Genomic DNA, 144179 nt, shown 5'->3' with positions numbered 1-144179 from the left:
TAGTTGCAGAAGCATGTAAGTTACGTATGAAACTGTTTATTTAATATTCCAGAGTACAGCTTTGTTATTTTATTAATGTTATTTTTTATTTGTCGTTAAAAACATATTTACTACAGCCCACTTATTTCTTTTCCCACCTACTGTACATTAGAGCTGGGGACGGAGCGAGTAGAACTGTTGAGTTACTCGGTTCTATCGGTTTATGTGCTTGCCAGCGGAGCACCGAAGTTACTCTGTTAACCGTAGCCGTTACCGGTCAGTTCAAACGTTCAAACAGAGTTCGCGTGATTTACGTAATTCTAGCAGACAACAACGTAGGTACTGTTGTATTTAAATATTTTCTGCTGCAGGACAAATTATTTCCTTATCCCCAAGGCGGGCTGAAAGGCCTCTAATATTGAAGAAGAGTTCATCCTATTATATGACCTGTCGAGTGGACCTAATGAACAATGACAGTCTGAACATATTACTGTACATAATAATAATAATAATAATAATAATAATAATAATAATAATAATAATAATACTAATAATAATGTTATTATTATTATTATCACTAATATTAAAGTCCAGGATAACAGAGAAAGGATGGAATTAAACGGGTTACATCAGCTCCTTGTTTATGCGGATGAAGTGACTATATTAGGAGTAAATCCACAAAAAATTAGGGAAAACACGGGAATTTTACTTAAAGCAAGTAAAGAGATAGGTGTGAAAGTAAATCCTGAAAATACAAAATATATGATTATGTCTCGTGACCAGAATATTGTACGAAATGGAAATATAAAAGTTGGAGATTTATTCTTTGAAGAGATGGAAAAATTCAAATATCTTGGAGCAATAGTAACAAATATAAATGACACTCAGAAGGAAATTAAACACAGAATAAATATGGGAAATGCGTTTTATTATTCGGTTGAGAAGCTTTTATCATGCAGTCTGCTCTCAGAAAAGCTGAAAGTTATAATTTATAAAACAAAATTATATTACCGGTTCTTCTATATGGTTGTGAAACTTGAACTCTCACTTTGAGAGAGGAACAGAGGGTAAGGGTGTTTGAGAATAAGATGCTTAGGAAAATATTTGATGCTAAGAGGGATGAAGTTACAGGAGAATGGAGAAAGTTACATAACGCAGAACTGCATGCATTATATTTTTCACCTGACATAATTAAGAACATTAAATCCAGACGTTTGAGATAGGCAGGGCATGTAGCACGTATGGGCGAATCCAGAAATGCATATAATGTTAGTTGAGAGACCGGAGGAAATAAGACCTTTGGGGAGGCCAAGACGTAGATAGGAGGATCATATTGAATTGTATTTGAGGGAGGTGGGATAGGCCTATGATTATAGAGATTGAATTAACCTTGCTCAGGATAGGGACCGATGGCGGGCTTATGTGAGGGCGGCAATGAACCTGCTGGTTCCTTAAAAGCCATTTGTGAGTAAGTGAAGAAACATTACCACTTTCACATATTTATCAAAATTATTATGGATTTTTCAAGCAGAAAAGTATAAAATAACATGAAATTTTTTTTTAATTTTATATTCAGGATGGAAAATAATTTCTTTCTCTTATACGAATAATCATAATGCGATGAAAATGGCAGTAAATATATAATAATTTCACCTACACATGGAGTTAATCTCCTGTAAAGAATATTGGACATAATTTTGTACGAATCAAGGAAAGTGATATTCCTCGAAAGTTACTACAGTTTAGTCTTGTCTCCCGTTTAAATATAGGTTCAATTAGGTATATGAACGCCTTCGATAGTTCTGGTATAATTTCCTTTCCCCGAATTGCAAGTACAAGCTTATAAATTTCGCTAGATAATACGCTTCCACCCTTTTGTATCAATTCTGCTGGAATTTGATCGATACGTGGACACTTGTAGTTTTTCAGTTTTTCTGTTGCGATTTTGACTTCAGGCACTTCACATACTGTTGTAGAAAAAGTACTATTATAGGGCCAAATTTGTGAGGAGGTTTACCATCCTGCACGAACATTATATTTTCAGTTTTCTGGTTTCTTAAAACTGATATTGCATAATTTTGAAGCATATTCAAATAACGTTCAGTAACTCTAACAGTTTCTGTCACCCCATTTTCAATCTGCTGCTGAGAAAATACTTCCACATTCGTATTAGCATTAAATAATCCGATGCAAGTTTGCACAGGCTATTTCTTTTATATGACGTCATTCCATTTTCGACCAATGAAGTGTAATTAAATTTTGAATTCCAACCAATCACAGTCAAACGTCGCGATAATTTCTTCAGCTAGATTTATCGCTATCAGTTTATCGCATGTCGTTCTTTTGTTTAGTCGGTGTCGCCAACTGTTTCCCCGTAAATCGATGAGCATGAATCCATTAAGATGCATCTACACGGTTAAACTTTTCTCTCAACTTTTCTCTCTCTTGCAATGAATGCAAGATTGATATTTAATATTAATATATTTATGCAGTGAAGACAACTTTCAAAACGGCGCACCATTTACACACAAAATCTTCATGCATTTTAATTGAACGTACGTTTTAAACCTGATTATTTCAATATTCTTCCCAGATTGCATGCATATGCGCATTGAAAATTGAACTGTGTAGATCAGACGTCTCCAAAACCGTACTGGCGATAAGCCCCTGAACGGAACCGAAGCCAGTACATAATGACCGTGCTCCGCCTCACCCATCCCCACCTCTACTGTACTCAGTGTTTATGCGCAAACGAAGGAGCAGAGGCGGACTGCCATTATCACTTGTTGGTCGGCGTGTTCCACCGTTTCACAATGTCTTCTAATCATGGACGTAGTACATTCAAGGATGAAAGGGAAGAGAAATATTTTGTGTTAGTAGGAAGAATGTGAAATGCTTAATTTGTTCGAAAATTCTTAAGGGTGTGATAAAATTCAACATGCGACGACAATACTCGACTCTTCACAAATAATGTCATACAATTACAGGCATGTTGGACATGTGAAAATAATTTATTTTGGGACTATATGTATAACTGTTGGTTATACATAATAATCAGTATATTACAATACGTTTGCACTCAGTTCCGCATGACATATTTATAGTTTTTTGTTTAATTTTAGGTCTACAAATATTTTTATAAATATAAAACAAGAAAATGCAAACACAAATCATACACGTGTTCTCAGTCTTAAACAAAAAAAGCTTCTTGCTAGCTATGTTCTAGCTTGGAATATTGGAAAATCAAGGAAGCCCTTCACAGAAGCATCATTTGTAAAATCGTGCATACAGGACGTTACTAAAATACTGTGACCAGAACAAAGTCAAAGTTTAAGAAAATTAAATTGTTTCCAATTTCAGTTCAGAGAAGGAAATTCAAGATTGTAAATGTAATTTAATCTGAAGGCGAAACCACAATTAACCAGTTTGTAGCTTACTCACTTGCATTGGACGAAAGCACAGATAGAATTGACGAAGCTCACCTAGACATTTTCATCCGAGGAGTAAATGAACATTTTACCACGTCTGAATGTCTTCCAGATGTAATTGCAAAATATCACTTGAGAAGATCTTTTCCAGGCAATGAAAGGCACCATAGAACAGAAGAGGTTGAATTTGCAATGACTTGTGTCAATAGCAGCAGAAGGGGCTCCAGCTTCATAGTATGTCAAAATAATAGGCCTATACAAACGTATGATATTTCTTATTCTTTTGATGTTATTATTTGTAAATCCAAGCAGACCGTTGCCGCGATCCCCCACTGACCGCTCCCATCTGTTGAGGTATTAAACGTGTCTCTTCCTAGTCCTACAGCACACTGTGTTCGGCGGGCAGCATCGAGAGCACGAATGACGATACGCTTTTTGGAGACCTCTGGTGTAGATGCAGCTTTAGTCCCATTACACACTACAATGAGAATACGTTTGTCGAGCTATGGAAAATGCTTTCCTGTAGCACAGAGTAACGGTCGAAATAAGGAACAGCTGACACATGGTCCCGCGCCCACAGGTAACTAACCTAATTGTAGCATATAAAATTTACGTATTACGTGACTGAAATTAAACAATTAATAGGAAGTCAGATGTTCAAATTTATGTCACATCAGAGCATATCAAGCCCAAAGACCTTGTATAGTATTATATACAGGGTCTTTGATCAAACTTCGTTCCTTATGGCGTAATAAAATACATGTTTTAATTTATCTATACAGAATGGCTTCACTGTTTAGCAACATTTTATGTCTGCTGTAGTGTGAATACATAAGCATTGCTATATAGCTGTCTCCACACATATTATATACTGGGTGTTCAATTCAAAGTGTGTCATGACGTCACTGTTGTTGAGTCACCGATTTGAAGCGAGTTTCAGCTTATATGTCAGAGAAGTTGCCTATTATTCAAGGCGTTCTTCAATCTGAACTTGAGAACGTGTACGGTATAACTTGAACGTCGTAGCAACAGATGGCGGTCTGTGTGCTACCATAACCTCTTTCGAACTGTGTTTTGCGCCGGCAAGTCGTATGCGGGGTATTTGTTATCATCGGTTGCGTACGGTAACATTCCACAACACAAATCAAATACTCCGTGTCCATGTTGACCGTCGAAGTTAATGTCAACAAATACGTAAGTAATCGTCTTAACCCTCTCCCCATATCCCGACAATACGTATTTCCAAACAGTTCACATTCCTGCCACTACCGGCGTTATCGTACGCATCGGTACGTACTCTTCAGAATGAACGCCGTACTTGCTAGGCAACTTCTCTGCCTCCTAGGTAATACACTTTTGCGGAAGTGTAGGAAGATTGAATTCTCTAGGCTCATCGGCTAGCCACATGACGTCATACAGCGAGCCATGACACACTTTGAACTGAACACCCAGTAGTTCTTAGTTCTCGGTGTAGTGTGTAATGTAACGATGAAGTACTAAATAAAGTACGAAATTCTTCTTCCACATTTACATCTTCATGTTCTAATTCTATGTCCATTTTAAGCTATCTGAAGAAAATTACACTCCTTCATTCAGATTTGATAACTGAGTTTTCAACAATTCTTCGTTTAATTAATGTATTAATCAGGTTACTGTAATTATATTATACAATTTTAAATTAAATTATGATTTCAGCAGATAATGAAAATGTATTTATGTTATAATAATAAGTCAAAAGTGCAGTACATGTAATTAACATTGTTAAACCTGTATTTCGCTTTTCGCAATTGGCATTACTGAATAACATCCAATTTCTTTATTGCAGTAATCGATATTTATATATTTCAATTTCACAATGTCTGGATGGGTTAAGTATTCGTAAATATACAATTTTTAACATTTTGTGATCGAATTTTAGGGATGTATTATTTATATTTTTATTTTATTCACGAAATAGTCCTAATAAATGTCACGAGAGGTCTGACATTACTACAGATAATACCACAGTCTAGTATATACAGTCACGAAGCTCAATACATAGTAAATATGCATCCATAGATAGTTGCTAACCACTAGGATCGCTAATATCGCCTCATTACAGACAATGCAAATAGTACCGTTTCAGTCTATTGTTCCTAGTACCCTCATAACTCAAGCTTCGTGGCTGTATATACAGTACTAGGCAGTGATAATACCATTTCTTTCCATAAATAAAAATTGATAAAGCACACTTTTACTTCAATGAATTCGTTAATAGTGATTTATGATGCAGGTTAGTAGAGTTCTCTTTTTGGCACGAGTATAAATTTTATGAAACGTAGAGAAGCCGAGTTTCAAAAACACACGAAGGCAGCAATTTTATTTACTTTAAATAAATATTTCAAGTTGGAAAGGTTAAAAGATCGCGATTTCACGGCCATCTAAATTCAGAACGATTAAGAAATAAGTATACATGGAATAAATTCATGATCACGATTCATGGCCAACTAAACCATCCATATAATCAGCAAAGTAGTTAGAAAAAATTGAGCGTTACTTCTTGTTGCAATGGGTACACAGATGCAACTTCAGAATAATACGGGCTAAAATGTAAATATGAATATTGAATTTGTTACTTATTTGTGTTACGTGTAATATTACGTCATGAAAGATCGAGGTAATGCATTAATTTCGTATTGAATGAAGTTTGTATTGAATATTTTATTTTCTTTGACAGTGCGTAAAATGAATAGCAGTACGTAAAGTGATTAGGTCTACTTATTTTTTTACACACTGGTGTTTTAACGACTCACTTTACGCACTGATAACAATGAGTAAAAAGCAACTTTACGCAAACCGCTCGTGTATCGTACATTATTTTGTGCGAAGATCGTTCATTACATACCTGAAAGAGGAATTTCTAATTAGTTGCAATGAAATCTCCATCTTGGTTTCTGTTCAATGACGCAAATTTTCAAAACAAAAATATCTATCTTCAACATTGTTGCTTTAAAATGTTTTCTGTGTTTACTATACTCCAGCAGGCCGTGATATACGTCTGTCTTTTTTTCCCCCCAGTCTATGATGAGTCTGGAATCTTCTTCATTTTTCACGGCTTCCTTCATGTTACTTGCATCACGAATGCAGTAACTTCAGTGGAGTTGTAGAGTTTACTTAATTTTTGCAAATATTTACAAAACAATAATTAACAGTGCAATTTAGGTGAAATTGCAGTGGTAAGGTTCCAATTTATAATTATTATTAGTACTAGCCGTACCCGTGCGCTCCGCTGCACCCGTTAGAAATAAATATAAAGTAATTACATAATTAAAATAGCACATTTGATCTAGGAAACATTCGTGTTTGATAGAAGGATAAATCGTTTAATATGTTACTTAATTTAAATTGCATCCAAATAATTAAAATGCGATCATTTTGCTCCACAGACACTCATTTGGTGCAATGACAATTCCTTTAACATGTTTCTTAATTTTTATTACATGCAACCATAGTTTAATGAAGATTGACATCATTTTGATTTAATGTGTATATTTTATTTTACTTGTTATAGGTATCCATTGAATTATGGTAATAACTTAATTTTAACCCTTGTTTTCTACGTATTCAGTAAATGGCGCTTGGCCCACTATGGTTCTGAATCCTTCAAATAACTTAAATTATATTATATAATATTACATATTATATTATATTATATTATATTATATTATATTATATTATATTATATTATATTATATTATATTATATTATGTTATATTACATTATATCAGAAGTTACTGTAATAACATTATAGCATTATGTCCATCTAGAGAAACTACACTTTCCAATGGTGAAATAATAATTAATTATACAAATCTGTTAATTTAGCTTCCGATATTACTTCATACAAACACAGAAACATTATCTGTAGGCTATCTTTCATAGCTTTCGATTGTTGCTGTCCAAGGCCCCTTATAGACGAAGTCATTTGTTTTTTAATTCATTACACGGCCTTAGATGGCAGTTATTTTAATTTTAAAACTCATTTATCTCATTAAATATCAGTCCTATCAAACTTTTTCAAGGAATAAAACTTATCCCAAATTATTTTTAAAGAAACTTTTGTCATGTAATATTTTTCACAAAAATCAATAATAAGCGAGATATTTCGATTTATTTAATTCAGGCCTCCTTATAACCCCCCTTTTAAATAATGTGTTTTGAATGCCATATAGCATAAAATCTAAGTCACAACGAACTTAATTTATATTCCAATTTTCATCGAAATCCGTTCAGCCATTATCGCGTGAAAAGGTAACAAATATAGAGACAGACAGACAGACATACAAACAAAAATTAAAAAAAAGCGATTTTCGGTTTCAAGGTAGTTAATTATATATGTTAGGACCAATTATTTTTGTAAAATCGAAAATTACCAGAAAAATTTCGGCTACAGATTTATTTTTAGTATAGATTGAATGCCTCTGAAAATAATATGTTAAAAGCCTAAAGCAGTAAAATCAATATGTCACTTAAGCGGTAAGAAGAGGGAAATTGTTTTGTGTGTTAGGTTGGGTATACTGAATGTGGAATTTGAGACTTTCCGCGGATTGGTTTTGTGCGGAAACCAAGCAAATACGCACGATCTCGCACAAAAAGCAACTTTACGGATTATCTTAGAAAAATGCATACTTATATCAGAACAACGAGAAACAAACAAACTCATTGTCAAGGTGAAGCAAGAAATCTCATTTGAAGGGTTCAAAACCATAGTGGGCCAAGCGCCATTTACTAAAACCGTAGAAAATAAGGGTTAAAATGAAGATATTACCAAAATTCAGTGGAAACGTATAGCAAGTAATATAAAGTATACACATTAAAACTAAATTATATGTCAATCTTCATTAAACTATGGTATTCACTTAATATCAACCCTTGCTTTCTCCGTTTTTAATAAATGGCGCTTGGCCCACTATGACTCTGAAGCCTTCATTTGTTGTGTAATAAACCAGTGCCAGAAATGTTTACATTGTTATAGAAAATGAAGAAAATATGAGCTGCTTTCGTTACCTCTTAGAGTAATATTCAAGTACTAGCCGTACCCGTGCGCTCCGCTGCACCCGTTAGAAATAAATATAAAGTAATTACATAATTAAAGTAGGACATTTGATCTAGGGAACATTCGTGTTTGATAGAAGGATAAATCGTTTAATATGTTAATTTAAATTGTATTTGAAACATTAAAATGCGATCATTTTGATCCAGAGACCACTCATTTGGTGCAATGACAATTCCTTTAACATGTTATTAATTGTTATTACCAATTATTTTTGGAAAAGCGAAAATTAACAGAAAAATTTTGGCTACAGATTTATTATTATGTTTATATTATGTTATATTATATTATATTATATTATATTATATTATATTATATTATATTATATTATATTATATTATATTATGTAAATAGTGTGTTGATAACGGATGTACTCAAATTAGGAAGTTTTTAATTTGTTGTGGGAGCTCTTGAATCTCAGGAGGAACAGCTTTTACAACAGCGCAACATACTGTAATCTGCTTGGCTCATTACCCAATTTTTTTGCATTGCATTTATTGCATATATATTTTATGTATTTTAACACGATTCAATTGAGCATATTTAAAATTTGAATTATAAAATAATGGATTGATAATCTAACGTACTATTACTGCATACTAAATCAATACACTCTCGTTGTTCGTTAATTCTCTTAGATAAAAATGAATATGTTCATAAACATTATTTTAAGAAATACAGGAAATGAATATACAGAATAGCCTATCAAGTTTTCTGTGCATAAGAAGCTATTTTAATCTTACCTGTCCTCAATTCACTCACAAGTTATTGTAATAACATTATAGCGTTATGTCCATCCAGAGAAACTACACTTTCCAATGATGAAATAATAATTAATTATACAAATCGGTTAATTTAGCTTCCTATATTACTTCATAGAAACACAGAAACATTGTCTGTAGGCTATGTTTCATAGCTTTCGATTGTTGTGTCCAAGGCCCCTTATAGACGAAGTCATTTGTTTTTTATTTCAATACACCGCCTTAGATGGCAGTTATTTTAATTTTAAACTCATTTATCTCATTAAATATCAGTCCTATCAAAATTTTTCAAAGACTAAAACTTATCAGAAATCATTTGTAAAGAAACGTTTGTTATGTAACATTTTTCACAAAAATCAATAATAAGCGAGATATTTCGATTTATTTAATTCAGGCCCCCTTATAAACCCCCTTTTAAATAACGTATTTTGAATGCCATATAGCCTAAAATCTAAGTCACAACGAACTTAATTTATATTCCAATTTTCATCGAAATCCGTTCACCCATTATCGCGTGAAAAGGTAACAAACATCCAGACAGACAGACAGACAGACAGACAGACAGACAGACATACAAACAAAAATTTCAAAAAAGGGATTTTCGGTTTCAGGGTGGTTAATTATATATGTTAGGACCAATTATTTTTGGAAAATCGAAAATTACCAGAAAAATTTCGGCTACAGATTTATTATTAGTATAGATTACAATTACTTACAGTTACCTTGGTAGATATTTCTACTCCAATATGTCTGGAAGGACTTAACAGATCGCTGTGTTGGATGCCTTGTGATTTTGTCAGTGTTATGTCTCTTGTGGCACAGTTTCTTGTTAAGGTTTCGTTTTATTTTAGCTGATATATTAACAGAAATAAGTCATAACGAAGGCTACATCGATAATAAAGATATTTGTAAGGTGCGTTCACAAATGTTCATACTTATATAAACCTTTAGCGACATTTACCAACAATTATTGTTGACATTATCGGTATAGGCTACTTTTTAAAAACAAGGGGATAAAACACAATTGCCTTGGTCAATGATAAGTTGTTCTGACTATCAATACATATTAACGCCAAAGAAAACAAAAATGCTTAACTTGAGTAAACAATTCTGTCTTCTTATCACCGCGAATGTTCCGTGCCAACGTCAATTCTGTAAACAAGTCATGTCTAGCTTAAAATGCCGATATAATATGAATGGTTATATAAGAAAATATATACCACAAACAGAAAAAAATCTCCCAAGATTCGTAGCATTGCAATGCATCTCTAGTAATTTATGTGAGATTGATACTGTTGCCGTGAAGTCGGAACTTACAAGCAAACATTCTGATTGGGGCAGATAAAAATGTTAATTTTTTTCCTTTCACAATTTTAATAATATCATAAAAAGTGCTTATACAAATGTTGGCCATTCGACCGCAATTACGAGGGTCGTAAAAAAATAAGTTCGCCAAGGGCCGTTAACAAAAAGAAAACACAATTTCGTTTGAAAATTTTATTGGAACAGGCACAGCAATTGTTGAGCTATTTTTCAACATATTCCCCACCGGAATTGAGACATTTGTCATATCATGAGATCGACAGAGAGGTGCAGACGGCTGTCAAACGCTGGTTTCGATCCCAGGCGGCCGACTTCTACGATACAAGGAGTAGAAAAATTGATCCCACGGTATGACAAATGCCTCAGTTCCGGTGGGGATATGTTGACAAATAGAAAAACAATTGCTGTATCTGTTTCAATAAATATTTCCATGCAATTGTGCTTTTTTTTTTTTTTTTTTTTTTTTTTGTAAATGGCTCCAGGGAAACCACTTTCTAGACGGCCTTGTAATTGCGGTCGAGTGGTCAAAATTTGTATAAGCAGTTCTTGTGACATTATTAACGAAACCAGTCTTTCGCATTTAGAACACGACGAATATAATCCGATATAAATATAATAATAATAATAATAATAATAATAATAATAATAATAATAATAATAATAGTGCCGCTAATAGGAGTGGTTGTGTCACAGAGCGTGAATGTGAACCAAATTCGACTTTCAAAATAACTTCCAAAGGGGTTAGAGAGAGAATAACGAAATTAAAAAATCGGAAGTCTCTAGGACCAGATAGTTGTATAATTGTATAGTGTATTGTAATTTTATTGTGTATTGTTTATATTGTGTATACCACTGCCACCGGATGCTTGCCCACTTGCAGTGTAAATAAATACATACATTAACATGGTGGAAGAAAAGAATTTAACTTCTTTATCTGCTCCCTTCAGAATGTTTACTTGTAAGTTGAGAAATAAACAAACCAACTATCATTTCTATGAAGCTCCAGGAAAAGGATATGCATCTCTTTGTAACATTTCACAATACTTTTTACTCCATATTTTATTACTTGAGTATCTATGTAAGCGATATTATTAATTAATTAATAGAAAGATTCAACACACGAAAAAAGGTGAATGAAATTTAATGGCAGCAATTTTATTGGTCACTAATTTAGTTAAACAACCGATTATTAAATCGAGTATTGAACAATTAACCAAACAACCGCCCAATGAAACAACTGTTGCTAATAAAACTAATGAACCAGCACCCAACTAATCAACCATTAAATCGATCAAAAATCGACCAGCCAGTCATTCAATGGATAGACAACCAACTGACAAATTCAGTCCTATCCAAGAGGTGATCGCCATGCACGAATCTATCATTAATTGATCCATGGAGGACCTACTAATCAAAGATCAAATGATCAAGCGATTACCAACCAACGACAGCCAGCCAGCCAACCAACCAACCAACCAAACGAAACCAAACCGAGCACACAAACCAAACCAAACCAACTAAACCAATCCACACCAACCAAATCAAACCAAACCAACCAAACCAAACCAACTAAACCTATTCACACCAACCAAACCAATCCAACTAAACCAATCCACACCAACCAAACCAAACCAAACCAACTAAACCAATCCACACCAACCAAACCAAACCAACTAAACCAATCCACACCAACCAAACCAAACCAACTAAACCAATCCACACCAACCAAACCAAACCAACTAAACCAATCCACACCAACTAAACCAATCCACACCAACCAAACCAAACCAAACCAACTAAACCAATCCACACCAACCAAACCAAACCAAACAAACTAAACCAATCCACACCAACCAAACCAATCGACACCAACTAAACCAAACTAACTAAACCAATCCACACCAACCAAACCAAACCAAACCAACTAAACCAATCCACACCAACCAAACCAAACCAAACCAACTAAACCAATCCACACCAACCAAACCAATCGACACCAACTAAACCAAACTAACTAAACCAATCCACACCAACCAAACCAAACCAATCAAAGCAACAAAACCAACCAATCAATTTGAAATCAAACCATGGATAATTTTTCCCACTATTTGTTGGTAACTATTTATCAGTGGCAAAGGACCGAGAGGACTATAACTAAAGAGAAACTGAGACAAACATGAGGATTTTTGTCAAAAAACACTCGAGATTGACGCGGAATTATCCATCCGAGTGGGTATGTCACACCCCAGTTCCTCTACCAGTTTCTGCCGGCTTCTGTGTAAAGGCTAGTTACTGGGCTGTTAGGATATTTTCAGAAAATACAATCTGTGTTTTATTTATTGTATTTTCTGTACGGAACTGGAAGTATAGGTAATATACAACCTTGTTTGAAATAATTTAAAGAAAAGGACTCCGCTAAATACGTAACTTTCATGTGATTTCCCTCGTTTCGATGCCCAGCGATATAACCACTCAGAGGAACAGTGCTTTCTTTGGCAAAAAGCCCTTGGCATTGAGGGATTGCTTGAGATAATTGAAATACTAATTAGAGATGTTTTAAAATTAGTTAATATTAGATCAATACATAAAGTAATCATTTTAAAATCTGCCACATTTTAATTTCACTAATAAATTACAATTGAAATCCAAATCCGTTCTCAATCGTTTACAGAAGATTTCAGTTGGCCGTTTTTATTATTCTAGACACTTCAGGAATGAAGATCAATTCATCTTAATATATAAAATTGAATGTGGGTATGTATGTATGTATGTATGTATGTATGTATGTATGTATGTATGTATGTATGTATGCATGTATGTATGTATGTATGTATGTATGTATGTATGTATGTATTATGTGGGTGTGTATGTTGTCTATACAAATCTACACGCTTTGACCGATATGTGCCAAAGTTTGCACATTTAACCTTCATAACCAGGAGAAGTTAAATTAATTAAATATATAAAAAATAAAAATAAATAGATCAAATATTCATGTATTATATTAAAATGCAAAATCTTCTACAGTCAATTGTTCTTTATTATTGTCTGTTGTATTGAACATAGACTTTCACGAGGCCTTGGAAATTTTAACACGAAATTAAATTATATTGTTGTTACACATCATGAAGGCTAAAACTAGATAATCCATGCAATGAGTATCTTTACGCAGTTCAGGACCGTATTATGAATTCCTCGATGCAGTTTTGTAGATGCAGACTGTTTTTTCCAATTGAATTCTAGAATTCTTTCAAACTAAAGGATTCCTATCACATAATCTACTTAATATTGAATAGCCATAGTAGACCTACTATTGCGAAATATTGACTCACCAAAATTATGCACTAACAAAAATTTGTGTCAAAAACTCATGCGAAACGTAATATGAGTGGCAATATTAACTGGAAAAACGAAAGATGATGATGTTTTTATCCCACGTATTGCTATTACAGCCATTCGATTTTAAGCAATTATTATAAGTTATAGTAATATTTCTGATAATATTATAATATTGCAATAATAATATAGAGCCTATTTTACTGTTACTGTTAACCCGTCTCTTATTAATAAGTTATGGTCACTAATGACTTGGCCGTTTATAGAAAAATATGATTTTCTGTTGTGGTAGTGTTCTACATTGCCTTCTCCAGGAGAGTGAATTCTGATGAGTATAGTCTCCGTTACTGCAAAACACCCTGAAATCTATGTATTTGATAGAATCCATCCGTTACATATTGTAGTTTGGCCTTGAAGGAAATTAAATATATTGTAGGCAGAAAGGCTTAATAATGCATAATGCCGTGGTACGATAAATATTATCATCAATCACAATGTTAAATATCTTAAATATCCCTGTAGCATAAAGTCTTAATGTTGTTAAAACTCTATTCATAGGTGAGATGGAATTATTTCGATTAGTCAGTTTCTTTGGATATTAGTGGCACTTTCTTTAATATTCGTCACTAGGGAGGAGAAAACATAAGTAAATATGGTTCGTTTTGGTTTTATATAGTTCCCTTGCCGAGGTCTCCGATAAGTCTAACAAACAGTTTATTTAGAAATAGACCAAAATTTAAAACCCGGGCAACGCCGGGTAATTTAAGCTAGTATCCAATAAGCCTCTGTGTTTTATTTGTACTGGTGAATTAGAGTCGACGGAATTTCGGAAGGAGGTTGGGTGCTATATGCGTCGTAGCATTTCTGGTATGTGATGTCCCAAGCTTGTACAGTAGTACAATCGTAATCAGTCTGTAACAAGTACTTTCCGAGTTCGTTTGTTCACGTGAGTGTTTCAATACATTGAATAAGTAAAACTAATATTTGAATGGGTTATTTATGAAAGGGCCTAAGTCATTATTTTGTGAAAATGAGTTTGTAATGTAATAAGTGCTCTTTGGGTGATTTAGATATGAAGAGGACTAAGTTTCACACTCTAATGCTTAGTACAATTTATGATACAATTTTTATTCCAGCCTTAATTTAAAAATTTCGGCCTGTCAGCAGTTTTTCTTAAATTGCTAACAATTTAGTATTCAAGACTTAGGCCCTTTCATAAATAAACCATTCATTTACTGTGTGTAGGATAAATAAATGGAAGAATAGACTATAAAAAACAAGTATTGCACAGGGAGGCGCGGAAAATAGTGTTTAAGGTGTACAATTATTTTTATGCTCGACCATGCCGAAATGTAGTAATTATACACCTAGTAGCAGCCCTTTAATGGACCTCATTAAAGTACACATATTCATTAAAGTTCAGGTGTTCCACCAATCAGAAAACACCATTGTAGCAATATGAAAGCGCAAGTATTGATTATTATTCTCGGATATGCAATCGAAAGACAACTAGCGAAACGTCACGGAAGCTGGAAATCCAATACTGTTGCAGAAGGTTATGTTCTGTTACTATAATAATTAGCGTTAACTGTAAATAATATTCAAATAAATTCATTTTGTCATCTCGTTTTTCAATGTCTAAATCAATTTCAAGGTTATATCAAGATTAATGTTTATTTTACTCTCTAGATTATATCAAGGTCAATGACATTTTTTTCTCGGAAAAAATCAATACTTTCTCGTCTGCGCACAACTCACAATTTACGAGATTGCACAAGGTCAGTCACGTAAGAATAACATGAATACTTATGAATAATTTCAAGTTAGAAGTATGGTCGAGCATAAAAAGTCGTATGAAACTTGCCTATAATGGTAATTAAGACGGTCATACGAAAATTATGAAACTCGCTTGCGCTCGTTTCATAAACATGCTCGCGTCTTAAATACTACCATTATAGGCTCGTTGCGTAATGTGCTATTAAAATGTTGACGAGCAGAACACTGCTGGCCATCATGATGCTGGCTACAACGTTGCCAACGCGCAAGAAAGGACTGCAGAAGCATGTGGTGTGGGATTGAGAACCGTACAAAGAATATTGTTAGTGAAGGAAAGAGGACTTCTTTGGTGTCATGCTTACAGTAATCAACGGCTAAGGTCATTATTGCCTTTTGATAATGTAAATTCTCTCCTGCGCTATTTGTATTGCACGTGCGCATGAAGTGCGATGTGGCAATGTTGTACTCTTCCTTGCTCTCACTATCTGTTTCTCTCGACGCAAACGCTAGCAGACGACCGCCTTCCGAATTGCCGTCGACTCTAGTTTTCTTCCATACAAGGGTTTGCCTGAGGATGTTCCTTAATTGTACACGTATCATTGTTTACGTTTGTGAACGGTTTTTATGTAATTATCCATACAAATAAATGCGAACAGATGGAAACATTGCAATACGTTTTCACTTAACAGTAGCGATTGAGTCACAAAATTATATACGTAACTGCACGAAAGGTTTAGTAACTTAACGCGTCACAGAGGGGCATTGGTAGCTGTGAATTTCCTCCTTCTACTGGGTGTTCAGTTCAAAGTGTGTCATGGCTCGCTGTATGCCGTCACGTGGCTAGTCGATGAGCCTAGAGAATTCAATCTTACTACACTTCCGCGGAGGTGTAATACTTATCTGCCAGAGAAGTTGCCTAGCAAGTACGGCGTTCATTCAGAAGAGTACTTACCGATACGTACGGTAAAGCCGGTAGTGGCAGGAATGTGAACTGTTTCGAAACATGTACTGAGGTGAGTTTTTTCTTACTGTCGGGATATGGGGAGAGGGTTAAGACGATTACTTACGTATTTGTTGACATTAACTTCGACGGTCAACATGGACACGGAGCATTTGATTTGTGTTGTGGAATGTTGCCGTACGCAACCGATGACAACAAATACCTTGCGTACTACTTGGCCGCGCAAAACACAGTTTGAAAGAGGTTATGGTAGCACACAGACCGTATAGATCGCCATCTGTTGCTACGACGTTCAAGTTATACCGTACAAGTTCTCAAGTTCAGATTGAACGCCTTGATTAATAGGCAACTTCTCTGACACAAAAGCTGAAACTCGCTTCAAATCGCTGACTCATCCACAGTGACGTCACGACACACATTGAAATGAACACCCAGTATGGCTAGTCTTGCTTCCGGCTTGCTTCTACCGTCACTGAATGCAAAGTTGCCACGTCTTCTTGTCGCACAACTGATCTTCAATTAAATTACGACCAAGTTAATATTACACAACAAACCAATACAATATGTCTAAAATTCCGGATCCTCATTGGGATAAACAAGAACCTGAAAGAAAGATTTATCGGGCCTAAGATAAATAAAAACTGAAAAGAAGGATTATTGAGTTTTAAAAAGCGGGCCCTGATAAGATAAGGTTCTGGCACGAAGGTTTATTGGGACTAAAAGTGCGTTCTCTGATTATGACAATAATAATAATAATAATAATCCGTGGCGCTACAGCTCGTGAAGGGCCTAGACCGACCAGCCGGCTGCTGGCCTCACGCCCACATGCCGAAGCAGAGGTGGACGATCATCCAACCAGAATGGAGGTATCGTGTGGTTAGCACGATGATCCCCCCAGCCGTTATAGCTGGTATTCACAACCGGATTTCGCTACCTATCGTAACTTTCCAAGTGTATCACGATGCTGGGTGGGCACTGTCCCATACACTGGCCGAAATTTCATGAGAAAATTTCTTCCCCTATGAGGACTCGAACCAGCGCGCAATTCCGTAACGCGAGTCCTAGGCAGAATGCCTTAGACCACGACGCCACGGCACGGGATCTGATTAAGACAAACAAAAACCAAAACAAAGGTTTATTAAGGCTGAAATGCGGGCCTTGATTAATACCTGAAACGAAAGCTTATTGAGTCTAAAAATGCGGGCTCAAATTGAGGTGGAAGAAACCTAAAAAACTAAGGTTTTGGGCTTAAATGGGTGACCGTTATTAAGGTATCAAAAAATGTGAAAAAAAAACTCTGATCAAACTTGGACGTCCAGATTAAGATAAATAAAGTCCTCAGAAAAACAATCTTAATGGGACTAAAGTTGCGCGCCCTGATTGAGATAAACAAATACCTGAAAAGAAATACATAATGAGAGTAAAAAATGAACTCTGATGTAAGCAGATATGAAGCTGGAAAGAAGGCTTATTGGACCAAAAGTGTAGGCCCTCATTAAGGTAAACAAAACCGGAAACGAATGTTTACGGGCCTGTAGGTGCAGGCTCTCAATAAGGTGAATTAAAAACTGAAACGAAGGTTTCTTTTGACCTAAAAATGGGGACCCTAATTAAAATTAACAAAATCCTGAACGAATATTTATCTAACTTGAAGATGTAAGCTATAATACGATACGATAAATTAAAAACTCAAATGATGGTTTATTTGGGCCTAAAATGTGGGCCCTGATGAAGATAAACAAAAACCTTAAACGAATGTTTATCAGATCTAAAGATGCGGGCTCTCATTAGAATGACTTAAAAACTGAAATGAAAGTTTATTTCGGCCTAAAAATGTGAGCTCTGATCAATATAAACAAAAAGCTGAAACGAATGTTTATTGATGGCCTTATCTCTACCAGGTTAAATAAATAGATAAATAAATAAATAGATAGATAGATAGATAGATAGATAGATAGATAGATAGATAGATAGATAGATAGATAGATAGATAGATAGATAGATAGATAGATAGATAGATAGATAGATAGATAGATAGATGGATGGATGGATGGATGGATGGATGGATGGATGGATGGATGGATGGATGGATGGATGGATGGATGGATGGATGGATGGATGGATGGATGGATGGATGGATGGATGGATAGGCAGGCAGGCAGGCAGGCAGGCAGGCAGGCAGGCAGGCAGGCAGGCAGGCAGGCAGGCAGGCAGGCAGGCAGGCAGGCAGGCAGGCAGGCAGGCAGGCAGGCAGGCAGGCAGGCAGACAGACAGACAGACAGACAGACAGACAGACAGACAGACAGACAGACAGACAGACAGATAGATAGATAGATAGATAGATAGATAGATAGATAGATAGATAGATAGATAGATAGATAGATAGATAGATAGATAGACAGACAGATAAATAGATAAATAGATATGCGGGCTTTCATTACCATGAATTAAAAACTGAAACGAAGATTTTCTTGGGCCAAAAGCTGCGGGCTCTGATTAAGACAAATAAAAAACGCAAAAGTTTTTTTTATCCCAAAAGTATGGAGCTTGATGAAGATAAATAAAAACCTGTAATGAAGGTTTATAGGACCTAAAAATCGAGCACTGTTGCTACTGCTACTACTAGTAGTAAAACTAGTACTAGTACTTTTATTTGGTTATTTCACGACTCTGTATCAATTGCTATGGATATCTAGCACCTGAGTCAGATGAAGTGGTTAATGCCAGCGAAATGAGTCCAGGGTCCAGCGTCGAAAGTTACCCAGCATTTGCTCTTAATGGGTTGACGGATAACTCCGGAAAAAAAACTCAATCAGGTAACTTTTCCCAACAAGGATTTGAACTTCGGATTCGCTCGTTTCATAGTGCTAGTACTGTTACTGCTACTACTGTACTACTACTACTACTACTACTACTACTACTACTACTACTACTAATGATACTACTGCTGCTATATATAGTTACCTTCGCAGATATTTCTGCTTCCAAATGCAAGAAAGAGTGTAACACTCCGGTTAAAACTCAATCAGGTAATTTGTCCCAAAAGGATTTGAACCAGGGATTCGCTCGTTTCATAGTACTACTACTACTACTACTACTACTGCTACTACTGCTGATGCTACTGCTGCTACTTATAGTTACCTTCCCAGATATTTCTGCTTCCAAGATTATGTTATCTCATTTGTAATACAGTTATTTCACAAAAGCAAAGTGTAATTCAGTTGGTATTAATAAAGCGAATTTTAAAGCAACGCAACTTGAATAAAAATGTTAGTATGAACACGTTTAAAACTCCAATTTGCTTATACAAAGTCCTGTTACATAAAATGCTAATTATAATATCGTTCTGGGACAGTAACCTTATCTTTCACGTATGAACAAAACAAGCCAATCTTGTTTTTATTGCGCATATTTTGGTCAAATATCGAAATGTCTTGAATATGTTAATGCCAAGCACCACAGAAAAGTTTCAACTAGAGTGACAGGTTATATTTTACTATCACTACAAAGTAATTTAACTTGAGACAGGCCAGCCAACATAAGATAGTATGTTTACATGTACGGTCTTCTAATAATACACCGTGTTCCGCTTAGAGGATAACGTAACTTCAAGTAAAAGCTCTCCGAGTTTCGGAGAATGGTCAATGCTACTCGATGTGTGCGCTCTGAGTTACCCTGCAGACATCTAAACGGTACTCAACCTCCTACCAAGTGTTCTGTAACATTTGTGGAGTGACTAGCATAGCTACATTTGTATTGCGTTGCACCAGTTCTACCACTTTGGTACACAATATCCTTCACAAAGTCCCAGAAAAAAGTCAATGGGGGTCAAGTCGGGTGACCTAGGTGGCCAGGCAAGGACTTCTCTCTTCCAATCAACCTATCGCACTGCTCCATAGCAATTGGATGAAGCCTCATGTTGTTAAAAAACAGATCCTGGAGGGAGTTGGTCAACAACAAAAGCTCTGCAATATGTCCAGATACACATTCCCTTTGACTGTCGCCTCGATGAAGGAGAATAGTCCAATGACGGAATGCTCTACTGAATGTTGCCAGGCTTATTTCCGCGTTGAACATTGGTGCACATGCGTATGAACATGCAGCAATTTTTAAACCATTGTTGCATAAACTTGGACAGTTTCTGCATCTCGTCAGATGTAAATTACAGCAATATCTTCATCTGATTTTAAATGACGGGCATTTATTTGTCGATTCCTGTAAAATGAACGCTGTGCATAACATTGACCACTACTAAGTATTTGAATGCTTAAACACACATCTTCAACATTCACTTTCTGACAAGATTAATAAAGACAAGGTATTCTTTTGGGACTACCTTTAATGGCTTGCAGACCATATTACCCACTTCATTTTATCCACAACAATGTATTTGGCAGACAGCCTTTATTACATTTTTTGGCTACAGATAATTCATGCATTCTTAACCCTAGAGAGATCGCTACTTACTGTGTCTTTCGGGTGGTCGCATACCCGGCATTTTGCTGAGGCTTAGGTCGTATTGGATTTTTCCTGTTGTAACTTTTTAGAGGGATGAAATATCGAATTGAAATGAGAAGACGCGTTTTCTTACGACTTGTAGTTTTATTTTGATGTATATATATATATTTTTTTTATTTTATTGGGTTATTTTACGACGCTGTATTAACATCTAGGTTATTTAGCGTCTGAATGAAATGAAGGTGATAATGCCGGTGAAATGAGACCGGGGTCCAGCACCGAAAGTTACCCAGCATTTGCTCGTATTGGGTTGAGGGAAAACCCCGGAAAAAACCTCAACCAGGTAACTTGCCCCGACCGGGATTTATATATATATATATATATATATATATATATATATATATATATATATATATATATATATATTAAAGAATGTCCAGGCTCTCCAATCACAATCTAAACGCCAGGTCACAGGAGAACCAAATCATAGCAATTCCTCCCCATAGAACATCCCACTATTCATCCTCTTTTACTGCCTCAGCCCCTCATGAATGGAATTCTCTACCTCAAAAGATTAGAGGCTGCTAGACAGTAACTTAGCTTGAAGAAAAGGCTAAACAATTTCTTACGGACGCAGTCAAATTGAAGTTATAAATATAATCATGATCGAGTTTAAAAATTTAATTATATTTAGGTATGACTTATTATTGTCCCGCGCCGTGGCGTCGCGGTCTAAAGCATCCCGCCTAGGACTCGCGTTACGGAATGCGAGCTGGTTCGATTCCTCATGGGGGAAGAAATTTTCTCATGAAATTTCGGCCAGTGTATGGGACCGGTGCCCACCCAGCATCGTGATGCACTTGGGGAGCTACGATAGGTAGCGAAATCCGGTTGTGAATACCAGCTATAACAGCTGGGGGGATCATCGTGCTAACCACACGATACCTCCATTCTGGTTGGATGATCGTCCACCTCTGCTTCGACATGTGGGCGTGAGGCCAGCAGACGAATGGTCTGTCTAGGCCCTTCACGAGCTGTAGCGCCACGGATTATTATTATTATTATTATTATTATTATTATTATTATTATTATTATTATTATTATTATTATTATTATTATTATTATTATTATGACATTCTTATTATTATTACTAGCCGTACCCGTGCGCTCCGCTGCACCCATTAGAAATAAATATAAAGTAATTACATAATTAAAATAGGACATTTGATCCAGGGAACATTCGTGTTTGATAGAAGGATAAATGGTTTAATATGTTACTTAATTTAAATTGTATTTAAAATATTAAAATGCGATCATTTTGATCCAGGGACCACTCATTTGGTGCAATGACAATTCCTTTAACATGTTTCTTAATTGTTATTACCAATTATTTTTGAAAAAGCGAAAATTAAGAGAAAAATTATGGCTACAGATTTACTATTATATTATATTATATTATATTATATTATATTATATTATATTATATTATATTATATTATATTATATTATGTAAAAAGTGTGTTGATAACGGATGTACTCGAATTAGAAAGTTTTATTTTTTGTTGTGGGAGCTCTTGACTCTCAGGAGGAACAACTTTTACAACAGCGCAAAATAATCTGCTTGGCTCATTACCCAATTTTTTTGCATTGCATTTATTGCATATGTATTTTATGTATTTTAACACGATTCAATTGAGCATAGTTAAAATTTGAATTATAAAATAATGGATTGCTAAGCTAACGTACTATTACTGCATACTAAAGCAATGCACTCTCGTTGTTCGTTAATTCTCTGAGATAAAAATGAGTATGTTCATAAACATTATTTTAAGAAATACAGGAAATGAATATACAGAATAACCTATCAAGTTTTCTGTGCATAAGAAGCTATTTTAATCTTACCTGTCCTCAATTCACTCACAAGTTACTGTAATAATATTATAGCATTAAGTCCATCCAGAGAAACTACACTTTCCAATGGTGAAATAATAATTAATTATACAAATCGGTTAATTTAGCTTCCGATATTACTTCATACAAACACAGAAACATTGTCTGTAGGCTATGTTTCATAGCTTTCGATTGTTGTGTCCAAGGCCCCTTATAGACGAAGTCATTTGTTTTTTATTTCAATACACCGCCTTAGATGGCAGTTATTTTAATTTTAAAACTCATTTATCTCATTAAATATCAGTCCTATCAAAATGTTTCAAAGAATGAAACTTATCAGACATCAGTTTTAAAGAAACTTTTGTTATGCAACTTTTTTCACAAAAATCAATAATAAGCGAGATATTTCGATTTATTTAATTCAGGCCCCCTTACAACCCCCCTTTTAAATAACGTATTTTGAATGTCATATAACCTAAAATCTAAGTTACAACGAACTTAATTTATATTCCAATTTTCATCGAAATCCGTTCACCCATTATCGCGTGAAAAGGTAACAAACATACAGGCAGACAGACAGGCAGACAGACAGACAGACAGACATACGAACAAAAATTTCAAAAAAGGGATTTTCGGTTTCAGGGTGGTTAATTATATATGTTAGGACCAATTATTTTTGGAAAATCGAAAATTACCAGAAAAATTTCGGCTACAGATTTATTATTAGTATAGATTATTATTATTATTATTATTATTATTATTATTACATTCTTATTGTTATTATTATTATTATTATTGTTATTATTATTATTATTATTATTATTATTATTATTATTATTATTATTATTACATAATTATTTTATTGATGTGTTGGGAAGATACTAATTGTGTATTGTATTGTATTAGGCCTATATTAATTATGTTTTATTTATAGCAATGCAGTAATTTTGTGTTATACAGGTTGAGTGGAAGAGAAGACCGAATGGCCTTACGGCTGCCAGTTAAAATAAATCATTATTATTATTATTATTATTATTATTATTATTATTATTATTATTATTATTATTATTATTATTATTATTATTATGTTCAAATGACTTTTGTACTGCAAAGTACAAGTTCTTATTTTGCTTTAAAACAGGGTTAGTTGCCTGTTGAAATGCCTGCATTCTAGTGGCGAAGCGTGAAATCAAGACCAAGTCATGCACTATGCAATTACTTTTATTTATGTCAAGAAAGTGGGCGTAGCCACACATTATTTCTTATTCTTATTCTTCTTCTTCTTCTTCTTCTTATTATTATTATTATTATTATTATTATTATTATTATTATTATTATTATTATTATTATTATTATACAGAATAAAGTTCTATTCCTGTCGATTTCTCAGTACATCTATATATATATATATATATATATATATATATATATATATATATAATTTGAACTGGTAATGGAAATTACGGGAAAACGGCTGAACGGATTTTAATAAATGACCTCCCATTTTGAAGCTTGAAACCCAACGTTTTTCGGAAAAATAGTAGTTTTCAGTGAAATGTCAATTTTCCTACATAATTTTCCTATTTTCCAAAACCCATCTGTCGTCAGTTTTGAGAACTAGCTAATTGCATTCAGGAGAAGCGAAGCGATCATCAAGTCGGCCGTGTTGCATTTCAGAATAAAACAAAACACACACTACAGTAAACAATATTACACGAAGGCCATGATCTGCAAGAATGCTGACATATTTAGAGCTCAAATTAAATTGGTTATTAAAAATTTAACTTACTAAAAATAATTTACAGGTTCGATTCTGTGGTGTGAAATTTTCTGGGTACAGCTGTGTATTGGATATTAAAAACTACGAAACTTGAGGTGGTTTGATGACATTATTACTATTAGAAATGAAATATTATTGTAGTTAATGCCATGATGTGACTATTTTTATTAATTATACATATTAATGCTATATTGATTGTATTAAAGTGAAACGTTTTGGGGTTATATAAGTAGATGTAGAGAATAACTTAAATTAGATTTTGATTTCTACATTTTACTGAGTGGCGGCTATATAGTATATATAGTATATACTACTGAAAGCTATAAAACTTACGTAAGATAACAATATTATTAAAAATCAAATATTTTTATAGTTATTAATCAAGTGGGGTTGGATCTTTTTCATATATTTAATGGCGGTGTGGTGTAAATATTTATATGCGTGGTTCTCTTCAGTATTGGCTCGAGAGAGAGTATCTTTCATTATTACGGAAGCAAATAACTTTCAGAATGTCTGGTATTCTTCATTGAAAATAAACCTGAAAAATGTTTATTTGAAAGTCTAATGAACGTAGTTTGCAGCATTTGCTGCACAAGCCACTAGTTTATATGTAAAATCCAGCCGCTGTTTTATTTAGGCACGAGTCTGTACTGAGAAAATAGGCTATAATTTGCTTTTCCACAAAGCTCAAAAGTCGCAAAGGTTTTAATTTAACTTTTCCAACGTCACACTAACGATGCACTTCGTTATAGTCTCCGATTTTTACATTAAATGAAAGAACAGAATACAAATTTTACTGATATGAACGAAACTTGAGCACTTCATAAGTCACGAAATCATACTACACTGAAAGCTAAATTGTGAAAGGTATGGATCTTCGAATAGTGGATAAACGTTGTCCGTTTCCTGTTGCGCTAAAAAATTTCACTGTCGGAATAATCATAAAAATAATGCTCAAGCTGGCAGAAAACTGTGCGTCAGTCCACCTCTGCCGTATAGCATACAGAGAGCGTATTCCGAATCTCAGCGCTGAGTAATCTGATGGCATCACGGTGTTCCGAATTTCACCGATGGCGTCATTGATGCTTCACCGGTGTCGCACCGGTGCCATCAGGTTGCAGAGGTGTTGGCAGTCTCCATCAGCCGCCATCAGTGAATCTGATTGGTTCTTGTATAGGGCGGGAATTAGCAGACGAATGACATCGTGCACTGTTGTATCATGGCGGTGTGTTCAGCTGTATTGTTTGTAATGAGCACAACGTAAAAACAGTATGTTAATGGCTTATGGGCGAACATGTCAACGGACCAGTTATTACTACCGGTTCAAGAAATAAATTGTTTATGCTCTCTTTTCTTTGAACGAGATGGTAGTATGGAAATTTCGCAAAATTTTGCTAGCGTAGCACAGACAACTTATACAGTCGCCATGACAGCCATCGATCCTTCCAGCAGTTTTGTTCCTATTTCGCTGCAGCGTGACGTCATTGTTGTCCACCGGTCCGGTGAGATTCGGAATACGCTGAGAGTTACCTTCTGCTTTTATGGCACCGGAAGTGACTGATATTTCATCCTAACAAACTCTTTCTCTGCTCGGCGCTTTTCCGAGATCTGTGAACAGTAATACACCCCGAGGCTTCAGAAGGGATTTTTGTAGAACGCTGCATACGAGGACATATAATTACATGCAATCTAACCTGATTAGATTTAAACTATTCAACATTTACGCAGCAAATAAAACAATAAAAATAAATATAAATAAATTAATAATAAGAGTAACAATAATAATCATCATCATTTGAATTACAGAGAGAGTTCCTTTTAAATAACAGGGCATGCGAGCATGCTCTGAATATTCGCCACTGCTGCATTCAAGGAAAGGTTTAGGAACTTTTAGAGGAAAATAACTGTGTACTCATCTCAACCAGGGAAGGTGGAGTGGAGAGTTAAGGAAAAATCTGCAGTGCCTCAATTGAGTTATTAGTGCCCAGGTCTGATATAAACAACTGACGACAAATTTTTCCAACAGGCCAGTGGGAACCACATATCTAGACTTACGACGACCAAAAGAAGATGGGACGATTATTTCTTTTAAGGAAAAAATGTCAAGAGTCCGAGCTTTGGAGCTGTAAAGAAAGGAGGTCAGCAAGCTGTTATAGAAAGCTGTCAGATAGATAAACTGAAATGACATCTGTCACTCAAGCACATAATTGCGACATGTTATTATAACATGCAATATCCAGTGACTTACGTAGATGAGCTCGTAGGCATGAAATGGTGCCAAGTTCAAAGCGTACAAAGCGTTCTGGTACACTATTCTACCTCACTTCGATTATTGCGATGTTTTGTTCAGTGATCTCAGGATTGATTCCTCCCAGGAACTACAACGTGTTCATAACGCGTGCGTCCGCTTCATTTCTACTATTCGATACTATGATCATTAGGGAGCGGATTTTTATGTGCTAAAAAATTTAAATATATTTATTTTTATGTGCTAAAAAGTACGAAAATATTTTGCTAAAAATTAACAAAAAATGTTTTTTTTAAATATGACAAAAAACCTTACTTAGCTTGGAAAAAAAAATGTTACTAGGTACTCACCAACCACACTTGAGTGCTAGTAGTTGGCCGAGAATTGCAGTGAACAACAAAGGTCATCTCCAAATTCTCCATCACAAATGCATGCCGATTATCCCTGAACAACGACTTATGCTGTGAAAATGATCTTTCCATACCACAGGACGTCAGACGTGCATATTTAAAGAGAGGAATGTCACAAACACAAACACCGTCAATTTCACCTACAGGCACACCCTCCAATACTTGAGCAACTTTACACATTTTTTTATACCCACTATTTTTCCCAAACATATTCTGGAATTTGTCCCTTAGTAATTGTACTTCTGAACCTGGTAGCGAGTCTAGTTTAATTTTCACGGCACGCACCTCCCTGTTTCAGACAACAGGTTTTTGGATGTTTCGAGTTTTTTTATGGTGTCTCACAAAAAGCTTAGATTTGCTAATAGGAAAGCCAAATCGTTTTTTAAACAACCATCTTTCAGTATATTTTGAAGATATCGATTGACGAAGCCCGGTAACAGGGAATCACAACAATATGTATTGCCTTACTTGATGGACATAAGCGAGAGGCGAGAGATTTGTTTAAATTAAATAATGTTCATACCCGAGCTCTTATCTGTTGTGTTTCACAAACAAAGCGTGGAATGAAATCATCTTCAGCAACAATAAACATTCCTAATTATGTGTTTCAAGATCTCTCCTCCTTGTCCACGTTAATTTATTCTCTAATAATAACATTGATATGCTGCCTAGCAGTTCTCAGAACTTGAGGCGATACAATTACAAAAATGGATCACGGATACACCACACAGCGATTGGAAACACGAAGCAACCAAGAATTCTTAAAAAGATAACGTACTTCTGAGTGACATAATTGATTTAGTTTTAAAATGTCTAAAAGTTCTTGTAAATAATTATTTAAGTAAAAAACTCCAAGATTTATGTGTTTTCCCGAAAATATGTATTTACATAATTTTTTTGTGAAAATACGTGTTTCTATGTGAAATAAAATTCGGGGTCTAAACTTGAAACTTCATGTTCGGAATTTTTAACTTTGTTAATTGTGTTTTATCACACGCAAAAATAATATTTAACTAGTGGCTTGTGCAGCAAATGCTGCTGCAAACTAAGTTCGTTAGACGTTCAAATAAACATTTTTCAGATTTATTTTCAATGAAGAACACTTGTCTTTTTGATAGTAATTTGCTTCCATAATAGTGAAATATACTCCCTCTGAATGGATTTTTTTAGGCCAAATACTTTTTCTTGAACCTATCCGACTTCAGTTTTTGAGTTTCAACGCGAAAACGCAAGTATCAATGTCAGGACGATAGCAGTAGCTATTTCAGGTCATTGTGGATTGTAGGCAAAAGTTAAAAAAATATCAGGTTTGCTAAGCTTTCGAACAATAGCATTTTCGTATAGCTGCTGCATGTAGAACTTGAAAGGTAGAGCGTAAAATCATTTTATCCTACTAAGAGATCTTGCTGAAATGATCTGGAGACTACAAAATTTTCTGGGCCTCTTATTTTATCAGTAAGTAATACCTTTTTATCTTTTCTTAGGAACTGTAATTTTTGCGCTTTCTCGAGCCAATACTGAAGACAATGACACATATCAATATCTACACTACACCGCCATTAAGTATATGAAAAAGACCCAACCCCACTGGTTTAATAAGTATAAAAATATTTGATTTCTAATAACAATATTATTATCTTACTTAAGTTTTGTAGTTATATATAGCAGTCACTCAGTAAATTATAGAAGTGAAGATCTAAATTAAGATAATCTCTACATTTACTTACATAACCTCAAAACGTTTCACTTTCATATCATCATTATAGCATTAATATATATAATTAATGAAAAATAGTCACATCATGATATTAACTATAATAATATTTAATTTCTAATGGTAATAATGTAATCAAACCACCTCAAGTTTCGTAGATTTGAATATGCAGTACACAGCTGTACTCAGAAAATTATACACTGCAGAATCAGTTTTTAATAACAAATTGAATTGAGCTCTAAATATGTCGGCAATCCTGCAGGTCATGGCCTTCGTGTAATAGCCTATTGCTTATTGTAGTGTGTGTTTTGTTCTCAAATTCAATCAAGTCGGCCGTGATTCAATAAAATTGTTCTCAAAACTGACAACAGATGGATTTTGGAAAATAGGAAAATTATGTAGGAAAATTGACATTTCACTGAAAACTACTACTTTTCCGAAAAACTTTGGATGCCAGGCATGAAAATGAGGGGTCACTCATTAAATTCCGTTCAGCCGTTTTCCCGTAATTTCCATTACCAGTTCAAATTATATATATAGATTACATAGGAATCCGCTCCTTAATGATCATATCGAGAAGTTATTGTGGCTTACAAGGGAACCTTCTATCATGGTGAATTGAAAAGGCGGTAATGCCGTATATTTTTGGAAAGAGGAGGCAAAAGTAAGTCAGCAGGTGAAATTTTTCCGCCTGAGCTCCATAGGAACAAAAGTTATGGGATTGTAAATTTAACATGACAGTCTGTGGGAAGTGACTAAATGTGCGCGCTTAAGGGTTAAAATGAAGTTGTTTTTTAAGTCACTGCATTGCAAACGAGATATTGCAGCTGTTGTGCGTTTTAAATAATACTGGGTATTATCGCTAGGATGCGATCGCCTACTTTTATTATGGAAAGATAAGTCTTTCTCGAGCTAATTCTGGTGTTACAGCTACTCTTAAGTTTCATTTGTGCTATATACAGAATGGATCCGAAATTTGTGGTTCAGATGCTGGTGCGCGAGTTTGGCACCAGTGACGCTAAACCGTCAGTCGTATTCATCCGGATGTTTCATCAGTTGAAGAATGAGTTAAAGGACGAACAGGAGGTCATGGAAACGTACACGTCGCTCTTATTGATGAAACACCAGATTTGGACGTGGAAGATGGGCAGCAAGATTATGGTGACATAGAAGACGAACTAATGACGAGACGCCAAAAAGACTGCCAGAAACCGGAGGACGCTGAAGAGACGGAGACATCTCGTCGTCGAAAATCAGCACGTCTTCTTACGTCCCTCTCCTAAAAGAATTAGAACGTTGTCGACGACGATTACAAGCAGATATCGCTCAACTATACGAACGATACAGTCAGCGGAAAAAAATCGATTCCTTCTCATCACACGGAAGATGCTTTACGATTACGATGCAAAAGTGAAGAAAAAGAAGAAGAAGAAGAAACCTGGAATGGCAGATAATATCTCGTTTGCAATGCAGTGACTTCAAAAACAACTTCACTTTAACCTTTAAGTATGCACATTGAGTCACTACCCTCAGACTGCCATGTTAAATTTAAAGTTCCATAATTTGTATCCCTATGGAGCTCAGGCGGAAAAATTTCACCTGCAGACTTACATTTGCCTCCTCTTTCCAAAAATATATGGCATTACCGCCTTTTCAATTCACCATGATAGAAGGTTCCCTTGTTAGATCTGCACTCACTTTCTCTCTTATATCGAATTATGCACACTTCAATCCTCTCATATTTATTCGCCCGTTTTCATACTCTCTCCCTCTATCATAATATTAATACTAAATTACAACGCGATAACACGCTAGAAATTCCACTCCACACATCATCTCTGTATTCCTTATACTTCACTGTTGCTAATTCTCTTCACTGGAACTCTCTGCCGTATGAAGTCGAGGGCTGCCGAAACTTAAAATCTTTCAAATTCAAGTTACAAAATTAGCTTATGACGAGTTTCCAAACTGACACTGTTACGACGAATGTTGTCTAGCATGTTTGCACGTATTCACTACCTTCTTGATATTCTGGTGATATTTATTTTATTTTATCACTTTTTGCTTGATTATATTTTCGGATAATGGTATGTTTACATGTCATAACTTGAGCTACTTACTTACTTACTTACTTACTTACTTACTTACTTACTTACTGGCTTTTAAGGAACCCGGAGGTTCATTGCCGCCCTTACATAAGCCCGCCATTGGTCCCTATCCTGAGCAAGATTAATCCATTCTCTATCATCATATCCCACCTCCCTCAAATCCATTTTAATATTATCTTCCTATCTACGTCTCGGCCTCCCTAAAGGTCTTTTTCCCTCCGGCCTCCCAACTAACACTCTATATGCATTTCTGGATTCGCCCATACGTGCTACATGCCCTGCCATCTCAAAGTATGGATTTAATGTTCCTAATTATGTCAGGTGAAGAATACAACGCATGCAGTTCTGTGTTGTGTATCTTTCTCCATTCCCCTATAACTTCATCCCTCTTAGCCCCAAATATTTTCCTAAGCACCTTATTCTCAAACACCCTTAACCTATGTTCCTCTCTCAAAGTGAGAGTCCAAGTTTCACAACCATAAAGAACAACCGTTAATAAATTCTAACTTTCAGATTTTTTGACAGCAGACTGGATGATAAAAGCTTCTCAACCGAATAATAACAGGCATTTCCCATATTTATTCTGTGTTTAATTTCCTCCCAAGTATCATTTATATTTTTTACTGTTGCTCCAAGATATTTGAACTTCTCCACCTCTTCAAAAGATAAATTTCCAATTCTTATATTTCCATTTCGTACAATATTCTGATCACGAGACATAATCATATACTTTGTCTTTTCGGGATTTACTTCCAAACCTATCTCTTTACTTGCTTCAAGTAAAATTCCCATATTTTCCTAATCGTTTGTGGATTTTCTCCTAACATATTCACGTCATCCGCATAGACAAGCAGCTGATATAACCCGTTCAATTCCAAGCCCTCTCTGTTATCCGGACTTTCCTAATAACATAGTCTAGAGAAAAATTAAAAAGTAAAGGTGATAGTGCATCTCCTTGCTTTATCCCACAGTGAATTGGAAACGCATCTGAGAGAAACTGACCTGTACGAACTCTACTGTACGTTTCACTGAGACACATTTTAATTAATCGAACTAGTTTCTTGGGAATACCAAATTCAATAAGAGTATCATATAAAACTTCTCTCTTAACCGAGTCATATGCCTTTTTGAAATCTATGATTAACTGATGCACTGTACCCTTATACTCCCATTTTTTCTCCATTATCTGTCGAATACAAAATATCTTGTCAATAGTTGATCTATTACGCCTAAAACCACATTGATGATCCCCAATAATTTCTTCTACATATGGAGTTAATCTTCTCAAAAGAATATTGGACAAAAATTTGTACGACGTCAACAAAAGTGATATTCCTCGAAAGTTACTACAGTTAGTCTTGTCCGCCTTCTTAAAGATAGGTACGATTATGGACTCCTTCCATTGTTCTGTCACAATTTCCTTTTCCCAGATAGCAAGTACAGGGACATCACTTTATTTTTACCAACATTTTTAACATTAACCTGGCTATACTCGGAAACACTGTTGCCCCCTTCCATTACAGGAGTTTGATGTTACTAGTGCAATATGTAAAGAAATCATTTTACTAGGTATAGGAGGAGAGAAAAGTAGTGTATCCATTTATGTTGTAGGGAAATACGATATTACGATTTTCAGTTTGATCATCACTTTTACGGAATTTATCAAAATACAGTAGAGTAGTAACATTTTTTTTTTCAAAAACTCAACTTTTCAGGCGGCTATGTTGGTTATGTAATGTCTACTTTATTTAGCATATTAATTATTGATGTTAACATACAATATAGAGAGTGCATTTAAATTTAGGGGGTCATAAGTAAAGGGCTGTAAGTGCACTTAAGTTACTTTGAGAAAATGGGGTTTAAATATTTAAGCTTTCGTAAAATCGGTGAAATTTTTATTAAAATTTTAATGTGTGATGCGATTAAAATATCCCTTTGCCACTAAAATTTTAGATACTTTTTCTTACATTGGATGCACTTAACTCATGTTATTACAAATGTCACTAGCATTCCTTTGCTTCTAGCCACCTCAATTCAAAATAAGCTAATCTGAATTTTTAAACAAGTTGCTGAAAATGGTTGCCGTTCATTACAATGCAGGCTTCAATTCAGTACGCATATTATTAAAAACATTTTGAAACATATTCTCTGAAATTGAATTTACCGTTTCTTGAATATAATTTTTTGGTACGATATTATTAATATAGGATCTTTCTTCTATAGAAAACGCAATCATGTTTATGAAACACACTATACACTGCAGTGTCTACTTCACTGCTTGAAGACTTTGAATGCAACAGCGGCCGTAAGTTTGTGTGTCTGACGGGAGCAAGGACCATTAGTGAAGGGGTGGGAGTGAAGTACATTCAGAAATGCAGGTACAATAAAAATGCAAGTAAAAATAAAATGATGTCCCTGTACAAGCTTATAAATTTCGTTAGATAACTTGAGCTAGTACTTATAATCATAATTTTCTTTGCTGTGTACCTAATAAATATTGTATTGATTGTATGCTTTGTACTTTACTATTTTGTTGTTATTATTATTTTTGTATCATATTTTTATACTTTGTATGTCTCATTTATTTTTACTTATTGTTCACATTTTATTATGCCTTTTCTTTTCTTTCTATATGTTATATATATATATATATATATATATTATTACGTCTACCAACGTCAGTAATATTTGCTATTATCTCAGATTTCTAAAACTCTGGTAATACTATTATCTCGGATAACGCTCAGTTCTGTATTCATCACATAATTTATTATCCTGGTTTTCAAAAACGGAGTTTTTGTTTCAGACTGAATTTGATCGTTAATTTTTTCATAACGAAGCACGGAAAGCATAGAGGGAAACAATTGACTATCGCCATGGAAACTATAAATTCATGATAAGAATAAACAAGTTTACGAGTATATATAGGTTAGGTGTGCAAAAATAGGTTATCTACCGTAAGTTATGGCTAGTGTTGATCAGAAACGTAGAAAGAAACCTAATATGACATGTCAAGAGAAGGAATTGTTATTGGATTTGGTGGAAGAAAATACAAATGTGATAGAAAATTAAAAAACAGATGGTGTAACAACTCAAATGAAAACTGAACAGTGGCAAACAATTTCAATTCGTTTTAATTCTCAAGGAAACGGACCTGTTCGGGATGCTACAAACTTGAGAAATGTTTGGGAAAATTTAAAGAAGGCTTCTAGAAAGGCATCGGCGGAAATCAAGATGGAATCATTGAAAACAGATTGGGGTACAAATAAGGTTATTACAAATGATCCTATCCTTGAAAGGGCAATAGAACTTATTCTGTCTTCAGTAGAGGGACTGAAAAACCCATACGACGGTGACAGTGAACCGTTAGATATTGTAGTTGTTAATAATGGTGATACAATTGTGCTGACAGAAGGATCTGCGGAAATTAGTAGTAATTTTGAGATTCACCCAACGCAATTCATTTGGGGTCAATATACACCAAATATGCTTAAGTCTCCCAAGCATCCAGCCCTACAATCGACTGTGACTGCAAGGTGCAGTAGAGCCCCCGACAGCGCTGATGTTCAAGCCATAGAAAACTGCTCCACTGAAGCTGTAAGTGAAGTTGCCTATGACGACTCAGCCAAAGTCAGTGTTACAGCTCCTTCAACTTCTTCAAAAAATGTCTCCCCAAGCTGGACTACACGCAGAAGACCGATGCTTAGCAAGTCAGAAGAGCCCTTAGCAAAAATCCACACGTTGAAGGCTGAGGCAATAATGAAGAGCGTTGAACAAGTAACACAAGAACACTTGTGGAACAAGGAGCTTCACTCTCTTCCACTAGAGCAGGAAAAATTAAAACTCGAAATTGAAAGAGTAAAACTTGAAAGAGAAAATGAACTACTCAAACACGAGAAAATGAAAACTGAAATATTATTAAACAACAATTAAAATTGTTACAATGCATTGTGCTGATAATTATTAATTCAGTTTCATTGTTTTCATTATATGAAAAAATAATTTAGCCGTGTCGATACATTAAAAGACATGAATAAGTAATATGTAAATAGTACATTTGTTTACAGAATTGAACCATGAAAAAAGCAAATTATTTCATATGTTTTGTAATATAACAGCAATGTGTAAGAAAAAATAGACAACATTTATGCATGACCTTGTAATAATGTAAAATGCTGTGCTGCTACTGTGGCAGGAGACTTCAAAAGTAGGTATCAATTATTGTCCGTCTCACTAGATTGTCGCGGCGAGATATAGGTCTATTTTGCTGATACAGTCGTCCATCAATCTGCCCTTCGCCTAAGAGTTCAGCCCATGGTGCAGGTAACTGTAGATGTGGATCGTCCTGAGGTAATTCTTCTCCAGTTCGACGAAGAGTATTATCACAGTCTACGATATACAGTCGCGAAGCTTGAGGTGATTTTTTGCAAATCTCGCGATAAAGCGCTCCAAGCGGTTAGCAACTAGAAACAATAGACTGTCCACGTATTTCCATCGAGTGCTAGGAGGTTGCGTATTTCGCATTGATGCTTGTGAAGAAAAATCCTAACATCTATTTCTTATTTTACTTCTACAGTAGATGCAAAAAGTGGTTAATAAACAGCAGGAGGGAACATCTAATGACAAAGAATGAAGCATATCTTTATAATAATATAAAGTTTTGCTTACTTCATTTCGAAAACACACAATTTATGAATGAAAATAAAAAAAAAATAATCTGGAATGGAGTTCCAACTTTATTTGATGTTTCAAATAAACCTGTTCTGTTATTACCTGCAGCTGAGAAACAAAAGCTTTGCACTAATTCTACGTCTGTATCAGCTGATTCCTTGAATAATTGTACATTTTCAGACAACTTAGGCCTACTTTTTTTTTCAAAGGATATGTTTTTAATTATAGCTGTTAATTTTGTTGCTATTTTTATTTTTTACTTTACTAGAGACGTAGAAAAAGTAAGTCTGTTACAATAAAATTTATTGATCACGTTTTATTTCCAGTTCTGGTGTGATTATTATTGCTTAACCTCATCCCAATTTCTTAACTACTTAACCCTACACTACAAGTGCCGGTACACGTAAGTTACTCCCATTAATTCATATTTCTATTATTATTGTTATTATATTATTGTTGTAAAGGGAAATGCAAATTAATATTTATTGTTTTCATAGTTCATTATCGCTATAATCTTGAATGAGTGAAGCGATTATAGTAAATTTCAGTTCGTTTTGCACAAACAAAAATAATATTAACCTATTTCTTGCAGGCATCTTCGAGTTTATGGTGGAATTTAATATATTTCATTAAAATAATAAATGAACTTTAACCATTTAATATTTAATTTTTCGAAAAGAACACGACAACGAAAGTGTAACATATTTTGTCATCTGCTAGGAGAGATCTGTGATGATGATGCGATAGTAGCGATCATAGTGGTGGGCAACTACCATGTTTGCATTTTTACTACATATTGAGCTTCGCGACTGTATATAGTAGACTGTGGTATTATACAGCACCGCTGTAGCAGTTATCACGGCAAGCGTATGATCTAATGTCACATTCATCCCCAGAGCAAGAACCGGAAATCTTCGTTTCCATAAGCCAAACGTTCTCTTTATTACATTTCTTGATCTGATTTGCCATTCATTATAGAGATTCTCTGCCTGTGTATGAACTATATCCAGAGGAGACATTAGGTAAGACCTACAGGGGTAGCCTGCATCTACTAGTAATACTGAATCCCCGTAGATCCCCCTGTTCGAACCTGGCTCGTTGTACACAATTATTATTGAAAAATGGTACTGTCGTGACTACTGCCTGGCCATCTAGCCACTATGTCGTTAAATTCCATATTAGCATTACATATTGCTTGTACATTTAGCGAAAAGTAAGTCTTCCTGTTTCGGTAGAGTTCCGCATTATTACCTCCAGGGGATCGTATCCTAATATGGGTACAGTCCATTGCTCCTATTACTTTTGGAAATCTGGCTATGTTGTAAAAACGCATTCGCGTTTGAAGTACAGATTGAGGTGTTTGCGGAAGATTAATATCACAGTCTACTATATACAGTCGCGAAGCTCAATATGTAGTAAAAATGCAAACATGGGTAGTTGCCCACCACTAGGATCGCTACTATCGCCTCATCATCGCAGATCTCTCTCCTAGTAGGCGACAAAATATGTTACACTTTCGTTGTCGTGTTCTTTTGGAAAAATTAACACCTTCCTTCCATTATTGAAATATTAATTGCATAAAGTTAATTTATTATTTTAATGAAGTATATTAAATTCCACCATAAACTCGAAGATACCTGCAAGAAATAAGTTAATATAATTATTGTTTGTGCAAAACGAACTGAAATTTACTATAATAGCTTTACTCATTCAAGATTATAGCGATAATTAACTATGAAACCAATAAATATTAATTTGCATTTTCCTTTACAATAATAATAATAATGGAAATATGAATTAATGGAGTAACTTACGTGTACCGGTACTTGTACTGTAGGCTTACGTAGTTAACAAAGTGGGATGAGGTTAAGCAATAATAATCACACCAGAATTGGAAATAAAACGTGATCAATAAATTTTATTGTAACAAACTTTTTCTACGTCTCTAGTAAAGCAAAAAATAAAAATAACAACAAAATTAACAGCTATAATTAAAAACATATCCTTTGAAAAAAAAAAGTAGGCCTAAGCAATAATAATCCCACCAGAATTGAAAATAAAACGTGATCAATAAATTTCATTAAAACAAACTTAATTTTTCTACGTCTTTAGTAAAATAACACATAAAAATAATAACAAAATGAATAGCTACAATTAAAAATATATCCTCTCAAAAACAAGTAGACCTAACCTTTATTTCTCTGGAAATTTAGCAGCCTAAGTGACAGAACTTTAACCGGTATCTAATGTCCTTTCGGTTAGACTGAAACATTTCATTGTGAAATTTAAGGATATAATGTATTCTAACAGTCACAAAGAACTTCAAATTAAGTTTTGTTTCTGCACAGCATTCTTGTGGAAACCCAGGAACCTTTCTGAATCTTTCGTAAATCGGACAAAGGATAACTCTGGCCTCTTTCTCTTACTGTTGCTACAATTTATAGCACTACAAACGTCTCCTCCTTGTCTCATATTATTATTCCAATTATTTTATTTTAGCCATTAACATTTTCATTACAACCAATAACAAACATTTCACAAGCATCAATGTGAAATACGCAACGAGCTATCACTCGATAGAAATACGACATAGTCCAAAGTCGACCATGGACAGTCTATTGTTTCTAGTTGCTAACCGCTTGGAGCGCTTTATCACGAGATTTGCAAAAAAAAACACCTCAAGCTTCGCGACTGGATATAGTAGACTGTGTTAATATATTGGCATCGTAAAGAAGCTATGGCACTGCTGACTCTGTGTACAATTCTGGAAGCTGTAGACTGGCTCACACCAGCGTAATCTGCAACGCTGAGCTGATCACCACCAGTAGCGTAAAATCTTAGTGCTAGTAGCAGCTGATTTATGGGCGATACAGCTTGATTCCTAAAATGGGAGAAAAGTAACTTCAATGTAATTTTAATTTTCTTAATTTTATGAAAAAATGTAAAGATACATAGCCAACCACGATGCCTGTCAATACGATCGTCAGTACGCATGTACAGGGGCATCATTTTAGTTTTACTAACATTTTTAATATTAACTTGCCTATACCTCTGACTCAACGCCGTTTGCTACCCCTTCCACAGCTGGAGTTCCATGATACTGGCGTAATATACAAACAAATCACTTTACTAGGTATAGGAGGGAAGAAAAGTATTTCATCCATTTACGTAAACTAGGAAATATTGCGCTTTTGAGTTTGATAATTGTCATTAGGTTTTTGTTTAATCAAAATACAGTACAATATTAACGAGTGTTTTTACTCACGAACTGAGCTGTCCATGTGGACGTATTCATTATGCAGTGTATATTATACTGTCTACAGCACATTAACGTAAAATATAGAGAATGAAGTTAAATTGAAAAATAATCATAACATGGATATTTAAACACATTTTTTAAAATGGTGGCCGTTCATTTCGATACAGGCTTCAGTTCTAATGTGCATATTATCGCATTGTAGACTATTGAACCTAATCCCAATTATTACCAGTTTCGTCCTTCGTAACTAGTAACTCATGTTGAAATAATTCTGTACCTACTGTATAAATGAGTACCTTACGTACTGTAAATTCAATCTTCACTTCTGCCCGATCCGAAAAGATAAAACTACTCAGACATACTATCTACTGTCCGTCCAAGTGGCTAATTACTTAACGAGGCCCTTTTATTTAAGTTGTTTTAAACAGTTATATAATATAACGTAGACGTCCAATTCCTAACAGAAATTAATGTTCTCACAAAAGAGCTAAGACGACAGCCCACCCACTAGTTGGCGAATAAAAGCAGGTGGGGGAAACCGGGATACGACGTAGGGAAATGGACGACAGTACCTGTGCGAAAATGATTCAATATTGAAAGCTCTTTCGTCACTGGAAAACGCGAACATATTTTTGGAACGTACTGTTTATTGTGATCGTAAAGCTACTATGACTGTATATGTTGTCTTGGATCTGTGTGGAGGACGGTTGAACTTCATTAGTAGAAGGGGTGGGAGTGAAGTACATTCAAAAACTCAGGTACAATAAAAATTGAAGTAAAAATAAAATGATGTCCCTGTATATGCGCGTGTGTGTATTTATAGCACTAACTTATAGATATATAAATTGGGTAACTACTGTCATTGCAAGTTATCTTGAACCTTACATCCCCTAAGTCTGTCTTTGGAACTGCTCGGTACGGCGTGTACTCATCAACGTAACGGCACGGCAAGGATGCCCCTCCCTCGGGTAACGTGACTCTTTTCAGAAAACGTTGGTTCTTTTACCTTACGGCTCTCTACTGTAAAAGAACTTGGTTCAATACAGACATCATCTTGTCTCGATACTCCGGTTTTGAGAGGAGAACAGTTTCGTAGCAAGCTTTAATTAACCTGTTATTTAAATATAATCGTGTGTACACTCCTCTCTCATCCGGGCTGGGAACCGGCAATGGAGGAGTTACTACAGCTACTTCTATACATTATATAGGCCTGCATGACTTACACCTTCAGCTAATAAGTACATATTCTTATAACAATATTTTACAGGCTAATTATTTGAATTTACATTAATTTACAATTATACACAGTCCATATCCCTATCATTGCTGCCATCATCGCTTGTTTCAAAATTAATTATTTCGTCAATGGCATCATCCATTCGGAATTATCTTCTTAATCGTAGGTACTACTTTCTGAACACGATAGAATTCTTCCATTGTATCCCGAATAACATATTGATCGAAGTCGTCCATTTCAACTTTACACAAGTCTAATTATTCTGGAATGAAATAATATGTTTAGTAGAACTATAAGAAAATAATAACTTAGAACAGTAATTCATTATGTCGCTCTCAATACACACACTATTGTACATAACTATTATAGCAATAATTTCTAAACATTACATACCTATTCTTTCCCGGAGTAGTGTGAGGTTCATTCGGTTGTAATTCAATATTATTTTTAATTCTCTTCACGGAACTAATACGTTTGCAAGAGTATTTAGCCGCTCTCTCATATTCCTTAGCAAGAGGTTCCAGCAAATATTTGTTTAATTTTTCCTCCTCGCAACGCTTAATTTTATTATATTTGCGATAATTTCTCTTTCTCGGCTATGGACAACAGCGTTACTTTTTCTCCGCGGTGGTGTGATTTCACCATAATTACTACCCTGTGGTTGCTGCTCCATGGTAACGCTACTGGTACGCAGTGAAGGAAATAGTACTATGTTTCTTGACAAGAGATTATGCTGCGGAGCATGCGCAAACAACTCAGTTGGCTCCACCCGCGTTACGCGCTTCCTTCCCTCTGCCCCTCTGTCCCCGCTCAGAAGGTTCAAGATAACTTGCAATAACAGTACAGAGAGAGGAAGCGAAAAGTTACCGCACTATGCAGAAGACGTCGGGGAACAGATTGTCCGCAACCCATTGCTCGACTCGCCGGTCAGCTGTAGCAACGCGGGCGGGCCAGGCGTTCAGTTTTATTACGGTAGGCCTAAAATTCCAAGTGGTGAGGATTGAGTGTGTGGACAGCGGGAAGAGTATGGAGTGTTCAGTTGACGAGTGGAGTGTTTACTGAGTGAACGTTATTACCTAGTGTTGCATTACTACACTTGTTATTGAACATTATTTGTGTTCGCTGTCAGTATGGTGACGTATAGTATTGTACAACGAATATTTCTAGTTAGACATTTCTCCTAAAAAAAAAAAAACAAATCTTATGACTGTACTGTTCGCAAATTTCCACATCAGTTTCGTGACGCTGCAATGCCTTCGAGGCATTACATAACCAAGTTATTCAGAAAATGGCGAGAAACTAATAATTTAGGCCTACCGTAATGAAACTGAATGCTCGGTCCGCACGCGCTGCTACAGCTGATCGATGAGTCGAGCAATGGATTGCTTGCGATCTGTTCCCGACGTCCCCTGTAAAGTGCGGTATTGTATTGTATTGTATTGTATTTATTAACATTCCATGGTATTCATACATGCTTACAGCTAGAATATGGAGCAAGTCAAAAAAACTTAATACTATTATAAAATCTTAATTTATAGTCACAGTCTAGATGAAATATATACAGACGAGATTTACAATATAGTCTACTAGTACAACACATAGTTTTAGTATCAATTTCATGAAGTGTTACTGAATGTCATGAATTCACCTACAGAATAGAAGGCGTGAGAAATTAGGTACTTCTTTAATTTGGCCCTAAATAATTTTATGTTTTGAGTTTCATGTTTTATATCGATAGGGAGGCTATTAATAATTTTTACTGCCACATAACGCACTCCTTTTTGATAGCACGATAGACTTGCCGATGGAGTATGAAAGTCATTTTTTTGACGTGTATTTATGCTATGAACTGTTGAATTAGTTACAAAGTTTTCACGATTACATACGAGGAAGACTATTAATGAAAAGATATACTGACAAGCCATGGGCATTATTTGTAGTTTTTTGAAAATAGTCCTACACGACTCCCTAGATTTCGCACCTACTATTATTCTAATTACTCTTTTTTGTAATAGAAATATATTGTTACTATCTGTGGAATTTCCCCAGAATATTATTCCAAAACTCATTACCGAGTGGAAGTATGCAAAGTATATTGTTTTTAAGGTATTTATATTTACTATCTTTTGCATAGATCTAATAGCAAAACAAGCTGAATTTAGTTTGGGGGTAATTTCTTTAATATGATTTTTCCAATTTAACACATTATCGATTTTTAAGCCAAGAAATTTGGTTGTTGTTGTTTCTAATAGGGATCTATTGTTAATTATTGCGCTAGAAATTTGCGACGTTGAATTTGGACAGGATTTAAATTGAATTATGTTAGTTTTGTTACAATTTAATACTAATTTATTGACTGAGAACCAGTCTCTCTGGTATAAACAATAGGTATTGTAAAGAATTCAGCTTACCTATTTGTTGTAAATTCCAGGTTATGTTCTATCATTGATAAGACTGATAAAGCTGAAGTTTTAGGTAATCTAAAATGTATAACAAAATCTGAGTCATCGTAGTCCTGAAAGTATGTGGCGCGTTCTTTTAGCCACCTAGGGCGTCGTCTTTTGTACTCTTGGCCATATTCCTCAGCACTATCATTTTCTCTTTCATCAATTAAATATCCCAATCGTTTACGAGCCATCTTGTTATTCCGATTATCTCAGTTTTTCCTATTTTATCGGCCAACATTTCTCCGGTAAAATTTTAAACCGAGATAATCCCAATTAACCGAGATAATTTTGTTGGTGAATACAAATTTAGCTATTATCTAAGTTTTTGTAGCTAAAAACCAATATAAAATTTTTACCGACGTTGGTGAATACGGGCCTAAGTTATACTGACTTGTTGTTTATATTGCATTATGATTATCTACTTCAGTTTTTTTTGTTGTGCTATATTTTTTTGTAAATTTGTAGTGTTCTTTGTATCGCTGTTTTACTCCTGGTTGAGCGTTAGAGAAGGCCGTATGATCTTAATTCCGTCAGGTTAAATAAACCATTATTTATTATTATTATTATTATTATTATTATTATTATTATTATTATTATTATTGTGAAGAAATGTTTAATTATTGTAGTTACCAGGTACATCAATTCCATTTTAATTTCAGCAAGAATAAAATGAAAGAAAGAAAGAAAGAAAGAAAGAAAGAAAGAAAGAAAGAAAGAAAGCCCTAAAAGGGAGAGGTTAATCTAAGGTAAAGAAAGAAAGAAAGAAAGAAAGAAAGAAAGAACTTGTACTTTAATTAAGCATCTTCGCTCGAATATGCTTAACATTTCCTTTGGACGTTGCTGGTCGCCTGAAATCCATTACTGATGAACAGTGTTTATCTATTTATAACTTAGAAGCTTCATACCGAACGAGTAGAAACCGCTGGTTCAGGTTAACTACGTCAAGAGCATTAGTTTGGTTGACAGCTACCGTAGCGCTTGTTGGACAGACCTGCTGATTAGAGTTCACGTTACTGAGTTGCTTGTACGAAAGACGGACTGCGAGTTCGAACTACGTTGCACATTGGTATTTTGTGGAACTGCAATTCAGGTAACTTATCGACCTACATTATTCGAGTTCTAAGGTACTACTCGTGATATCGTTGGTAAAAAAATAGTAGGTATATCTTTCTGTTCTCCCTCCCCCCCCCCCACGAAAAACAATGCATTTAAAATGGATGTTACTAAGACAAAGTAAATCGATCGATTATGTATTTATAAATGGCTAACGTGCACACTTAATACAGTAACAGCACAATAATTGTATTAATTTTATTTAAATTAAATGCGTTGAATGTAGCAGATATAAAAATGCCACCTGAAAAGAATTGTAGGTTTCTAAACGACATTTCATAAAAGTTGAAAAGATGCGAAAGCATTTCTTTCCCCTTGTACTTGCCCTGAGTTCGTCGGGCAATAGCTGTTACCTCTTATACCTGCACCCCCCAAGTTGTAGACACAAGAAAATAAAATATTAAATAAAGTAAATAAGTGAATATAAAATACAGTGACACAGAAGTTTGACAATTACATGAGTGAGTATATTTTAGTGTCGTTCTTACAATATTTTGAACTAATAATTATAGTAGGCCTAAGGAATGTTAGTTCGTATTATAAAGTAAGGGGAGGGGCAACACAGTGCAGATTGTCCCATTGTGTATGCTGTAGAGAAGCAACTAGCGGTGGAGAAAACATTTATCTTCTGCTTTTAGTAGCTTTTTAATGTGCCAGTTGATATAAACAGCAATAAAATGAAATATAAACGATTAGTGTCGACTTTCTAAATATAGATTATCAGTAAATATTTTCAATAATATAAATTTTCACTATGTTAAAAGTCAATTTTATTAGTCGAACGCTAGTAACATGGATACTATAGTCCCGTCGCTCTAATTTCCGGCAGCCAATCGCGTTGCAGGTCGGCTACATCTAAATGGTCTTGTGATTCGCTGAGGAAGAAGTTATTCATTTCTTAAGGCTCGATAAATACTTAATATAATCGCCCGCCATTTTGGCTCTTTCGTTGGAGTTCGCAGAAAGCACACGAAGACGTTATTTGCCGCTCAATTATTTGATGAATTACAGTGAGTTTGATTTATTATCATAGGAGCTACGACATGATAATGTTTAACGGTGTGGCAAATAGATTCCTCGTATGGTAGCTCGGCAACGAAAGAACAAAAATGGCGAACGATACTACCTACCTAGACTTTATAGAGCCTTGACTTACTAAGACGTAAGCAAAGAGGAGGAGTCACGCCGGGAATAACAGCAAGGCGACTATAGCATCTTCCCCTTCACTGATGGTTGAGAGTGTGAATAGAGGGGAAGGCCTATCAACCAAACTGAAATGAGGATTAAGTCTGGCGCAGTGTAAGAGAAAAGGACATCTGAGTTCGTTTCAATTCCCCGTTGTGTCCAGGGCTGGTTGTATTCTTTCAACATCCGTTTCTTATGTACAATTATTTGACGTAGAATTACGTTTTCCTGCTCACTAGTTACATGGGAATTGATCGTCGCATAAAATGGAACCCCTACACTGTCCTGTTTTTCCCTTGTCCTTGCATTCCCTTTTTTGTCCTCGTGTTCCTGTTGTTCTCTTGTTCTCCATGTTTTCTCCTTTTATTCCCCCTGTTCTCCTTATCTTTCTCCTGTTCTCCTTGTATTACTTTTGTTATTGTCTTCCCCTCATGTCGGCCTGGTTGGCGCAGTTGGTATAGCGCTGGCCTTCGATCCCGAGCGAGGTCGATGGCATTTAAGGGGACACGCTACTGAGATTTCTAATCTCCACAATTTTTATTGTAAGTTTTTGAAATTTTAAAATCGAATAGATGTTGATGAGTTACATGAGCACAATTATTTTCAAAATTTTATGTTGAAAAATGTACTCGGAAAAAAATAAAATATACAAAAAGTGTTTATAATTTTAGTAAACAAATATCTGGGTCTCATATAAAGATAATTTGTTTCTTAAACTTTTAAAATGATGCTAAGACTACCTACAATGAAATGGTGCATGGGTTTGTTCCTAGTCAATACAGTTCATCAGTAAAAAAAAAAATTAACTTTTAACATTGACCAAAATTGACGAAAACTCAGTAGCGTGTCCCCTTAAGTGTGCTTAAATGTGACAGGCTCATGTCCGTAGATTTACTAGAATGTAAAAGAACTCCTGCGGGACAAAATTCCAGCACACCGGCGACGTTGATATAACCTCGGCAGTTGCGAGCGTCGTTAAATAAAACCTAATATTTTCTTCCCCTCATTCTCATTGTATTCCGATTCTTCTCCTTGTATGCATCTTGTTCTCGTCTTCTCCTTGTTATCCTTATATTTTCCTTAATATCCTTGTATTCCCCTTGTTCTCCTTGTATCCATTGTCTCGCCTTGTCCTTGTTGTCTTCCTCTTATTAACCTTGTTTTCATTGTCTTCCCTTGTTCTCCTTGTATTCCCCTTGTTTTCTTTGTCTTCACCTCGTTCTCCTTGTATTTCCCATTTTCACTTGGTGTTCTTCATGTTCACGCTGTCTTCCTCTTGTTCTCCTTATTTTTCGCTTGGTCTCTTATTTTCATCTTGTCATCCTTGTCTTCCTCTTATTCTCCTTGTATTCCCTTTATTCTACTTCTCTTCCCCTTATTTTCATTGTACTGCTCATATTCTGCTTTTATTTCCTTTGTTCTCCTTATCATCACCTGACAGCGCTGTTCGTCATCAAACACTTGTATTCTGCGTAAAGATATGCAGCATAATTTCAACTAGTCTATATATACATAGTTCGGTTATTCATAAATATATTATGCAGCATAATAAAGCTATGCATGTCTCAGTTACTTATTAGTATTGAGTATTTTAACCAATGGCGGCTCCTGTGTATTTCTTAAGAGGAGGAAAGAAGGTAACAGGACGAAATGACACCTTCTTGAATGAAACCTGCTACAAATTAGCCAACATGCACACATGTAAGACCAGGTAGTGTTGGGGTTGGTCTTCCCTTCTGTATAGCAATAATCTGTTCTTGTAAACTGAGTTTCCTAAATTTTCCATAAAATATAATGTTTTCACTTCCATTCATTGTTGAATAATTGCACAAATTAACAATTACAAGGAAATTCACCTTGTAGCATTTTTCGAGCACACTACAGCATCACACGTGTTGGAAGAGATTATAGCAACTAACACGTAATCGGAACTATGGAAATGGGAATGGGAAATAATCTGAGGAAAGAGAGAACACTGCACCCACCCACGTGGTCTGTGTTGCCACATGTACATTTTACAAGTTCAGTATCACATGCTTTTGAAGAATATCAGGTTCTTGTAGTTTGGAGTATCTACTTACTTTCAATTTCAAATATATTTGTACAAAACTGACAACTTGGCTGTTGCCCTGTCTAGTACACAACGAACGGAAGTGAATTTCAGGGGCCAAAAAGATCTGCGATACTAACGTAAAACTACTTCCTCTTTGTTTTATATAAACACGACTTTAACTTTCAAATATCCTTGAAAGTTTCAAACCATGAATAGTAGCCTATATAAAGTGCAAGGAATAAAATTTTGTATTTATAATTTTAAAAAAAAGTTCATATGGTGTCTTTCATAGCGCTGCGTTAAAACTGTTTTATTGTACCTCCTCCTAGTTGTGTTATAGCCTGGTTGAATGCAAGATCGTTAGATGGCAGCGGTAGCGAGCTTGCTGCACGACCAGTCGGTTTCTATTTCCCGCCCATGCGCTGATTCAGAGGAGGATCTCCTCCCTCTCCGTTCATTTACTCGCTTTAAAACTCTGCTTCTTTCTCTGGCCGCTAGTGCGCTGTTGTCTATGTGTGTTAACTGCAGTAAAGGAGGAATGGATTGACTTTCCTCTACACAGACAATCTCGCATCTTTCTCACAGTTTTCTAGCAGCACATGAGCGCGCATCGTTTAAAACTCGATCAACCGAGGTTTTCTTATAGCTGTGAACTTAAAAATTATCGAATGTTCCTTGAATTTCAAGGCACATATTTTATTTGGTATTTACTTTCAAAAGAAGAGAAATGTGAGGAGGACGTTCCTCCCTTCCCTCCCCCGAGGAACCGCCACTGATTTTAACAGATTTCTTCCTTTTATTGTGTACGTGCGGGAATTCCCAGTAAAAGTAGAAACCTTTCGATGTTTATCTCCGAATTATCAGTTCCCTGTATGTCATTCATTCATAATGTTCTAGCTAAGGGAAGATCTTTCACTGCAAACCCAGCATTCTCCAGTCTTTCCTATTTTAAAGTTATCCCCCTCTCATACATTCATATTAGCATCCCTGCAAGGGGTAACTTCTATTCCCATCACAAAATATGTATGCATTTATTTACACTGCAAGTGGGCAAGCACCCGGTGGCAATAAAATTACAATACAATTATACAATACACAATACAATAAAAATACACAATCCAATTTAATACAATAATTACAATTAATAATAATACATAAAATAACCTAATTAATAAGTGAACCTAATTTTACATTACAACCTACATATGTATAGGCTACCCAGAAGTTTCACATTGGTACTGATAATAGTCTTTCACTTCACTCTCATCTCACTCACTGTAGTGGCACTATGACGCATTTAATGGCACTATGACGCATATGATTGTATTAATACGAGTATACTTTATAAAGTATAAAGTAAGCAAGGAAGATAACATTTCTGCCTTCCTCTTTGTCTCCTCATATGATCCATATATCTTAATGTCATCTATCATCTGATATCTTCTTCTGCCCCGAACTCTTCTCCCGTTCACCATTCCTTTCATTATCACTGGCCAACACACATTTTGGTGCCTCCAATGTTAGACCTGTTCCTGAGTATATTCGACTCTCTGATTCCAAAAATGGCACCAGGTTTTCCCTGTCAGCTCTAAATAAATGCCATATACCTCTATTCACTCTGGTCGGTCGTCAAAATTCAAGATATTTTACGGTAATGTTTTAATTTTAAGCATGAAAGAAACACATTAAAAATTACAATAAACGTGAAATATATTAAATCTACAGTAGAACCCCGATTATCCGTCACCCTATTAACCGACTGGCGGATTATCCGACTGTCTTTCTCTAGCTCCTCCTTTTTATTGCAGAGAGCAAATGAAGCGATGTACGTTATGTTAGTACATATTTGTTCTGCAGAGGGTTATTAATTATTACAAGACTTTACCCTTACACAGTATATAGTAGGAATCTTTCGTTACTGGCAACAGGAACAGTTACTTGTGGCAGGGGGTGTTTTTTCCCCAACTTGTAAAATAGTCATTACATGCTTTCAAAGAAATTACCCCAAGTACTTTCGATCCATGTACCATTCAGACCTTATCCTTACTATTCGAGTGGCCGTACTTTGTATTTCTATGCAAAATGTCTTCCACGGGTGTCAAAAGAAAACGTGTTGTGCTAATTATCGAAACAAATACAAATACTTAAGAGATTTGAAGAAGAAACTGTGGCTCATTTCGCATCAGAATATCTTTCTGCAGAAAACTATCAACCTTGGTCCTTAAAACCCGTCGTTGACAACGGTACTTGAAGTTCACTGAAGTTCTGACTCATTACATAGCATGTTAAATACAACACCATGGGAGAAATTACGAAATTGTAGTTTAATTTATGAAAATCTTTTATTTACCGATTATCCGATTTTTTCGATTAACCTTTCAGTCCATCCCCTTCATTACAACGGATAATAGAGGTTCTACTGTATTTATTTAAAACGAAAAACACGAGTTTATAATACAAATATTCCAGTCATTCGATACAGGAGGGGCTCCTTTTGTAGTAACACTTCTGAGAGTGGGATCTGCCAGGACATCTGCGTAATGTTCCAACAGTAATCTGCCATCATGTGTGCATCCCATCTTCCTTGGTATCTGCCGTCTATTGTTTTTATGTATTGGTGAAATCTTTCACCTTGTTCTTCGCTTAAGTCACAAAGGTTCCCTGCTAACGATCTAAGAGAATCAGGGGCGGTTATTCAGGTGAAGTAGGTGAAGTACCACTTCACCTATTTACGTGTAAAACACAATTTTATCTCGTATTAATAATTAATTATAGTTATTACCGGTACCATATTTCTAAAATAAAAAAAAGTTTTCTTTTCAGTCGTTATGAACAGTGTTTGGTTGTATAAATAGTACCTGTAACCGTCCGCTGAATAGAATAATGTCAACTGTTACGAGCGCCGAGCGGTGTCTATTGGAACTTGCAATACCGTAGAGGTGAAATTATTTGGGTTCCCATTCTCATACAGCACTTGGTTTCCATGGTAACGTGACGTCACGCACTAAAGAAAGATTGTATGAGTGAAGTGCGTTTCTGAGTCTTTCAGTTACGAAGAATTGTCAGACTTGTAGGTGGAGTGACCAGTTTGCAGATCTAACGGTACTAATAATAGAGAAGGGTTGCAGCTGGTCTCCAAGGCCGGGAGCTATTGTTTAAGGGCTGTGAAATTTTGTAGTATGTACTACCTGACTCGAGAATAGTATTCTCATTCCCTGTGTCTTAGCAGTCACTCCTGCAGTGGTAAATTAGCTGGCTCTATGTTATTTTATCAGGAATACATCACACATACATTAGCAAAGTTTAAAAGTTGTTTTCCGCGGCGTGTATTATTTCTTCTCATGAGCTCTTGTATTTGAAAGTTTAACGCGCGCGTAATTGTACACATGTAATTTAATACTATGTACGTATATATTAACTTGTTATTTAATGCGTTTAGAGTGTACTAGTGATAAGTGTATATAGTGTATTAATCCTACATCTAAGTGTGTATTATATGTTTAATCAAATACGAGTACTTAGGTACCAGTACATAGAAAATGTTGATAAATGAGTGCGAAATATGTATCCCGAAAATGACACAGTTGTAATTTATTAGAAATGTCGTTTTGTAGACTTAAATATGAGGATAAAAAGTTCTTGATGTTCTACAGTTCCATTTGTTCTTTGTTTTAAAAAGTACTAAGAAAATAGAGAAGTTATATAAAACAACTTTTAAAAAATTCTTCCGATGACAGAAGTTTTTCTGTTCGAAAAGATTGAAAATTTCACTCGGAATGCTACATCACAGGAGGGACTTTCATAATTAGCCCCATAGCTTTGCATAGAGATATACTGTCCATCCTCAGTTAAATCAGACATTTTATGTAGACATCATCGACAGGTTTGCTGCTTTAAAATATAGGAGGATTGACTTGGTAGGCAAGAAATTGGTTGAGTTCTGAAATAAATTAGTTTTCCTGTTTGCATGTGTTCTAGAACTGTTAAAATTGTACGTAGTTTACGAATAGTAGGCCTACTCATTATATTGGTAAAACTGTTGGTTCATTTGTTTATGTGAACAGCACTTCACCTATTTTTTTGACGGCGAACCGCTACTGAAGGGAATGTGCAAAAAATTGGCTTTAATGCTCATTTTAGATCCAAGCCTGTCGAAATGAAAGCATATCCTCCACTAATTTAGTATAATTGTCTGCCTTTTTGTTGCCGAGGAAGTTTTCACAGGAAGAACAAATTAAGATCAGGCACAAGATTAGATTTCATTAATTTATTCTATGAAACTAGCCGTACCCGTGCGCTCCGCTGCACCCGTTAGAAATAAATATAAAGTAATTACATAATTAAAATAGGACGTTTGATCCAGGGAACATTCGTGTTTGATAGAAGGATAAATCGTTTAATATGTTACTTAATTTAAATTGCATCCAAATAATTAAAATGCGATCATTTTGGTCCAGAGACATTCATTTGGTGCAATGACAATTCCTTTAACATGTTTCTTAATTTTTATTACATGCAAGCATAGCTTAATGAAGATTGACATCATTTAGATTTAATGTGTATATTTTATTTTACTTGTTATAGGTTTCCATTGAATTATGGTAATAACTTAATTTTAACCCTTGTTTTCTACGTATTCAGTAAATGGCGCTTGGCCCACTATGGTTCTGAACCCTTCAAATAACTTATATTATATTATATCAGAAGTTACTGTAATAACATTATAGCATTATGTCCATCTAGAGAAACTACACTTTCCATTGGTGAAATAATAATTCATTATACAAATCGGTTAATTTAGCTTCCGATATTACTTCATACAAACACAGAAACATTCTCTGTAGGCTATCTTTCATAGCTTTCGATTGTTGCTGTCCAAGGCCCCTTATAGACGAAGTCATTTGTTTTTTAATTCATTACACGGCCTTAGATGGCAATTATTTTAATTTTAAAACTCATTTATCTCATTAAATATCAGTCCTATCAAACTTTTTCTAGGAATAAAACTTATCGACAATTATTTTTAAAGAAACGTTTGTTATGTAACATTTTTCACAAAAATCAATGATAAGCGAGATATTTCGATTTATTTAATTCAGGCCCCCTTATAATCCATCTTTTAAATAATGTGTTTTGAATGCCATATAGCCTAAAATCTAAGTTACAATGAACTTAATTTATATTCCAATTTTCGTCGAAATGCGTTCATCCATTATCGCGTGAAAAGGTAACAAATATACAGACAGACAGACAGACAGACAGACATACAAACAAAAATTTCAAAAAAGCGATTTTCGGTTTCAGGGTGGTTAATTATAAATGTTAGGACCAATTATTTTTGTAAAATCGAAAATTACCAGAACAATTTCGGCTACAGATTTATTATTAGTATGGATGTGGGTCATTTATGAGCTGCCAGATCGTGGACCATCGAAACTTTCTACTTCAGTTTTTTTGTGATAAGTCCATGCAAATTTATGCGCTTTGTATTCAAAACACGAACCATTTTTATTCACAGCCTTGAATTTATATTTTATGTGTAATGGTGACAGAATGATTCTGTCTCGCGCTATCAGAAGTGCATTTATTACAATGTGTTCTCCAACCACAATATCTTCCCTTGTAAGCCAGTCCTTTCTTATTCAATGCACATGTTTGCCCTACTATCCCAAAGGCATAGAAAGTAAGGATATTCTGTCTAGTCACTTTGTTGACTAAGAAGAAAATGAACCATCTTCAAGTCTGCACAGATGCTCCTGGTATTTTATCTTTTCCATCTCTAAAGAGAAGACGTTGCACTCCTCTTTCATCGTGATGGAGTGACCGATTGGAATGGAGGCGTATTTGTTGCTATTGTTTAAAAGAACACATTTCGAACTACGTTTTGAACTGTCGATTAAAAGGAACCATTCACTTGGGGTATATTCTGATACACCCATTTTCTTCAGAAGGTCTCCGAAGTCGCTGTATTTTTACTACTATCGTTACATATGTTTATATTTTGTACTAAAATAGATTATTTTAAGCTTGCTAATTCATATTTCACCAATAGAAAATATAAAGTGTTGTTAAAGAAAATTAAAAGTATTTAGATTTTTATATATTGGCGACAATGGAATTTCATGTAATGTGATTGGTCGAATATACCAATACGTCTATTACTTAAATGACCAAAGTTAGCACCAAATTCAGTCAAATAAGTAAATAACAGATTTAGTCCACGTATAAATATGCAATTGATAAAATAATTACGATGTCTAACTACAAAATCAGGTTCATCTTTGTGTTGATCCATCAGTATTATTTATTAATATTGCATCCATAACCTCGCAAACATTAGTGATCCCAGCAGCAGCATAAAAATTCTGTGTTACAGTAAATAACATTTTGGTGATGAAAAACCTGCCCCGAATTTAACTCTTAACAACATCAACTACCCTAAGGGCACTTTTGCACACTGATGTCTTAGAAATTCCTTACTTATCTGCTAACGCACAGAACTGACAGCTACTATGTAACCAATGCAAAACAATACAGTTCTCGCTTTGAGGTTAGGACATCACTTTTCCCTTTTGGATGTTGGATATAATGTCCCTTATCTTGTAGGAGAGATTCCAGCGAAACGACTTCAGAATACCGCATAAGTAGTGACGTTATTGCATTATTGAATTATTTATTTTTGGTGCAGGGAACTTTTTTTTTAAGTGCGAGTACTTACTAAATACGTCTTCGTATATAAATACTTACGCGGTATTCTGAAGTACAGCGCGGGACTCATTCGAAACCTTTCATTAAATTCATACAAAGATACGAACGTATTATTAATTCTTGACCGAAGAATTTTACGTATACGTCTTCGTTTGATTAGGCCTGAATTCAATATCTTTGTCTGAGTCATTAGAGCTCCTTAATAACATCAAAACTGCGTTAGTTTAATTCTTAATATTATCCAGTTACTCAAAAATTAATGTAATAAGTATTTCTTTATTGTATTTATTCATGTTTTGTTCGCCGAATCTGAAAATGATCTGCAAGAGAATGTAACAAAACTAAATAAATTTTGGAAACCTTTAATATGAAAATATCTATCAATAAAACCAAAGTAATGGCTATGGAAGGAAAATACAATAGAAGAGCTAAAATCGTTATAAAAGATCAGTTAATAGAACAGGTGAATACTTTTATATACCTGGGATGCGACCTATCCATATATAATTTGAACCAAGATCTTGACAACAATGTAATAAAATATAATTCAATAAATGGATGTATTAACAGATACTTAGGAAATTCAATGAGGAAGGAGGTCAAACTCAGATTGCATAATATAGTATCGAAACCGATGTTACTTTATAGTAGTGAAACCTGAATAATGAGGAAAAGAGACAAAAATAAAATTGAAAGCTCAGAAATGAGATTTATGAGACGGCTATTAGGAGTATCTCTAAGAGACAGAGTGAGAAGTGCAGACATAAGAACGGCACTGGGTATAAGAAGTAGTATAGTGCAAGAGGCAATTCAGTACCAAAAGAACTGGCAAGAGCATGTCAACCGAATGTCCCCTGACAGACTACCGCAGCAAGCTTTCTTTTATAAGCCAAATGGAAGACGAGATATAGGACGGCCGAGAACCAGATGGAAAGACCAGTTTCAAGAATAAATGTCTTTGGCGCGGAACGGGATAAACCCCAATCCTTGGAAAGGCAGAAGAAGAAGAAGTATTTATTCATAATTTGTTGCAATATCAAACTTTACACATCTCAGAGGTATTGTAGAAAATATGATAATTTTACAATTAAAGTTTACACGTTTGTAAAATTAGCCTTCATTGTGAAACAGAATACTTGTAAAGTGAGCAAAATTTAATTTGTAAAGATTTGATTTCCTTTGTAAAGTTCAACATTACAAACAAAGATTGTGAAACAGAAGTTTACAATTTACAAGCAAAGTTTACAATTTACAAAGCTTGTAAACATTGTGAAACAGGCCACAGGTCTAAAAGCCAAGGCACCAAGGAAAAAGTTTTTTTTTTTTTTTTTTTTTTTTTTTTTTTTTTTTTTTTTTTTTTGCCTGTCTTATTACTTGGTGTGACTCACGTCGCTCGGTTAAAAATTGTATTTACTTGAATGGAAAAATAGCAACGTGTATCTTTATAAGCCGGTTCTAGAACACTTCTGTTACTATCTAGAAAATGTTTGCATGAGTGTCTGTGTTTAAGCAGAAGACATTGCTGTGTCATAGCCGATAAAGATAAAAACACGTCATAAAAGAAGCAATAAATTCGAAAAGAAAGACGATAATGTAAATGACAAGTGTGGCAGGGACGTAAACAATTCAAGGTATTGTACTTAAAAATAAATGTGATATATCGAATGGGAAACAACCAACGCGCTCTTAGAGAGGTAATGTCTTGGTGCTTCTGAATTTATTAGTGCTCAAAACACTCCAGAATTCTTATGAGCCAGTTAAAATAATAAATGGAAAAACAGTGTGTCGTGACCTGTCAATAGTGAAGGTTTTGTTGCGTCATAAAGATTGAAGATCACACAGTTTACTTATTGGTTTCAAATTTTCACAAATATATATTGTCTGGTTTGTTTGGGGTGACAAAATGAAATCGCTACAAAACATACGTCAGGGATGACACAGAAATTATTTTATGCTCGACCATGCCATTAAAGTACACCTATTCATTAAGGTTCAGGTTTTCGATTATTCTCGGATATGCAATCGAAATACAACTAGCAAAACCTCACGGAGGCTGCAAATCCAATACTGTCGCAGAAGGTTATGTTCTGTTACTATAATAATTAGCGTTAATTGTAAATAATATTCAAATATATTCAATTTGTCATCTCGTTTTTCAATGTCGAATTCAATTTCAAGGTCATATCAAGTTTAACGTTTATCTTATTCTCTAGGTTATATCAAGGTCGTCCACATTCGTTGCCCGGAAAAAATCAATACTTTCGCGTCTGCGCACATCTCACAATTTACGAGATTGCACAAGGTCAGTTCGCTCCCGAGTCACATAAGAATAACATGAATACAGTACTTCAAGTTAGAAATATGGTCGAGCATAAAAAGTCGTATGAAACTTGCCTATAATGGTAATTAGGAAGCTCGTATGAAAATTATGAAACTCGCTTGCGCTCGTTCTATAAACAAACATATTCGCGTCTTAATTACTGCCATTATAGGCTCGTTGCATAATGTACTATTATATTCAATATGATGTTAAAACATACAAATTACAATTTTTAAGTGGTATAACGTCTTTCTTTTCACTAACTATGTGGGGAGGTAACTTAGGAATTGACCGTTACATAAAAATGCAACCACCTCCTTTGTTCTTCTTGTATTCCTCTTGTTTCCTTTGTCCTTCCCTTCTTTCCCCCCGTCTTCCACTTTATATCCACTCTTACACTCCTTACCCTTATCTTCCTCTTGTTCTTCTATTCCCCTTGTTATCCTTCTCTTCCTCTCATCATTGCATTGTCTTATTCTCCTTGTATTCCCCTGCTCATGTATTATCCTTGTTATTGTACCCATTCCCCTTATTATAGTTGTGTTTCCGTTGTCCCAGCCTTGTTCTCCTTGGTGCCCCTTATTCTCCTTAACTTTGTTCTCCTTGCATTCCCTTTATTCCTCTTGCACCCTTTGTCTTCCCCATTTACTTCATGTATTTCTCCTGTTCACCTTCTATTCCCATTTTTATTCATATATTTCCCATATTTTCCTTAAACTTCCTTTGTACTGCTTGTGTACTTGTCTTTTCCTTTTTGTCCTTGTCTGTTCCTTCTTGTCCTTGTCTTTTCCTTCTTGTCCTTGTCTTTTCCTTGTTGTCCTTTTCTTTTCCTTGTTCTCATTGTCTTTTCCTTGTTCTCCTTTTCTTTTCCTTGTTCTCATTGTCTTTTCCTTGTTGTCATTGTCTTTTCCTTGATCTCCTTTTCTTTTCCTTGTTCTCATTGTCTTTTCCTTGTTCTCCTTGTCTTTTCCTTGTTCTCCTTGTCGTTTCCTTGTTGTCCTTGTCTTTTTCTTTTTCTCCTTGTCTTTTCCATGTTCTTCTTTTCTTTTCCTTGTTCTCCTTTTCTTTTCCTTGTTCTCCTTGTATGTTCTTTGTTCTCCTTTTCTTTTCCTTGTTCTCCTTTTCTTTTCCTTGTTCTCCGTTCCTTTTCCTTGCTCTCCTTTTCTTTTCCTTGTTCTCCTTGTTTTTTCCTTGTTCTCCTTGTCTTTTCCTTGTTCTCCTTGTATTTTCCTTGTTCTCCTTTTCTTTTCCTTATTCTCCTTGTCTTTTCCTTGTTCTCCTTGTCTTTTCCTTGTTCTCCTTGTCTTTTCCTTGTTCTTCTTGTCTTTTCCTTGTTCTTCTTGTCTTTTCCTTGTTCTCCTTGTCTTTTCCTTGTTCTCCTTGTCTTTTCCTTGTTCTCCTTGTCTTTTCCTTTTTCTCCTTGTCTTTTCCATGTTCTTCTTGTCTTTTCCTTGTTCTCCTTGTCTTTTCCTTGTTCTCCTTGTCTTTTCCTTGTTCTCCTTGTCTTTTCCTTGTTCTCCTTGTCTCTTCGTTGTTGTCTTGTCTTTTCCTTGTTCTCCTTGTCTTTTCCTTGTTCTCCTTGTCTCTTCGTTGTTGTCTTGTCTTTTCCTTGTTCTCCTTGTCTTTTCCTTGTTCTCCTTGTCTTTTCCTTGCTCTCCTTGTCTTTTCCTTGTTCTCCTTGTCTTTTCCTTGTTCTCCTTGTCTTTTCCTTGTTGTCCTTGTCTCTTCGTTGTTGTCTTGTCTTTTCCTTGTTCTCCTTGTCCTTTCCTTGTTCTTCTTGTCTTTTCCTTGTTCTTCTTGTCTTTTCCTTGTTCTCCTTGTCTTTTCCTTGTTCTCCTTGTCTTTTCCTTGTTCTCCTTGTCTTTTCCTTGTTCTTCTTGTCTTTTCCTTGTTCTCCTTGTCTTTTCCTTGTTCTCCTTCTCTTTTCCTTGTTCTTCTTGTCTTTTCCTTGTTCCCCTTGTATTTTCCTTGTTCTCCTTGTTTTTTCCTTGTTCTCCTTTTCTTTTCCTTGTTCTCCTTGTCTTTTCCTTGTTCTCCTTGTCTTTTCCTTGTTCTCCTTTTCTTTTCCTTGTTCTCCTGTTCTTTTCCTTGTTCTCCTTGTCTTTTCCTTGTTCTTTTCTGTTCCTTGTTCTCCTTGTCTTTTCCTTGTTCACCTTGCCTTTTCCTTGCTCTCCTTTTCTTTTCCATGTTCTCCTTTTCTTTTCCTTGTTCTCCTTGTATTTTCTTTGTTCTCCTTATCTTTTCCTTGTTCTCCTTTTCTTTTCCTTGTTCTCCTTTTCTTTTCCTTGTTCTCCTTTTCTTTTCCTTGTTCTCCGTTTCTTTTCCTTGCTCTCCTTTTCTTTTCCTTGTTCTCCTTGTTTTTTCCTTGTTCTCCTTGTCTTTTCCTTGTTCTCCTTGTATTTTCCTTGTTCTCCTTTTCTTTTCCTTATTCTCCTTGTCTTTTCCTTGCTCTTTTATTTTCCTTGTTCTACTTGTCTTGTTCTCCTTGTCTCTTCATTGTTGTCTTGTCTTTACCTTGTTGTCTTTGTCTTTTCCTTGTTGTCCTTGTCTTTTCCTTGTTGTCCTTGTCTTTTCCTTGTTCTCCTTGTCTTTTCTACTTGTTCTCCTTCCTTTCCCACTGTTCTCTTTGCCTTCCCCTTGTTCTGTTTTCATTTATTTTTATTCATTTGTTATACCATTCTACATATTTCTACGTAAAGATATTAAGGACAGTAAAGCGGCAGGCGACTGTACTCACACGTAGGCCTACGTAAAGATTTTTTTACCATTTTTATGAACAAACGAAATCAAATTATGTCTTAGCAACGATTGAATGGACTTAAACAAACTTCAGTTTATTTCAAGGAAATGATAAAATTTGTAAGGTTGGTTTGCAGTTTTCACACATAGACCTAGTTGTAACTTCTTATAAAACTTATAGCTACGTTAAAAGTACCTTCAGAGTAGTACCTGGACATCACTGTTTGATAGCGTATCTCTTTAGAATTTGAATTTATACATCACCAACATGTGTTCTCTGCAGAGACGAAGATTCAATTATGAACTTGCACCACATACTAAACTGAAAGGCTATCAACATTTCAGATAAAGTGTTAATAACATTACATAATGTTTACTGGCGTATTATAAAACAGATGGGAAAAATTTCCAATGTTCTGAGCATTTGATCCATAGTAATATGCGTTATAAGAACGGTATGTTGAAGTTTTCATGTTCGAGGAAAAGTTTGAAAAAGCGAAACGTAGTTGAGCTTTTTTAATTTCCGAGAATTGAAAGAAAACATACCACTCGTGTATCGTACATTATTTTGTGCGAAGATCGTTTATTACATACCTGAAAGAGGAATTTCTAATTGGTTGCAATGAAATCTCCATGTTGGTTTCCGTTCAATGATGGCAAATTTGCAAACAAAAATATCTACCTTCAACATTGTTGCTTTAAAATGTTTTCTGTGTTTACTATACTCCAGTAGGCCGTGATATACGTCTGTCTTTTTTTCCCCCAGTCTATGATGAGTCTGGAATCTTGTAGATTTTTTTCACGGCTTCCTTAATGTTACTTGCATCACGAATGCAGTAACTTTAGTGGAGTTGTATAGTTTACTTAATTTTTGCAAATATTTAAAAACAATAATTAACAGTGGAATTTTAGGTGAAATTGCAGTGGTAAATAATTATTACTATATTGAACGTCTCTAAAAATAATATGTTAAAAGCCTAAAGCAGTAAAATCAATATGTCACTTAAGCGGTAAGAAGAGGGAAATTGTTATGTGTGTTAGGTTGGGAATACTGAATATGGAATTTTAGACTTTCCGATGATTGGTTTTGTGCGGAAACCAAGCAAATACGCACGATCTCGCACAAATTAATATATAGAGTTCTATTGCCAGCCACTAATGTAACAAAGGTTTGCTTAAGTAACGTCATTAATTAGCCTTTTTTTTCATAAGCCTTTGTAAAAGTGAAATATTTTATGGTACCGGTATTGAAAGTACAGTGCTCACATTTTTTAATAGCACTGGTACTCAATTGCTTTTTTGTGGTCTTAAATTCGGAGGGGGTGCAATTGCTTCTTTTCTGCCTCCCCTAAATAATGCCTATAAGGATGTAAGAAAGGGAGCGAAGAAAACGGCAATTTGGTCATGCGGAAAATTTTCCGGGTTAATGTAATGGGAAATTTTCCTTCATACATCACTGCATATGCTTGAAAGGAAGTTAACAGATACCATTGGTCGTTAATGGAGAAATGACCAAAAAATTAATCTTTATGTAGGTTAACAGATTTTCTGGATAATTTCCAAGTTTGATATGAGTATTCTTCAAGTATTACACAAGTTATGACACATCGGCTTTATGGAATCATTGACTTCAGCTGATAATACTGAAACTAAGTATTATTGAAATACGAAACACTGGTCGCCCTGGGTGGCACAGTCGGTAGAGTTCTGGCGTTCTGTGCCCGAGGTTGAGGGTTCGATCCCGGCCCAGGTCGATGGCATTTAAGTGTGCTTAAATGTGACAGGCCCATGACAGTAGATTTACTGGCTTGTAAAAGAACTCCTGCCGTACAGGCGACGTTGATATAACTTCGGCAGTTGCGAGCGTCGTTAAATAAAACATAATTTACAATTTACAACACGACACTGAGGATGAAGGATAGGCTGCCTTCACAGCTCCTCTTTCTTAGACGTATGGAATGGACACAAATATATAGGGTGAACCATAATTAATATCAACAATCCTGGTGGATGAGTCCTTCAGTAAAGAGCAACAAAAAACCATATACCATTTTGTTTCTCTTTGAATAGTTTTCCAGAAATACGTGCATTTTAAAATACGTTAATTATGAGATCATGCAACACTGCAATCAGCAAGGAGTACAGATTAAGTTGTTTTGCTCTGAATCACCCCTTCGCCTAGCTCGCTCGTTGAAGGTCATTTTTTTTAACTCGTAAGAAAAAATACAGATGATATACCGTTTAATTTTGTGTTTGAACTGTGTTAGAGAACGGATTGAACAGTGTTCATTTCACGTTAAGCAAAATCTTGGAAAATTTAAAATCAACTCTACAACCTAATTTTGATTAAATATTCAGAAAACATAGATAATAAGATAAGCTTATTTCAAACTAAATAGTCCACACCTGTGGAGCAACGGCTAGAGCGTCTGGCCGCGAAACCAGGTGGCCCGGGTTCGATTCCCGGTTGGGGCAAGTTACCTGTTTGAGGTTTTTTCCGGGGTTTTCCCTCAACCCAATATGAGCAAATTCTGGGTAACTTTCGGTGTTGGACCCCGGACTCATTTCACCGACATTATCACCTTCATCTCATTCAGACGCTACAGAACCTAGATGTTGATAAAGCGTCGTAAAATAACCTACTAAAAAAACTAAATTGAAAACGGCACAAGGGCACAAATACTCACAAAATGTTATCCAATGCATTCCACACATGTCAAAGGGTATTTTAAAGAAAAAAAAAATTGAAAATTTGATTTACCGGAAACAACAATAAAAGTGGGCGAGTGATTTAGAAATCCATAACGCAGGAAGTTTAAAAATGGCGACTCAACATCCGATAAGGACACAAATGCCACGAAATGTTATGCTATGCATTCCACACATATCAAAGGGTATTTTAAAGAATTTTATGCTCGACCATGCCGAAATGTAGTAATTATACACCTGGTAGCAGTCCTTTAATGCATGTCATTAAAGTACACCTACTCATTAAAGTACAGGTGTTTTCAGCCAATGACAACTCAGCCAATAACGAGTCAGCATTGTACCGTTATAAAACCGCAAGTATCGATTATTCTCGGACATGCAATCGAAAGAGAATTAGCGAAAAGTCACGGAGGCTGGAATTCCAATACTGTTCTGTTACTACAATAATTAGCGTTAATTGTAAATAATATTCAAATAAATTCAATTTGTCATCTCGTTTTTCAATGTCGAATTCAATAATCAAGGTTACACCAAGTTTAACGGGATTACACAAGGTCAATGACATTATTGTTCCTCGGAAAAAATCAATACTTTCGCGTCTGCGCACATCTCACAAATCACGACCTAGAACAAGGTCACTTCCGATCTTGTCAGATACAAATAAAATTTATACATCTGAATATTTTCAAGTTAGAAATATGGTCGAGCATAAAAAGTCGTATGAAACTCGCCTATAATGGTAATTAAGAAGCTCGTATGAAAATTATGAAACTCGCTTGCGCTCGTTTCATAAACATCCATACTCGCTTCTTAATTACTATCATTATAGGCTCGTTGCATAATGTACTAATTTTTAATTTAATTTGCCGGAAACAACAATAAAAGTGGGCGAGTAATTTAAAAATCCATAACGCAGGAAATTTAAAAATGGCGACTCAACATCCGATAAGGACACAAATACCCACAAAATGTTATGCTATGCATTCCACACATATAACAGAGTATTTTAAAGACTTTTTTTTTAATTTACTCATTTTTCACTAAAAAAATACCATCCTCTCCCCTTAAAGGACAAAACTACAATATTCTTCCTATCATCTATTATCATAATCCACTGCTCTCTTATTGCCTGAGCATTTTGGGAATTAATTCGACAGCTTTCCCAAAACGCACTGTGGAATATTTCCTATAATTTTTTTTCTCGTAAAGGAAGCAAAAACGAGAAAAATTATTCTTTTATTGAAATAACTCAAAGAGTAATCCCTTGAAATTAATTATATTACTTAGGGTTGATCCTGTATGCTGACCATTCTCTTTAAAACAAGGTTGAAGGCGTTGGTTAAGGTGGAACTTGTCAATTCTTTTCTTTTTACAAGAAAGTAGATGAACAGACAACATTTTATGGGTGAAATCGAAGCAGTTCAGTCATCTTTATAAAATACATTTTACATGGTTGCAACACTGCAAGAAAATATTGTTATATTACGATTCTAAAGCTGTACTTGAAGCAATATCACCCTGATGTGTCCAAAAACGTAGAAAATTATGACATTGATAACTTGATAAAACGAACTCGAAATTCAGGTAAGAACGAAAACAAAAGATACAAATGAAACCATATAGAGGCAACTAAGACTTCAGAGATCCTTTGAAATGTGTCTCAGTGAAACATACAGCAGAGTTCGTATAGGTCAGTTTCTGTCAGATGCGTTTCCAATTCACTGTGGGCTAAAGCAAGGAGATGCACTATCACCTTTACTTTTTAACTTTGCTCTAGAGTATGCCATTAAGAAAGTCCAGGATAACAGAGAGGGCTTGGAATTGAACGAGTTACATCAGCTGCTTGTCTATGCGGATGACGTGAATATGTTAGCAGAAAATTCACAAACGATTAGGGAAAACACGGGAATTTTACTCGATGCAAGGAAAGAGATAGGTTTGGAAGTAAATCCCGAAAAGACAAAGTATATGATTATGTCTCATGACGGGAGTATTGTACGAAATGGAAATATAAAAATTGGAAATTTATCTTTTGAAGAGGTGGAGAAGTTCAAATATATTCGAGCAACAGTAACAAATGTAAATGATACTCGGGAGGAAATTAAACATAGAATAAATATGGGAAATGCCTGTTATTATTCAGTTGAGAAGCTGTTATCATCTAGTCTGCTGTCAAAAAATCTGAAAGAATTTATAAAACAGTCATATTACCGGTTGTTCTTTTTTGGTTGGACTCTTACTTTGAGAGAGGAACAGCGTTTGAGGGTTTTTGAGAATAAGGTTCTTAGGAAAATATTTTGGGCTAAAATAGATGAAATTACAGGAGAATGGAGAAAGTTACACAACGCAGAACTGCACGCATTGTATTCTTCACCTGACATAATTAGGAACATTAAATCCAGACATTTGAGATGGGCAGGGCATGTAGCAGGTATGGACGAATCCAGAAATGCATATAGAGTGTTAGTTGGGAGGCCAGAGGGGGAAAGACCTTTAGGGAGGCCGAGACGTAGATGGGAAGATAATATTAAAATGGATTTGAGGGAAGTGGGATATGATGATAGAGACTGGATTAATCTTGCTCAGGATAGGGACCAATGGCGGGCTTATGTGAGGGCGGCAATGAACCTCCGGGTTCCTTAAAAGCCAGTAAGTAAGTAAGTACAAGGCTACAAACTAATGTTTAGTACATGTAACGAAGAAAGAAATGAACAATATCACAACCTAAAATTAACTGTCTTCAGAATGTCTCTGCGACAGAGTTTCAAAATCAGGAATTATGTCACTTACTGCCAGTCGTAGTTGATCACGAAGGTATTTGTCTGTCAGTCGTGATCTAAATTTGGTTTTTACTATTTTAATTGTTGAAAATAATTTTTTCACAAACGTAAGTTGTAGCGAACATGGCTTCAACAGAGCAAGCGAAAGAACGAAGCTTCGGATATTTATTTTTTGGCAAAGATTTGAAAGTTCAACATCTGTCAAGTCCTTACATCTAGCTTCCATTTGACATCACATAGTAAATCAGTGAGTTCAAATTGAAGAGCTAACCGCATTACTCGTACATCTGCTGAAAAAGGGTCGACGTACAGAGATGATGATGATGATGATAATGATGATGATGATAACAACAATAACACTTAACCTTTTAATGTTTCATCAGTAACATGTAGTATAATTTAATTTAATAATTTATTTAATCTGACAGGATTAAGCCCATAAGGCCTTCTCTTCCATCCTACCAGATAGCACATATAAATACAAAAAAGAAATACAAACACTGATGAAAATTATACAAATTAAGTTAAAGCCCTATAGAGGGTCAACAGAGTCAAAAGTACATTATAGAGCTCTCATCGAGCTAATACAACAAAAAGAAAGAAAACAGAGATAGCAATGATGATATTGATAACTGGCAATAATAATAATATAATGCCGTTTTATGGTATAGGGGAGAGTCGGGTAGTATCGGACATCGGGTAATATCGGACAATGCGTTTCCTTCATCTACCACCATGTGGTAGTACCTGAATGACATGGTTAAGTTTCTCTATGCGACATCACAAAAACGTAACCATGTCAATCAGGTACTATCATCGTGTGGTAGATGAAAGAAACTCAGTGTCCGATATTGCCCGATGTCCGATACTACCCGACTCTTCCCTACTACCGTTTTTCTCGTAATACTTGTGAACAAATCATACATGTAATATTCTCATCATATTGACAGCAAAAAAATGCGTCCTCCCATCCTACTTGGAACTTTCGTACATGGTTTCGAGAGAGACATATGCCACTCGTAGGTCAGAGACAAATACAAATGGAACGGAGTTTGACTCCAGTGAGTGAGAGGGTGGGGTTGGGGGGAGGTTAGAAGCAAGCGAAATGCACAGCTATCACTGCGAGCCACAATGTCTCGCGAGTCACGTTCTCGCAACGGCTGCCTTGGACTAAAAACTATGGTCAGTGATTGAGAAGAGACACCCCACAATTTAAAGTTTGAAGCGTTCGTTGTTGGCAACAGTGGCGGATTTCCCAATGGAGGCTGCAATATATGAATGGCCAGAAAGACTTAGAGGCTGTGTAAGTGCAGAAGGTGGTCATTTTGAAAACTGATTAGTGCCATGTGCCTCAAAAACATGTGAGTACAACATACTAAAAGAGCATTATAATATTTCAAGCCATTTTCGAGTTTTCAATTAATTAGTTTGTAACAGTATTTATGGCAAGTAGTGGCAGAATCTGGAGACATAGTTCAGTATATACAGTTGCGAAGCTTAATACTTACTAAATATGCAAACTTAGACTGTTGAAATATGCATCCATAGATAGTTGCTAGCCACCAGGATCGCTACTATCGCCTCATCACAGACTCTTTCCCTAGCAGACGATAAAATGTATTGTGCTTTTGATATCGTGTTCTTTTGAAAAATTAACACCATCCTTCCACTATTGAAATACGAAATACATAAGGTGTATATATTATTTTCATAAAGTATATATTATATTTAATAACTCACCTTCCTGGATCATTCGGAAGGATAACTCTGACCTCTTTTTCTTAGAATTTATAGTGCAACAAACGTCTCCTTGTCCCATATTATTACTCAAATTATTGTATTTTAGCCATTTAGAGTTATTACAACCGATAACGAACATTTCACAATTTACACAACTTTTCACAACAAAGCGAAATACGGCACAGTCAATGCCTTTTCGATCTAGACCAGGCCGTAATATATGTTCGGGTTTCTATTTCAGTGTATGGAGCTCAGTGAATTATTATATTATAACTTTATTGCGTATCATAGCTAAGTTTTATTTAGTGTAATGTGTCCATAAGTTCCCTGTATTTCTTGTTTCATAATATGTTGCAGAAATAATTACAAAACTGTGTTATTTTAATGTGAAGAGAATTTTACGTGTTAACACAATCTTTTCGCATCAATATTTTAAGTTTAGAATGGAAGCTATTTTGAGGTTTAATAAAAAAGAATTTATATTGTGATTTTAATATAGCACATCTGCCTTCCTTGATAAAGACAGAAAATTTATCATACCACTCTTATAAAATTAGTGTACGTACGATTGTTACTTTGTCTCTTAGGTAGTAGATAAATACAATAATTCAGTACTCAATTGTAGTATTAAAATATAGACAAATTGAATATGCGGAGTATCATACATGACATTATGCTTAATTATAATGTATAATTGCGAATTTAGGAATATAAGATATAGTAAACATAACCTATAATATTTCCGTATGAATGGCAGGGCATTGGAGACCACTAAAATTAGACAGAAAGGGGCAACTGGGACAGTAAACATAACCTATAATTTCAACATATCTAAATATTCGTGCGGTGCAACTGAAAATTATTGAATCGTGTATAAATGAATGTGCAATAATTTCGCAATATTTAATCGAAATAAAGGCAGGTAGGTCTATTACACATACTTTTTCACATCAAAAATAATATTACACCTTAACTCTCAATGAATTATGCCTGAAGTGACTCATAATCATTGTTTTAAATTTTATTAATGCAATTACACTACATTTTAGAGAAATATATGTTACTTTTTATGCATTCCAATTAATTTATAAGGTTGAAACGCCGCCCTTCGTGATCATGGTCTGCCTTACGGCCTGTATTAGATCACGATGTCAGTGACACAGTCTATTGTTCCTAGTACACACAGCGCTCCAAGCGGCTAGCAACTATCGCGAGAAATGCAAAAAATCACCCCAAGCTTCGCGACTATATGTACTAGACTGTGGTGGAGGTCTACAGAAACATCAAAACTCAAGGAGCGTTGTTTAGTGCTGAATTTGTGTTGCCCTTGTAGTGGAGGGTCCTCGTACTTCCAGGGGGGGCCTGCATTGTGTGGTTTTTCTAATGTTAAATTTATTTATGACAAATTCCGATAAAGCTAAAGATTGATAGGGAAAGAACAAGAATAGCTTAACGTCAGTAACTTTTACATGATATTTCTGTAATAAATTATCTGTTTTTTATGTTTAAACTAAAAAATTATACTCAAAATTCGTATATTTATATCTACCCCTTTGTACACCATGACTTATGTTGTTAACATTTCGCTTGATTTACACTCTCAATATATCAAACTTATATTACAAGCAAACTTGACTAATGCATGAAGAGTGATCATGAATTATGAATCAAATATGGCAGATCTGGACTATTCAACAGTTCAGCAGAAAATGGCTGAATATTTTCTGAAAAAAAAAAACTAATATGGAAACGTCATGTGCAGTAATTAATATAATGTAAGTAATTACATTATTATTCCTGTTTAAGGCTGGTTCACAATAAACCTGGGACGGAAGCGACAAGGAGAACGAGAACGGAAAATATTGTTATAATAAATGTATTCAAATATGAGCATTCACAATTAAGGCTGATTCACAATAAACCGGGAACGGAAGCGACAAGGAGAACGAGAACGGAAAATATTGTTATAATAAATGTATTCAAATATGAGCATTCACAATTAAGGCTGGTTCACAATAAACCGGGAACGGAAGCGACAAGGAGAACGAGAACGGAAAATATTGTTATAATAAATGTTTTCAAATATGAGCATTCACAATTAAGGCTGCTTCACAATAAACTGGGAACGGAAGCGACAAGGAGAACGAGAACGGAAAATATTGTTATAATAAATGTATTCAAATATGAGCATTCACAATTTAGGCTGGTTCACAATAAACCGGGAACGGAAGCGACAAGGAGAACGAGAACGAAAATATTGTTAAAATAAATGTATTCAAATATGAGCATTCACAATTAAGGCTGGTTCACAATAAACCGGAAACGGAAGCGACAACGAGAACGAGAACGAAAATATTGTTAAAATAATTGTATTCAAATGTGAGCATTCACAATTAAGGCTGGTTCACAATAAACCGGGAACGGAAGCGACAACGAGAACTGAAATATTGTTAAAATAAATGTATTCAAATATGAGCATTCACAATTAAGGCTGGTTCACAATAAACCGGGAACGGAAGCGACAAGGAGAACGAGAACGGAAATATTGTTAAAATAAATGTATTCAAATATGAGCATTCACAATTAAGGCTGGTTCACAATAAACCGGGAAGGGAAGCGACAACGAGAACGAGAACGGAAATATTGTTAAAATAAGTGTATTCAAATGTGAGCATTCACAATTAAGGTTGGTTCACAATAAACCGGGAACGGAAGCGACAACGAGAACGAGAACGGAAATATTGTTAAAATAAATGTATTAAAATGTGAGCATTCACAATTAAGGCTGGTTCACAATAAACCGGGAACGGAAGCGACAACGAGAACGAAAACAAAAATATTGTTAAAATAAATGTATTCAAATATGAGCATTCACAATTAAGGCTGATTCACAATAAACCGGGAACGGAAGCGACAAGGAGAACGAGAACGAAAATATTGTTAAAATAAATGTATTCAAATATGAGCATTCACAATTAAGGCTGGTTCACAATAAACCGGAAACGGAAGCGACAACGAGAACGAGAACGAAAATATTGTTAAAATAATTGTATTCAAATGCGAGCATTCACAATTAAGGCTGGTTCACAATAAACCGGGAACGGAAGCGACAACGAGAACTGAAATATTGTTAAAATAAATGTATTCAAATATGAGCATTCACAATTAAGGCTGGTTCACAATAAACCGGAAACGGAAGCGACAACGAGAACGAGAACGAAAATATTGTTAAAATAATTGTATTCAAATGTGAGCATTCACAATTAAGGCTGGTTCACAATAAACCGGGAACGGAAGCGACAACGAGAACTGAAATATTGTTAAAATAAATGTATTCAAATATGAGCATTCACAATTAAGGCTGGTTCACAATAAACCGGGAACGGAAGCGACAAGGAGAACGAGAACGGAAATATTGTTAAAATAAATGTATTCAAATATGAGCATTCACAATTAAGGCTGGTTCACAATAAACCGGGAAGGGAAGCGACAACGAGAACGAGAACGGAAATATTGTTAAAATAAATGTATTCAAATGTGAGCATTCACAATTAAGGTTGGTTCGCAATAAACCGGGAACGGAAGCGACAACGAGAACGAGAACGGAAATATTGTTAAAATAAATGTATTAAAATGTGAGCATTCACAATTAAGGCTGGTTCACAATAAACCGGGAACGGAAGCGACAACGAGAACGAGAACGGAAATATTGTTAAAATAAATGTATTAAAATGTGAGCATTCACAATTAAGGCTGGTTCACAATAAACCGGGAACGGAAGCGACAACGAGAACGAAAACGGAAATATTGTTAAAATAAATGCATTCAAATGTGAGCATTCACAATTAAGGCTGGTTCACAATAAACCGGGAACGGAAGCGACAACGAGAACGGGAATATTGTTAAAATAAATGTATTTAAATGTGAGCATTCACAATTAATTATTGTGAACGCTTACAATTAAATACATTTATTTTATCATTATTTCCATTCCTGTACTCGTTATCGTTTCAGTTCCCGGTTTATTGTGAACCGGCCTTTAACGAGAACTTGTCGGAGCCCGGGAACGTGAATATTGATTGTAAATGCTCATATTTAAATACATTTATTTTAACAATATTTACGTTCTCGTTGTTCCCGTTCCCGGTTCATTGTGGACAAGCCTTTAGACGTTTGATGTCTATTTTCGACGATCATATTTTAAAACTAACGAAAGGATATGGTAGAACGATTTCTTGCATTGATATCATTCGAATTTGGTCTCCTTGGAAACGCTTACATCAGGCATGCCAAAACCCTGCACATTTTGCAGTAGTCTCTGTGCGATGTGCACTATCTATTCCCCTATCTGGAGGGAGTGAATCGCCTTGGAGGGAAACGCGACAGGGCTATACAGACCTGCAACAGCATATCAGCTTTTCTTTCAGTAACGCAGTTTCAATACGGGTGCTGATTTGGTTGTGTCTGTGAATGTGTTATGATAAATAAAGTGAAGAGTTCACAGACAATGAAGAAGAGAATTTACTAATCTTATAACATAATTGTTATAATGTTTTCCCCAGCCAACAATAATTATTTTAAAATGCAAGGATTTCATGAGCCCATGTCGAGGTAATAGTCTTGTAACAGTTTAGATCAGATTAGTAAAGTCCTCAAAATATGATATTGCCAGCGCTTATTTCTTAATCAGTACTCTCACGGCAAAACGAACTTGACAATGGCGTTGTTTTGGAGTCTGTACTAACAGAGCCATCAAAGGTTAGAGGACTTACGACTTTCATTTCATAAGCTGGTAAGTGATGAGAATATAGTGAGGAATCATATGAGGCTCTTGAGGTTGTAAGGAGCGAAGAAAGCAACTATTTGCAAGGCGGAAAATTTTTCTGGAAAAATATATAATGGCAAATTTTCCATCTCACGTCACTATATTATGCTAATATACTTACTTACTTACTTACTGGCTTTTAAGGACCCCGTAGGTTCATTGTAGCCCTCACATAAGCCCGCCATAGGTCCCTATCCTGTGCAAGATTAATCCAGTCTCTACCATCATATCCTACCTCCCTCAAATCCATTTTAATATTACCCTCCCATCTACGTCTCGGCCTCCCCAAAGGTCTTTTTCCCTCCGGCCTCTCAACTAACACTCTATATGCATTTCTGGATTCGCCCATACGTGCTACATGTCCTGCCCATCTCAAACGTCTGGATTTTATGTTACTAATTTTGTCAGGTGAAGTATACAATGCGTGCAGCTCTGCGTTGTGTAACTTTCTCCATTCTCCCGTAACTCATCCCTCTTAGCCCCAAATATTTTCCTAAGAACCTTATTCTCAAACACCCTTAATCTTTGTACCTCTCTCAAAGTGAGAGTCCAAGTTTCACAACCATACAGAAGAACCGGTAATATAACTGTTTTATAAATTCTAACTTTCAGATTTTTTGACAGAAGACTAGATGACAAAAGCTTCTCAACCGAATAATAACACGCATTTCCCATATTTATTCTGCGTTTAATTTCCTCCCGAGTGTCATTTAGCTTTGTTACTGTTGCTCCAAGATATTTGAATTTTTCCACCTCTTCGAAGGATAAATCTCAAATTTTTATAGGTATAAAGGATAGCTTCTATGAGGAATTGGAACATACTTTTGATCAGTTACCTAGATATCACATGAAAGTTTTATTGGGGGATTTCAATGCTAAAGTAGGACGGGAGGATATTTTTAGACCAAGTATTGGAAAAGAGAGCCTATACGTACGTAGTAACGACAATGGAGTTAGGTTAGTCAACTTTGCCACATCAAAAAATTTAATTGTCAAGAGTATAACATTCCCCCATAAGGATATACATAAATATACGTGGACTTCTCCAGACGGAATGACACATAACCAGATAGATCACATCTTGGTAGATAAAAGAAGGCACACTAGTATAGTAGACATTCGAACTTTCAGGGGGGCAGACTGTAATTCTGACCATTATTTGGTAATTGGAGAATTAAGAGGAAACCCAACCCCCTATGATATGATATGCTAATATACTTACATTAATAAACCTTTAAATCTGACAAATATAATATCGTCGCTTCTCAGCTTGTGAACTAAACTTTTAATTTATTTCAGTAACGTTTCCAACTTGTCGATACTTGCTCTCAACGTTTTCCAAATAAACTATCTGCGAATTTAAATTCTAAGCTTAATTTATATAATTTATTAATATTAATGTTAATTTATATTGACATACAGTAAGGAAATTATTCTAGTGTAAAAACTTCACAATGTCCTACTGCATGTAATTAATTGCGAGTATATTTTCTTCAACATTTATGTATCAATGGTCACAGTAAATAACAATGCTTGATGAACAATGAAAGAGTAGGGTCTATTATTTTAAAATAAGTAGTACCTACTACGTAAAATGAAATACTTGTTCGTTTTTTATTGTTTCGAAATTACTGAACTATTTTTTTTCTTCAAATAGTATATAAAATTCATGTTAATAAGTTAAATTACGCTTTACAAACCACTACTTTGTGAAGTATAACTGAATAAGCCTAAAGTTTCTTGTATTACAATTGTCAAGCATAGACACTGATAATAACCGTGTTTCTTTCCTTCTGCTAAGTGTTTATAATGTCCAAATGCCTATTTAATCCAACCCTAGAAGTGCAGAATAGATTATTGTACACCCCTTCAGTTAAGAAAGTGTAAGAGCAACGCTCGAATGATGCAGTCCGCACAGACCGGTGATCCGCGCACAAAACTGCATATTAAGGTTGCTATTCATAGACATTTCGCAGCACGCGCTACGAGCGTACTAAGCTAGCCCCGGCTATCCACTGGTACTTGTACAGAATTCAAATCATGTCATTTCGCTAACACTGGTTTATGAATACGAATAATGCTGATCATCCAGCGGAAGCCCGCGCTAAAAATGTCTATGAATACGGACGGCCCTTAGGGTCTGATTTCTGACATGCCTGGCTTGCATGATATGGGTTGAGCTCAACAATATGGAAGAGTGCATTCCCTCACACAAGCGGGCTCGAGCTCCCCATATACAGTAGGCTATATCGTGTGTTCATTTCAAAACTTTCCACCTTCAGTAATCTTAGATATGCAAAGGACACGATTTTGAGGAAAAGCATGTCGATTTGCCTTTCGAGGGGGAAGTTCAAAACCACTGCTAACTGAATTTTCTATCGCATCTAGGGTTGCCAACCCTCCCGTATTTTCCGGAATCTCCCGTATTTGCTCCTAATTTTTAACAGACTTCCTGTTCCCGTATTATCTATCTTTTCGATCATGTTTCCCCCTTAATTTTTCATAATGTAAAAATTTGTATTCTAAACATTTGATTTTGCCGTGAATGAGGATTGTTTATATGATAAATTTTGTTGTTCAAGAAATGCATTAAACTGTGCAGTTTTTGTAGAAATTAATTCTTGCCAGAAATGGGTTTTAGTGCTCACCTGTCTAAAATCAAACAGTGTTAATGTTGTAAATTTGGAAAAACTGGCAAGTTTTGCCCTAACCATACTAAGTAGTAATACTCATACAAAAAGAGTGTTTCATCTCATGAACAATAATTGGACAGATGTTCGAAACAAGAGCACGACATATTTAATCAAATCAGAGCTGCAAACTGCAGTTGACTTCAACTATTACGCGAGACAAAATGTCTCAAAATACTCTTAATTTAAACCTATCTGCCGAAGTGTAAAATAAGGTTGTTCTTTTAGTAACTGAACCAAATAATTTGACTATTTTATATGTGAAATTTTTTTCGATTCCTTAGTCGCCCATAATTTCTTAAAAAAAAGTTAGCAACCCTAGTTGCACTCTTTACCTCCGTCCACCTTCACTTTTGAATTTTAAATCGCTCGCCTGTTTTTAAACATATAATTTTAAAGGGGATGATGAACTCTGCCCTTCTCATTCTCAGTCCTCCCTATATCATGATCGGAAATTCGTTACCCTCGAGGCTTCTCCCAGTCAGTTTCCAACTATAATGCATAAAGATGAGGGTGAGGTGGAGAGTGTTGGTAGAATGACAGAAGGGAACGGGAGTACCCCAAGTAAAATCATCTGTAACGACTGTTTCGTCCACCACAAAAACCATCATGATCTGGATAGATAGATAGATAGATAGATAGATAGATAGATAGATAGATAGATAGATAGATAGATAGATAGATAGATAGATAGATAGATAGATAGATAGATAGATGGATGGATGGATGGATGGATGGATGGATGGATGGATGGATGGATGGATGGATGGATGGATGGATGGATGGATGGATGGATGGATGGATGGATGGATGGATGGATGGATGGATGGATGGACGGACGGACGGACGGACGGACGGACGGACGGACAGACAGACAGACAGACAGAAATAGAGACTCATAAGGCCTTCTCTTCCACTGAACCATGTTTGAATAATATATATCAAATATATAATTATGTAATAGAATACAAAACAACACAAAAGAAAATACCTTGGACATTATACATAAAATATAAGGTAGGTAGGTAAGTAGGTATGCAGATAGACATACAGAAGTATAGATAGAAAGGAGTAAAGAATGAAAGTAAAAAGTAAGGTAAAAATTAAAGAGATGAAGAGAGAATGAAAGAAGAATAATAAAGAAAGGATGAAAAAAGAAAAAGAAAGAAAGAATGAAAGAAGAAGAAAATAATGGAAAAATAAAAAGAAACAAAGAATGAAAGAGGAAAAAGAGAGGAATAAAAATAAGAGAGGAAAAAGAGAGAAACAAAAATGAGAGAGGAAAAAGAAAGAAAGAATGAGAGAAGGAAAAGAAAGAAAGAAAAAAAAGACATGAAGTAAAGAAGGAAAGGAAGGAAGAAGAAAAGAAAGCAAGAAGAAAATAAGAAATGAAAGAAGAGAAGAATTAAAGAAGAAAGGAAAGACAGAATAAAATGGAGGGAAGAAGAAAAGAAAGGAAGAGAGAAAGCAAGAAAAATGGAAAGAAAGAAAGTCGGTTGCATATCCTTTTATTTTCGATAGTCTAACTTTCTTAATCCAATAAAGGAATTGACTGGGTCATTGTCTGACGAGAAACTGCCTACTGAAGGATGCACTGGAAGGAATTGTGAACGGGAGAAGAGTTCGGGGCAGAAGGAGATATCAGATGATATACGACATTAAGATATTATATAGATCATATGAGGAGACAAAGAGGATTGCAGAAAATAGGAAACATTGGAGGAAGCTGGTTTTGCAGTGAAAGACCTGCCCTTGGGCAGAACACTGAATGAAATGAATGAATCGCAAACATTTTCGTGACATACTTCGATGTGACAGCCTTCATTTGTGCCGAACTGCGGTAATGCTTGAGTTAAGCCGTAGAAAATAAATCTTGCTTTAAATTTACTTGTCTTAGTTCAAAACGCTCACGTAGGCAATATTTTCTAGCGATTAAAGGATGTCATGATATGACAGGAATGTGCAAATAAAATGTATACTTCAGTACGTTTGCAACATATAACAGCGGCTTAAGATCACAAGCAGATTACGAGTGCAGTCTGCATGTTGGAGAGTTGACGTGCTAGAGAAGAGACGTGCTTCAGTGCTTAAGGTAATGCAACATGACTGAGGACATTCTTGGTGGCAGAATTTTGTGGAACTATGAGCGTGAGGTATTAATAAACTGAGGCGCTAAGAGTACAGGGATAAAAAGTGACATTTTTAAAAACTTAGGTAGGTGTAAGAATAGTAATGATTAGACTTCGCTGAATTGCCACACGCACCATGCAATCAGGTTGCCGATGTACGGTAGTATAGAGGAGGTGGGCGACCGCCCGGTCTCGTAGTATAAGCAGTTCATGTTAAGAGTTGTGACTGGTCCAAATAGATAGAGCAGCTACAGCTAATGTATACCTATGTAAGCACTAGTTTTTGCATTATTGTGGTTGGAATAGCCAAAGCTTAACATTTGTTCTGTGCAGACAAGAATTCAATCAAACATACCACAATGTGAGTGTTGCTGTTCCAAACAATTGCCCCTGGAATACCCTTACCCCCGCAGCCAGTCTTTACCCGTTGGCGAATGTGGTTGGATGCTGTTAATTATTATGCACAACATTACGGCAAAATAATGGAGGTGATTGATGCATTGGATAGCACAGACAGTTCCGCTGTTGCAGCTGTAAAATGATTGCCTTCTGAACAGCTATTGGAAGATTTTATGTTCATTGATTCTAATTTTAAAATCGTGTCCAAGAGCATCATCCTGTCCACACCTCTGGAGTAACGGTTAGCGAGTCTGGTCGCGAAACCAGGTGGCCCGGGTTCGATTCCCGGTCAGGATAAGTTACCTGGTTGTGGTTTTTTCCGGGGTTTTCCCTCAACCCAATATGAGCAAGTACTGAGTAACTTTCGGTGCTGACCTCGGTCTCATTTCACCGGCATTATCACCTTCATCACATTCAGACGCTAAATAACCTTAGATGTTGATAAAGCGTCGTAAAATAACCTACTAAAATAAAAAAAAATTATCGTCCTATTAGAATCGTCTAAACTACAACTCTCAGAAGCCCTTAATATAGTGTATGAAGTATCAAAAACCGTTATCCAAAATAACAATTCACTAATTTCAGAAAAAGTGAAATGTAAGTTGAGAAACATTATTGCTAAAAATTCTGCCTATTTACAACTTCGTGTTACAAATGATGTACTATCAGGTCACGACAAGACGTCTGAAGTTGGTGTACAAAAAAGTAGTGACTTTCCGTTCTTCAAAAATGCACCTATTACATCGTGTGATGTTGAACGTACATTTTCCCAAAATGAAAACTGTTTGAGTGACCATCGGAGGAGATTCACTTTGCAGTCGCTCAAAATGTACGTAACTCTTTACTGCAATGCACATATTCAAGGATGATGTGAGCATATTACATTTTAAGAGTTAATATATCTCACTATAAAATAATTGTCTATTTACATGTTTAAACGTTTCCTACTTCAATGATCATTCATTATATTTCTTGAATGCAGGATACAGGTTTTATTGTAACCTCAGTATACCGCTCAGTGTTTACATCAGAGGCATACGCCATCCGTTGCACGCACCCTTCTCATACAATCTATACCGCGTGCGTAGTAAACCTTACGATTCTCGTGGCAATTCCACGAAGTCTAGTGATGATCCTTTTTGCTGCCCAAGGGTTATAAGTGGGAATTTGACAGGTGCTGATACCTCTAGCGAAGTCTGCACTTATATCCCTTTGGCACCAAACATATCATCCCTTTAAATAATATAATTATTCCAACACTTAACTCATTTTAATACCATTTGTACCCCGTGTACTGTGAGCGTCTTAATTAATACACTATCTACCAAAAAGTAATTGGGCATCCAGGATTTTACGTTCTAGATGCCATGTTTCGGTGGCTACTATGCAATGGTATGCAAACAATAATGTTCACCGGTTGGACTGGCCTGCACAGAGTCCTGATCTCAATCCCATTGAGCACCTTTGAGACGAATTGGACAGGCGATTGAGGTTTCGGGAAATTCGGCCAAATTCCATTGTCCAACTGAGAGCCATATTGCAAGAGGAATGGCGACGCATTCCAGTGGATATCCTACACAAACTAGTGGAGAGCATGCCTGACAGGGTGGCTGTTGTTATAGCAACAAGAGGTGGTACCACGAGGTTCTAAAGGGGCAAAAAACAGTGCCCAATTACTATTTGGTAGATAGTGTTTAAGAATTTTGTCCGGTTTAGCTGTGTTAGTTTGAAGCATAAAATCATAATGTTTATTAGTAAAGCCAAAATTATTTATTTTACATACACAAAATTATTGCACTGGCATGTTACACAAGAAATGAGATTTTTTGCATCACTCCCCATTATTTTAACTTCATCGTGGATGTTGTATGTGTCCACCATTTCCTTTTTGTACAACTAACGGCAGGTCTGAGTTCGTGTTCTGGAATATCTGCCAGAGTGTGTGCGGTAATATGACAGTGCCTGAATTTTTAAGATTCTGTAGAAAATGAGAAAAAAAATCAATCAAAATCACCTCTTACTTAAAAATAGCTTTTAAAGAACCCGAAGATTCTTTGCTGCCCTCACATAAGCCTGACATCGGTCCCTATTCTGAGCAAGATTAATCCAGTCCCTAGCATCACATCCACCTCCATCAAATTCAATGTAATATTATCCTCCCATCTACGTCTCTTCCTGCCCAAAGGCCTTTTCCCCTCCGGCCTCTCAACTTATACTCTCTATGTATTTCTGGATTCACCCATACGTGCTACATGTCCTGCCCAACTCAAACGTCTGAATTTAATGTTCATAATTATGTCAGGTAAAGAATACAATGCGTGTAGTTTTGCGTTGTGTAATGTTTTTGCATTCTCGTGTAACTTCGTCCCTTTTAGCACCAAATATTTTCCTAAACAGCTTTTTCTCGAACACTCTCAACATCTGTTTCTCTCTCAAAATGGGAGTCAAAGTTTCACAACCATAGAACGCAACCGGTAATATCACTGTTTTATAAATCCTAACTTTCAGATTTTGTTTGAAGTAGACTAGATGAGAAAATCTACTCAACCGAATAATAACAGGCATTTCCCATATTTATCTGCGTTTAATTCTCTTCCGAATTTAATTTATATTTGTTACTAAAATGCAGACTTACAATTTGTATATTTCTATTTCGTATTATGTTCTCGCGACGAGATATAATAATGTACTTTTTTCTGGATTTACTTCCAAATCTACCTGATTACTTGCTTCAAGTAAGATTTCCGTGTTTTCCCTAATAGTTTGTGGATGTTGTCCAAACATATCCACGTCATCCGCATAAACAAACAACTGATGTAACTCGTTCAATTCCAAACTCTCTCTTTTTTCCTGAACTTTTCTTATGTCACATTGTAGAGCAAAGTTAAAAAGTAAAGGTGATAGTGCATCTCCTTGCTTTAGCCCGCAGTGAATTGGAGAAGCGTAAGGCACATACTGGCCTATACGGACTCTGCTGTATGTTTCACTGAGACACATATTAATTAATCGAACTAGTTTCTTGGTAATACCAAAGTAGCTGTTACTTTTGAGAAACCTTTATATTTTCCTAAATTGTTTGTGACTGATTTCCAAAGTTCTTACGATTTTCCGATTCCATGTATGAAGAAATTTCATGATTAGGAGTTGAAGCTATCGTATAGCTGATCTTAAAGAGCTGCTTCATTTTTTAAGAAGATTCCTCCAAATTTGTTGATAGAAAGCAGGAAAGCTGAAAATGTGATCGAGCAATTCCAGGAGAATAGGATGGATGTGGAATATCCTCGAAATGGAGCTTTTGAATAACCACTTTTGTAATGTTAGCAGTATGAGAACCGGCATCATCATGCTGTAAGATCACTTGATGCAGTCTTCCCTGTCGTTTTTATTAAATTGGTGCCTCAAGGCAACTGAGTTGTTTTTTTATTTTATTTTATTGGGTTATTTTACGACGCTGTATCAACATCTAGGTTATTTAGCGTCTGAATGATATGAAGGTGATAATGCCGGTGAAATGAGTCCGGGGTCCAGCACCGAAAGTTACCCAGCATTTGCTCGTATTGGGTTGAGGGAAAACCCCGGAAAAAAACCTCAACCAAGTAACTTGCCCCGACCGGGATTCGAACCCGGGCCACCTGGTTTCGCAGCCAGACGCGCTGACCGTTACTTCACAGGTGTGGATACTGAGTTGTTGGCAATATAATATCTCAGCAGTGAGTGTTTCAGTCCACACCTGTGGAGTAACGGTTAGAGCGTCTAGCCGTGAAACCAGGTGGGCCGGGTTCGATTCCCGGTCGGGGTAAGTTGCCTGGTGGAGGTTTTTTCCGGGGTTTTCCCTCAACCCAATATGAGCAAATGCTGGGTAACTTTCGGTGTTGGACCCCGGACTCATTTCACCGGCATTATCACCTTCATCTCATTCAGACGCTAAGTAACCTAAGCTGTTGATAAAGCGTCGTAAAATAACCTAATAAAATAAAAATAAAAAAGTGAGTGTTTCATCTCTCGGGAGAAATTTATAGAAGATGATGTCATCAGATGCATGATCTTAGCTTAAGTCATGGAAACCAGCTTGTGTACGGGGAATTGGTCTTTTGTTAGGGCACCGTCACTAGTAGGCTAAATATCTGTGTTAAAAACGATCGTTGTTGTTGACGACTTAAAGAATGACGATCACGCAAAGAAGCAAAAGTTTTAACACACCCATAGACTCAACTTTTAGTCTTTGTTCATGGGATGAAAATTTCGTACGGTGGTTGATTCCTCTTACTCATAATTAATAAAATAATAATACAGGCCCATTCCCGAGTTTAGAGTTTTTAAACGCCTTTGTCAAAGTCCGACGATATTCTTAAGTGTGGAGAATCATTCAACTGAAAATGAACCTGTTTGAAACGAAAAAATAATTTTCATGCCCCATTTTTCCCGATGGTGTTCTTTCCGTAGACGACATAAATGGTTCTAGAGGTATCCAATTCCTTCACTCCTCAGTTACACCCGAAGAGAAGTATATATGAGAATTTTTTTTCTACTCGACACTCCATTTTCTTTGGCCCGCAATTAACACAAGATTCTTCAAAATTGAAAGACATATTCAGCAACACAATACTGTTACATTAAAATGACAAATGATAAATTCCAAAGAAATTTTTTTAAGTGGTCCTATTGCCAAGACAAGTACAAACGCCGCAATACTGTCATATTAAAGTGACAAAATGATAAATCCCAAAGAAATTTCTTACAAAGGATATATTTCTATGAAAAAGAAAAACGATTGCAGGTGTGATGTTCGAAGGTTAGCTAAGACCGCCGGGAGTTGTAAGTCTGCACATTGAAAGATTAAGAGGTTAAGTGCGACTAGAGTCGAGTAACCTCGCTCATGTAACGGGGTAACTAGGTTACGTCCAGTTTCGGCTTTTTCCTCTTCAAAATTCGGGGGATATTTCAATGATCGAATCCCACAACAAAGGTTTGGCCATGCCATTCAAGGGATCAAGAACGGATGTATTGTCCACCATTGTCTCCAGGTCATACTCCGTGTGATTTCTTCTTGTGGGGTGTCATAAAGGATTGTCTTTTAATAATACCACTTGCAACAACGGTGGTTGATATGTGCTAGTGCATCAAAACAGACATAATCAGGCTTAGGATCCGAGACAGCTTAAGACTGAAGTGAAGTTACAGTGCAACGGAGTACAGATGGAGTGAGGTGGCGCGTTGAGTTTTGTTTTCCTTTGCGTTCGTGTACAGTCGGTTCTTGATCAGAGGTACAGTATTCTTCCGTCTCTCCTTACGAAACGAACTCAAGTCATCACAATGTATTTTCAATTCATAGTGAACAGTTTTTTCGAACTAGATGCAAGTATGAACATGGTTGTTCATTGTAACGCTAACGCCTTCAATGTCGCCGAGAGACATGAAAACTTGTGAGGTATGTATCCTACTTAATTTTCCACCGTCACTAGATTGTACTATTAACAGTAGAATATAACGTAGCACATTGACGTCGTTGTTTACATTCACAGTATGTCTGTATACTATGTTGAAGGAACTCTATAGTCAAGTTGTGCGTACATTGGTTGCTAAAGTGTCCTGGTTCCTAAGCTGGTCATAGCAGACATTTACCCCAGTATGCTACAAAGAATTTGACAGTTTGACGTACAGTTTCCCTGGAAAAGAATGAGACGATTGAATATTCCTAAGTCTCAGATGTTAGACACTGCGCATGATCAGAGACCAGAGCACTGATACACAAGATAACGAATAATGAGTTACTTAAATTCAGGCTATTTGGTTTGTTACTAGCATCGTTCCGAAATTCACTTCAGAAACTGCAAAAAAAATGATAATATTACGTAAATAAAAGATAAATATATACATAAATCGTGTAGTTAAATCGACGATGGACCTTCATGACTAGATCGACACTCCGCACAGAAAGGAAAGATTTCATGTCGTTTCAATATCTCAGATGCTAAGACTTCTGCATGTTGTGTAGCAGAGAGCGAGTTCGATTCTTGGTCTACATCAACGATTTTTTTTGTCTAAATAACGTTGAAATAGAGTTTTACAAAGTCCTCAGATTAAGTGTTAATGATCACAGACAATACAAAATTACAAGTTATAATATTATAAACGTTAATCTATTGAATGCATTTATATACACACACACATATACAATGTAAATGCATATATATAAAAAACTAACAATTAAAATGAAATTTAAAAATATTCCTAAGCCACACAGACAGACTTTTACAAAGGTTTAGAGTCCTTAGGCTATGTCATTTGCTGAGTAATTATTACAATATTTTATTAGTAGCTTTCCCATATGTGTAAGAAATGCACTCGCACAAAACAATTTTTGTTAAAAGTGTAGCTTTGGATTATTTCATTCTCACCCCTTCAGTTGATTTTAACTATTTTATGTACGTATTTGCAATAGTGTTTAACTTAATGTCCATTCAATTTTATTCATGTTATGATTGAATGAAAAAGCACTGTTGTAGTTATTGATTAATTACATATATTAATATTAATTATTAAATGCATCTGTTAAGTAACCAATTGCAGTAGCTTTTGCAAAATCTTGAATGTTTAAGTTGTCAATAATATTTCTGTACTATATACTTACTTACTTACTGGCTTTTAAGGAACCCGGAGGTTCATTGCCGCCCTCACATAAGCCCGCCATTGGTCCCTATCCTCAGCAAGATTAATCCAGTCCCTACCATCATGTCCCACCTCCCTCAAATCCATTTTAATATTATCTTCCCATCTACGTCTCGGCCTTCCCAAAGGTCTTTTCCCCTCTGGCCTCCCAACTAACACTCTATATGCATTTCTGGATTCGCCCATATGTGCTACATGCCCAACCAATCTCAAACGTCTGCATTTAATGTTCCTAATACTATATACTATAACACATTAAAATAATTTGCAATAGATTTGGGATCCTATACTTTATAATCACTGATTTTAATTAAAAAATATTTTCTTTCTTAGGATATCTACAAGTTTAACTTTAATAATATTCCGAATAGCTTTAATTGCATTATCTGAATTTTGTACTTTTCTATTCAAATGTATAATTCATAATTTTTTATAAATTACACTGTACTTCTTGTAGTATTTAAGAACATGAGGATCATTATATTACAACTCATTACATGTAGATTCTTCTTTTTAATACATGAGATTTTTAAGTCCCAGCGTTATCTACATTTTTTTACTTTTGAATTTTTAACAACATTGGAGAACATCCACTGAAGTGATTCTGAAATTAAGTGAAACATACAATACATTTACTTTTAATATCAGTAAGTAGTACCAGTATCATATACGTTTATCCAAGATTCATTTTGTAGACCTAAATGTAAATAATTACTAGATATAGCATTTACGACCCTTTTTTAGTTTTTAAAATAATATTTTGAAACTGTTCAGTGACATTGGAAACACTTATCATCAGGGAACGGATTTATATGGACTAAAAATATATGAAATATGTAAATATATATGTAGTTATTTTTACCAAAATATGGAATTAAATATGGATTTTTACCAAAATATGGGATTAAATATGGACTTAAAATTATAAAAAAATGACTATGTACGTTAAATATTGGTACATTTTAATCAAACTAAACAAAAAATATAATGGACGTACCTTATCTTCCAATGTAGTTTCAACAAAACACAATTTTTATTGTCTGTTACCATAACAATAGGTTACAAACATTTCTTTCAAGTGCTGAAAAGTGAATCTTCTTTTATTGTCTCTGAGGATAGATTTATACTGACTAAAAGAGCGTTCGACGTCACAAGAAGTAACTGGTACATAATTCAATTTCACAATGTCTGCTGGGGATAAGTCCAAGTTAATCTTCACTGTTGATTCACCACTCATCACAGCAACAACCTTTTGTAGTTCTTCATATCCAGGGTTTTTTGAAAGTACAGTGTCCACCTTAGCTCTTACTGCATCTGCAACTTTACCTCTACCACGATTCAGTTGTTCCACAGTACTATTTATAATTTCAAAACTTTCAGATAGTGAAAGGTGCCTATTTTGGAGACTTTTGAGCGTTTTTATGATGCATGAAAATGTATGCTGAATGTGAGCTAAGTCATTCTTCACACTTATGTCACAGGTAACTGTTTTCGCAGTATCAATTGAGACTGCATCTTCAGAGTCCAATGCAAGGAGAACATTGTTAATAGAGTCTATATGTTCGGCATAATATTCAACTGCTTCTAGCCATGTACCCCATCTAGTTAAAATTGTCTTTGGTGGCAATGGAATTTCAGGGTACATTTCTTTCAACACGTTAACTCTACTGGGAGCTTTGAGAAATACTTTTTTCACTGATGAAATCAACAAATCTACTTTAGGGAAATTGTCTCTGACCACTTCTGCCACACGATGAAATGCATGCGCCACACAAGTAAAATGAGTCAATTTAGGATATACAACAGATAATGCTTGTCCAGCTTTGACCATATAAGGGGCAGCATCGCTAATAAAGAATAACACATTATCGTACATAATACCCTTTGGCCACAGGATACCCATAGCTTCGTTGAACAGTTTAACTATAGTTTTGTTATTGCACTTTTCTAGAACATCACAATGTAAAAGAATTCGTTCAGAATATTGTTCACTTAACAAACCGATAACTACATTACCAACAAGTCTACCTTCTTTGTCGGGAGTCTCATCAATGGAAACCCAAATTGAACTATCTTTAATTTCATCTCTTATCTTCTGTATTGTCTCATCGTAGATGGATGGAGCATACGTCTTCCTAAGTGTTGACTCATCCGGGATTGTATGTTGAGTATATTTTTCAAGGAATTCCCTGAAGACCTTATTCTTTAGTTTGTAGAGAGGAATATCAGCAGAGATGAGAGAACGGCACAGGTCGATGTTAAACTCAGATCTTACATTCGATGTTGTTGGTTGTGTTAAAAACAATTGTCTCTGCTTGGAATTTAGTTGTTTGTTGGCCTGATGTTTACTAGTTGTAATGTGTTGTTGCACCAGGAACTTTTGTGTAGATGATACTGCACACTGACACAAATTACAAAATAATATTTTATTGTCAGTTGATAAACCATCTTCTTTAAATTCTGAAATGTAACTTGTTAGTTTTGATTTTAAATTGACTGAATGACGTACTTTTGGCATATTTACCGTCTTTATAGTATGATTTACAAAACTGAACCTATGTGTACTCTGACTGGCATTTAACTGGTGAGCTGCACAACTGAAGTCTGTTAAAAATTTTAAATTAAATTAATACAGTTTTGTAACTTACTTTCCCATTGTTGATAGGACTGCTAATTTTCAAATAACTCTGATGTTAAAGGGATTACTGAACATGTGTTTAAATCTCTATTGTTGAAATGTATTTTTAAAAGTTAATGGAATTTTGTTTTGTTTTATTGTTAAACCTAATATAATATGGACTGTTTTATATGAAATATGGAAAATATATGGAAATTAACGAAAATATGTACTAAACTCTAAAATATGGAAAAATATGGAAAATAAAAGTAGGATTTTTCAACCCTACACATTGTGAAACATAAAGATAATGCAAAATATAAATTATATTAGCTTTATAAGTAAATATGTATTTACATATAAATCCTTTCCCTGATTATCATGTTCAGACAAGCCATTGATTATATATTCTGTCGAATAGAAATTCAGTCTAATTCTGTGTACAAAACTTTTTATCAATGGCTGTGCTACTTCAGCTTGTATGCTGGAGGGGAAATTATTCTACGACTAAGGTTTTCAGTTTCAAGGAGTGAATTTAATTTACTTTTACGGAAAAGTTCCGAGAGATAATCTCTGTTTATGTCACTACAGATCATAGATTCCATATGAGATTTCTAAAGTCTTTTCTTTACAAATTCAATGTTGGCCATAAATATTAATAAATAATGTAAGAAATACGAATGATTGTAGTTATAAGTCTGATTTACATTATAAAAAGCAAGAAGTTACATTCCTCGGCAAAATTCGAACTTTCGATGTTTGGTTTTGTCGTCCAACGCTTTAAGTACGAACCTATTCATTTCTTATGTTAATAACCTACAATTTAGTTGTAGCAATGTCGTGTCATAACTTGGGGTTTGTTTACTTAATGTAATTAGATTTAATTTGATTAGTTTCGAAACAATTGGATTTCCAGTTATATCCTGTTATTTAAATATTTAAGTTAGAGTTGATTTATTAACTCTTACTGTGCAAGATGTCCCTTATTTCAATAATTCTATATCATGTTAAATAGTCATTGTCTTCACTGAAGTATTATCGTCATCCCTCATTTCTCATCGTAATGGCGAACCGACGTGACATGAGACAGCGAGTTATAGCTCTAGTTGAGGCTGGATATGGGGCTAGATCTGCTGGCCGTTTGGTCGGTGTTCCTGGAAGTACAGCCGCAAGGTGGGTTCATCGTTACCAAAATTCAGGGGAGTTCGAAAATCGCCCTATTCCTGGGAGTCCGCGGATCTCTTCATTGGAAGAGGATACTCTCTTATTCGAGACAGTTCGACAGGACCCCTTTCGGACTGTTAACGAAATAAGAGCAACATCTAACTTTCCCGGTTCTTCACAGACTGTGATCAGCAGGTTGAGGAACCGCGGTATTAGGAGCCGGAGGGCTGCGCAAATGGAAATATTGGGGGACGCACAAGCTGTCGACCGTCTTGCCTTCGCTACCAATCGAGTGGATTTCGATTGGAGAAATGTAATTTTCTCCGACGAAACAACCATCTGGAGTGACTACGAAGGTCCTATCCGTGTCTATCGTGAGGATGGTCTCCGACATGATCAGCGCTATGTGCACCGACGTGAAAGATCGGGGCACTTTAGCATATCGTGTTGGGGGTGGATGTCTTACGATTGACCTGGCGTTATAGAACGCATCGATGGCCGGTTTAATGCAGGAACTTACGAGCACATTCTGGAAAATATATTCCTTCCCTCCGCCCGAGAACGTTTTCCCGAAGGAACATTGCTGTTCCAGCAGGATAACCATCCCGTGCACTATGCCGCAAGCATTCAAAGATGGTTTCAAAGGATACCCAAGATATAAATCATTCATTGGCCTCCGAAGTCACCTGATTTGAATGTCATCGAAAATTTATGGGCGGAATTGAAAAAGAGAAGAATAGCCACCTATGCCCACCGACGCCCTCGAAATCGAGACGAATTGTGGAATCAAGTTGTTGACACCTGGGAAGATCTCGCCGGGGATCAGAACTTATTCTACAATCTCGTGACATCCATGCCGGATTGACTTAGAGCTGTAATAGAAGCTGATGGCATGTGGATAAGATTTTAAGTTAACAGGTCTCTTTTTGTTTCTTATGATTTTTGTTTGAGGAAGAATACTTTTAACTTCCAAGTAAGATTTTTTGACGAGGTTCAGCCCACTTGTAAGATCCAGAAATTGGGCATAAATTATTCCATATTTTTCGACAAATTAGACAGTCGAGGAACTCTGAACAAATTAATTACACTTCAATAAAAAGAAAAGTTTTGCCTAGGATCGAACACGAGACGTTGCTGAAATACAGCAGAACCGACACGCTACTATATGAGCTACCGAGACAAGATAGTGATAGCGCAGTCCAGAATTTAGATCCCATAGCAGACATTTGCCATTCGGTACAGAGAAGCAATGATATTTTGTGACTCGAGCTATGTTGTGAAATCGTGGCCTTAAATGACTATCTTCTTCGTGATCCTTATTCTGGTCCTTGTCCTTGTTATTGTCCTTGTAACAATTTTTGTTATATTTGTCATGGTACTTATTGTTACGTCGATATCGAGTGAACCGCGCTGTAGAACTTTAACTTCCGACGACCAAGAGTCGTCTCATTCCTTTTAAGGGTAACTGTACTTCTCCAATTTTATGTTAATTATTTCCGACAATAGGATTAAATACCACCTTCTAGTACAAGAATAAGTTATTTAACAAATGTTTATGACACTAAGATAAATTCGTTACCCATTATCAACTTCAGACAGTACCTCATTATGACTTTTAGTGCATAACTCTTTCTATTTCAGTTTATGCCAAGTGCGAACAACATAAAAACCAAAACTTGTCAGTAATTGCACCCTGCATTCCTAGACGTGTAGAGATAATGGATTCAATGGCATATTTACGTTCTGGCGTGATAGTAATGTAGACTGACGGAACAATTCCATACGAGAGTATATCGGGTGAAATGCGCTGGCGCCAGTTTGTTGTTTGCTTGCAATGGAGTAATATTGTTATACAGAGTGAGTCGTAATTATGTACTATAAAGTATTGCAGAATATTCCATACACAAAAACAAACATATTTTGTCATATAAACGTACTAGCCGTACCCTTGCGCTCCGCTGCACCTGTTAGAAATAAATACAAAGTAATGACGTAATTGAAATAGGACGTTTGATCCAGGGAATATTCGTGTTTGATACAAGGATAAATCGTTTAATATGTTACTTAATTTAAATTATATTTAAATCATTAAAATGCGGTCATTTTGGTCCGGAGAGCAATCATTTGGTGCAATGACAATTCCTTTAACATGTTTCTTAATAGTTATTACATGCAACCATAGTTTAATGAAGAGTGACATATCATTTAGTTTTAATGTGCATACTTTATATTACTTGCTATATGTTTCAGAAGTTACTGTAATAACATTGTAGAATTATGTCCATCTAGAGAAACTACACTTTCCAATGGTGAAATAATAATTAAACAATTAATTAGCTTCCGATATTACTTCATACAAACACAGAAACATTCTCTTAGGCTATGTTTAATAGCTTTCGATTGTTGTTGTCCAAGGCCCATTATAGATTAAGGCATTTGTTTTTATTTCAGTACAGCGCCTTAGATGGCGTTGTTATTGTAATTTTAAAACTCCTTTGTCTTATTAAATATCAGTCCTATCAAAATGTTGTATAGAATAAAACTTATCGGAAATTATTTTTAAAGACACGTTTGTTATGTAATATTTTTAATGAAAATCAATAATAAGCGAGCTATTTCGATTTATTTAATTCAGGCCCCCTCATAACCCTCCTTTTAAATAAAGTATTTTGGATGCCATATAGCCTAAAATCTAAGTTACAACGAACTTAATTCATATTCCAATTTTCATATAAATCGGTTCAGCCATTATCGCGTGAAAAGGTAACAGACATCCAGACAGACAGACAGACATACAAACAAAAATTTCAAAAAAGCGATTTTCGGTCTCAGGATGTTTAATTATACATGTTAACACCAACTATTTTTGGAAAATCGAAAATTACCAGAAAAATTTTGGCTACAGATTTATTATTACTATAGATAACCGATACTGCATTGTTATGAAGATACGGCAACATCGCGTTATTACAATGCTAGTCTACCAATTATCCGTGGCTAAAATCGGAACTAACAGTCGATGTTTTTTGGTTAAAAAGAGATGTATTCATAGTTGGCCATGTCTTGTAGTTATGGTGATGTTTTGTTGATTCATGGTGTTGAGTATTGTAACTGAGATTAGTGTTATTTTTATTTTACTGAAATGCATAACATAACAGTTTGCTCTAATACAGAATGAGGGAATCATACACAAACAGTGAAATGATCTTGATTTTCGGCAAAGTAAGAAAGTATCGGTGTAGGATTTCTTTTTAATTTTCTTGAATTTCACACAACTCTCTGGAAAAGTCAATTTTGTCGTTCGATTTTGTTTGTGACGTGCAATGCATATCTGCAGCATCCTTTTCCATTAATGCAGTATTTTTTTTATATATATTAGCATTACAATGGGTCTATATATTTGCGTTTTCGTCCTCCTGTAACTGAAAGACAAACCTTGCACTGAATTGCTTACTGTCCAGTTCCTTCACAATATTTTACTTAATATTTAAGGCTGGTTCACAATAAACCTGGAACGGAAACGACAACGACAACGAGAAGGGAAATAATGTTAAAATTGATGTATTTAATATTATTTCTGTTCTCGTTCTCGTTGTTTTCGTTTCCGGTTTATTGTGAACCAGCCTTTATTCGTCGGAGCATATTGTTTATGCTGTATGCACTGAACGACTGAACTCCCGGTACCTTCATATAACACCGCCTCTGTAATCACTGTAATCGGTGGTGTATGATGAGTGTAAACAGGGATTAAATGACGTAGACCAGTAGTCACAACCCTATGCGCACATAACTTGTTTTTTTGTTTGGCTTCCGAAACCGCCAGCCCTGACGATGAATGTTCCGTTAATGGGGACGAAATTGGATCAGATAATACTGACTTTCAATAGTAAAACATTTGAAACAATGAAGATAATTTTCTGTGTGTTTTTTCCAGCAGATGCGACGCTTTCATTTGCTGATTCTTGCCGTACTCGCAGCGTATTTCCCAGCTGAGAAGACAGAAGCAGCTAGAATTATAAGCCTAATGACTTACAGCGGGTTTAGCCACTTCCTTTTGTTTGAGAACTACATGAAAAACTTAGCGTCTCATGGCCATAACGTCACAGTTGTGAGTCACTTCCCTCAGAAGCAGCAAATCGAAAACTATACAGACATTTCTCTTCAAGGTTCATTGCCTGAAATGAAACAAAGTTTCAACATTCAAGAAATGCGACGATTAGGAATTTTAGGGGTGTGGAACTTGTACTGGGAGTACCAGGTGGGGATCTGCGAGGCTGTGTTCAAGCACCCAAATATGCAGAAACTTCTCAAGAGTGATGAAAAATTTGATCTCGTTGTGACTCATCTTCTGGCTGCGGATTGTATGCTCGGATTTGCACATAAATTTAAAGCTCCTCTTATCAGTTTGAGCACCAGTGTGGTTATCCCGTGGGGAAATTACCGAATAGGCAACGTTGACAACCCATCTTATGTCCCTAATTACTTCCTGCCCTTCACAGATCGTATGAATCTCTGGCAGAGAGTATTGAATACATTATATAATGTGGCTTCAATAGTGGGACACTATATTTTCTCGGAAATGCCTTCTGATGACTTTTTGAGGAAGTATTTTGGACCCGCTATGCCTCCACTGTCAGAGTTGAAGAAGAAGACAAGCCTCCTCATAGTGAATAGCCACTTCACACTTAACTCTCCTCGACCAATGGTGCCTGCAGTAGTGGAAGTTGCGGGACTACACATAAATAAAAGAGGAAAATTGTCTCGTGTAAGTATGCAGTCTTTACTGGGAATTTATTGTTCATCATAATTAATCCTGTGCTATTTGAAGTGAGTTCATTAACTATTTAGTACACTATATCTGATACTAAAGTTAGTAACTGAGTCGATTGGTAAAGTCGTAGATTAGCAGTGGTGCCAACATAGTAGGTAATAAGTAGGGCTAAGAATTGTATGCCGTTACATCGCGCTTCATGCGCCTCTGACTTTAGGTACCAGTACATAATTACGTTGGGGTGGGGGATCAGTGCGTTTCGTCAGAGCCTTCTTTAGTTACAAACCGGGGCATGGGTAGGTTTGGCAACTCAGAGTGCAGGCGGGAGATTTTAAAGTGATATTGTGTTTGCTCATTGCTTTCGTTATACGTAACGCGTATTTTTTTCAGTATTACTTCATGCACAAAGATAAGATCAAGATTCAGAGTAGTGATGTAAATTATCACGGGTTCGAAAATAGTGTTTTATTGTAATCAATTAGCTATACTTCAGAATACGGCGTAAGTAGGCTACTTACATACAAAGGCTGCCACTTAAAATAATTACAACAAAAATATGTTTTTATTGATAGTACGAAGGTAAATAAATAAATAAAAAAGATATTCCTTGCACCGAAAATAATAAAATCAATAATGCAATAAAGACGTAAGTTCCAACACAGTATTCTTAAGTTCCATTCAGTTAACAGATTTGTGGCTAGTAAATGGACAATGTTTTGCCGCTTAATGTTGTTTCACCTCTGACGTGAAAGGTGTAAGATATCATATGCATTTTAATTTCATGTGATTATGTCGTGTTTTTCTATAAATATTTCAGATGTCCAGGAAGCCAGTTTTAGTTTGAACCTGGCTAGTCACCATAACAATACTGTTATCCTAAATTATTTGTTATAAACTTTTTAAAATATAATTTTAAATAAATATAACTACAGAAAACAAGCTAAGAATGTAAAGTATGCAAATAGGCCTAAAATAAAATGTAAACAGAAGAAACTATTGACATACCTACTACAATAAAAGTATGAGGATGCAAATACAGTTAAGCCAAGTAAAAAAATCTATGAAAAAATGAAAAAAAAAAACATACCTTCAACATAATACGTAACAAAACGCAACATTATCATTAAGTACGCGTATTTGTCAATTAGCGTAAACTCAGTGAACTTTAAATCCTCTAAAAAAATACGAAGTGAAAAGAAACATGTTTATATCTAATTTATTACAAAATAAATAATATTAATAAACAAACCTTGAAAACCAACGAAGTGATTATATGCATCTACAAATTATAGGTAGTTCTCACGTATAGCAGGCATTCCGAATCTTCAACAAAACTGCAACATTTATGGGATCATAAAACAGTTGTTTCCAATTAATTTGAAAACCAACGGCATAACTTTATTGATATTGGAGGCGAGACCCAACAATTTGGCTAGAATTCTGATACACACAAACCACAAATAAGACTATAAAAATGTAGTTATACAATATTTAATATTTAGTAGAAAAGTCAATTACTTTGTCATCAATAACCGTAAAAATTCCCAAAGACTGCAACCATTTTATTTTCATTTATTGTCTTGTTTTTATCGCCAACACGCACTTAGTTTATAATACTTCAACAATTAACGTTTGGTACGACCGCAAACATAATTCCATCGACACACACTTATATTGTAACATTAATTTACATTGAAAATCGGCATTAGCACAAACACGTGTTCTGTATGGTCGGCCTCCGGGTGACAGTTAATTACAGTGTTGCCGACGTATGGCTCCGGCTTGTAACTAAAGAAGGCTCTGGTTTCGTTCAACAATGAACATTAATTGATCGGTTACATTACGACCGAATACTGCTATTCGTAACGGTTAAGGTATGTATTAACGTTTGAAATGGCGTTTGGTTTTTACTAAAATTTTCTTTGTAATAATATTAGCTGCAAAATCCTAGTACAGAGCATTGTACGCATAAACAGCAATAACTCAGTGAAAGAAGTTTCAAAATTAAGTAAATTTTAGAAAATATATGGCATTTTGAAGAAATAGAATAATTTTTAATTAATTATTTCTTTAAGAAATCAAAAAGTGAAATTGAAGTTTCTGATATATGGTTATGTTAGTCTACTTTCATATGTTGTCTGATAAATATCTTAAAAAGGTTGGTTAAAAATGTAGATTTTCCTCCAAAACGTTAATACATACCTTAACATTCAACGTCTTGGGAAGAAAAATAATAGCAAGATGCAGAGGACTAAATTTGTAACTTAATTTCAAATGAGGAAATTTGTAATAATGATACAGATTTTGAGATAAATAATGCTTGTGTAAAATATTTCGAATATTCCCCCATTGTTTCTGCAGAAGTGGAACGACGTTTCTCTAGATATGAGGCTGTGTTTTATAGAAACAGGCAATCATTCCCCTTTGAAAATTTGAAAATGTGGTTTATTATTCACTGCAAAAATATATGAAATGAAAAATTATGTAAAAAATCGTAATACACTGTCGTATTAACATAATGAAAGAGCAAGGCTGATAATAATTGGCAATGTTAGATTAGGTGTATTTTCTACAGACATAAAATAGTATGTAGTCAATGATATTGTGACGAACAGAATATTTGGAACACGAAATAGGAAAAAATGTAGCAAACAAGATGAAAAAAATACTGAATAATCTTTATGGATATTTAGGTCTATGTAAAATTTGTGACAATTTCAAATGAAGAAATTTATAATAATTGTAGCCTACAGATTGTGAGAGAGATGCTTGTGTAAAATATTTCAAATATGTCCCCATTGTTTCTGCAGAAGTGGAACGAAGTTTTTCTCTGTAACTTCTGTATAAAGTTCATAAAAATTTGTTAGATAGAAGAGAAGTTACTGATTTTGTCCAGCTACTAGATTTGCGTTCTGATCCACGGTGCATTTGTTAAGGTTAAATAAAAATGTGTTCAATGTATTTTAACTTGATTTCCAATATCATGTGGACACCTGCAGAATTGTAGCTCCTGAGAGCGACTGTTTTCCTCCCCTTTCTTACCCCACCCACCTTTTCTACCAGTGCGGTCATGACGTTCTATTTACGCTCGGCTGCATCAAAATTCATTCTCGCGGCGGCAGGTATACAATACGCTATCAAGAATTACAAATGAACAGATAATAAAATCCTTAGGAACATACCCTTAGAAAGTAAGAGGAAAAGAAATGAGGGAAATAAATAAATTAAAAGTCATGTAAAATAAATTTTAAAATGTGTGTATGCATGTAATGTAAGAAGATCTATCTATTTATATATCGTTCTATTACTAGTAAAGCCGATTAAGTCCATTTTTTTTGTGTAAAATAAGTTAAGTACAGTCCCCGACTTATCTTTCCGTTCTCTGTATTCTACTAAAATGAAATACAGTAAGTCCGAAATGTTGCATGCAGACAACAAACCAATTACTTTATTTGAAGAATTTATTATGTTTTTTCGTGCATTAATAAAGTTTTAATTCCTGTTTTTACAAAACTAGCATTACTGGTCTTAACTAGTTTATACTAGTAATAGGACGATAAATAAATTGTACGTTGATAAGTGAGTGATAGGTATATGATCGGATGTCAATGCTGTCATTCAACATTGTAACGCACTCCAGCCAAATAAATATAAATAAATAAATGAATAAATAAGTAAATAAGCAAATAAATAAATAAGCAAATAAATAAGTAAGCAAGTAAATAAATAAGCAAGTAAATAAATAAGCAAGTAAATAAATAAATATTTAAATAAATAAATATGCGTACTGCAGTTTAAGGAGAACTGGAACATGGCAAAATCTAAACCCGTGAAGAAATACTACTTCCAATGGGAATATGATTATTTTGTCGTTGAAGACGAAAGAATTGCTTGTTTACTGTGTCACATTCAATTTATTTTCGCTCGTCTTTTCAATATTAAACCACATTTCAACAAAGTCCATATTAAGAATTATGGAATGCACAAACTTTCGAGTAATTTGATTATTACGAACTGTATATTGATTATTTATTTATATAGATTACTGTTAAATTAAGGACGTCACTCGTTGTGTTCATTTTCAATTGAAATTAAAAGTGACATTCAAGGTTCATTACTTATGCTATAAATTTATGTTTCCGTAGGTGATGATAGGAGGAAAGTTTTCGAAAATCTAAAACAGGTTATGTGCAAGGAAATCTCAAAGAAACTACCGACAGGAAATCTAGCATAATTGCAAACCTTGAAACGAGATAACGCATTATAAATACAATGAATTTATTACAATCCTTTTTGAAAATTACATGCCGCCACGGGCAGAGAATGTAAACAACTTTACGCGGAAGTCGATCATCCTCAGTTGGTAGAGCGTTGTTACGTTTTACCAAAGGTCCCGGGTTCGATACCCGGCCCCGGAACAATTTTTCCCTCGAAATTATTCAATTCAACTTTACAGGGAAAGCTTGATTTGCATAATACACGTCACTGTTCGTTAACAGAAAACCACAATTTAAGTCACACTAAGTTAGTGTGCACTCAGTGTTGGTTGCTTGACGTTTTTCAGCCCACTTTGAGGTCTGTGGATATAGAGGGAAAAATTGGATCGATATCTGGTAGAGTTCTCGGTAGCTCAGTTGGCAGAGCGTTGATACATTTAACCAAAGGTCGCGGGTTCGATACCCGATCCCGGAACAATTCTTCCCTCGAAATTATTCATTCAGTTAACTTGCATACACAGTGTTCCCCTCAACAGGTCCCCAAGGTGCTATGTCTGGTGATCAGTAAATCTCCATATATTAATTTCATGTGGCTTGATAAACTAACCAAATGAACGTATCAACGCGCAAATATCAGCAACAATGAATGCAGTATCATGAAAATTATAGTCGCGACGCTGTTATTCCCGGCATGACTCCTCCTCTTTACTTACGTCTTAGGAAGTCAAGGCTCTATAAAGTCTAGGTACGTAGTATCGTTCGCCATTTTTGTTCTTTCGTTGCCGAGCTACCACACGAGGAATCTATTTGCCACACCGTTATACATTATCATGCCGTAGCTCCTATGATAATAAATCAAACGTACTGTAATTCAGCAAATAATTGTGCGGCAAATAACATCCTCGTGTGCTTTCTGCGAACGCAAACGAAAGAGCCAAAATGGCGGGCGTTTATATTATTTTCGAGCCTTAGGAAATGCTTAACGTCCTCATCAGCGAATCACAAGACGCACACGTTTAAATTTAGCTGACCTGCAACGTGATTGGCTGCCGGAAATTAGAGTGACGGGACTATAACAGTAATGGGAAATACAGTGTCTCAGAAGGAATGTGAAATACTTCAGGAAAATGTAGTTTAGGTTAACCTACATCGATTTAACCTGTCCGAGGTGTAACGGTTGGGAGAAATACTGGAAAATCTTGCGGTTCCGTGTACTTTACTTGACGTGTTACACCAGATATTTAGCACACGGCAGCATCTGAGCACCACAACGCCACAGTGAATATGCAGACATGGTTTTTGTTTATGAACTTTGTGATGGCAATCCATTGGCTGCTGTTGAGGGATACAGACGACGTTTTCCCAATCGAAGAGTTCCAACAAGCTGTGTATTTTCCTATGCTTACCGGATGTTATTTGAAACTGGCAAGCTACCAAGTGTTTCATTGAGGTCGGAAAGAGAATGTTATGTTTTATTTAACGACGCTCGCAACTGCAGAGGTTATATCAGCGTCGCCGGATGTGCCGGAATTTTGTCCCGCAGGAGTTCTTTTACATGCCAGTAAATCTACTGACATGAGCCTGTTGCATTTAAGCACACTTAAATGCCATCGACCTGGCCCGGGATCGAACCCGCAACCTTGGGCATAGAAGGTCAGGGTCCGAAAGAGAACCGGTACCGGTACTTAATATGAATTTATAGTTGATGGAAATGACATTTCTCTGTCATTTCTCTTGAGCAATTATATTATTTTCTTACTGAATTTGTACTTAATTATGAAATAAATCTATTGGAACAACACAAGATACAACATTTTTAATAATATATCATATCACAATTTTCATTTAAAAGCTCGCCCATCAATAACACCCCAATCGTTACATTTATGACATACAGTAGGTATATCAGATTAAATCGATGTAAACTAATGTATCCTGAAGTATTTCACATTCCTCCTGAGACACTCTTTATTATGCAAATCACAATAAATGTAATTACGGTGTTACCACCATAAAAACTTGGTGACTTAATCTATCCTCTGCAATAAGCAGAAGTTAGATAATGGTATTAATTACTGACCTAGTAAACAGTTTTATCAATATCCCTCGTCCCGGATATCGAGTATGTATGTGTGTATATATATGTGTATATATATATGTGTATATATACATATATATATATATAAGTTGAACGAATAACAAATAGAGACAAAGCGGGAAGCACGCTTCATATCACATATCAACGGTGTTCAGATTATCTGTGGCATTACGTGGAAACGACGTGTTCTTCCCCCGGTGGGTGACTTTGAAACCGGCTTTTCATACGACTCAGATCGTTTTTCCGTTTCATGTATTACGCACATGATAATGTTCATGCTAAGCCACTAAATGGCAGCATCAATTCCTTTGGTACCTAAAGTGGACATAATCGTTCTTCCCTCTGAGTCTTGAAATCTCTTTGTCAAAATAAACTTTGTTGCCCTATTATTAGGCCGTATTTAAATAAGACAATGCGAAGCCCCACATTATGCTTGCGATCTGTATAAAGTCTTGGACGAAAAGCTGTATCCCATTCTCTATGTCCAGCACATCGTTCACCAGTGCATTGATAATTTTTAGTTTTCCTGCAGAACTATGTGGACAGACAGCACGTTAATAAAGAATGCGATACACGTGGGCATCGTACATTCAATATTACCGGTATTTACAAACTGGTATCACGTTGGAAAAGTGCATTCCCCAATTCTAGCATTTAAATCATCAATTATTAAAATCTGTTAATATTTATATCCAGTGGCGGCTCGAGATAAAATATTGTGTGTGTTCACAATTTTGTGTTCCAAAATCGAAGAGAATTTGAAATCGTACGTTTTTAGCCTAATATGAAATGTCATGATTCCAATGTTTCACTGTCCGTAATAAACCGTATATATATATATATATATATATATATATATATATATATTCAAAACAACATATAATAATAATAATAATAATAATAATAATAATAATAATAATAATAATGAAACCTAGTCTTTTTATTTCCAATTTTTCCTGGAAAGCCACTTTACCCAGTTCTTTACCCTTCAAAATTACTTGAACAGAGTTCATTGTTTACGTTTCTTAAAAATTAATACATAAAACAATTTACAAAAGCGTGTGTTCAGTAATATACTGTATTTTGATTCACAACACACTGATACACTATAGCCTATACCAGTACTGCAATCCCATTCGCATAGATTGATTACTATAAATACATGCCAGTAAATATTATTCTTAAATAATATACACCACCATACAGATATTTAAATTCATACCACCATCACATTCAGCCAGCACGTCTTTGAAAGCCACACTATGCTATATGCCGAACTGAAGTATAGTAATTCACAAACTACACTCTCGTAGCAGCACCGTACACACATACACATAAAGTAAACGTTCCGACAGTGAGATGCTGACACCTGCAGGCTAAAATACAGACTAATTAAATTTTCTCCTCGAGATATAGCACGTAAACGATAGGCATCGATGCACCTGACATCTGTAGGATAGATTCACTCTTCACTTAACGCTTTGTGCTCTTGGCGAGTCATAAGCGGCCAGCGAAAAACAATTTTCTCCCGCGCATGCTTGAAATTTCTGTAACCTTCTTGAAAAGAGCACGGCTTGTACGTGAACGCATGTTGCCAAGTTTACATAAGAAGTTTATGCAAGATGCGGGAAGTTTAAAATACTCGATTGTGATATTACATCCCCACTACGCCAATACGGTATTAAATAATGAAACTAGTCGTGCATTAATGGAAAGAAGGTGTTCACGTGGTCTTGTGCTCTTATTGAAGGACCACCACTGTTTATATCCAATTCTATTTATTCTTAATGAATTTCACAAAAAAAAAAAATCCTTGTCTTCTTTTTGTTTACTTTCCTTACACGCACCTGAAAGTTATATCTTACGCCTTAATCTATTCCTAAATGGTTCATTACACCGCTGTAAAATTCACATCAAATATGACAGCAAGGTTTTGTGCATCTTCAGTTTAAATATTAGGAAATTTATAGCGATTTCCTATACTTTTACGTGGAAGTTGTCTGAAGAATTTATAACTAAAATGGAATAAAAATTAAAACAGTTTTTGGTACAATAAAAATTTTACTAAGCAATATCCATTTCAAATTGATTACAAAGAAGAAAGTTCTGATGTTATCTACTACAAATACACAGTGGTTGGAGGACACTGATATACGTTGCATATCGTCGTTGTTTATGTAATAACTCCTATGTGTAAAATATAAAAATTTTCAGTAGGAAGAAAAAACACTTTTATTCATCCTATGGCAGCCGTACATGAATTCTTACATTTTCGAAACAAAGAAATATAATTACATATAGGAGATTTTATTATTTGCTGTATCACTATTTAAGTTATTTAATAGAGAAAAAAAATCTGAAAATCGATAAATATGTCGCATAGGAGTTATTGCAGGAACGACGTCGATATGCTTTGCAGAACATGAACTGAGAATAACATAAGAATATGCTGCTGTATATGAAACATGGTCCACAAAGCGTACGTTCTTCAGAAACTGTAATTACCTTCAAATTAAATAATAGACTTGCAGTAATAATCCGCATTTGCTTCATGTCAGAAAAAATTAAAATGAGACTTGTAACAACGATTGGGGAGGATATTTTTAATTCAAAATTCAAATTCAAATTTATTCACAATTTACATTTGAAATGATACATATGAATATATACCCAAAATGAGCATATGCTCGTGCTCGGGTACAGTCCAGTAGGCTACATAAATTTTAAAGAGATCAATAATAAAGTTGATGTTAGAAATAGTAGTAGCAATAATAATAATAATAATAATAATAATAATAATAATAATAATAATAATAATAATACTAATAATAATAATAATAGAATATCCGTAACGGAGATGATACAAAGATAGTAATACAAATTAATTCATTAATAATAATAATAATAATAATAATAATAATAATAATAATAATAATAATAATAATAATAATAATAATAATAATGGTAATAAAACAAATATATTTACAATAATAAAATAAATACTATGAGAGATAAAATAAAATATAAAACCACTAGCGAGAGTTAACACAACTTAAATAAGCATATAATAACCAGAAAAAAAAATGACGAACTCGAAAATCAACAGAAAAGTTCAAAATGAAAAAATCAAATTTGTATTCAGTTATTCAAGAGGCTGTGTTTGTCCATAATGAAATATTATTCCTTTCGAACATTTATTTTTAATATTTTTCTTGGTTATACAAGCAAATAAGTTATAGTACCATTACGAAGGACTAATCTTCTGTTTATTATGCTACGCCATTTTACCTAAAAGCTTTGCCTTCCTCAGTAATACACATAATAAAATTTATTTTTGTTTTTGATACCGTTTTTCAATCATATCTTTGATACTTTGTTATAACCTTCTCGTGTCTGATTTGTTATGTGGTGCCTTTATACGAAATTTCGACATAGTCACGTAATCATTGGAATTTAAGGGCGTATATACACCTTTCGGTAGTATGAATGTAGTAAAAGTCAATACAGTGAAACCTCTCCTTACGGACACCTTCAAGATACGGACACTCCTCATATACGGTCAGATTTTTATGTCCCAACTGATATAATATAGAAATAATGATAAATTTAACTCTCGTTTACGGACACTCTCAGACACGGACACGGACAGCTGTTTCATAGTCCTAAAGTTTGCTTTACCTCTTGACTGCGGACAGAACTTGGATTTCAAGACCTAATGTGTTACAATAATGTAGGTTAGCACTAGCCCAGCCGGCTACCCCTTGTTAGCTGGAAGCGGGTGGATAAACAAAGTCATAACATTTAACCTGTCTGAAGGGTTCAAGGCTTCCGCGATCGCGAAATTGTATTCGACACATGATGGGGTTAGTAGGATTATTCTCTTCACTTCAATCAGTTGTTCTGTTTCGAGAGACATGGCACCTGAACGTAAAGGTTAATACATAGCTATTGATTACACAACTTTTAACATTGTATCACTTCGGAATATGTATGATAAGACGTTTCTGAGGATTACCTGTACAAGGTCGAAACATGTAAACAAGGTACGTTAGAATTTAACACAAGAAAGTCTTATCATACATATTCCGTAAAGGTTCAGTTGAAAACTGTAAATTACAATACTGCATAACTGTAGACCTAGAATAAAATTGCGTGGCACAGTACTTTATTTTCCTTTTTTCAGTATTATCTACTGTAGTTCAGAGTTGAAAAGGATTTACTGTAGTACTGTATACTGTATTTAGAATTAGACTACAGTAATAAATTTCATTTAAAGCGTGAAGGGATACATAATGTATATTATAAATTTACTGTTAGATTGGGGAACCTCCCTCCTAATAAAGGACATCTCCCAGATGCGGACAGATTGTTACGTCACTTCGATGTCCGTAAATGAGAGGTTTCACTGTACTTAATTTCTACTATCCAGAATTATTTTTCTGCAGAAATTAGGTATAGTGATTAGGCAACACTTCTAGATTAATAAACAACTTTCAGAATAAAAAAATATTGTTAGGGGTGATAACATTTCTTATTTTGGGGTGCAATTTTTTCAGGGAAAATTGGTTTTCTTGATATTTTGTACAGTTTTTAATATTTCTTTAATGTTTCTTCTCTGTTTTATTTGTAATGACTGTTTTAAGAAACCTTGTCTCTAGCACTGTTTTGCCATTTTAAGGTATTTTTAATTAATAATTCATTTTGTCAAAGAAAAAGATCACAAAATATGTATTTCTTATTTATAGGATTTTTAACACACTGATTATGAATGAAATAGAGAAGAAAGCATTTAAAACATTCCCAATAATTTTATGGGATATCAAGGAAATCATTATTTTCTGAAAAAAAAAATTACAAAATTAATTAAATTTTAAATTTCACTAAACTTATGCTAACGAAATTTGTCCACTGACGTTCAAAGATACCTGGCCTCTACTAATCGATAGTGATCGATAATATGTTCGTGTAAGTGTGGTTTCTTTATTTATTACTTCTGTGATTAGATTGCGAAGACAACAATCATTTCACCAATAATACATAAATATACGGCGCATTACAGAATTAAAAATGTTCATCCTCTTCTGCTGATTATAAAGAAACACTACGTTTTTGAGAAAATGCTGATATTTTCAACTATTTATAGTTTATACTTAATCTACATCATCCTTTCCCCAACACTTTTTTACCCGTCACAATAATGGTGTCATCTTTTGAGAACTAGCGGAACTATTTCAAAGTGTGTCCATTTGTTATATCTTTGGTTCTGACTTATTCCGTGGTTAGAAAGTTCGCTTACGCGATCAGAAAATTCTGAGTCAGTTAATCATTAAACGCTAGTGTACATACTTCCTTTAAAATCCCCTCTCACATTTTGTGCTGTACGTAACTAGCAATGCAAGCATATGATTTTTACAACTCCTGAAGTGACGTTTAAATTGAGTCAAAAGTTTCCAACGCACATTCTGTTGCAGGATATAGAGGACTTCCTGGATGCCTCCACAGAAGGAGTAATCTACTTTAGTTTAGGATCAATACTGGATATTGACTCGTTACCAAGGGAGACTCTGCAAACTTTTATCGACGTTTTCTCAAGATTACCGCAACGCGTTCTGTGGAAAATAGGAAATGTTTCTGGATTGCCGGACAACGTCAAATGTGCAAGCTGGTTCTCTCAGTTCGAGATTCTAAGTAAGTGGCATAACCATAGCTGTAGATAAGGATATACAGAACCTTCAAACAGACGTTCATCCGTGAGTGTACGGCCTTGCGTGGTGTCAGTGAGCACGCTGTTTGCCGTCAGATATTCATAACCCCTTAAGTCAAGCGCATAGATTGCCCGTACAAATTACACATATTACAATAACCAACCAGCTTTGTCATAGATGATGATAAAAATGATGTCCTTTTGCCACTACACATCTCTCACACCTTTCAAAAAAAATATACATTAACACGTATTATTTCTCCTGAAATTGCTGAAATTTCCTTTTCTATTTTGTCTTTCAATTTTGTTCTGCCAAAGTTTGCGGCTTATTCCGATATACCCAAGTTTAGTTATTTTTTAAAGTCCGCCATAAATAGAAATCGCTCGAGGTTGCGGGTTAGATCCCTGCCGAGGTCGATGGCATTTAAGTGTGTTCAAATGCGACAGGCTCATGCTAGTAGATTTACTGGCGTGTAAAAGAACGCCTGCGGGACTAAAATTCCGTCATACCGGCGACGCTGATATAACCTCTGCAGTTGCGAGCGTCGTTAAATTAAGGGGACACTCAACTTAAAAATTGGAGAAAAAGTGTCATAGAAATGAAAAATTAAATTTCTACACTAGTTTACGTGACAGAACTAAATCAATAAGCAGAATTCTTCCCCTATTCATTGAGAAGTCACAGTCAAATGCACAAAGCCAAAAAATAAAAAATGATAATTAAAAGTGATATTTCAATAAATGATTGATTAAAAATTGAAATATTTTTTATTTTGAAAAGTATTGGATCTAATGAGCTGACATTTTGCATGTTACTTTCCATGTGTATATTAAATTTTTCTCCAAATTTGAAAAAGATTGGTGAAATAGGAAAAAAGTTCCAAAATATAGTTGAGTGTCCCCTTAACATGATTAAAGTTTATAATGCTATTTGAAAAATTGATGACGTCACGTGTATCTTGTACCATAATGTAGTTACATGCACCAAATCTCCACATTCATGTTAGCCCCTCGTTCTAACATAACGCTCAAAAACAAAAATTCCAATATCTGTCCAAACAAAAAAGTTATAATAGGTGCACAAGATAAATGGGATATTCTGTATAATCTTAAGCTCCTCAGCAATATATATATATATATATATATATATATATATATATATATATATATATATAATTTGAACTGGTAATGGAAATTACGGGAAAACGGCTGAACGGATTTTAATAAATGGCCCCTCATTTTGAAGCTTGGAACCCAAAGTTTTTCGGAAAAGTAGTAGTTTTTAGTGAAATGTCAATTTTCCTACATAATTTTCCTATTTTTCAAAATCCATCTGTTGTCAGTTTTGAGAACTAATTTTATCGAATCACGGCCGACTTGATTGAATTTCAGAACAAAAAACACACTACAATAAACAATAGGCTATTACACGAAGGCCATGACCTGCAGGATTGCCGGCATATTTAGAGCTCAATTCAGTTTGTTATTAAAAACTGATTCTGCAGTGTATAACAATTTTCTGAGTACAGCTGTGTATTGGATATTCAAATCTACGAAACTTGAGGTGGTTTGATGACATTATTATCATTAGAAATTAAATATTATTATAGTTAATATCATGATGCATCTATTTTTCATTAATTGTACATAATACTGATGCTATATTGATGACATGAAAGTGAAATATTTTGAGGTTATGTAAGTAAATGTAGAGATTATCTTAATTTAGATCTTCATTTCTATAATTTACTGAGTGGCTGCTATATACAGTATAACTACAAAACTTAAGTAAGATAATAATATTGTTATTAAAAATCAAATATTTTTATACTTATTAGCCCAGTGGGGTTGGGTCTTTTTCATATACTTAATGGCGGTGTAGTGTAGATATTGATATGTGTCATTGTCTTCAGTATTGGCTCGAGAGAGCGCAAAAATTACAGTTCCTAAGGAAAGATCAAAAGGTATTACTGATAAAATAAGAGGCCTAGAAAATTTTGTAGTCTCCAGATCATTTCAGCAAGATCTCTTAGTAGGATAAAATGATTTTACGCTCTATATTTCAAGTTCTACATGCAGCAGCTATACGAAAATGCTATTGTTCGAAAGCTTAGCAAACCTGACATTTTTTTTAACTTTCGCCTACAATCCACAATGACCTGAAATAGCTACTGCTATCATCCTGACATTGATACTTGCGTTTTCGCGTTGAAACTCAAAAACTGAAGTTGGATAGGTTCAAGAGAAAGTATTTGGCCTAAAAAAATCCATTCAGAGGGAGTATGTTTCATTATTGTGGAAGCAAATAACTATTAAAAAGACAAGTATTCTTCATTTGAAAATAAATCTGAAAAATGTTTATTTGAACGTCTAACGAACTTAGTTTGCAGCAGCATTTGCTGCATAAGCCACTAGTATTGTATATAAATACAACATAGATAAAATAGTATTTTACTTTGTACTACTTTGCTCTTCTTCATGACTGCATTTGTTACAGTGCACGACAATATACTTCATTAAGCTTTTCTGCTTTCATTTCGTCAGACCACAATAATCGCATTGATTTTTCAAACAGAGCTGCAATGGTAACATGGTTTACTTCCTCTAGCTCTTCGAATGTCAATAGGAACTTTTTGCCCACACCTTCAGTTTGAAGTCCCCCAACAATAACATTAGCAACAGATCTGTTTGCAATATTTGTCGTTTCGTCTATAGATACCCACAATGTTTAATCTTTTAAGGTTTCTCTAATTTCACGTAAGATATCTTCATAACATTTTGCTAAATAACCCGTACGCAGAGTAAATTGTCGGGATAGTGTTCTACCTGTATATTTTTGCAAAAATGATCTGACACATGGATGTTCCATTTTTTTAAATGGAATATTTGCCCTAACGAACATGTGGCACAAGTCTTGGTAAAAATCACATTCCACATTTGAACTCGTGGGAATAGCTTCGACTTTTTTCGAATTCAACAACTTAAAGCATTCCTTGTGTCTTTTAGAATTGTAGTGTTTTTGTACATGGTGTCTCTTGTTCCCCAGTAGATCGACCCTACATACCATGCATGTAAGTTTTTCACTATCTGTAGGAAAGTGCTGCGATCCGAACTCCTCAACAAATCGCTGCAATTGTACATGCCGAGTCTTCTTTTCTTTTGACATATCGTAAACTATGTTGAAATGTAAAGACAAACAAATGCTTTGCACTTACGGTAAACACAAATAGAACTAATTAGGACTGTGATAGGAAAAAAGTGAATACAGGAAATAGTGTAGAAGGACCAATAAAGTAGAATATGCAGAAAACAGGAAATTCAAATACGTCAGGAAATGCACAGGTATTGAAAACTATCTAAGACAGCACGTGTAACATCAGAGAGCCCTGCGCGTACAAGGACTGTACCTTGTAGGTAAGACCCCTTCCCCCACCTCGTGACGTAATCAAAGCTCTCGGTATAGTAAACTTGTGTCCACTGATAACGTACCCCATCTGCTCTCTTTGGACATTATTACAAAACCAGCCCTAGTCATTTTTAATGAAATTGAGTTAAGGACACATTTCCTGCTATTTTAAATGTTTATATACTTCAAAAAGGCCCATGTCAAGTGCAATAGACACAAGGATAAAATAACAGTTGAACGGAAATAGCTGACATGTGTTATTCTGTTATTTTTTATTGTTTTCCTGAAAAATAGCAATTTCGACAAGCGTTGTTTTTGTAATAATGTCTTCATATGTTTATTAAAGACTTATTAAAAGCGAAAAAATTGTTGATGTAACAAAATTATGAATTCAATTTGTGCCTTAAGTACTACATTATTAATTTTATATGATAAACTGATGTATCATTTCTGAATGTGTATTTTAATACATTTCAGAGCATCCCAATGTTCGCATGTTTATAACTCACGGCGGACTTCTAGGCACACAGGAGGCCATATACGCAGGCGTTCCTATGTTAGGCATACCCATAGTCTTTGATCAGGAGCTCAACATACGTACCTACGTCACAAAAGGCGTTGCCATACAGCTGGATTACGAGTCCATCTCTACAGAGAGTCTGTTGACATCGATAAATGAATTGTTGAACGATCCCAGGTGAGTAAAATAGGCTATTGCAATAGACATTCAAACTCATGAACAAAATTAGGTTTTTACCATAATTCAGGAAGGAAAAACGAACTCCGTATAATCAGATGTCATTTTGGAAAAAAATATGAAAAAATCAAATATCTTGGAGCAACAGTAACAAATAGAAATGACACTCGGGAGGAAATTAAACGCAGAATAAATATGGGAAATGCGTGTTATTATTCGGTTGAGAAGCTTTTATCATCCAGTCTGCTGTCAAAAAATCTGAAAGTTAGAATTTATAAAACAGTTATATTACCGGTTGTTCTGAATGGTTCTGAAACTTGGACTCTCACTTTGAGAGAGGAACAGAGATTAAGAGTGTTTGAGAATAAGGTTCTTAGGAAAATATTTGGGGTTAAGAGGAATGAGGTTACAGGAGAATGGAGAAAGTTACAAAACGCAGAACTGCACGCATTTTATTCTTCACCTAACATAATTAGGAACATTAAATCCAGACGTTTGAGATGAGCAGGGCATGTAGCACGTATGGGCGAATCCAGAAATGCATATAGAGTGTTAGTTGGAAGACCGGAGGGTAAAAGACTTTGGGGAAGTCGAGACGTAAGTGGGAGGATAATATTAAAATGGATTTGAGGGAGGTGGGATATGATGATAGAGATTTGGATTAATCTTGCACATGATAGAGACCGATGGCGGGCTTATGTGAGGGCGGCAATGAACCTCTGGGTTCCTTAAAAGCCATTTGTATGTATGTATGTATGTATGTATGTATGTATGTATGTATGTATGTATGTATGTATATATATATATATATATATATTTATATGAAATTGAGGATACCAGTTTCACAAATGTTACTGGACACTGCATTTGGCTCCATATTAGAGACTGCATTCCCTTTGTTATCCTCTTATTCCCCCTTTTTCTCATTGTATTCCCCTTATTCGCCTTGTTTTCCCCTGGCTGGAGACAAATTCCGCTCGCTTTTTGTCAACAACCCCTTCTACAGAAATATTTATGCTGCAAAGTAAAGCTATGCACCTGTCAAAAGGTGATGGCACCCACACGTAGTTCTGCGTAACATAATACTGCATAGAAACGCTATGCACCTGTCGACAGGTGATACCACCAACACATACTTCTACATAAAGATATGCAACATAGTAAATCTATGAACCTGTCATTTTTTGGCGAATATTAATTAATCACATGACAAACCTAGCACAGATCTCGCCAAAATACAATCTCGTTAAAATTATCTTCATCGACTTAAGTCGCCACTCAGTTAATACAGAATAGCGAAATAGAAGTTCAAATACTCGTATTCAACAAAATTCCATAGAATGAATGTACCATATGCGCGAAAATTTCCTAATCTTTCAGGTATCAGAAGAATGCCAAGCATTTATCACAACTATTCAGAGACCGACCTCAAGCGGCGATGGACACTGCCATCTATTGGACGGAATACGTCATCAGACATCGCGGAGCGCCACATCTGCGATCCTCCGCACTCGATCTGTCTTGGTACCAATACCTGCTACTAGATGTCACACTTGTGACTTACATGACATTGATGTTGATAGCCATATGTACGTGTTACATTTGTAGTAAGACAGTTAGGAAATTAAAAGGAAATTGTAAAAATTTGAATCTCGCTGAAACCTCTCGTCAAAAGTAAAGGTGAATAAAGTTTGTCATAACTAGGGATGTGATTTTTAGGTGCTAAAATGTGAGAAAATATTTATGTTTTATGTGTTAGAAGTTTAAAAATGCATTTGCTAAAAGCATATACTGTAAATATTTGTTAAAACATAAAAATATGCTATAACAACTTAAAACGTTTTTCTGTTAATAGTTTTTATGAGAATAAAAGTATAGAGGTACTCACCAATTGTAGCTAATCTTCATATGCTTGAACGTTACAGTGCACTATAAACGTTTTCTCCAAATTCTCCATTAGAAATCTTTGTCGGTTGTCACGGAAGAAAGCATTATATTGGGAGAAAGACCTTTCCGCGTCAAGTCTAAGTTAGTCTGGTCACAGTCTACTATATACAGTCACGAAGCTTGAGTTTTGAGGGTGCTAGAAGCAATAGACTGTGACGGTACTATTTTGCATTGCCTGTAATGAGGCGATATTAGCGATCCTAGTGGTGAGCAACTATCTAATGTTTGCATATTTACTACGTATTGAGTTTCGCGACTGTATATACTAGACTGTGGTCTGGCGTATTTATAGAGAGGAATATCACTAACGCTTACGTGATCATATTCAATTGCTGCTTCTTCGCCCTCCAAGACCTTAGCTATCTCACACATTGTTTGAAACCCATTTTTTTTTCTACCATATTTTTTAACTTGTTTTTCAAAGTTTCCAATTTAGGGCCCCTGAGTGAGTAATTTCCTTCGACATTGCGTAATTCTTGTACGGTTTCAGCCAAGATGTTTGTTGTCACTTCTAATCATTTTATTGAATAGCATGAAAAACTGAGGTTGACAGAAATGCACGCTAAGTCACTTTTCACAGACCTGTCATTTAACAAATTGTGCATTGTTTTTATCGATGATGTCCCGCGCCGTGGCGTCGCGGTCTAAGGCATCCCGCCTAGGACTCGCGTTACGGAATGCGCGCTTGTTCGAGTCCTTGTGGGGGAAGAAATTTTCTCAAGAAATTTCGGCCAGTGTATGGGAACGGTGCCCACCCAGCATCGTGATGCACTTGGGGAGCTACAATAGGTAGCGAAATCCGGTTGCGAATACCAGCTATAACGGCTGGGGGGATCATCGTGCTAACCACACAATACCTCCATTGAGGTTGGATGATCGTCCACCTCTGCTTCGGCATGTGGGTGTGAGGCCCTTCACGGGCTGTAGCGCCACGGATTATTATTATTATTATTTTATCAATGATGCGCCATCTTTGTCCACTTCATCTATTACTGATTAACACACTGGAAATTATTTGCATAGTACACCACAGCGGAAAGCAAAGTACCCCAGCGTGTGATTATGGGTGTGGGTGGTAGTTTGAGACCCTCTTGTTTTTTATGCCACAGGCAAGACAAATATACGCAGTATGACGTCATAAAGCTATTATGTGCATTCAGCACTAAAATTAAAACACAAGAAAAGTGAACTGTAGGTTAATATTAACGGATATCCCATATAAAGGCTTGCAGTATTTATATGTAGTATGTACAGTAGTCTTCTCAGATAATTTTGTTAACAAGTAGAAAATGTCCTCCGTTTTTACGTGAGCTTAAGTAGCATTGAGTAATTTTGAACCTTATTAGGGTTGAAGAACTATTTTCAGTTGCAGTGATCCCGAGTTGCCAACTGTAGTCTAAGAGAACAATTTTGTTATTTCTTTTGTATAGTTTTCATTAAACTGGAATAAAGCTCTCCTACTTACAAAACGAGTTACAACAATTTATTTCGTAGTCACGGTTTTCTTCCACCAAATGTGGACAGAAATTGTGATTTATGAAACGTATGACTTCCGCTATTGATGCAACTACAAAGACGTGACAGTGATGTAAGTTTTTCTCGTGAAAAAAGAGATAAGAAAATGAGGGAAACTTGCATCCCTTTTCGGCTTGTTAGTACCTAGGACTGTTGAAGAGAAAGATCTGTGCCAGAAAGGAACAAAATGAAAGAAAGATTTTTAAGCTACGTGATACAAAGTAACTAAAGGATATGGGTATAATTATTATTAGGGACTGCATATTGCCCCCGGAGGCTACAATATTAAGTATTACTGGAGTTTTTAAGTTGGTGACGCACGTCCATCTAGCAAGTGAAGTACTTGACTGATGGCTCACGCGCCTCTTGTTTCGTAAAGTTGGGCAGAACAATAAGGTAAAGTACCCAAATAAGATACACTTTTTTTTAACTGCTTATAAATGAGGATTGGAATAGACATTTTTAATCTGAATGAATGGAATACATACAGCATTTCGCCTATTTTTAGAATTGACAATACAAATTTTAGTCACTTTTTATTATTACTTTAAATTATAAAAAAAAAGTAAAACTGGGAAATACTGATGTTTTGAAAAGGGGTTCCAAATAAGAGATACGTGTGTTATTTAAGTTTATTTTGAATATGGACAAAAATTATCATCATTTGATTGAAAATTGAAGCAATATATAATATTGTGAAGTCATATAGATACTTTAATAAATTCAGGAACATTTTAAAATTGAAGAGGTCAGTGCAACAGTGGTCTAAATCCTCTCAACAGAAATTCTGTTGTTTATTTGGCATTTTTCCAAGTGGAATTAAGATGGTTTACGAAAAGAACACAAAGTCGGTCAAATCGGACATGAATGTACTAATCTTATTTAGGCTACTATTGCTAACGTTAATATTTTACTAGAGAAAGAAAAATGATAGAATATTAAATTTCGATCTCCATATTTTAATTTTAAGTTGATTGCACTTATTTTGCCGACCCCTTTAATTGATACAAGTCTTATTTCGCTGTATTGAGCAAGTTGGACAAATGAAAAGTTCATCATCAGTGCTGCAGTCTTCATGTGCTCAACGACGACATTTTGAACACTGAATCTATTTCTACCCCCTGAGCCCTGGTGTCCTCTGAAAAAAATTCAGTGCAAAACAAGCACTCTCCATCTTCATAATTTTCTCCATATTCCGAGTCACTAGAGTTAATTAATTCCATTTCCACATCGGATTCTTCATCAATGAACGAACTCAAGCAGTGCTTCTTGGACTGAGTTTTTCTGTGAGTTTTGTTGTTTTTCGAACAACTTCTTGCGAGCTCCGTCTTTTCTTTGATTTTCCTTATCTAAACTCTCTCTCATTTTTTTTTCTGATCAGAACTGATATTATGGTAGCTCCTTTTCCTGCCCTGGATAAATTTACATGCGACTACCCACTGCTTGAAGCTTACGGCTCTTGAGGTGGTGATTGTTGCTGCTGCTGCTGTTGCTGCTTCTGTAGGCCTAACTGTGGTATAACCAATGTCACCGTTTCTGGCGCGTGAAATAAGTAATGAGAACGTTGAGCGCAAGTAACTTATCTTTGCCATAGTCTGTGGGTATTAAAGCTGACAACTGTGACTCGCAGATTGCTTACGTCACATCTGTTTAGGAGGTGGTGCCACTCTCAGTCGAAGTGGCAACAGATGCCACTGTTCCTTGAGTACACTGACCAGTCAGTGGACTGGTCAGTGTACTCAAGGACACATTCCAAAAACGCGAAGTGCGAGTGTCTTACCTTTGACGCAGTCAGTGGGCAACAAGACTGACAACTGTGATCGGCAGATTGCTTACGCGACTTGTTGGATGTTACCGTTCTCAGCTACACTGGCAACAAGTGCTCACTGGCTGGCTTTTTACTCAAGAACACGCGCCACAAACGCTGGCACTGGCTGTAGTGGCGATATTTACACAGGTCCAACGAAATTTTCGAAATCAGGAATCACAATTAAATTTAATAGTTGTAATAATTACACAAGATTTTCATTTGAAGTGCATAGAGAATATTTTAAAAATTAAGCAATTATGTTTTGATCTTTAAATAAGGTAAATATTGTCGGACTAGCTGATTTTAATTGGCTTTAGCTATTGATATTATTGTCATCTCAATGAATAATTAATTTTAGTCATTAATAATGATAACTTAATCATTCAATTAGTAATTTTTGTAATGAATAATTGAGGACAATGTATAATTAATGATTGACCTAATTCGTAATTAAATTTAATTAATAGTTCAATTAATCTTTCATTGGTTCTTATGTACTTGCTGGCAGACAAACTGACATGACTAGAAGCATTAAAGCTTTTCGTAAACTTTCAAAGGTGAGCATCAAAATAATACCAAATAAGTGTTCTAAATAAGAGATACTATCTCTTAATAGGACCCCTAGGTATCTGTTATTAGAGAACGGAGTAAATAAAAATCAAATAGCTACCCAAGGTGATAAATTATTATCTTCCTTATTAGGAATCCACCTTATTATATGCAATATTTTGCCAGCAATTTTATAAAATTAATAATAAATTTGTTGTAGCTTACATTACCTGCTGTTCTCTTCCTCAACAAATACCAGTAAAAAGTTCAAAATGTGAAAAATTACTTTTCCTGCTCTCAGCTGCGTTGCTTACTTTCAACTGAGGTTAGACAAAGAACACGATGCCTTAGAAGCACAAACATTGATTTACCATAGTTGTCGAGAGATGGCAAATTATACCGGAGAAGTTAACAAGGTATCTCATATTAGAGCACTGTCTCTTATCTGGGTACTTTACCTTACATGGATCACTTTAGCAATTACATAATATTTACAATTTACATTCTTTACACTATGTATACTAGAACAGCTACTTGTACTATTTACACTATAATGAAAAATGTAGGTCTACGTTGATAAAACATTACAGTGAAACCTTGGTAAGACGCTCTTCAAGGGACTCTACACGGGATCGCGTATTAGTGAGTGTGAGTAATTTTTTTATTTTTATTTTTTTTTTTAATTTTAACACAAAGGTATGAATCAGCATAAACATTTGTTGAAGAAATTTAAGGATTAAATATTGTAATTATGCAGGATTTTATTTATTTATTTAACAAGCTAGCTAATGAGTACAAATTAAATTTATAAAACAAAAATATTTCTAGCCACTACGTAAGAGCCATGCTCGTGTACTGTGTGGTCTTAGCCAATAATATAACAAAAAATTTACAAGGACAGTTTACTAAATACAGTAAGTAACTTAATTCAAACCAATAAATAACACACAAGAGCAAAAAAAAAGAAGAAGAAGAAGAAAGAGAAAAAAAGAGAAAAAACACATTTAATATAAATTGACAATCAGACAGAAGCCAGTGATATTCAATAAAAACATGAATATAGTCGACAGAAATAAAAGGTAAAAAAATACAAACATTTCTTAATATTATGGCGCATGCGCTAGCGGAACTTCCCGAGTGCTCTCAGTAGCTTCGTTGCATTGGTTGAAGATGGACGCTCCTATTCCAGCTCCCGCCGCGTGAAGTGCGGTCAGTGATAAAGTTTTTGAATGCACAGGGCATAGCGCCGATTGAACTTGATAGTCAGCTGTGCCAGGTCTATGGGCAAGCAGATGGTGCGTTGCTGCTGTAGACGATTTTCAGCAGGACGCCAAAATGTGCATGACGAGGAGCGCGGTGGGAGGCCAACCATCATCACAGACGACCTTGTGGAGCAACGCACCATCTGCTTGCTCATGACGTTAGGCCCATAGACACTAAATTGTAATTGTTGAACTTTTATGATTACATGTACCGTAACTAAACATATCTACATTATGCCCTTACTATTATCATTTTTGTTGTCCAGTCAACTGTCCGAAGACAGGTCTGAACCTCATAAGTAACACTGATAAGGCATCACTCATGAGACAACTAGGCCAGGAGATAATGGGGTAGGGTGGTCAGTTCCTTTCCCCCTCCAATGCATACATCGCCGATTAGCTATATATTCCACTAATCAGACTTCAGATGCATACAAACAATAATTGTTCTTCCTCTGACACATACCGTCAAGTGAGATGTACTGCCTGATAATAGATACACATATCAGCCAGAACCTCAATCAGAGGTACTATTATTATTATTATTATTATTATTATTATTATTATTATTATTATTATTATTATTATGCCATTGTTTTCTGCATTGATGTTATTTATATTTGCTATGTATTTTTATACTGCTTGAGTAGAAGAGAAGACCTTATGACCTTAACTGTGTCAATCCCACAAAAATAAGTGAAATAAATAAATGAACAAATAATTTAAATTGTAGGAAATGTCATCGTACTGTAGTATCAGTATTTATCACTATAATGCAGTTTCAACAGTTTTCGAGATCTAGTTTTGAATCATGAATCAACTGTAGCACACACAAGATGCAAATGTTCCTTGATAGTACCTGTGCCACACGCCAAATAAGACGCCATGCCATTATAGTCTGTGAACACCTAACCTCACCTTCAATTTAAAGAAATTCAATGCCGAGATATTTTCGTATACGGATGACACCGTTGTTATTTTTGCAGGTAAAACTTGGGATGAAACTTACTTTAATGCAAACAATGGCATCACATTGATTAAAAATGGGTTTGATTCCAACATACTTGTCTTAAATCATTCTATAACCACGATTGTACCATTTTCGTTAACATCTGTTGGTATGAAATCTTCTGATTCGCTCTTGTGTTTAAAAATTCATACATCCAAATTGTTCTTCTAATAGTTGTGGAACTGAATCTCCTCCAGTTAAAAACCTCGGAATAATACTCGGCAACATTTACGTTGGGATAAACATGTTCCTTTTCTGTGCAATAGATTAAGAAATATTATTCACTATTTTGTCATCCTACGAAATTACTTGACTGTCCATACTTTACGACTGATTTATCTCGCATTAGTACAAGATATATTACAATATGGTCTTATAGGATGGGGTAGTGCTGATAGTACCTCCCTCATGCCAATAACTCTGCTACAGAAAAGAATAATAAAAATGTCTTAATAAACCTCTTGATTATCCTTCAGAGCTGCTATATTCAGAATTTAAAGTATTTGGCTTCCATGAAATTTATAAAAATGTATTACTGAATTTCGTACATAAAAACCGAAACATATTTAATTTATATTCACATAAATATAAAACTAAAAGATCAGACAAGATATGCTTGACAGAACCTAAATGTACTACAACTGTAGCATATAATCACAGTAGCGACTTCATCCAAGGCTTTATAACATGATAATAGATAAATTCCCAAACATACGATTTGCTAATGCTCCTTATTTCAAAACATCTATTAAAAAATTGCTGTTAACAGAGAAAATTTAAATTTCAATTACTGTGATAAGTGATTTTTCTTCTTCTTCTTTCCTTTCATTACTTTTTACTCTGTTACTCAATAAAATGTCTTAACATTAACTTGATCTTTCTGGGGGTGTTAGGGAGTTCTTATATTAAAAAAATCAACATTTATCTTTGTTCTGGCAATAAAGTATTATTATTATTATTATTATTATTATTATTATTACTATTATTATTATTACTCTCACTTTGAGAGAGTAACATAGGTTAAGGGTGTTTGAGAATAAGGTGCTTAGGAAAATATTTGGGGCTAAGAGGGATGAAGTTACAGCAGAATGGAGAAAGTTACACAACACAGAACTGCACGCATTGTATTCTTCACCTGATATAATTAGGAACATTAAATCCAGACGTTTGAGATGGCCAGGGCATGCAACACGTGTGGGCGAATCCAGAAATGCATATAGAATGTTAGTTGGAAGGCTGGAGGGAAAAAGGCCATTAGGGAGGCCGAGACGTAGATGGGAAGATAATATTAAAATGGATTTGAGGGAGGTGAGATATGATGGTAGAGACTGGATTAATCTTGCACAGGATAGGGACCGATGGCAGGCTTATGTGAGGGCGGCAATGAACCTTCGGGTTCCTTAAAAGCCATTTGTAAGTAAGTAAGTAAGTAAGTAAGTTAACAGAGAAAATTTTAAGTTCAATTACTGTGATAAGTACTTTTCTTCTTCTTCTTCTTCTTCTTCTTCTTCTTTCCTTTCATTACTTTTTACTGTGTTACTCAATAAAATGTCTTAACAATAACTTACTCTTTCTGGGGGTGTTAGGGAGGTCTTATATTAAAAAAATCAATATTTATCTTTGTTCTGGCAATAAAGTATTATTATTATTTTTATTACTATTATGATGATGATGATTATTATTATTATTATTATTATTATTATTATTATTATTACTCTCACTTTGAGAGAGTAACATAGGTTAAGGGTGTTTGAGAATAAGGTGCTTAGGAAAATATTTGGGGCTATGAGGGATGAAGTTACAGGAGAATGGAGAAAGTTACACAACACAGAACTGCACGCATTGTATTCTTCACCTGATATAATTACGAACATTAAATCCAGACGTTTGAGATGGGCAGGGCATGTAACACGTGTGGGCGAGTCCAGAAATGCATATAGAGTGTTAGTTGGACGGCCGGAGGGAAAAAGACCTTTAGGGAGACCCAGACGTAGATGGGAAGATAATATTAAAGTGGATTTGAGGGAGGTGGGATATGATGGTAGAGACTGGATTAATCTTGCTCAGGATAGAGACCAATGGCGGGCTTATGTGAGGGCGGCAATGAACCTCCGGGTTCCTTAAAAGCCAGTAAGTATTATTATTATTATTATTATTATTATTATTATTATATTCCCTGGGATAGAATACGGTCCATAATTATTATGTCAAGAATCACTGCATGATGTCACTATTATCATAATTATATTTTGCGAGAACTTTTGGCTCTCGCTGATGCCTGAAATCCACCACTGAGGCATCAGTGTACCTTAGTATGGGTTTCTTTGTAAGGCTATATAAGGAAAGTAGGACATGGGTAGGTGTTTCTCTGTTCCCATGCAACATCTCCTTGTGCCCATGGCTGATCTAAATTATTTGCAAATGCATACGCTAAGATGCCAAAGTTATTCTGTTTAAAATTACCTCCTTTTATGTTACTGTCCGCTGACAACGCACAATGACCAGCGCCCTCTTTTCGATCTTGTCTTTGCGACGATTAACTGCAGTCAGACAGTGTAGTCAGTGTGGTAGAATGGAGACGTTTAGCAGTGAAAACAATAAGACGAGATCAAGACTTCTGGAGAATGGAATTCAATGCTGTAACTGTAAGTGTTTCATAAATCTTAGTCATAGGCCTAATACGTGCGTAGTGGAAAGTTCTAGTGGCCATAATCGTGAAAATTCGGATGATAAAATACTTAATAGACAGCAGAACTTGGTCTTCCTTTAAAGAGAAAGATGTTAAGAACGCAGTCTAAAATTTCATGTACGGAATTAAATAAGAGATGGTATAACCACTTCGGCGTTACAAGATGCTTTACGTATTAAGTGGAATTACGGTACACCGTGTCCGGGCTAGAAGTATCAAGAAATAATTGTTCACCATTTATTAACACAAGGATATTTTATTATTGTGTTTGGCATAGGATGCAGAAACTCTCTAAGGGTGCTATTTATAGACATTTCGCAGCACGCGCTACGAGCGTACTAAGCTAGCCCTGGCTATCCACTGGTTACTTGTACAGAATTCAAATCATATCCTATCGCTAACACTGGTTTATGAATACGAAAAACGCTGATCATCCACCGGAAACCCGCGCTAAAAATGTCTATGAATACGGCCCTAAATTTTTTTTATAACAGCAATCTTATAAATCTATACAAGAAAGCAATAAAATTGAAGAAAACAAAAAAGATACGATTTATCTATATTAAGCTCAGACCTCGAGTGACATTTATTAGAACTATATTTTCGTGAATAAAATAAAAATGCAAATAATATATCTCTAAAATTCATTCACAAAATGTTAATAATTGTATATTTATGAATGCTTACAACAGATACTGTGAAGTCGAAATAGATGAATAACGATAACTGCAATAAACAAATTGAATGTTATTCAGTAATGCCAATTGAGAAAAGCGAAATACAGATTTAAAATTAATATTAATTACATGCACTGCGCTTTTCTCTTGTTATTATAACAGAAATACGTTTTCATTATCTTCTGAAATCATAAATTAATTTAAATATTTTATAGTATGATTACAAATATACTGATTAATACATTAATTAAATGAACAATTGTTATGAAGGAGTGTCATTTTCTTTAGATACAATGGAGATGGAATTAGAAGATGAATATGTAGAAGTAGGATTTCGCACTTTATTTAGTACAACTGATTCATGCTCATCGATTTACGTGGGAACAGTTGGCAACACCGACTAAACAAAAGAACGAACATGCGATAAAATGATAGTGATAAATCGAGCTGTCGACCTGGTTGGCGAGTTAGTATTGCGCTGGCCTTCTATGCCCAAGGTTGCGGGTTCGATCCCGGGCCAGGTCGATGGCATTTAAGTGTGCTTAAATGCGACAGGCTCATGTCAGTAGATTTACTGGCATGTAAAAAACTCCTGCGGGACAAAATTCCGGCACATTCGGCGACGCTGATATAACCTCTGTAGTTGCGAGCGTCGTTAAATAAAACATAACATAAATCGAGCTGCAGAAATTATCGCGATGTATGTCTGTAATTGGTTGAAATTCAAAATTTCATTATACTTCCATGGCTGAAAATGGAATGACGTCATACAAACGGAATAATCATTGCGGTTCATATCACGAATTGCTAACAGCCAACAGTAATCATTCTAATTGGACGACAAATGTGGGCATCACAGGAATAAAATTGAAGTGCGTGTTTCGGTTTGGTGAATTTAAATCTGTTCACGAGTTCGACCCCATGAACAGTTGATTTGGAAATCTGTAACTGATGACTAGACTTCGTTAAATTGCCACACGCAGCATGCAATCACGTTGCCGATGTACGGTAGTATAGAGGAGGTGAACGACCGCCCGGTCTCGTAGTATAAGCAGTTCATGTTTAGAGTTGTGACCGGTCCAAATAGATGGAGCAGCTACAGCTAATGTATACCTATGTAAGCACTTGTTTTTGCATTACTGTGGTTGGAATAGTCAAAGCTTGACATTTGTTCAGTGCAGACAATTCAATCAGACATACTACAATGAGAGTGTTGCCGTTCCAAATAATTGCCCGTGGAATAATACCCTTATCCCCGCAGCCAGTCTTGACCCGTTGGGGAACGTGGTTCGATGCCGTTAATTATTATGCAGAACATTACGGCAAAACAATGGAGGTAATTGGATAGCACAGACAGTTCCGCTGTTGCAGCTGTAAAATCATTGCCTTCTGAACAGCTATTGGAAGATATTCTGTTCATTGATTCTGATTTTAAAATCGTGTCCAAAAGCATCACCCTGTTAGAATCGTCTAAACTACAACTCTCAGAAGCCCTTAATATAGTGTATAAAGTATCACAAACCGTTATCCAAAATAACAATTCACTAATTTCAGAAAAAGTGAAATGTATGTTGAGAAACATTATTGCTAAAAGTTCTGCCTATTCACAACTTCGTATTAGAAATTAAATACTATCAGGTCACGACAAGATGTCTAAAGTTGGTGTACTAAAAAGTAGTGACTTTCCGTTCTTCAAATATGCACCTATTTCATCGTGTGATGTTGAACGTACATTTTCCCAATTTATTGTGGCTCAGGTTAAATGAGAGGAGAAAGTTACATTCCCTTTCTCTCTTATACCGAATTTTGCACACCTCTACTCCCTCTTACTTATCTGTCCGATTCCACAGTCTTTCTCGGTATCATAACTTAAATACTCGGTCACAATATGACAACACGCTAGAAATACCACTGCACACATCATCTCTTTATTCTTCATCTTTCACTGTTGCTACTTCTCGTCACTGGAATTCTCTGCCGCCTGAAGTCAAGGGCTGCCGAACTTTAATTTCCTTTAAATGTAAATTAGAAAAGTATCTTATGATGAGTTGCCAGACCTAACGCGTTGCAAATGTGTTCCACTGTATTTATTATTATTTTTTTTATTATCTAAATGGTGTTTATTTATCACTTAACGCCAATATGTATCCCACTGTGTTGTTGTTTTTTATTATTAATCTGTTTTTTGTGTACATTTGATTCAATTGTCGGTTTCTCATTTAATTGTGTAAGTCCTATTTAATTGTAATCTACTGTAATATTAATATGTATACTAATGTGTTTATTTTTATTTTTACTGTGTACATTTTTCTTTTTTTATTGAATTATCGGCTTCTGTTTTTATGTGATTCGCATCTGATTCTAACAAATTAATATGTATTTCAGTATGTTTATTTTTATTTTATGAGGTAAATTTTATGTAACTACCTCTTTTGATCTCATTATGTAATCAGTATGTAATTACTTAATTCTGATCAAGTTTTATGATCAACTGTGTAAGCAAGTTTTAACCCTGGTTGAGTGTAAGAGAAGGCCTTAAGGCCTTAACTCTGCCAGGTTAAATAAAGCCATTATTATTATTATTATTATTATTATTATTATTATTATTATTATTATTATTATTATTATTATTATATAAAAACTCTATGAGTGAACACCAGAGGAGATTCACTTTGCAGTCGCTCAAAATGTATGTAACTCTTCAAGGATGATGTGAGTATATTACATTAAATTTTAAGAGTTAATATATCTCACTACAAAATAATTGTGTATTTACATGTTTAGACATTTGCTACTTCAATGATCATTCATTATATTTCTTGAATGCAGGATACAGGTTTTATTGTAACCGCAGTATACTGCTCAGTGTTTACATCAGAGGCATACTCCATCCTTTTGCACGCTCCCTTGTCATACAGTCTATACCGCGTGCGCAGTAAACCTAACGATTCTCGTGGCAATTCAACGAAGCCTACAGATGACTAATGGACTTCCTCGGGCTCCGGTTGAATGCAGTTCGTATACAATCGACTGTTTCTTCGATTATTTTTTTCTTGGAATGTTTGCCTGTTTATGGAATCCAGGATCCTATCTCTTAGCATTTGTATCTTCCGACGCAGGTAGATCCACGTTGAATTCTAGACGAAATAGGCGTCAAACTCTGGTAACAGATTTAAATCCAGCAAGCCAAAGCACGCACTTCACTTTTTACTGTAGTATCATATTTTACGTTCAATTAGAATGATTAACGTTGCGTGTTAGCAATTCGCGATGTAAATCGCAATGATAAATCGTATCGTATCGGTTTTTTTTTTAAAGCATGAAGTTTTGTACCAAATTTTATAATGGATTAATTAGACGAGTTATGTATTTAACAACCATTTTCGTGATCTCATAAAACTGTAATAAAATAGTTTGATGTAGAAACAAATTCCATGCGATAGTGAATAACATCAAGTGTGCGATATCGTACCTCACTTTCGACCTGGTTGGCGAGTTGGTATAGCGCTGGCCTTCTATGCCCAAGGTTGCAGGTTCGATTCCGGGCCAGGTCGATGGCATTTAAGTGTGCTTAAATGCGACAGGCTCATGTCAGTAGATTTACTGGTATGTAAAAGAACTCCTGCGGGACAAAATTCCGGCACATCCGGCGACGCTGATATAACCTCTGCAGTTGCGAGCGTCGTTAAATAAAACATAATTTAATCGTACCTAACTCATTTTTTTTTTAATTCTAGCTAAGACGAGTTTTCCATCTAATAGTCTCAAGTTTGTGCAATTTTATGTCAGAACACTTTGTTTTTTAGTCTTACAGTATTTTGGTTAAATTTCATAATAATGTTATAAAAAGAGGGCCGAATAATAATAATAATAATAATAATAATAATAATAATAATAATAATAATAATAACAACAATAATAATGCTAACAGTAATGTGATTTATACTGTGGATCTACAGGTGTCCCCGGATTTCAGGTGAACTATCTTGTAACCTTATTTTAAGTCACAGTTGAAGCCATATTTCATACCAGCAGCCATTAACAACTCTGCGAAATGAATTAATGTTCTTTTTTCATATTATACTTACGGCAATATGTTTTGAAATTTTTTTTTATTTAAAAAAAGTTAATAATGTTGTATTTGTATTACTACTCCAACTTCAAAACATCAAATTCGGAATAAACAAATTTAGTAGGATAATCAGTAGATTTTAGACAAATTTTTATTGTTCGCTTTTGTAGTAATTTCGTTGATTTTCTTATAGATTTAGTTTTCCCCAACAGATAATATCATAACTAAATTTAATTGCATCAAGGATAAATAAATTAATCTCAAAATTATTAATAGGGAGGTAAAAAGGCAGTATAGAAAATCTATATGTATTTTTATTTTCGTAATTTATTACATGATACCGGTAATGCAATATGTTTTTTCCATCTAAGGCGTTGATCAGTTAGTCTTCTTAGATAATTGACTATAGTAGAATTGGTTTAACATGGACTGTAACAGTTTATAGAACATGAACAATTAGGTTTGTGCATTTTAATACTGTGATTACACTCTACTCCAGATTTATGGCTTTGTACAATATTAAAGAAAAGGACACAAACTTACTTTAAGAAATATTTAAAGAGACTACGTTTGAATCAAGCCCTCATTTTATTAGTTGCATATCGATGGTGTTTAGGTATAAGGGCTTAACCTTCATTTCTTTCAATTTGATTTTTTTGTTGTAATTATTGTAATTAGTTAAAATTGATTTACAAAATGTGAAGATATGTTTCTAACATTTATGTTTACATTCCTTCATGTAAGGTAACAAATAATAATATCTTACAATTTTATTTTTGTTGTTCCAGACAAAATTATTTTGTTGTGGCATAATGCCTTTTTCCTAGACATCATCGATAAACCACTAAGAATATGTACAATATCAGCTGCATAAGAATAAATATTGCCGTTCTTTAGTAATAAATCAAGCTTTAGTAAGTTGTTGATGTAATTATATTAAAAATTAATTTTTTCTCAACATTGCTCCTTGAGGCACGCCTATATTTTCTTTTCAGGTTCAGAATATTACATTTTTATTACGGTAAACATTTCAATGATATATACTTTATACTAGGCACATATTGTACATATTACAATAACATCCGACCGAAAACGGTCAAAATTACTATATTTAATGTGATAAATGGTAATGCAATTCAGTTGTTTCCGAAAGTGTAACACTGACGACAAGGTAACATTTTCCGTGTCCTGACAGAGAGTTCTTCGTAAAATAATACAATCGATTTTGCAGCTTTAGAACGTTAATGCAATTCCTTTAATAAGAAAGGAAAATGTACTAAATTATACTTCTATGCAACAGAGATCCTGCCTGCTATGTGATATTACAATTGTATTTATTTTTATTCATGTTTATTAGTAGTGACAATATTCTGATTATTTGCAAAAACGCTTAATATCTTACTCGCTTTCATACAAATACAATACACACAAATTGTTAATAATATGAATGCCAAGGAAATAACAAGTATGACATCTAGTAGTACATATTGGTACCAAGTCAGATCGAGTGCGGAGGATCGCAGATGTGGCGCTCCACGATGTCTGATGACGTACTCTGTCCAATAGATGGCAGTGTCCAGCGCCGCTTGAGGTCGGTCTCTGAATAGTTGTGATAAATGTTTGGCATTCTTCTGGTAGCTAAATGATTAAGAAATACACTGTTTAATACGTTCATTCCATGGCGTTTTACAGGAAAGTAAAAATGTATGAACATTTAATAGTTATTTGATTACAGTTTCACCATGACAAATTAAACCCAGTCTCTTTATTAGAATGGGAACTTCGTATTTTCTTTTTTTATCTTATTATCTATCTAATCGGTCTGTTTCATCTATCTAATATGTCTGTCTGAACTATCTAATTTGTCTATCTGATCTATCTAATCTGTCTGTCTCTCTGATCTATCTAGTTTGTCCGTCCGTTCGTTTGTTTATTCATTCATTCTCGGCTTTGTCTTCCACACCACCCAAAATTCAAATACAACGAAGATATAGACAAATGACTAAATAGTACATTATGCAACGAGCCTATAATGATAGTAATTAAGAAGCGAGTATGGATATTTATGAAACGAGCGCAATCGAGTTTCATAATTTTCATACGAGCTTCTTAATTACCATTATAGGCGAGTTTCATACGACTTTTTATGCTCGACCATATTTATAACTTGAAATTATTCAGATGTATACATTTTATTTGTATCTCACAAGATCGGAAGTGACCTTGTTCTAGGTCGTGAATTGTGAGATGTGCGGAGACGCGAAAATATTGATTTTTTTCCGAGGAACAGTAATGTCATTGACCTTGATGTAATCTCGTTAAACTTGATATAACCTTGATTATTGAATTCGACATTGAAAAACGAGATGACAAATTGAATTTATTTGAATATTATATACAATTAACGCTAATTATTATAGTAACAGAACATAACCTTCTGCGAGAATATTGGATTTCCAGCCTCTGTGACTTTTCGCCAATTATCTTTCGATTGCATATCCGAGAATAATCGATACTTGCGGTTTTATAACGGTACAAAGCTGACTTGTCATTGGCTGAACACCTGTAAGCTGAGTTGTCATTGGCTGAACACCTGTACTTTAATGAGTAGGTGTACTTTAATGACATGCATTAAAGGACTGCTACCAGGTGTATAATTACTACATTTCGGCATGGTCGAGCATAAAATAAATTAACAGTTCATCTACAATAATAATAATAATAATAATAATAATAATAATAATAATAATAATAATAATAATAATAATAATTGTCTTGCTTATTTACTGCTACTTCTTTACCACGTCTGATCTTTATGTTGGGAGGTATTTTGTATATAGTTCGTTTTTGCAAGAGTATGTTTTCCTCCTGGACCCCTCGCAATTATGTTTGTAGCTAGGATTCGTATGATCTAATATTAAAATGTGTTTTGTTTGACAACATTAAATTCATAGCTTTGACTAAACAGTTTTCGATTCACGAGACCTAACCTCAAAATGTATTTTGTTTGTTCACGTGAAATAATTAGTTCGAATTGTGAAAACATAATACCACTTTGAAATGTATACCCTACTTAAAAATGTGAAGTATTTTAAGATAAAACACACAATCCTCTTAAAATACATACTTCTAAGTCGCTACCTTCCATGCTATTTCCTCTCGTGGACATTTTAATGACAATCTATCCATTAGCCACGGCATGTTTTATACCAGGCAGATCTATAAGTTGTCGTTTAGTCAACTGTCCGAAGAAAGGTTTGAACCTCACAAGTAACACCAATAAGGCATCGCTCATGAGGCAACTAGGCCAGGAGACAATGGAGTAGGATGGCCAGTTCCTTTCCCCCTCCAATGCATACATCGTCAATTAGCTACATATTGCACTAATCAGACTTGAGATGTATACAAACAATAAAATTGTTCTTCCTCTGGCACATATCGCCAAGTGAGATGTACTGCCTAGTAATAATAGATATACATATCAGCCAGAACCTCAATCAGATGTTTTACCTTGTTTATTTATACTTATCAGTAGGCTTCGTAATTCAGCTACCTATAAGCTGGAATGAAGTTGCTTGATTCGAAGTATATGTGACGTCACAGAGTAGGTACAGGTATGTTAGTATACAAAATAGTTACGCACGCTCTGCCTTTCACTATAGCCTAATAAAGTCGAAACCGGGACGCAGTCATAATGAATAGTCTTATCGATTACTGCTTTTACTAGTCGTATTTTTTTAAATAACTACATCTTTGTGGCTGATTGAAGGGTCATTGCAGAGCTAAAATGCCTTAGGTAAGACGGTCAGGCGTGTAATATTGCAGGGCATAGTTGAGGATATTTGAACTAATGTTTTCACTGTCAATATAAACAACATTGTGTAAAATAAACCTAAAAGTGACAAAAAAACAGTGCACTGAAAGACACTGAAATTATATCAAAAGGCACGAAATTGTGTTGAACATAGTCCAAAAGAATCAGTACCATCAAAATCTGAAAATTATTAGGATATTAACTCGACTTTAACGTGGATTTGTGTAGCCTACCATGATGTTCAGTGCCAACATCACAATTAATAGATTAAATAATCTACATTTCAGGGGATTTCTAGAAAAATACATAGTAAATTAATGGGTTTTCAGTGATGAGCGACATATGCAATATCCTAATGAAACATGAAAAAATATCAGACAATAGGAATATCTTGTACTAAATCATACACCAATAACGTCATGTGCTATTGAACGAATGTCTTGCAATATAAAGTTATTTCAAGTGACATCCGCATATGTTCAAGTTCCGTAACTTACGAATGCACGTTATTATTCGCTGCAAAGATCACAAGGAAAACGAATATCACGGCTCAAGCATGTGTTTACTGGTATAGCTTCAGAATGCCGGGAGTTGACTCTACTCCACGAACACGTAGCGAAGACCTATTCGTTTATATCCTTATCTATTGCATCACCTGTGTTCGACGTACTGTCCGTTACTCAGGAGAAGACGAGCGGAAAGAATGTGACCTTCTTGACTATCGCTGTTGATTATTATAAACATCGCTCAGATAAGCATCCCAGCAGCCAGGTTATTACTCGTGCAGGAAACATGAGTAACAATGCGTATGGAAATTAAAGCTAAGTTGAACAGAAGGAGACCTAATGTTTCCGCTTACTGCAGTGCAAATATTGCACGTGTTGTCTTACGTTATCTGTTCACATCCCTTCCTCCTCAGTCCGCTCTCGTCTTCTCCTGAGTCACCGACAGTACTATATACCCAATGTGTCTTTAACTTCGGTCTTTAGATAGCTGGAATAGGGAGCCTACTTATCAGAATATAGTCTTGAATTGAAATGATAACGCAACACAACTGAATTATATATTGATATTAATATTAATATTAAGACCTGTATTAGTATTTAATTATTAATTAAGTTCAAATTTGACAAGCTTAGTTATACTTCATTTCATCAGTTTCCTTTATTGCAAACCAAAATTAATCCTGGCAACATAACAATATTAGAGAATAACTGTCGATTGTCGTATTTGTCAGTACTGGAAATTCGAAATAAGGTTTGAAAAAAAAAATTCAACCTAACATCAAGAAAATCACTATAATCCACTAGCATATTTACTGTCTTCCTCCGACGAGTTTAGTGCTGGGTACCTGAGGCAGTGGCGGCTGATTGACTGAGGCAAGTGAGGCCGGGCCTCAGTCACTTGGTTTAACTGAAATAAAATTTTGTGTTTTTATATAATGTATTAGTTATTTGAATGAAGCATATATCGCTGTAGAAGCATTTGAAAACTTTGTGATATATATATATATATATATATATATATATACCTGTTTTACAGTAAACTTTGTACCTGAGGCCAGGATCGCTCGTGCCAGGTCTGGTTTCTGCATTTCCTGTATTTTCGCGGGGTTTGAGCTTGCACTTAAAACGTTGTAGCTGACAATGAGGCACAATTCGTCTGGCCTCGTGGCCTGGTCAGGTTTCACTTCTTACATCCATGGGCCGGCCTCAAGGGTAGAGTGGGGTGGGAATAGCAATGGTGACTTGTCTTCCTAAATAGGCCATAAATAACAAAAATTCCAGCTCTTTGGCAGGCAGAGACCCACAATGTTCTCTCCCTTTATATCTTAGTTTACTTAAGCGAGGGTGTTGTATTATTGTACTTCGTAGTACAGTAGTGAATCTGGGCCAATGTTGTTATGTATTTCGGGAAAATATAAACCGAAACAAATGCGAGAAATAATGCTGGTGTAGTTAATTCATTGTTAGAGCGTCCTTTTTCGAGAAGAAATAATATTGAAAGAAAGGAAGTTTTAAATAAAGAGAGAGTCTACCGAGATACCTACGACATCGCTGACAATTTTTCTGACAGATAATCTTAAAACCCGAGTTTCTATTGCATCCTGGTATGGGCAACATAAATGGTTAAGTGGTAATGTGGTGCAAAATAAACTTCTCTGTTGGCCTTGCTCTCAAGGGAAAAAAATAAAAAGAAAAGAAAGAAAGGGAATTTTCAACACATAATATGGGTTGCTTCATCACACTGAAACTCACAGCATAACAGCTTATTTGGTGAGTGAAATTATTATCTTTCATTAATAATAATAATAATACAGTAATAATATTAATAATATAATAATAATTAATATCATAAATAAACATTTCCTATCGGAGACACATAAACTAGTTGCATCTGGCCTCACCGAGGATTTCGATCACCAGCCGCTACTGACCTGAGGTATTCTTGCCATCGGTGCGGGGGGGTTGCAGGTAGATTCTTTTGTTGCTACAGCTAAGCCGAGCCGAGCGGAGTGGGAAGTATTAATCGTCCAAAAATATGCAGTCTTCAGTTTGTAGTAGTGTGTAACTGTGTGCACGTGTTAGGTACTCTATATACGAGTGAAATGTTTTCAGTATGATTGTACTTCCTTCCAGACTGCCGCTGTCACTGTTCCCTTCCACTCCAGTACTGCGTTAGGCTAGTCGGAACCACATTCCTCTCAGCGCTAAACTCCTCAGAGGATGACAGTAGTAATAGGTGAAAAATGGTTAAGTAAATATTAAGTAAGCTGATCCGGACTTTACCTCTGGTTGTGTCTACAATTAGCTCACCTGGAATCATTAAGCAATTTATTTAGTGAGTCCAGTATACTGTCTTTAGATATGGACTCGTAATCCAGCTGTATGGCAACGCCTTTTGAGACGTAGGTTCGTATGTTGAGCTCCTGATCAAAGGCTATGGGTATGCCTAACATAGGAACGCCTGCGTATATGGCCTCCTGTGTGCCTAGAAGACCGCCGTGAGTTATAAACACGCGTACATTGTGATGCTCTGAAATGCATTAAAATACATGTTTTAATTTTATAATCCTGTGTCATAACGATATGAATAGTGTAACATAGGATGGAAATACGTATGCCATTGCACCGCGTGTAGTCAGTGCTTTCTATATTGTATCTATTTCTAATCCACAAACGATTAGGGAAAACACGGGAATTTTACTGGAAGCAAGTAAAGAGATAGGTTTGGAAGTAAATACCGAAAAGACAAAGTATAATTATGATTATGTCTCGTGACGAGAATATTGTACGAAATGGAAATATAAAAACTGGAAATTTATCTTTGGAAGACGTGGAGAAGTTCAGATATCTTGGAGCAACAGTAACAAATATACAAATGATACTCGGAAGGAAATTAAACACAGAATAAATATGGGAAATGCCTGTTATTATTCGGTTGAGAAGCTTTTATCATCCAGTCTGCTGTCAAAAAATTTGAAAGTTAGAATGTATAAAACAGTTATATTACCGGTTGTTCTTTATGGTTGTGAAACTTGGACTCTCACTTTGAGAGAGGAACATAGGTTAAGGGTGTTTGAGAATAAGGTGCTTAGGAAAATATTTGGGGGTAAGAGGGGTGAAGTTACAGGAGAATGGAGAAAGTTACAAAACACAGAACTGCACGCATTGCATTCTTCACCTGACATAATTAGGAACATTAAATCCAGACGTTTGAGATAGGCAGGGCATGCAGCACGTATGGGCGAATCCAGAAATGCATATAGAGTGTTAGTTGGGAGGCCGGAGGGAATAAGACCTTTAGGGAGGCCGAGACGTAGATGGGAAGATAATATTAAAATGGATTTGAGGGAGGTGGGATATTATGATAGAGAATGGATTAATCTAGCTCAGGATAGGGACCGATGGCGGGCTTATGTGAGGGCGGAAATGAACCTCCGGGTTCCTTAAAAGCCAGTAAGTAAGTAGTAAGTAATCTTTCTTACATCAAGATCTAGAAATGTACATGGATAAATATGTGGAGTAAATTCCACCATAGAAGAATATCAAATACCCACAAAAGTTTCAACCACACAAACACCATTACTATAGTGAGGATCACGTAAGAGCAGTTCCTGAAAGGCTAATTTGGCGTCTCTTCAGTGTTGCCAACTAATACTACATATCACCAAAAGAGGATAAAATCAAAATGCAATGCATAATAATAATAATAATAATAATAATAATAATAATAATAATAATAATAATATAGTATTAACAATAACGATGTCTTGCTTATTTATCATTTCTAAATGGTTCAATAATTTCTGAAAGAATTTATTTTCCTCTTGCACCTCTCGCACATTATGTTAGTAGTTAGTAGATTAGTGTATGATCTAATATTAAAATCTATTTTGTCTGACAACATAAAGTTCATTGCTTTGATTAAACAGTTTACGATTCACGAGACCTAACCTAAAAATGTATTTTGTTTGATCACGTGAAGTGATTAGTACGAATTCAGAAAACGAATGCCACGTTGAAATATATGCTTTAGAATATTTACTCCATTATAGTAATAAAAGTCTAAACACGAAAGAAATTAATTAAAATATGAAACTGTATTTCTGTCGATTACGCAAGGGCCTGTATCACACGAAATATGTTATATTTATTTACATTTAGACTACCTGACTCTAATCTTGAAATTGTAACCACAACACAAAACAACACATACAATAACTATTATGTAGGCTTATTAATATTCATACTGATATTTATTAATTATTAGCATATTTCTATTTCACTAGCTTCCAGTAATCGGCTCAGAATCTAGAACAAGTTTTATTTCTCACATAACAATTCCTACTCTATTTCAATGAAGATCAACCAAAGCAGGTACACGAAGAGAAACGCGCTATTTACTTTCCCTGCTGTGATGACCTCAGTCATAAATATAATATTCAAGATTGGAATGTCATTGGACTTATGTTTGGTGTACGAGGAACAATTCCCAAATTTACATTTGAGATCCTCAGAAAATTCAAGATTCCTGATAAGACTCTTCAGACAATTGCATCAACCATTTTAAAATCTTCATTGAACATCATCAATCACTATCTCTATTCATCTTTATAATATTCAATGTATATTATTTATTTTCAATAAATTTTTATCGTTTTGATAGCTACCAGATCTTGTCGCAGAATATTCTTTTTTAAACATTTCATTATGTATTTTTTTAACATTAATTTACATTTTCTTTTTTGTTCATTTGAATTGGTTAGGATGCCGATATTTTAAATCCAAGATTTGGACGGCTATCATTTCGATGATATTCTCTCTCTATTAATTTAATTCGTTTAAAAGCAGTGATTGTGATTGCGAACATTAGAAAAAGATCGTCAAATCTCGACTTACCAAAATCAAAGTCTCAGAAGTATTGTCTATGAATAGGACTTTTAACAAGGTTAAACTTTACTAGGAAAGTCGACTTCGAGAAGTCTTCATCCAAAGTCTCGTTTATTAATACGGCCCTTATATAAACGATCGGTTAAAACAGAAACTTAACATAAACCCAAACTTCACAACTATAATAACAGGACACGGAAATATAAAATCTTATCTACATAAATATAAAATTATAGATAGCCCATTATGTCATGCAACAATGACGTACAAACGATAGAGCTAGAATAACTCTTCTCGGGTTCTCAGCCAGGTGAGGTGGAGATTTGCTTCCAAGCTTTCGACGGCTAGCTCTGCCATCTTCTTCACTTCAATTCCCTGAAGAAGATGGCAGAGCTAGCCGTCGAAAGCTTGGAAGCTAATCTCCAACTCACCTGGCTGAGAACCCGAGAAGAGTTATTCTACATCAAACGCCGGGAAAGCCTCAAGTCATATAAACGATAGATAATTTGTTATACAATATTGTAAATTACTTCATAGCGAAAGAGACATTCTGAAAGCGGCAGTTCTAAAGACTGAAAACTGCCAGTGAATAAAGACAAACTAGTGCACAAATACCATGAGAACTTGATAAAATTTACTAACAATATACAATTTGACAAATGACAATGAAAGAAAAGTAGAAAATTCATCCATCTATACTGCCTATAAAGTAACTCTTAGAACAATATAAAGTAATTATATGAACATAGTTTAAGGTAAACCAATGCATGTAGTATTACTCCACAGTAATGGAGCATGCAGACTGTAAAAAAAAAAAAATACGGCCCTTAAAGCTATTTCAACGCTGTGTGATATAAAATTATAGCAATAGTTATGCCACTTACTTAGAATCTCCAACTGAGAGAACCAGCTTGCACATTTGACATTTTCTGGTAATCCAGAAATATTTTCTATTTTCCAAAGAACTCTTTGCGGTAATCTTGAGAAAACATCGATGAAGGCTTGCAGCGTGATCTTTGGTAAAGTTTCACTTTGCATCATTGATCCTAAGCTAAAGTAGATTACTCCTTCTGTGGAGGCGTTCAGGTAGTCCTCTATATCCTGCAACAGAATGTGGGTTGGAAACTTTTGACTCAAAATTGGAATCTAATTAATTGCAGCAGTTGTTCTTTCATATAGTAATTGAACTAGGAGTTATGCCTACCTACGTCTTAGGGTAGATACATGTTGGAGCAACGATAAACTATAAAAGGAATGACCTAGTGACGCTTTGGTATTATCAAAGAATCAAGTGTTCATATCGGAGCAACGAGGACGGGGGAAGAGAACATTTTGATTTATTAGTAGAAGATATTCTATGCATCCACTTAATGAAAGAAGATATATAGGAAATATCAGCTGCTAAGTTCAAGGTTAATATAATTTAAATACGTACAAAATTGAACCCGTTTCTCATCCCAAAGATAGTATAAATTCGTTGTGTTGTGATTGGTTCTTGTGATCACGTAACATATGACGAATAAATACACAATTGATCAATTTGCCAATATCTACAATAATTAATTTAATAAGCCGAAATAATAATAAATCGATTAATATTCGCATATATTGACAACCACCGGTAATTATACAGATTAATGTTATCTTTATCAGAGATCATATGAATGACAAGAGCGAAGAAAATGGAACTTTGCTTTTTCGTCGCTTTTATCGTGTATCTTCGCTATTATCGTTGCTCCAATATGCAAACCTCAATGACAATGCATGCTTCAATTCTCTCTGATATAGCATCGCTGATTCTTTTATCGTTTATCGTCGCTCCAACGTGTACGCACCCTTATGGAGAAAAGATTAAGGAGGAGGTTAAGCCTGCTGATTTACATCACTAGATTACTCACTCAAGTTTGAGTTACTTACGTTACTTGCGGATTTGACCTTAGTCGTTGAACAGGATATGTGACGAGTAACCACGAAATTTCATGCACTAAAAAGCCCGAACATATGCATATACGCATTTCTAGTAAAAACTGTTGAAATATGCGCTAAAAATTTAGGCCCAAGAATATATAACAAATTTATATTTAAATATCCTAATCTTGTCAATTCTAATAGTTCTAGTCTTAAATTTAAAAAGTTATGTATGGATTTTATAAAAATTGAAAAATTGTAAATTTAAATTCATATATTATAATTGCACAGTAGACATAAGACAAATTGTATTGTATAATTATTAATTTCAATTCAGGAATCCGCCCCTGAATACGAGTTCTACTCTTTCAGGGGCAAGCTAAAGTTTTTCTGTATATATTATTATATTTTATGTTACAATTATTAGCAAAATAATAAATAAATAAAATAAGAAAATAAAAATAAAATATAAAGGGTAGAGAGCCATTGTGGGCCAAGCGCATTTATTAAAAACGGAGAAACCAAGGGTTAAAATTAAGTGAATACCATAGTTTAATTAAGATTGAAATAAAATTTAGTTGTAATGTGTATAGCTACTTTATAATACTTGCTATATGTCTGCATTGAATTATGGTAATAACTTCATTTTAACCCTTGTTTTCTAAGTTTTCAATAAATAGCGCTTGGCCCACTATGATTCTTAACCCTTCATATCTAGTAAAACTACATATTAGAGGTTTATTTGATTTAATAATATGATGTAAATGAAAATAATTTAGAGTAATAATTGTCACCAAGCCATCATAATTTTTATTAAATATAATTTCTCTATAAATGTAGCCTATTTACATAATTCATGTTTGAATCTGCGCCTTGCTAACCCCCTAACGTTTTTTAGCATTCTTTGCTTTTCACTTAAGTATTATGGCAGCAAACAACGAACGATTTCTCCAGGTTCTTTACTGTGAAACTTCAATTATCTGACATAATGGAGTTTACACTTTTCACAAACAACAGAAAACTATTTTTTTTTCCTTCATCAAACTAAACACACATCTCAAACAAACTCAGTACACAAACTGCAACTGCAAAACTACAGCGGTCGAAACAGAAGATTGGCCCATATTGTAATCGAATTACCAGATTTTAAAAAAGAGAAGAAGGTAGTTACGCTCTCACTTGCACACAGTGTAGACATGGCTATTTTATAAGGGATGAGGGGGACGAATCCCAGAAAAGCATGTATTTCATATGCTGACAACAAGGTGGAAGTTTCCTTGGAAAACCATAAAACCTAATAAGGGTTTCGCATTTTGTTTCAACTTTCAATAGAGGTAGACTAGGTCATTGTAATAACTCTATCTCTTTCTTAAGTGTTTGTGCAAAGATTTTCCCTACGCTGCCTGCTTTAGAGTTAGAAAATAACAGTACTATTGTGCTCTTAAGTTAGCAATTTCCGAGAGAGGAATATTGTCGGATTTTTAGTATGAGTTTGTATTAACAAAATTATAATTAATATCAACCAAAATAGATTAATTTTAATCGACTCGATTACTCGATTAAATATTTTTGATCGATTAATCTAACAACAGGAATTGATCGACTAATCGATTAGATTAATCGATTAAATCCCACAACACTAATAGAAATCTATATTAATTTTCGTGATTAAATGCATGGTTAATTAGAAGATGAAGTTGAAAATTTCAGCAGTTTGCCAACATCGCCGCTAACACAACCCTCTTTCTTCTCGTAATACAGTGTAAGAGGTCAACAACTCAGGTCTAGGTGAACTACGTCCCACCTCCCTCTTTGACTACAACGTTGAAAGCTATTTACATGTTCAGTGGCTTGGAGTTAGTGGTTTTTAAATTAAATTTACACGAAAACCGTCCACGCTATTGCAATACGCCAGATGGATAAATGTTCCTTAATTAGATTTTCTATCGATGTGGAAAATATCAAGATTCTACTCTCAATAGTTAATTAATAAGAGGATGAAAACTTTTTTTCTGAGAAAACTATGAACTTTTCCACGAATATATGGTATTACACATTTTTGTTACATACAATATGAGCTATTTGTTTTCAAAATCAGCACTTCCACTCTGTATATATAGGACTTGCATTTTTTTTGGAAATCTTTATACTCTAGTGTATTAGATGTTCTAACAGGTGCATAGACGAAATTTTGAGACTAGTTTTTAAATTTGTAGAAATACAGCGATTTTTTGAAATGCCACTTAATTTACAAAAGTGTTAATAATTCGTACATTACTTAATCAAATTAAGTGAAAATTTGTACATATACTACCAATATGCTTCTTGATAACTGTATAAATTCTCACATTTATAATTTGATTATTTAAAAAATTGTAATTTCACCTCAGTATATTCTTAATTTTCTCCTACATATTATTTTACCACAACGGCCAATCACTGATAATTGTAATAGGTCCACGTAACATACCTCGCATGGGTTAGGACATTAAAGATTGAAATCACATCAAATATCATACGAATAATTACTCTATTCAATAATAGAATCCTAAGAAAAACTCCATACTTACACGAGACAATTTTCCTCTTCTATTTATGTGTAGTCCCGCAACTTCCACAACTGCAGGCACCATAGGTCGAGGAGAGTTAAGTGTGAAGTGACTATTCACTATGAGGAGGCTTGTCTTCTTCTTCAGCTCTGACAGTGGAGGCACACCGGGTCCAAAATACTTCCTCAACAAGTCATCAGAAGGCATTTCCGAGAAAACATATTGCCCCACTATTGTAACCACATTAAACAAAGTATTCAATACTCTCTGCCAGAGATTCATACGATCTGTGAAAGGCAGGAAGTAATTAGGGACATAAGATGGGTTGTCAAAGTTACCAATTCGGGAATTTCCCCAAGGAAGGACTACACTTGTGGTCACACTAATAAGAAGAGCTTTAAACCTGTGTGCAAATCCGAGGAGACAATCTGAACCCATGAGATGAGTAACAACAAGATCGAATTTGTCATCGCTCTTGAGAAGTTTCTGAATATTTGGATGTTTAAAAGCAGCCTCACAGATCTCCACCTGGTACCTCCAGAATACCATATTCCATATCTTCAAAGTTCCAGCCTGTCGCAGAAAATCAATGTTGAATGTCTGTTTCATTTTAGTCAACGAACCTTGAAGAGAAATGTCTGTATAGTTTTCAGTTGGCTGCTTCTGAGGGAAATGACTCACAACGGTCACCTGGTGACCATGAGAGGCTAGGCCCTTCAAAAAGTTCTCAAACATTTGAAAATGACTTCTCCCGTGATAACTTATAAGGCCCAGGATTCTTGCCGCATCTATTTCTCTAACTGAGATATAAATAGCGAGTACAGTAAGAATCAGGAACGGAGAGTGTCGCATCTGTTGGAAAAGAAAACACAGAAAATTGTATTAAATATTATATATAAGGTAAGAGGGGGTGAATAGGACTACTAAATGGAAAAGTGTCTGCAATGCGAACCAGTTAAGGTACTCAGTTTCAACTATACTCTAGTTAGGTAACCTGTTTCTTCCTCTTGAATTCGTTACTTTCAAATATTAAATGCTGTTTGAACCAGGTCGACATACTGGTGCTATTCGACAGCACTGACTCATGAGTAGGGCTAGGATTTTGATGAAATTGCATTTTTTTTCTAGTAAGCCAGAAACATAGCCGCTTCAGTATTTATATGTTACTAGCCGTACCCGTGCGCTCCGCTGCACCCGTTAGAAATAAATATAAAGTAATTACATAATTAAAATAGGACATTTGACAGGTTTCCATTTAATTATGGTAATAACTTAATTTTAACCCTTGTTTTCTACGTATTCAGTAAATGGCGCTTGGCCCACTATGGTTGTGAACACTTCAAATAACTTAAATTATATTGTATTATATTATATATTATATTATATTATATTATATTATATTATATTATATTATATTATATTATATTATATCAGAAGTTACTGTAATAACATTATAAAATTATGTCCATCTACAGAAACTACACTTTCCAATGGTGAAATAATAATTAATTATACAAATCGGTTAATTTAGCTTCCGATATTACTTCATACAAACACGGAAACATTCTCTGTAGGCTATCTTTCATAGCTTTCGATTGTTGCTGTCCAAGGCCCCTTATAGACGAAGTCATTTGTTTTTTAATTCATTACACGGCCATAGATGGCAGTTATTTCAATTTTAAAACTCATTTAACTCATTAAATATCAGTCCTATCAAAATTTTCCCAGGAGTAAAACTTATCGCAAATTATTTTTAAAGAAACTTTTGTTGTGTAACATTTTTCACAAAAATCAATAATAAGCGAGATATTTCGATATATTTAATTCAAGCCCCCTTATAACCCCCTTTTAAATAATGTATTTTGAATGCCATGTAGCCTAAAATCTAAGTTACAACGAACTTAATTTATATTCCAATTTTCATCGAAATCCGTTCAGCCATTATCGCGTGAAAAGGTAACAAACATACAGACAGACAGACATACAAACAAAAATTTCAAAAAAGCTATTTTCGGTTTGAGGGTGGTTAATTATATATGTTAGGACCAATTATTTTTGGAAAATCGAAAATTACCAGAAAAATTTCGGGTGCAGATTTATTATTAGTACAGATGTGATAAACTGAGTGTTTTAAGATATATTTGTTAGATAATTTTTTGCATTTTTTGCCTGTTTCAACTCATAAGAGCATCTTTTGTGTTATTCGGACATTTTTTAGGCATTTTCATTTAATTTTGGCCACAAATCCCCATTATTAACATAAAATAATGTTTATTTCCGTTCATATTTTAACTGAATAGTTTGTCCATTAATACCCTTTATTTTTTTCCTTGGTTATTTAACGACGCTGTACCAACTATGAGGTTATTTAGCGTCGATGGAGTTGGTGGTAGTGCTCTGATATTTGGCGAGATGAGACCGAGGATTCGCCATAGATTGCCTGACATTTGCCTTACGGTTGGGAAAAACCTCGGAAAAACCCAACCAGATAATCAGCCCCTGCGGGAATTGAACCCGCGCCCGAGCGCAACTCCGGATCGGCAGGCAAGCGCCTTAACCGACCGAGCTACGCCGGTGGCTAATACCCATTATTTTATGTAATATTTTAATCATTTTCTACACAAATATTGCCCTTTTAAGGTAGTACACCCCATGTAACGGATCAGTCCAAACATCCCTTCAATATAGACTCCTCTATACCTGCTAATTCCGTATAAGAGTGCCCTTGTGATGGGCTACATGGAAACTACATCAGGTAAAATAATTAATTAAAGTGTACTACTTAGAAAAAATTATGTAAAATTAAATAAACTTAAATGTTGGGACTAGAATTTAATTTAATTACTAGTCTAAATGTTAAGTAGCACAAAACTCCTTTTCCTACTAAGCCAATTTTAGAATGTAAGATCAATTTTTAGGGCATTTTTGAAAGATTTTTAGGTCATAAATGTTTTTTTAGGACATTTTTTATGATTTATATGTCATCAAAATCCTAGCCCTACTCATGAGGCAGACGTCAGGATAAAATCGATTCGAATAAATACTCATTTCGAGAAATTGCCATACGGTCTGAACAGAGCCTAAGATGAGAATTAGGCTAATTTCGACACCATCATAAGAAATTCACAGTAAATAAATTCAGACAGTGTAAGATATTCTAGGAGAAAAGCACCACCTACGGATCGAGATGGTGGAAGCCCATGCTTGGGACAAATTTAAGATCTCCGAGGAATGCCGCCCTCTGAATATTGACTTCGACGATTTTCGCGACATTTAACAGTCACTTCTGGGGTTTTCCGCACATGTGAGTTAGGATTTTTATTCAATTAGTCCTTGACATTCATTCTGGAATTATCGAAGCCAAAATTTCGCCAAGAGGAAGTCAAACACACAAGTTTTCGACGGTCTCATAAGCCTATAGGCCCTATGTTTATTGCTGTGAAAAACGTATGTCTGTGCCATAAAATACGAGACGGACAGCTGGTATTGTGACCCATATTGAGATAACTTGACAAGTGTACAATGTGAAATATTTTTATTTGCGAATTCATTCCTTACACATATAATTTTTTATTTTTATTTTATTTTAGTAGGTTATTTTACGACGCTTTATCAACAGCTTAGGTTATTTAGCGTCTGAATGAGATGAAGGGGATAATGCCGGTGAAATAAGTCCGGGGTCCAGCACCGAAAGTTACCCAGCATTTGCTCATATTGGGTTGAGGGAAAACCCCGGAAAAAACCTCAACCAAGTAATTTGCCCCGACCGGGAATCGAACCCGGGGACCTGGTTTCGCAGCCAGACGCGCTGACCGTTACTCCACAGGTGTGGACTACACATATAAGAAAGCTACTATTAAAGTATTATAAGAAATAACTAACTAATGATGTAAGTATACGCTGAAGAAATTATGATAACGCACCTAATAGCATTGGACTCTAAACTTTCAATTCGCTCTCCTGTAAAATTTTCTCTGTGTGGCATAGGACTATATCATTCTCGCCCCTTCAACCTCACTGTTAGAAACATATTCCTTTATACAGTAATACAGTACCAAAAGCGAAAATTCACTTACTACTCTGTTGAGCATATCGGTCATAAATACAGAGTGTAACAGAACGTCATCGACAAACTTTGAGGAATGATACGTCAAACAGAGAGAGTCTTTTTTTGTTAAGAAACATATGTTCGATAATACGTCTTTCATGAGTTATGCGTCCTTTTTAGAAGGACATTCTGTATCGCGTATATTGAGTTAGTGTGCGCCCCAAGTCCTTATCATCTTTTACAATGCTGCAGTTTATTATTTGTTTATGTGGTGGTTCTTCAGTCCGTTTTATTATCCAACAAATTCAACATAACCTAGCATGCTTGACAGAGTTGAATGATGAATAGTTCGAAGGTGTGAAAAATGTAATGAGATATTGTACAGGACATGTAATTTTAACAGCTGTTGTAAATTGTCAGAACGTGCATGGAAAGTTAAATTTCATTTCTGTAAATAAAATTACCGGAGATATGACTTCTTGTGCATAGCTACTTAAGGAGCGATATTCCTTAAAAAAAAAAAATATATATATATATATATATATTCCCTCTTTGTGACCCATCATTCCTTGGTTGAGTTTTTTTCCGGGGTTCTCCGTCAACCCAATGTGAGCAAATGCTGGGTAACTTTCGGTGTTGGACCCCGGACTCATTTCACCGGCATTATCACCTTCATCTCATTCAGACGCTAAATAACCTAAGCTGTTGATAAAGCGTCGTGAAATAACCTACTAACCTAACCTATCATTCCTCAAACTTTGTTGGTTATGTCCTGTTACACCCTGTATTAATACCGGTGTCCGCAAGTTTGGTTGATCGGAAACAATGTAAATCGGTTGAACTGTGTTCTCGGCGCAGTCAGATTCAGCTACGGCGAGTTACGCTAGCTGGTAACCGGTTTCGCACACAGTTTGACGTTTTGTGTGGTGTTTGAAACGTTTTACTGATTTTTCACCATATTTAACCTCCTGGATCCTGAAGTGTACTATACTTCATACATGTACATAGTATAGTATACTACACATGCATTTAATTTCAAATTTGCCACTAGGTGGAATCGTTATTGATCACGTCTTATTTTCTGCGCTTGGCAAACTCAACGCCAAGGCACTGTAGGACATGGTTTCGAAGCAAGTTCACAGTAAACGTTATATTTTAAACAGTGGCAGTTCCTCTGGGGAGGGCAGGGAGGAACGTCCTCCTCACATTTTTCTTCTTTTGAAAGTAAATACCAAATAAAATATATGCCTTGAAATTCGAGGAAGATTCGATAACTTTTAAGTTCACAGCTATAAGAAAACCTCGGTTGGTCGAATTTTAAACGACGCGCGCTCATGTGCTGCTAGAAAACTGTGAGAAAGATGCGAGATTGTTTGTGTGGAGGAATGTCAATCCATTCCTCCTTTACTGCAGTTAGCACACACAGACAACAGCGCACTAGCGGCCAGAGAAAGAAGCAGAGTTTTAAAGCAAGTAAATGAACGGAGAGGGAGTTCATTTACTTGCTTTAAAACTCTGCTTCTTTCTTCTTCTGAATCAGCGCATGGGCGGGAAATAGAAACCGACTGGTCGTGCAGCAAGCTCGCTACCGCTGCCATCTAACGATCTTGCATTCAACCAGACTATAACACAACTACGAGGAGGCACAATAAAACAGTTTTAACGCAACGCTATGAAATACACCATATAAACTTTTTTTTTTAAATTATAAATACAAAATTTTATTCCTTGCACTTTATATAGGCTACTATTCATGGTTTGAAACTTTCAAGAATATTTGAAAGTTAAATTCGTGTTTATATAAAACAAAGATAAAGTAGTTCTACGTTAGTATCGCAGATCTTTTTGGCCCCTGAAATTCACTTCCCTTCATTGTGTACTAGACAGTGCAACAGCCAAGTTGTCAGTTTTATACAAATATATTTGAAATTGAAAGTAAATAGGTACTCCAAACTGCATTATTTTTAACATAAAAAATTGGGCACCGGCAACTTTGAACAATAATGGTAGTATGATTTTACAAGAACCTGATATTCTTCAAAAGCATGTGATACTGAACTTGTAAAATGTACATGTGGCAACACAGACCACGTGTGTGGGTGCAGTGTTCTCGCTTTCCTCATATTATTTACCATTCCCATTTCCGCGGTTCCGATTACGTGTTAGTAGCTATAGTCTCTTCCAACACGTGTGATACTGTAGTGTGCTCGAAGAATGCTGCGAGATGCATTTCCTTGTAATTGTTAATTTGTGCAATTATTCAACAACGAATGGAAGTGAAAACATTATATTTTATGGAAAATTTAGGAAACTCAGTTTACAAGAACAGACTATTGCTATACAGAAGGGAAGACCAACCCCAACACTATCTGGTCTTACATGTATGCATGTAGGCTAATTTGTAGCATGTTTCATTCAAGAAGGTGTCATTTCATCCTTTTATCTTCTTTCCTCCTCTTAAGAAATACACAGGAGCCGCCACTGCTTTTAAGGGTAAAAAATATTATATAAGATGTATGTGCATAAACCCCAAGTATAGTATAATATACCTGCATTTGTAACCTAACCGTAATCTGCAGAATTTTATGAGCATTTTCCCACTTACTCTTGTACAGTTCTTAAACCTCATTTATCAAGAATATCCTGAAACATTACCTTAAGCAACGAAATGTTTTCTTCCCCAGCGCTCAAAAGACAGACTGCAGTAATGCATTCGTTTGTATTTATATATACATTTGTTGGTCTATTCAAGTATGCATTTGTGTCATAAAGTAAATTAACAAAATTGTTGTATGGGTATAATGCTGTCCAACATGCCCATTCTTAACGAGTTAACTGACGGGAACCTACAATAAACAAATAAACAATGTAATGAATGATTTATTTCCTTTTGTTTAACTCAGACATTTCAAAAGTCTGACACAAAGTAAAGCTGTCACATCGATCACACTTTGTCAGAGAATTTTTTCATATGGATGCTTAGAAAATAGAGCAGTCACTAGTCCCAGTTTGCTGTTTTATAAATTTTGAGTTTTACTAAAAAATTAATGACTTAAATAAATTCAAATTGATAATTTATTTATCCAACTAAAGAAAATTTAATTTCAAAATTTGCATGGTGTTTATAGATTATGTGAAAGTCATTGTATCACTTATGTGCCAATGCACATAAAGTGCAAGAATCTATTGAGTTGCAACCAATCAACGCTAACTATCAATTGCAATCCTGTAGCACTTGATGCGTGTTTGTTTAATATCTTGTCATTTATTATTTATTACAATATACCTAAGCTAATCACTTCTGGAAAATAATGTCTCACAAAATT

At 35.2% G+C, this 144179-nt stretch overlaps 2 protein-coding genes and 1 long non-coding RNA gene across 4 annotated transcripts in view; 1 reads left to right on the top strand and 2 right to left on the bottom strand.

Moving 5' to 3' along the window:
* Positions 1 to 10206, bottom strand: part of LOC138691818 (UDP-glucosyltransferase 2-like) — a 54750-nt gene extending 44544 nt beyond the window's left edge. The window contains exon 1 of one of the 2 annotated variants that reach the window (XM_069814293.1): positions 9977 to 10206. The gene's annotated coding sequence lies outside the window, so the exon portion shown is untranslated. The remainder of the gene's footprint in view (positions 1 to 9976) is intronic. The other variant, XM_069814304.1, reaches the window with a different exon arrangement.
* Positions 10207 to 43732: 33526 nt separating this feature from the next.
* Positions 43733 to 111010, top strand: LOC138691814 (UDP-glucosyltransferase 2-like). The gene is made up of 5 exons (XM_069814279.1): positions 43733 to 43968; positions 90656 to 91483; positions 103276 to 103492; positions 107392 to 107611; positions 108992 to 111010. The coding sequence occupies exons 2-5, from the start codon at positions 90656 to 90658 to the stop codon at positions 109287 to 109289; spliced, it is 1563 nt and encodes a 520-aa protein (XP_069670380.1). The 5' UTR covers positions 43733 to 43968; the 3' UTR covers positions 109290 to 111010.
* Positions 111011 to 123514: 12504 nt separating this feature from the next.
* Positions 123515 to 133443, bottom strand: LOC138695257 (uncharacterized). The gene is made up of 3 exons (XR_011331101.1): positions 133233 to 133443; positions 129772 to 129991; positions 123515 to 124779 (listed from the first exon to the last, which is right to left on the bottom strand). It is a non-coding gene; the product is annotated as an uncharacterized lncRNA (long non-coding RNA).
* Positions 133444 to 144179: the final 10736 nt, after the last annotated feature.

This window comes from Periplaneta americana, chromosome 2, assembly GCF_040183065.1.
Source record: "Periplaneta americana isolate PAMFEO1 chromosome 2, P.americana_PAMFEO1_priV1, whole genome shotgun sequence".
Classification (NCBI taxonomy): Eukaryota; Metazoa; Arthropoda; class Insecta; order Blattodea; family Blattidae; genus Periplaneta; species Periplaneta americana.
This window is presented reverse-complemented; position numbering and strand designations above follow the sequence as displayed.

Excerpts from the sequence above, each read along its gene's own strand:
- LOC138691814 (XM_069814279.1), top strand. The coding sequence starts at position 90,656 with ATGCGACGCTTTCATTTGCTGATTCTTGCCGTACTCGCAGCGTATTTC. Across the intron at positions 91,484-103,275 it reads AAAGAGGAAAATTGTCTCGT|GATATAGAGGACTTCCTGGA; the intron begins GTAAGTATGCAG and ends ATTCTGTTGCAG. Across the intron at positions 107,612-108,991 it reads GAATTGTTGAACGATCCCAG|GTATCAGAAGAATGCCAAGC; the intron begins GTGAGTAAAATA and ends CTAATCTTTCAG.